Below are 144179 nucleotides of genomic sequence, written 5' to 3'. Positions count from 1 at the left end.
CAAATGAGAACTTGTTCTCAACTAGCCTACCTGGTTAAATAAAGGTGAAATAAAAATAAAATAAAAAATAAACAAGTGCACTTTGTGCTGTGGGCAATTAAAAGGCTACTCTAAAATGTGCAGTTTTGTAACACAACACAATGCCACAGATGTCTCAAGTTTCGAGAGAACGTGCATTTGGCATGCTGATTGCAAGAATGTCAAACAGTGCTGTTGTCAGATAATTTAATGTTCAATTCTCTACCATAAGCCACCTCCAATGTCGTTTTAGCGAATTTGGCAGTACGTCCAACCGGCCTCACAACCACAGACCACGTGTAACCACGCCAGCCCAGGACCTCCACCTCCGGTTTCAACACCTGCTGGATCGTCTGAGGCCAGTATTCAGACACCTTGACCTTTTCCACATTTTGTTACATCACAGGCTTATTCTGAAATGGATTAAATAATTTTTCCCCCTCATCAATCTACACACAATATCTCCCATTTTTTCAAATATATATATATATAAAAAAAACTGATATACCTTATTTACATAAGTATTCAGACCCTTTACTATGATACTCAGAATTGAGCTCATGTGCATCCTGATTAACTTGATCATCCGTAACATATTTCTACAACCTGATTGGAGTCCAGCTGTGGTAAATTCAATTGATTGGACATTATTTGGAAAGGCACAAACCTGTCTATATAAAGTCCCACAGTTGACAGTGCATGTCAGAGCAAAAACAAAGCCACAAGGTTGAGGAAACTGTCCTTGGAGCTCCGAGACAAAATTGTGTCGATGCACAGATCTGGGGAAGGTTACAAAAACATTTTTGCATCATTGAATGTCCCCAAGAACACAGTGGCCTCCATCATTCTTAAATTGGAAAAGTTTGGAACCACCAAGATTCTTCCTAGAGCTGGCCGCCCAGCCAAACTGAGCAACCGGGGGAGAAGGGCTTTGGTCAGGGAGGTGACCAAGAACCTGATGGTCACTCTGACAGAACCTTCCAGACGGACAACCATCGCTGCAGCAATCCACCAACCAGGCCTTTATGTTAGAGTGGCCAGACGGAAGCCATTCCTCAGTAGAAGGCATCGTAAAGGTGAAGCATTGTGGTGGTAGCCTCATGCTGTGGGGATGTTTTTCAGCGGCAGTGACTAGTCAGGATTGAGGGAAAGATGAACGGAGCAAAGTACAGAGAGATCCTTGATGAAAACCTGCTCCAGAGCGCTCAGCACCTCAGACTGGGGCGAAGGTTCACTTTCCCAAAGGACATCAACCCTAAGCACACAGCCAAGACAATGCAGGAGTGTCTTCGGGACAAGTTTCTGAATGTCCTTGAGTGGCCCAGACTTGAACCTGTTCGAACATCTCTGGAGAGACCTGAAAATATCTGGGCAGCGACGCTCCCCATCCAACCTGACAGAGCTTGAGAAGATCTGCAGAGAAGAATCGGAGAAATTCCCCAAATACAGGTGTGCCAAGCTTGTAGCGTCATACCTAAGAAGACTTGAGGCTGTAATTTCTGCCAAAGTTGTTCAACAAAGTACTGCGTAAAGGGTCTGAATACTTATCTAAATGTAATATTTCATTTTTTTTATTCTAAAAACCTGTTTTTGCTTTGTCATTATGGGGTATCGCTTGTAAACTGATGAGGAAACAAAACAATTTAATCAATTTTAGAATAAGACTAACGTAACATGTGGAAAAAGTCAAGGGGTCTGAATACCTTCTAAATACACTGTATATGAAAAAGGTATCAGAAGTGGACCATGTGTGAAGCAATTATGCACAGATTTTGCATAGTGTCACCAGAAATAACTCTAACCTGCTCTCTGCATGTTTTATTCAACGACAGTTCGTGCAGGTTTTAGTTTTCATAGTATTTAGTACAATCACTTCATGAATGCACTACAACCCAATAAGGTCAGCTAATTAAAATCGAGTACTGTGGCAGCAGTTTATGTGGTCATACTGACAAGGTGAATAATAATAGATACATGTCACAAGACGTAAAATGGTGCCGGAGAAGAAGGCAGTCGTTTTACGTGCCCCCAACTCATTGTGTTTTTTGGTTTGTTTATTTGGATTGTTTGTAACTTATTTCTTTTACTTCTTTTGTACATATGTTGCCGCTACCGTCTCTTATGACCGAAAATAACTTCTAGACATCAGGACTGCGATTACTCACCACGGACTAGCAGAATCCTTTTTTTCCTTTCACGACTCTGACGAGCCCGACGCGAAGGATATACTGCTTTCTCGGGAACAGGACCCGATCCCCGTGATCTGCGTGAAGAGGAGGCGGAGAAAGAGGGGCAAAAGGGCGGGCTGCCTTCTGAGAATTTGTAGGCAATCGAATAAACCTCCACTTCTCTCCATTCTGCTAGCAAACGTGCAATCTTTGGAGAAAAAAGTTGAAGAGCTACGCAGAAGATTAAACTACCAACGGGACATTAAAAACTGTAGCATCTCATGCTTCACAGAGTCGTGGCTGAACGACAACACTATCAACATACAGCTGGCTGGTTATACGCTGTTCCCGGCAGGATAAAACAGCTGCGGCGGACTATGTATTTTTGTAAATAACAACTGTTGCACGACATCTAAGGAAGTCTCGAGGTATTGCTCGCCTGAGGTAGAATATCTAATGATAAGCTGTAGACCACACTATCTACCGAGAGAGTTTTCGTCTGTATTATTCGTAGCTGTTTTACATACCACCACAGTCAGAGGCTAGCACTAAGACAGCATTGAATGAGCTGTATTCCGCCATAAGCACACAAGAAAACGCTCACCCAGAGGCGGCGCTTCTAGTAGCCGGGGACTTTAATGCAGGGAAACTTAAATCTGTTTGACCAAATTTCTATCAGCATGTTAAATGTGAAAAAATTGTCAAGGACTCCAGCCTCCCTAGTCATAGACTGTGCTCTCTGCTACCAAATGGCAAGCGGTACCAGAGCGCCATGTCTAGGTCCACAAGAGGCTTCTAAACAGCTTCTACCCCCAAGCCATAAGACTCCTGAACATCTAATCAAATGGCTACCCAGACTATTTGCACTGCCCCCCCCCCCCCCCCCCCCCTCATGCATAGTCACTTTAATAACTCTACCTACATGTACATACTACCTCACTAACCGGTGCCCCCGCACATTGACCATGTATCGGTACCCCCCTGTATATGGTCTCGCTATTGTTATTTTACTGCTGCTCTTGAATTACTTGTTACTTTTATCTCTTATTCTTATCCATATATATTTTTTAACTGCATTGTTGGTTAGGGGCTCCTAAGTAAGCATTTCACTGTATTCGGCGCTTGTGACTAATAACATTTGATTTTATTTGATTAGTGGCAGCTATGTTATTGGGTATTGTAGCCATGAGGGCTGATTAGCATATCATCCAGCGTTCCCTTTTTGTCACTGGAACAGTAGATACCAACTAACATAACACTGCAACCATATAAAATGGTCGTAAATAGAATCTCCAATGTGCAACCAAACAATGTTCTGCCGTTTGAAATGATTTTCTACCATCGTGTCAGTGTTTTATTGAATATAGAGAGAACATTGAGCACACGGTCTGTGTCAATCTGCCCCCGTTTGGCAGCAATTTGTAATCGCTTATAAAAAGTGTTCAAATCCTCAACCTAGAATTTTGAAATGACTTTAAAAGTAAGATTATCTGCTCTTGATATATGATTGAGTTTAATCCCATTTGGCTAATGCAGAAAGGCTGATAAAAGATAATAGTTTTTTTTACGTTTCCAGTGTAAGTCTCATGCTGGAGGGGATGTAGAAGTTTAAGTTCTTGAAATGTTAATTGAAAAGTAGTGAAATCCAACTTCATTTGAAAATGGGCTCTAAAATGTCTCTGTTTCTTCACTTCACATGCTGTACTGTAGATATGTACATCGCAATTACACAATTCAGCGTTAAAATATTCTGTCACTACATCCCCAGTATCCATTGTGTCCTTTGACAGTAAAGCTGTGCACTCTTTTTTGTCCCTTCTGGTTTTCTTTTCTTTGTTAGCTTGTTAGCTTTGGTCACTGTTGGTCACCTGTCTCCGCTGATCTTTTCTGTGGCCTAGAAGACAGAGGCTTTAGAGGACACCTGCAGACTCATGTAATGACGGCTTTGGCTGCGACTGCAGACACATGACAGGATTTACCCAAGCAGTGTTTGTGTGAAAACATCAGATGTCGACAGGAACCTGTATCACACGTGCCTGTGCAGGCATAGCATTGCCTCCTCTGTGGCAGCAGACATGCTTTCTGTTCCCCCAGGGAACCCACTCCTAGTAATCCCGCTGGTGTGATATGGTTGGTCACCCTGCTTTCAGCCACAGCGGCTCTCCCCCGCTGATGCTTCACTCATTTTCCACTTCTGAGAGGAATTTTTCGCCTAGGGTTTGCTGGGGCAGGGGCTTTTAGGGGATCAGTTTTCTCAATTGTACATTTCCTGTTTCCTTCAGTACCCAAACAAGACTCCTCCCTCAGACTACAGGAAAGAGATGTTCTGACAGTCTGAGTCAGTCATTAATCTTTACGTGACAGCTTGTGAATTCATTTGAAAAGCTGTAAAGGTGTGTTCTGATGATTATGAGCGGCATTTTAGCATGTAGATGCATGCCAGCAAAGCCACGACACAACAAAACACTTAACAATGCATTAATTGCACTATAACAGTGACAAACGGTGCCCACAAACTGTTAGGGCCCTACATAAAGCTGTCCCAACAGCAGAGCTTTCTTTTCAGCACCATGGAGTGAATCCTTACCACCGCTACACCTGGCTATCAGCGGAGCCTTGTCTGGCAGCGAAACAGTTCATTCAGCCTAATTTACTGCCTTTAAATAAAACATTGCTGACATGGCTGACTTGCTTAAAACTTCTTATGGCTGCAATCCCGTTAACGGGATCGATATGACAACAGCCAGTGAAAGTGCAGGGCGCCACATTCAAACAACAGAAATCTCATAATTAAAATTCCTCAAACATACATGTATCTTATACCATTTTAAAGGTAATCTTGTTGTTAATCCAACCAAAGTGTCCGATTTCAGATAGGCTTTTCAGCGAAAGCACCACAAACGATTATGTTAGGTCACAGCAAAATCACAGACAAACACTGTCATTTTTCCAGCCAAAGACAGGAGTCACAAAAAGCAGAAATAGAGATAAAATGAATCACTAACCTTTGATGGTCTTCATCAGAGGACACTCATAGGACTTCATGTTACACAATACATGTATTGTTTGTTCGATAAAGTTAATATTTATATCCAAAAACCTCAGTTTACATTGGCGCCATGCTCCAAAATATCCGGAGAAATTGCAGAGAGCCACGCCAAATAACATAAATACTCATCATAAACTTTGATGAAAGATACATGTTCTACATAGAATTAAAGATACACTTGTTCTTAATGCAACCGCTGTGTCAGATTCCAAAAAGCTTTAAGTCAAAACACAATATTCAATAATCTGAAAACTGCGTTCAGCCACAAAAGCAAGCCATACAATTACCCGCCAAATTGTGCAGTCAACAAAACCCATAAAAAGCATTATAAATCTTCACTTACCTTTGCTGATCTTCGTCGGAATGCACTCCCAGGACTCCCACTTCCACAAGAAATGTTAGTTTTGTTCGGTAATGTCCATCATTTATGTCCAAATAGCTATTTTTGTTAGTGTGTTTGGTAAACAAATCCAACGTCAGGAAGCGCGTTCACTAAAAGCTGACGAAATGTCCAAAAGTTCCGTAACAGTCAGTAGAAACATGTCAAACGATGTATTGAATCAATCTTTAGAATGTTTTTAACATAAATCTTGAATAACGTTCCAACCGGAGAATTACATTGATGAGCGATGGAACAGAGCTCCCTCTCATGTGAACGCGCATGGTTAGAGCATGGTCAGGTCATGGCAGACCTGACTAATTCCCCTCTCATTCGGCCCCCCTTCACAGTAGAGGCATCAGACAAGGTTCTACAGACTGTTGACATCTAGTGGAAGCCGTAGGAAGTGCAAACTCATCCATATCTCGCTGTGAATTCAATAGGATCTTTGTTGAAAATCCACCAGCCTCATTCCCACTTCCTGTTTGGATTTTTTTCTCAGGTTTTTGCCTGCCATATGAGTTCTGTTATACTCACATACATCATTCAAACAGTTTTAGAAACTTCAGAGTGTTTTCTATCTTCAAAATAGATAAAACACAAAAGTGTTTTCTTTCTTCAACTGGGACTGAGGAGCAGGCAGTTTACTATGGGCACATCTGTGCACCTTTCAACCAAGCTACTCAATACTGCCCCTGCAGCCATAAGAAGTTATTAAACAATTGTAGTTTCTACTGACAATTGAGATGTACAAACTATTGCATAAGGGGACGACGAGCTGATAAGAGGCAATCCGTAATTTCAATTAAGACATGAATCAAATCAAATTGTATTGGTCACATACACATATTTAGCAGATGTAATTGTGGGTGTCGTGAAATGCTTGTGTTCCTAGCTCCAACAGTGCAGTAGTATCTAACAATACACAACAATACACAAATATAAAAGTAAAATAATGGAATTAAGAAATATATAAATATTAGGATGAGCAATGTTAGAGTGGCATTGACTAAATACAGTAGAATAGAATACAGTATATACATTTGAGTTGAGAAAAGCAGTATGTACACATTATTAAAGTGACTAGTGTTCCATTATTAAAGTGGCCAATGCTTCCATGTCTATGTATATAGGGCAGCAGCCTCTAAGGTGCAGAGTTGAGTAGCCGAGTGGTAACCGCCTAGTGATGGCTATTTAACAGTCTGATGGCCTTGAGATAGAAGCTGTTTTTCAGTCTCTCTGTCCCAGCTTTGATGCACCTGTACTGACCTCGCCTTTTGGATGATAGTGGGGTGAACAGGACGTGGCTCGGGTGGTTGATGTCCTTCATGATCTTTTTGGCCTTCCTGTGACATCGGGTGCTGTATGTGTCACGGAGGGCAGGCAGTGTGCCCTCGGTGATGCGTTGGGCAGACCGGACCACCCACTGGAGAGCCCTGCGGTTGCGGGCGGTGCAGTTGCCATACCAGGCGGTGATATAGTCCAACAGGATGCTGTCAGTTGTGCATCTGTAAATGTTTCTGAGGGTCTTAGGGGCCAAGCCGAATTTCTTCAGCCTCCTGAGGTTGAAGAGGCGATGTTGCGCTTTCATCACACTGACTGTGTGGGTGGACCATTTCAGATTGTTAGTAATGTGTACGCCGAGGAACTTGAAGCTTTCCACCTTCTCCACTGTGGTTCCATCAATGTGGATAGGAGCGTGCACCCTCTGCTGTATCCTGAAGTCCACGATCAGCTCTTTCATTTTGTTGACGTTGAGAGAGAGGTTATTTTCCTGGCCCCACTCTGCCAGTGCCCTCACCTCCTCCCTGTAGGCTGTCTTGTCATTGTTGGTAATCAGGCCTACTACTGATTGGTAATCAGGCCTACTACTGCAATCTTGGTGATTGAGTTCAAGGTGTGCGTGGCCATGCAGTCATGGGTGAACAGGGAGCACAGGAGGGGGCTCTGTGTGGCCTCTGTGTTGAAGATCAGCGAAGTGGAGGTGTTGTGTCCTACCTTCACCACCTGGGAACGGCCCGTAAGGAGGTCCAGGACCCAGTTACACAGGGCGGGGTTCAGACCCAGGGCCCTGAGCTTAATGATGAGCTTGGAGGGTACTTTGGTGTAGAAGACTGAGCTATAGCCAATGAACAGCATTCTGACTCAGGTATTCCTCTTGTCCAGATGGGATAGGGCAGTGTGCAGTGCGATGGCGATTGCATCGTCTGTGGATCTATTGAGGCAGTAAGCAAATTGAAGTGGGTCTAGGTTGTGAGGTAAGTTGGAAGTGATATGATAGCATCTCAAAGCACATGATGACATGAGTGAGTGCTACGGGGCGATAGTCATTTAGTTCAGTTACCTTTGCTTTCTTGGGTACAGGAACAATAATGGTGGACATCTTGAAGCAAGCGGGGATAGTAGACTGGGATAGGGAGGGATTTAATATATCCGTAAACACTCCAGCCAGCTGGTCTGTGCATGCCCTGAGGTCAGGGCCGGCAGCCTTGTGAGGGTTAACACGCTTAAATGTCTTACGTCGGCCACTGAGAACAAGGGCCCACAGTCCTTGGGAGCGGGCCACGTTGGTGGCACTGTCTTATCCCCAAAGCTTGCGAAGAAGGTGTTTAGCTTGTCTTGGAGCAAGACGTCAGTGTCCGCGAGCTAGGACGGACCTAGTCAATGTAACTATTTGTTCAGCACTTTTGAAATGTACAGCGATAGAATTCAGGACATGGGCCGTTCTTACAGTATTCTCCCTGTACACCAAGTCAGAAACTTAGGATAATTAGAGAGGGCTCTTACAATTTAATTTCTCTAAAACATGCTATAGGCTACATGTGCACCACCAAGTCAGAACAGTAGGCTAAGTTATGAAAGGGAAAGGGACCAAATGTTTAACGTGAGGCACATGCGATACTAACAGCTTACAACACAACATACACTTTGTATTACTTTCTTAGCTAGTATACATATCTCCCTGGCATATGACAATGTATGCAGCAGCATACAATACATTTTTGGACTTGTTGTGATGTGCTCACTTGAACAGGAAGTTGCGCGGTGGTCCTTTTGGGCAAATTTTGTCATGAAACTTTGTCATCTAAGTCTGGCATTCTCTGGATTTATGGTGCTTTCACGACATCTGGGAACATGGAGACAAACAAGGTCGAATCATGACATCAGTGATCTTCAAGTCAGAGCTCTAGAAAGAGGCCAGAGTTCCCGACTTGGAATTCAGATGACCTGGCTTCCACAATCACCCGACCTCAACCCAATTGAGATGGTTTGGAATGAGTTGGACTGCAGAGTGAAGGAAAGCAGCCAACAAGTGCTCGGCATATGTGGGAACTCCTTCAAGACTGTTGGAAAAGCATTCTAGGTAAAGCTGGTTGAGAGAATACCTAGAGTGTGCAAAGCTGTCATCAAGGCAAAGGGTAGCTACTTTGAAGAATCTAAAATCTAAAATATATTTTGATTTGTTTAATACTTTTTTGGTTACTACGTGATGTGTTATTTCATAGTTTTGATGTCTTCACTATTATTCTACAATGTAGAAAATAGTCAAAATAAAGAAAAACCCTGGAATGAGTAGGTGTGTCCAAACTTTTGACTGGTACTGTATATACATATTTTTTCAGCTAAACAGGTGGGGCTCAGGTTCTGCCCTGAGTGACGGGTCTTCACTGATGCCATGAATGGTTATGTCCTTTATCTGACAGGCCTATATCCATACCAAAAAAAAGCCTATTTTTTTGTATTTTTTGTAATTAAACGTCACCAAAAAGTGTTTTCCAATATCATCACTGAATAAGAGAGCAGGCGTATTGTTTATTTGAAGAATGAATAAGTCACAAAGGATGTCATATTTTCACTGTATCTCTAGGAAGTAATAGAAGTCATTGTGGCGGAGCTGAGAAGCCTATATAGACTTCAGCCAGACTGGCTCTCTGGAAGCACTTCAATGTACAGTTGCAGCAAAATATATTGGCACTCATGCACTTTTAATTCCCTATTTCTATTCACAAGTTTAAGGACCGGACATGAAATGGGTTTAGAATATTTATTGAGGAAATGGAGTGAATGTGAGAATGAGGATTCATTGGGGAAATGAAAATGGACCAGATGAAGCCAAGGGCTGCAGACGAAGGATTCGGAGAGGTTGACTATGTACGTTTTCAGGTAGACGTCACCGTCAGGCCGTGGTAGTTAGGATGCAGTGGTGAAGGAATTCCCCCGCAGAAGACACCTCAGTTAAAAGAGAAAGAAGGTGGGGAAGGGTACAATACCAAACAGAGACATGGAATGACTGTTTGATAAGGTTTAAGTAGGGTGGTAGTGGTGATTAAGGAGAGTGAGAACAGGTGTTGAGGCTGATTAGCAGTTATTAGCAGCTGGAGCTTGTTTGATGAGTTACGTTCAAGGCAACTAGTTAAGCGTTGCAAACAGTAGTTGAGGCTGGTTGGCAATGGTTAGCAGCTTGTTTTTGTTGAGTGTCTAGGGAGCTGCATTCAAGGCAACTAGTTAATTGTTACGTTTAAGTCTGGTCCTTTCTTCTGAATTTTTGTTAATCCTTAACACCATAAATAAGTTGACATTTAAAAAAATATATATATGTGGGTCTCCACACGTTATTGTATTTTCAATATTGCAGAACCTATTTTATTTTTATAAACTTAAGTTTAATTTAGAAAATAAAGACAAATGGCATAGACAAACATTTTGACAACACAGAGCTAGTACTTGGTTGCACAGCCTTTGGCCAAGATACTGTAACTGCAGAAAATCTTTTTTTGTAGCCATCAGTGAGTACCCAACACCTTTCTACTGGCAAGTTTGCCCACTTTTCAGCAGCAAACTGCCCTAATTCGTCAACCTCTGTGTTCAGCTCTTGCCATAGGTTATGGACGTGATTCAGATCTGGACTCTTCATTTGCCACTCCAGCGTTTCTTCTTGAACCAGTTTAGGTAGCTTTTGATGTGTGTTTGGGGTTGTTGTCCTGCTGGGAATGCCCTTACATTGATGACTTTTTGCAAATCCAATTAGTTTCCCACATTGATTCAATGTCATCACATTGATCTTTTGTGTTGAAATTACTTGGAAGCAATGTTGATTCAACCAGTTTTTGCCCAGTGGGGTTTGTCTTGGCCAAAGGCTGTGCAACCAAGTAATTTGTGATCCACCACCTGGATTCGGTCCCATGTAGCAATTTTTTTTTTTACACAGGATAAAAGTAGAGACTCAGAGATAGAAAAAGGTATATTATACACTGCAGTTGAGGAACAATGGGAATGTAATTCTGCTTCGAAAGTTGATAAACTTGTAACCCACTTTTGAGAAAATGGCCTGTGAACATTTTGGTACAGTACACCTACTGGAGAGAAATTAAAAAAATAATAATAATAATCCCCCTCCCCGCTTGCTATTTCCCGCTATGCCCAAAATGACAAATTCCTAATGCCAGCGGGCGAGTGTAGTTTGCCGCTCAAGACGTGATTTGCATCTCTGGCGGGTAGCCCCCATTCAGAAGGACCACTATAAGCCCTCGGCAAGTCACATTTGCATCTCTGGCGTTTAGCCTCCACTCAGAGGACAGCTATACGCCTTAGGCAAGCCATCTAGCCATGAGTTCATTTGAAAGGCAATAGCCAGGAATCTCATTCGGCCTGCCACCTTCCAGCTAACCACATCCAGCCAGAGGCTGCAAGCTGTTTTTTTGTGATCTATAAACCTACAGTTTGATTTGATTTATTTGCCATTTAATATTTTTTTTAAAACACACGAGGACACAATGCATAAACAATAATTGAGGATGACACAAAAGTGATACACCTAATAATTTAGTTATAGACATTAATAGCCTACATTTGTGTCATTTGTTTTATATACTAGGCTATATTTTGGAGGCAATACCAACTGTACCTAGCAACTTTTCCAGATTCTTTGTTAAAACTTCTTCGGGATCGGTGTCCCTTCCACGGGACCGTTGAGCTAATGTAGGCTAATGCGATTAGCATGAGGTTGTATGTAACAAGAACATTTCCCAGGACATAGACATATTTGATATGGGCAGAAAGCTTAAATTCTTGTTCATCTAACTACACTGTCCAATTTACAGTAGCTATATTGCACATACACTGTTGCCATCTAGTGACCAAAATCTAAATTGTGCCTAGGCTGGAATAATACATTATGGCTTTTCTCTTGCATTTCAAATATGGTACAAAAAAATAAATTAAAAAAACTCACGTTTTTTACTTTGTATTATCTTTTACCAGATCTAATGTGTTATATTCTCCTACATTTCACATTTACACAAACCTCAAAGTGTTTCCTTTCAAATGGTATCAAGAGTATGCATATCCTTGCTTCAGGTCGTGAGCTACAGGCAGTTAGATTTGACTATGTAATTTCAGGTGAAAATGGGAAAAAAAGGGTTAGATCCTAAAACAAAGGTGAAATAAAAAACAGTTGCTGTTGAGATGTGTTTGTTACTTTAACTCTGTGAAACATTTATTTGGGCTGCAATTTCTGAGGCTGGTAACTTTAATGAACTTATCCTCTGCAGCAGAGGTAACGAAGGTTACTTATGTAACCATGGTTATGTGAGCTATATGGATCACTCCAAAATATTGGTATCACTCCGCAAGGCGGGAGGTATACATCCGAGGTGAGGATTTACAGATTTACTGCCGTGCACACCTTTGTCACGGCTGGGGTCGCCCCTATGTATAGACCCCATGGCCACGACACACGTTCTCCACATAATTTTTGAGGTGCCTCTAGCACTGTAGAGGGACCTGGCCAGCCGGCGGCGAAGTTCCAGCGCGGGACCGAGACGCAGGGGCCGTCAAAGTGGAAGGGGAAAGGGAAAGGGAGGTAACGCCCAGGACCGCTGAACCAAATGCAGAGGGAGGTGCCACATTACCCGATAGTACCTAGCAAAGGTACCACAAAATATGTGGAGTAGAACCCATGAAGGACGGGGGCCGGCACAGGAATTGGAGTCGGTACCCCTCGAGCATTGTGAACAACACCCAAGGGGACTCCACACCCTCCTCCCACCTTGCCCTTTGAGACCGGGAGTAGCGGCCGAGGCCGGGGAAGATGGCGTCAGGGGTCCTGTTGAGGCCCGCCTCTCCTCTGGTGCCCCGAGCGCCTAGGTCACCCAGGCGCATCCCTATGGTGGTGATGGTTGACAGGTTGTTGCTCCATTGCACAGTTTGCCTCTCCCCGCTGTTGTCCCTCAGCACGAGGCGATGGGGGTGGAGAGGGACCCCACCGTTGTTCGGGTGCAGGTGGGTGGCGACGGTCCGTCTGCCTTTGACCTGGGGCCTGAGGAGGCGGTATCAGGGTCTCCCGGTCCCTACGGACCTTATCAGTCTGCTCCAGAACGTCATCAACCCCTGGGCCAACTTCAACCCTGGGGTGACGAGGAGAGTGGCAAATGTGCTCTGGAGAGCAGACGGGATTGGGCCAGCCAGAGATAGCGCTGGGAGGTAACCACCTGCACCATGGCCCGTCCGTTGGCTCGGGCCACATCCCTCTGGAGCAGGGAAAGCAGGCGAGACACCTCAATCGCTTCCCGTAGGAGTTCCTCTGTGCCCTCCTGCAGCCGGGGCAACAGAGTCTGCAGGTAGGCCTGGCCAAGAGAGCAGAGGGACCCATATGTGACTTTCAAGTCCACATCAAGCACTCTGGGGGGTCCGGGAGGACCATGGCAGCTATCATGGTGTCCATGGTTGGGTACTCCCGGAACCTCGCGGAACTCAGCAGAGATGAGGACAGATGGAGAGTCATCACTGTCCACCAGTTTGATGTCCAGTGCAGTGGCTACCCGAGTGAGTAGGCTGGCGGGTGATGAAACCCCGCTGCCGGCTTCTGATGGCCTGTCAGCCTGGTAGCCTCGCTCACGGTGGTGAACAGTGCCAGAATCGCCCCCCAGGAACAGCCTATTACTGGTCAACAGGGAACAGCTGTCGTCATTATCGAAGCTATCAACCTCCTGACGCAGGGCATGCGCCCTCCATTCAAGGTGGTACCAGCAGTCCGACTCCTGCCCCCATCCAGGACTGGCAGCAGGTGGGCTATGCCTGCGGTGGCTCCGGCTACACTTCCTGGGAGGGGTACTGGTTCCAGTATAGAGACTAACAGCTCGCTGGCGCACCACTCCTGAGGGAGGGAGCTCGTCCCCAGCCTGCGCCAGAGCGCTCCACCGCCCTCTGTGCGTAGCTCAAACCCAGGCAGTGCATACACGAGGTATGCGGATCCCCAGGGAAGATGTCACCATCACACCTGTTACAAAGGGAAGCCATAAGCTCAGCCAAGCCAACAAGGCCACGGAGCAGGGGTCCGACGCCCCGGGAGAGCTTATTTCGTGACCCGCTTGGACCCGCTTGACCACACGTGGTCCCGTGTGGCTCAGTTGGTAGAGCATGGCGCTTGCAACGCCAGGGTTGTGGGTTCAATTCCCACGGGGGGACCAGGATGAATATGTATGAACTTTCCAATTTGTAAGTCGCTCTGGATAAGAGCGTCTGCTAAATGACTAAAATGTAAATGTAAATAGGAACCCGGTGAGGGATAAATGACCTCTGCAAAAAATGGGGAAGACACGTGTGGGAAAAGCAGGCAGACCAAAAAACAGCAACCCTGTAATGGATTTGATTGACTTGTTTTTGTTTTACGCCAACTGCAATATTACCTACTGGTTTAATATCCAAGCAGTAAAAACAGCACCGTATGATGGAGTAACTCCGGCAAGGAACTCCAAAGTTAATGTCTCAACGTAGTGGAAAGCCCACCACGATACACTTACACTCCTCAGGGGAAAGAACAAGAAAAAAAAGCTGCAGGGTAATTAACAGAGAACCCGTCTATGGCACGGGGAGCAGCATGTTAAAGCTATTCACAACACATACACATAGAACAAGCCAGTCGGCAAGTCGTGTAAGGTAAATAACAGTTTGTGGCAGCAAGAGCCACCATACTAATGGATGCACACAGAGTCATAGTGTAACGCAAACGTAGTGTAACGCTAACAATACACGAGCACGACAAACCATAGGCAGAAGAGACAAATCAACCGCACGCAGCGAGTGGAGCACTCAAGAGGAGGGGCTGGCCATGTGGCCAGCTGCTCCAGGCTGCAAACAAACAGTGAGTGTACTTCCACGGAAGATATTGCACTTACCAGTGACTTACCAAGCGATCATCAGAAAGTTTGTACCTCAAACCATACGGACCTCTGGCGAGAAAATGACAGAGAACGTGTGTCGCGGCCATGGGGTCTATAAATAGGGGCGGACCCCAGCCGTGACACAGGTTTACACGGGAGTAAATCTGTAAATCCTCACCTCGGATGTATCCCTCCGCCATTGCGTGATACCAATATATTGGAGTGATCCAATATAGTGAGATATAACTCTGGGTCCTTCCTTTCCTGTGGTGGTCCTCATGAGAGCCAGTTTCATCATAGTGCTTGATGAAAGTTTTTGAAATTTTCCACATTGATCTTCATGTCTTAAAATAATGATGGACTGTCATTTCTCTTTGCTTATTTGACCTGTTCTTGCCATAATATGGACTTGGTCTTTTACCAAATATGGCTATCTTCTGTATGCTACCGATACCTTGTCACAACACAACTGATTGGCTCAAATGCATTAAGAAGATAGCATTAAGGAATTCCACAAATTAACTTTTTACAAGGCCAAACCTGTTAATTGAAATGCATTCCAGGTGACTACCTCATTTTCATGGTTGAGAGAATGCCAAGAGTGTGCAAAGCTGTCATCAAGGCAAAGGGAGGCTACATTGAAGAATCTCAAATATAAAATATATTTTGATTTGTTCCTTCTTCACAAGCACACATTCATCTGTAAGTGTTGTCGTATGCATTGGCATCAGGCATGGTATGAGTGTCCAAGCAAAAGCATGCAAAAGTCAACATTATGCCCTTACAAGGCTGGATTGAACTGTTAAGCCCAAAGCTCTGGACACTTTGACCCTAATTGTTCAAAATGCTGATTAATAAACTTTGGAGATGAATACTAGGTCTGAAAGAATTACAGCACCTAGCCATGGGTGCATTCAACTTAATGGTGCTGAGTTCCCCAGAGCCTTGGAGACATTTCAGACACCTTTGTCATCGCTTTGTCACACATAGAGACAAAGTAAAATCTCGCCAAATGTAAACTTAGATTTATTTTATTTAACCAGGCAAGTCATTTAAGAACAAATTCTTATTTACAATGATGGCCTACCTAGGCCAAACCCAGACAAGCTGGGCCAATTGTGCACCGCCCTATAGGATTCCCAATCACAGCCAGATGTGATACAGCCTGAATTCGAACCGGGTGTCTGTAGTGACACCTCAAGCACTGAGATGCCGTGCCTTAGACCGCTGTGCCACTCAATAGCCTGTAGACTCTGTTGAATTCTACCCAGAGTTTCACAAATACTGTTTTGCAACCCCAAATAAGCTATTAGAGAAAAGGCACTACAAACATAAAGACATAAACTATTTCCTACTAGGTATAAAATTCATGTTTGTTCTATTTGCGTCTATTTGGTCTATTCTAATAGATAATGATGCTCTACAAGAGAATTTCAAAAAAATATGCAGAGACCTTTGACCAAACTCCCTGTGTGGACTGTAACTCAGTCCATCAATTAAGTATGTGATAAATAGATCATACTAGAGTACACAACGTGTGCCTGAGACTGCTCTCGGGAGGAGGACGGGACTGCAGCGGACTCATTGCGGCTTTGTGAAATCTAGGTCAACAGAAAAAGAGAAAGAGAGAAAGAGGGTGAGAGAGAGAGAACTATGATATACTGTATGTAACTGTGTTTCTCTTATCAAATCAAATCAAACCACATTTTATAAGGAACAGTCAGACGCAAAAGTTTAGGCAGAGCTCCAAAACACTTTTCTAAGAAATGCTGTGAAGATGACACACACTGTACACGTACAATGTTTACACCACAGATATACTGTCTATCATCCTGGCCACTTCATGGCTTCAGCTAAATTTCATTCACCATCAACAAGACATTCAAAAAAGAAAGTGTAATAATATCTTTACATTTTGCCAGTTGTGAATCGGACGTCATTTTTCATCTAACTTGTATCACATTGAGGTGTTACATGTTGTTCAGTCTGATTGGCTAAAATTACATAGCGTGATATCACACTGCAACCGTTGTGACACTGACTTTAAGTGATACTGCTAACATGAAACAGTGTAAGAGGACACACGCCCATGTCTTTTGACTTACTGTGTGCATTTGGTTGGATAGTCATCAGGTGAAATCATGTATGTATTGAGCACTGGGTATTACTGTGTGCATATGGTAAAAACTTTTTTTAAGGATTATGTGCAGCCGCTCTGGGCTTCGGTTGTACACTCTGATTTAGACTGAGTGTAAGGTCGAGGGAGAAAAATAGAATATTCTCTTACTTGGGTAGAGTTGTAGATACTGCATGTGCCTCTCATTTCTTTAAATCATTCATAACCAGCGTTGCTTCCCAAGTCCAAAATGGATCATTTCCATCTCAAAGTTTTCATAATTTGTCCATTAAGGAGAAAATGCATGAGAATGTGTGCTCGGCTGCTCGACAGGACCCACACGTGGCTGGCTGCATCACACCCTGCTCCCCCTAGGAAAAATATAACATGACCCATATAAGCAGTGGTGATGCAGGAAACAGAAGAAGCTCAGCAAGCTGCTTGCTTAATGAAGCCTCTATTATCCCACCGCCGGAGAGGAGCGAGACAGAGTGGAAAATTAGCTCAATAAAGAAGGGGATTTGGCATTTTGGAGCTAATGCTAATACTCAGGAAGCTATGCATTTAGGATCACTGTATAGGGTACTGATAACCCTGCGTCAGCGCACTGTACTATGACATAATGCATAATTGATTATTTATGATAATAAGCCTCCAGGCAAACAACCTGTTTGTCCAAATGACATGCATAATAGCGCAGCTTAGCCGATGCTGTGCACAACAATTCCAAAGTGTGAATTATGAGTGAGTATTAGCATATGTACCTCAACTCAGTCAAATCCTTTGAATCTGCATGTCAGCAAAAGACCTGTGTGCTTCAATTAGGGCTATCATTTGGAAATATCATAGCCTCTGGAATTTATGTGAAGGTGAGGCCTAGGAGTCCTTAAGGAACCATTTGAAAATAGCAATTAGTTTCTCATTTTAAAGATGGTAGTTGCTGCAATTTTCCGGCAGCCTCAAGATTTGGCTCCTATCAGCAGTTTTCTTGTGTAAAGTGAATTCACAGGACACCAGTAAAAAGGGAGGGGGAAAAATGACCCTGCCACTTGCCGAGGAACCTGGGAAAGGATTAAAGGAGCTGTAGCAGGAAGAGGATGCAGCCCAAATGAACGAGGCCAAGACAGCCGTGTTGTGAATACGAAAATATCCAAACTGGGAAATAGCTGTGCTCACATACTTTAAACATCCAAGGCCATGGAATGACTACAAACTGCAACATTTTCTGCCAATTCAATTTCAAGCAGTTTTGTCGTAACTATTTAAGATGTACACATTCAAAAGTACACTTAGAATCATATAATAGATTCATGTAGGGTTATTCATTTTCTTCCTATAGGAGAACCCTTTTTGTTGCTATCTAGAACCATTTGCAGAGAGTTCTACCTAGAACCCGCTATCTAGAGTTTTTCATAGAACCCCCTGTAAATGGTTATACCTAAAACCCTTTATGAAGGGTTCTTCCTGGAACCCTCTATGAACGATTATACCGAGAACACTTTTAACTTTGAAGGGTTCTTCCTAGAACCCTTTATGAACAGTTCCACCAGCCTTATTAGTCTTTATAATGTAACTCTTTATGAGAATACATACATCATAAAGGCTTTCTGTGAGGCCCTAGTTATACCCTAACACAGGGATGTTAGGAAACTCCTGGTTTACAGGCCTGCTGTCAGGCCTGCTGTGACTAGGGTGGGCATTCTAGTTTCTTTATTTCTATGTTTTATTTTTCTTTGTGTCTGGCCGGGTGTGGTTCTCAATCAGAGGCAGCTGTCTGTCGTTGTCTCTGATTGAGAACCATACTTAGGTATCCCTTTTTCCACCTGTCTTTTGTGGGAAGTTGACTTTGTTTAGGGCACATAGCCTTTGAGTTTCACGGTTTGTTTTTGTATTGTTTTTGTTCGGCGTCTTTTTCCCAAATAAAAGAAAATGTACGCTCACCACGCTGCACCTTGGTCCTCTCCTTTAAACGGCCGTGACAGAACTTCCCACCACCAAAGGACCAAGCAGCGTGGTAGAGAGGACTCCTGGACATGGGAAGAGATCCTGGATGGTAAGGGACCCTGGAGGCAGGCTGGGGAGTATCGCCGTCCAAGGGAGGAACTGGAGGCAGCTAAGGCGGAGCGGCAGCGTTATGATGGAACACGGCTGGCAAGGAAGCCCGAGAGACAGCCCCAAACATTTTTGGGGGGGGGGGGGGGAGCACACGGGGAGTGTGGCTGAGTCAGGTTGGAGACCCGAGCCAACTCCCCGTGCTTACCGTGGTGAGCATGTGACTGGTCAGGCCCCGTGCTATGGGGTGATGCGCACTGTGTCTCGGTTGAGCATTCACAGGCCGGTGTGCTCGGTGCCAGCCTCCCGCATTTGCCGGGTGGAAGTGGGCATCCAGCCAGAACGGGTTGTGCCAGCTCTGCGCTCGAGTCCGCCAGTGCGCCTCCACGGCCCAGTGTATCCGGTGCCTCGGCCAAGGAAGAAGCCTCCTGTATGTCTCCCCAGCCTGGTGAGTCCTGTGCCTGCTCCCAGAGCCAGGCCTCCTGTGTGTCTCTCCACTCCAGAGACGGCCTCCAGCCCGAAGCCTCCAGAGACGGCCTCCAGCCCGGAGCCTCCAGCGACGGCCTCCACTCCGGGGCCCGCAATGAGGGCTCCCAGTCCGGTGCCCGCAACGAGGGCTCCCAGTCCGGTGCCCGCAATGAGGGTTCCCAGTCCGGGGCCCGCAACGAGGGTTCCCAGTCCGGGGCCCGCTACGAGGGTTCCCAGTCCGGGGTCGGCGGCGAGGGTCCCCGCACCAGAGGCGCCACCAAAGGGGGGGGGGGGGCAGAGGCGGAGGGGGGGTCTACGTTCCGCACCAGAGCCGCCGCCGTAAAGGAGGCCCACCCCGACCCTCCCCTTTAGAGTCAGGTTTTGCGGCCGGAGTCCGCACCTTTGGGGGGGGGGGGGGGGGGGTACTGTCACGCTGTCAGGGTGTGACTAGGGTGGGCATTCTAGTTTCTTTACTTCTATGTGGTTCTCAATCAGAGGCAGCTGTCTATCGTTGTCTCTGATTGAGAACCATACTTAGGTAGTTATTTTTTCCATCTGTGTTTGTTGGGAAGTTGACTTTGTTTAGGGCACATAGCCTTTGAGCTTCACGGTTTGTTTTTGTACTGTTTATTGTTTTTGTTTGGCGTCTTTTTCCCAAAGAAAATAAAATGTACGTGCACAACGCTGCACCTTTGTCCTCTCCTTTAAACGGCCGTGACACCTGCAAATCACATTATGCTGGCTTGCAAAGTGAAGTGTAATGAAGTGTAATTCCTTGAAACAATTCTGAAAAGCAACCTGCAATAGAGCATGCTGGGAAATATGATAATGATGGATATGGTTTTGAGTGTTTTACACAAAACAGAGTAAACACGCAACCCTGGTTATTAACAACAACACAACAACAACATTAGTGTTCTTTTACACCACCAAATTAAGTTAATTTAATTCCTGATTCAACACTACAAATTAGACACTGAAAAATCAACACTAGGTTAAACTTCTTGTCAATAGGGGGTGCTGTTAGCACTTTGTAATAATTACGTTCCCAAATTAAACTGCCTCGTACTCAATTCTTGCTCGTACAATATGCATATTATTATTACTATTGGATAGAAAACACTCTCTAGTTTCTAAAACCGTTTGAATTATATCTGTGAGTGAAACAGAACTGGACTTAGAGCAATTTTCCTATGTGGATGTGAGAATGCAACATTTTGCTGGCTGTTCTCAGATCAGTTTATTAATTTGCCTGTCTTCTATTGGTTGAGATGCACTGCATACGCCTTCCCCTGGTTGTTAGCGAATAGTGAGACTTGAAATGGAGTCTCTAGGTAGATCTGAAAGGTTATAAATGGCTTGGGAAGAAAAGTACTGGTCTTTTCCCTCTTCGCTCTGGCGCAGGAAGGAGCTTGGCATATCGTACTAGAACCTTCGGTTATAACTCTTAGAAATATCCGGCTGTGTTTTTATTCGATATAGGTGTTAAAGACATCATAATGTTGTTATTTTAAACCGAATTATATCAGTTTATGTCAGTATATTGCGATTTTCGGATATTTATTAGTGTTGCGTTCTAGGGAGTTGGTGATGTCTGGACCACATTGCTAATGTTTACTGCTAATTGCAACGTTGAAGAGGACATTCTACAACCGAGCAACGATTCTTTTGGACAAAGGACACCTTTCCCAAGATTCTGATGGGAGTTCATCAAAAAGTAAGAACTATTTATGCTGATAATTCGTTGTTCTGTTGAAAAATGTTAAATGCATAAGCCGCCATTAATTTCAGTGTAGCCTCGCTTTAACGCACGCTGTATGTTGTAGTAACGTTAATTTTAAAAATGTAACACAGCGATTTCATTAAGAACTAATTTGTCTTTCATTTGCTGTCCAACCTGTAATTTTTAGTCAAGTTTATGATTATTTATTGATTAGAATAGGTGCCTCTCCAAAGATTTCTCCCGACATTTTCTGGGCAGCTTGGCAACTTTTCTCATTGTATAACCACGATTTGTGCCGCTAAATATGCACATTTTCGAACAAACTCTATATGCATTGTGTAATATGATGTTATAGGACTGTCATCTGAAGAATTCTGAGAAGATTAGTGAAAAAATTAATATATTTTGGTGGTTTATACGTTATCGCTATTTTTGGCTTGAATCACTGCTGTTGTGATGTTTGCTATTGTGGTAAGCTAATATAACGCTATATTGTGTTTTTGCTGTAAAACACTTAGAAAATCTGAAATATTGGCTGGATTCACAAGATCTGTGTCTTTCATTTGCTGTACGCTGTGTATTTTTAAGAAATGTTTTATGATGAGTAATTAGGTAATACACGATGGTCTCTGTAGTTATTCTAGTTGCTTTGGTGAGAGTTGTGATGGTGGCTGCAATGGTAAACTATGATTTATACCTGAAATATGCACATTTTTCTAACAAAACATATGCTATACAATAAATATGTTATCAGACTGTCATCTGATGAAGTTGTTTCTTGGTTAGTGGCTATTTATATCTTTATTTGGTCGAATTTGTGATAGCTACTGATGCAGTAAAAAAATGGTGGAGTAAGAAAAGTGGTGTCTTTTGCTAACGTGGTTAGCTAATAGATTTACATATTGTGTCTTCCCTGTAAAACATTTTAAAAATCAGAAATGATGGCTGGATTCACAAGATGTGTATCTTTCATCTGGTGTCTTGGACTTGTGATTTAATGATATTTAGATGCTAGTATTTACTTGTGACGCTATGCTAGGCTATGCTAGTCAGCTTTTTTACTGATGGGGGTGCTCCCGGATCCGGGTTTGGGAGGAATTAGAGGTTAATATGATGTTGGTCCCCCTTTGCTACTATAACAGCATCCACTCTCTGGGAAGACTTTCAACTAGATAGTGGAACATTGCTGCGGAGACTCGCTTCAATTTAGCCACGAGCATTTGTGAGGTTGGGCACTGATGTTGGGCGATTAGGCCTGGCTCTCAGTCGTCGTTCCAATTCATCCCAAAGGTGTTGGATGGGGTTGAGGTTAGGGCTCTGTGTTGGCCAGTCAAGTTCTAGAATGTCATTGTTTGCTGTAGCATTAAGTTTTCCCTTCACTGGAACTAAGGGGCCTAGCCTATCTGTTTGTCCCCCAGCTCGTTTCCTTGCTTCCACATTAATGTTTGTATGTCGTTTTGTTACCTGTGTGCTGACGCTGTTCCTGTCTTGTTTCTTGTCTGTTCCTCATTAAATGTTTGACTCCACGTACCTGCTTCTCGACTCCAGTGTTGGTCCTCACAGAATGTGGAAGCCATCAAACAAAGCATTGGGGAGTGCTGGCATTTCGGTTGGTGGTGACGAACCGTCCATCGACGGTTCCACCGTCGATGGAACCGGGGGTGCCTAAGCCAGCTCGACTGGCTTCTACGCCCTAGCTATCTCGAGACGTTTCCTTGCCCCGGTTGGCTCGGCAGGCGCCCATCCCACGTCAGGCCTCAGCCAGATCGCCACGGTTTTACGCCTCAGCCAGGCGTCCACGCTTCAGCAGGCTCGGCTCCCATGTTCCGGCAGGATCAGCAGGCTTTCACGCCTCAGCCGGATCGTCAGGCTCTTATGCCTCAGCAGGCTCGCCAGGCTCCCACGCCTCTGCCGGTTCGTCGGGATTTTATGCCTAGCCGGCTTGTCCAGCGCTCGTGCCTCAGCCGGCCCCTCAGGCTCGCCCAGGTGGGACCCCGGGTGGCGCCCCTATAGGGGGGTTACTGTCACGCCTGCACCCACTCTTCCCCCCCTAGCACTCGAGCACACCTGCTTCCCTCGTCACTCGCATCAGCGATCATTTGGACTCACCTGGACTCAATCACCTGTGTTTATTTCCTTCCCTATATCTGTCTTTCAGCTGCTTGACAGGCAGAGCCAACAAAATATGGTAAATTAACCTAAACCACTTGTTCTTGTCAGGTATAGTTCACTTTTATTTATCACTCAAATATCCAATTGATGTTGACCAATATTGAGACATATCGGTTCTTAGGATGAGAAATATTCTAGGTTGAACCCTATCCCTTTTCATTATAAGAACTGTTTTTAGAAGAACGTTCATTTTTGTAACCCTTCTGTCCAAGAGTGTAGGTCCGGTGATCCACATAATTATAGTTACATAACTACCGGAATGAGATTTCATACAGTGGAAATGGTTTATGTTCTTTGAATGATACGTTTCTCTATCTTTGACATTACTGTATGTTCAAATGCACTTATTTTTGTCTTGGACTGTTTCTCTGTCTCTATTTCAATTACATAGACCCCATATAGCTCCCAGTATATCACTTCCACCGGGCTGGGCTGCACTGTATCATATGAGCTATATGTCTGTGTTTGCTGTGTCCACTATAGGGCTATAAAAAGAGGAGAGTGATGGTGGAGGGAGGAGAAGGGAGCATCTCATTCCAAACCCCCACATTCTCTTTCCAAGATTTGGATGCCTACACTTCCTGATGACTCCGTTGCGATAATATATTCTCTGTACTGCAGAGGCGTGGCCCCACGGTCTCAGCTTTGATTAAATATCCATGATTGATTCAGACTATTGGCTCCTGTGTGTGTGTGTGTGTGTGTGTGTGTGTGTGTGTGTGTGTGTGTGTGTGTGTGTGTGTGTGTGTGTGTGTGTGTGTGTGTGTGTGTGTGTACACCCACGTGTGCATTGATAAGATTGTACTGCTTGATGGAAGAGTGAAAATTACAAGAGGTTCTTCTCTAATCATCTACTATTAGATGAACCAATGTTTACAAAGCTTGTTTACTGAGAGAATACCCGGTAAGAAATCCTTGAGGCTACTCACCAATAATAGGTTACCTTGCAGCCAAATCAAGTTGTCTGGTGCATTTAAGAATAGCTGGAGACAGTCCAAGTTTGTCTTGCACAACAGCTCAACGTGCCTAATTTAATAGTGAAAAGATTCCTCTATGTTTGATTGGAATGGATTTTAATCTCCTGCTGGTCAGTTCATTACTCTGAACCATTTTGCTTGAGTTTTGACCGAATCGTCTCGTTGCATACTGTGAAAATATACATATCTGAAAAGTTGAGTCCCGATACATTGCAGCACATTGTTTCATTTGTTTTGTTTGCATTGTTGTATTTCCCATTCCTTCTGGGAAATAAGACGACAGTGTTTTATGAATGTATGGAAAAGGGGCGGTGGTACATTGACAACATACGACGACGTTTGTTTCAAAGGGGGAATAACTCTTTAATGCTTAAATGATTTCAATAAAGTGTTTGCGACATTACAATCAGTCAAAATTAAACAGTAATAAATTAGTCATAAATTAGTCATAGACTAAGCTTAGATATTACAGTACTTTAGTACTATTCCAATTGCTGTGGTAGAGCACAGAAATCTGTCTCCGGTGAACGTACAGTAGGCTACAAGTCACTGTGAAGAAACATTTCCTGGAATCACTCACCCATTCCAGAGTAAGGAATCATTGTTTACCAAAGTGCGTGGGCAATTTTTCATGATATTCTACATGCCTCCTTTTTTCACATGCATAACACACACACACGCACACACACAAACGCACAAACAGGCGCACATACACACACACACATATAAAAAAATGACTGGCAGACAAGGATGGGCTCAGAAGTACACATACAAACTCACTTGAGTTCAATAAACAGAACAGCAAGCGTTAACGTACATAGGCAGGGTGACAGGCACCTGCACATGCAATCATACATAAATAGAAAAAGGGGGCGAAGGAAGAGAGAGAGAGAGACACACTTTTTTTAATGCAGTTTATTTTCTCCCTGACATGTCGTTTAACTTGAAGAATACAATTATTGCCAAACCCCCAAACCCAAACAGAGCACATGAACAAATCATTAAAAGAGGGGTTTATTCCACCCTACTGAATATTTCATTCACAAAGCTTATCCTACGGAAACATTGCATGTGGCCCACATCACGCTGTCCCCAACATTAAACATCTACAAATGCTCCAAGGTATTTATTTGGCTTTTACGGGACGATGGCTAAACATAGGTTTTTAATACAGGGCGCACAATTACGCAAATGAAAGCCTGAATGGGTTGCGACTGCTGATTTGCCCGCAAACACATACAAACGTGGAGGAATTTGGTGGTTAGCATCTCTGCTAACAAGTCTACTGAAGCCAGTGCCCTTTTCATGGCAAAAGATCAAATGGGAGGCTCATTAAGTATTAACCTGGCAACAAGTTCAAAGTGGAGCGTGCACTGGTGCATTTTGAGGAGGGTCTTTGAAGAGCAGGTGATGTGATGTGGTGCAAAGTGGTTGGAGCCACTTCAGTGCTAAATGGCAGCCCTTCAGCCCTAACTTGCTTACCACTTTTTCCATGTGGCTTCTCCCTTCACACACTCCATGGAACGATGACCTCTTCCTAAATATTTGGTCAAATTATTCATTTTGTGTATGGTTTTATAGAAACAAGAGTGGCTCAACTTACCCCACCCCCCCTACATTATATGTGACCCAATAGAAGGAAAAAATATATACACTGTGTTAAGAGTCAATGTGCAGCAGGTGGGACGGAGTCAGGCGCAGGACACAGAGAATGAGTAAGAACGGACTTTACTCAACAAAACAACAAAATATTCCATGCAGGGAAAATTTACCAGCTCACAAATATAAGCGACCGCTTAATACAGAACAAACACGCACAAAACCCTGAGGGTTAAATAAGGAACATAATTATGGGAATGGAAACCAGGTGTGTACAATGAATACAAAACAAATGGAAAATGAAAAGTGGATCGGTGGCGGCTAGAAAACCGGTGACGCCGAACTTCGCCTGAACAAGGAGAGGGACCAACTTCGGCGGAAGTCGTGACACACTGTGCATTTCATGTTGTCATTTGAACAATTTTCACAGTTGTCATATGTAGCCTATCTTTGAACAACCCTGAAACACATTGTTTGTTCTGCAGGTTTCACAAACGAAAATGAGGATATTTCCAAATATGTCCAATGGTCCTCATATCGTGGCATGTAGCCTAGAGGTTGAGTTTTCGGCCATTAACCTAATGGTCGCTGCTTCGAATCCCTGAGCCGACTAGGTGAAAAACCTGTTTATGTGCCTTTAATCAAGGCACTTTTCCCTTGTTGCTCTGGATAAAAGTGTCTGGTAAATATGGGTTTTTGTAACTGGCAGTTGCTAAAAGATTAACATGGTCAGATACGTAGCTATCAGATAAATCAGTTTGATTTATGTGCTACTTCCCTGGACTCCAAGTGGTCATTGAATATCTCATGAAACCCAGATAATTACAAAGCGATTTAATCCCAGCACACTAGACTTATTTCTATTCAGTCTTTAGCAAGCTCAATCATTTCCCCTCCAGTGTGAGATACTATGCCTGATGTTCATTTGTTCATGGCTGCTATGTAGATACATACATCTTTCAGTTGGTTTGGTGGATATTGGTAGATCACTACAACCCCCCCCCCCCCCCCCCCCAGTAGTATATTGTTTTATATCACACAAGCCTTACGCCAGTAAATAAACTAACAGAAAAAGCTGTGTCTGTCTTCACGTTGGAAATATATTGCCTCTCATAAGTCCTAAGTGACCAGCCAAGTTGAGAGCAAATCACTCTGTCAGGGGTTGAGCCAGAACAGGCTGGGGGACAGTCAGTCTGGAAACTTTGCCAATACCTCTATCACTCTGTCTTTACAGTGGGTTCCGGAATTATTGGATCCCTTGATAAAGACTAGCAAAAAAGACTGTATGAAATAAATTATACAAATGCTGAGTTATACTGAATGATATTTTTTTTTTAAATAAATGATGGAATGGTTAATTGACCACAACATCAAGATTTTGCAATGGCCATATCTGGACTTGAAACCCATTGAAAACCTGTGGTTTGAATTGAAGAGGGCAGTCCATGAGCACAGACGAAGGATATCAAGGATCTGGAAAGATTCTGTGTGGAGGAATGTTCCTCCCATTACAGTGCATTCGGAAAGTATTCAGACCCCTTGACTTTTTCCACATTTTGTTACCTTACAGCCTTATTCTAAAGCGTATTCAAAAAAAAATCCTCATCAAGTTACACATAATACCCCATAATAATAAAGCAAAGAATTGTTTTAAGAAACTGAAAACTAAAACTAAACTAAAAACTGAAACATCACATTTATATAAATATTCAGACCCTTTACTCAGTACTTTGTTGAAGCACCTTTGGCAGAGAGTACAGCCTTGAGTCTTCTTGGGTATGACACTACAAGCTTGGCATACCTGCATTTGGGTAGTTTCTCCCATTCTTCTCTGCAGATACTCTCAAGCTCTGTCAGGTTGGATGGGGACCGTTGCTGCACAGCTATTTTTAGATCTCTCCAGAGATGTTCGATCGGGTTCAAGTCTGGGTTCTGACTGGACGACTCAAAGACATTCAGAGACTTGTCCTGAAGCCACTCCTGCGTTGTCTTGGCTGCGTGCTTAGGGTCGATATCCTGTTGGAAATTTAACCTTCACCCCAGTCTGAGGTCCTGAGCGCTCTGGACCAGGCTTTCATTAAGGATCTTTCTGTACTTTGCTCCGTTCATCTTTCCCTCGATCCTGACTAGTCTCCCAGTCCTTGCCGCTGAAAACATCCCCACATCATGATGCTGCCACCACCATGCTTCACCGTAGGAATGGTATCAGGTTTCCTCCAGATGTGGCGCTTAGCATTCAGGCCAAAGAGTTCAATTTTGGTTTCATCAGACCAGATAGTCTGGTTTCTCATGGTCTGGGAGTCCTTTAGATGCCTTTTGGCAAACTCCAAGTGGGCTGTCATGTGCCTTTTACTGAGGAGTGGCTTCCGTCTGGCCACTCTACCATAAAGGTCTGATTGGTGGAGTGCTGCCGAGATGGTTGTCCTTCTGGAAGGTTCTCCCATCTCCACAGAGGAACTCTGGACCTCTGTCAGAGTGACTATCGGGTTCTTGGTTACCCCCGGACCAAGGCCCTTCTCCCCCGATTGCTCAGTTTGGCCGAGCGTCCAACTCCAGGAAGAATCTTGGTGGTTCCAAACTTCTTCCATTTGGAGATCACTGTGCTCTTGGGGACCTTCAATGCTGCAGAAATGTTTTGGTACCCTTCCCCAGATCTGTACCTTGACACAATCCTCTCTCGGCGCTCTGCGGACAACTCCTTCGACATCGTGGCTTGGTTTTTGCTCTGACATTATATAGACAGGTGTGCGCCTTTCCAAATCATGACTAATCAATTGAATTTACCACAGGTAGACTCCAATCAAGTTGTAGAAACAGCTCCATTTCGAGTCTCATAGCAAAGGTTCTGAAACCTTATGTAAATAAGGTGTTTCTGTATTTTTTTTAAACATTTACAAAAAAATCTCAAATCCTGTTTTTGCTTTGTCGTCATGGGGTATTGTGTGTAGATTGATGAGGAAACAAATCTATTTAATCCATTTTAGAATAAGGCTGTAACGTAATAAAACGTGGAAAAACGTGAATACTTTCCGAATGCAGTGTATGTTCTCCAGTCTCGTCAAACCTTTTAGAAAAAGATTCAGTGTCTTTATCCTCGCAATCTCTGAGCAAATGTATTAGTTTAAAATATGATGTATTTGAGTAAATCAGAGGAGGCTGGTGGGAGGAGCTATAGGAGGACAGGCTCATTGTAGAGGCTGGAATGGAATGAATGGAACGGTATCAAACATATCAAACACCTCTAATATATGGAAATCAAATGTCAGACGCCGTTCCATTTATTCCATTCCAGCCATTACAATGAGCCCGTCCTCCTATAGCTCATCCTACCAGCCTCCTCTGGAGCATACCCTTTTTGTGGGGGGCACTCCCAAGTGGGCAGAACTGCCATCAGCACAAACATTTGAAGTATGCAAGTCATGAAAAATGCAGTCATCTCTATACCCTGGTAGCACATTTGGTTACTAAGAAGTTGTGGGAACGTATATTTTTGGTTTCACGTTGATTGTGGGAACAAAGACATGTTTCCTGACCGGTAAAAACAAACTGTTCTGAGAACAGAAGTGAAAATTTCGGCTGTTCTGGGAACGTTTATTTTTTAGGTTGCGTGGAGGTTCTGAGAATATTTAACACTTGTTCGTTGAACGTTTTCCTGGGAGGTTTTATTATCGCTCTGAGAAATGAAATGATAGGTTATTTGGAGTTTTTTTTTAGAACTTCATTAAAGGCTCAGTGCTGTCAAAAACATGATTTCCCTGTGTTTTATATTTCCACACTATGAGTTTGGAATAATACTGAGAAATTGTGAAAATGATGACAATGCCATTTTAGTGTAAGAGCTGTTTGAAAAGAGCGCCAGGCTTTGGCCTGCCATCACCAGGCGGTACACTTGTTACCAGGCGGTACACTTGTTACCAGGCGGTACACTTGAAACCTCTTGAATGATAGGGCAACATTTTGATTTCCACCATATGTTGTTTTCATGAGATGGCTACAAACAATAACTGGTACTGTTGCAGAGATTCACTTTTGAGGACACAAGCTCAAGTCCATAGTACAATTACTATGAAAAAATGAAACTATGGAAAATGACATTATAAGCGACTGACTATATAAGATTTCATATTTATTATAACTCTAAAATAAATATGATCATACTTAGTGATGGTACAATATTGGCACTATTTCATATTTTGTCATGTTGAGAGCTCTAAATCCGGCTGAGAATATCATCACATTGAGATGAAACCACAATAGCTGGACTCGTTCGTATGCCATCTCACAGGCTGGGCTCAGCCGCTCAGAGGAAGAGAGAATCGATTTTTTGTCTGGATAGACCAGAAAATGTGACACGTCACTCCAATGCAAATGTGGGGTCTGAAACCTGACATTTCAAGTCAGCACCGCTGAGAGAGTGGAAACAGAGAGCAGACAGATGGGGCTTTCTGACACTATAAGGCACGGTACACTACGGCATTCACAGAGGGCTGTATACACCTAAATGTCAGTCCGAATCAGTCCAGTACCGCTCAAAATCCCCAAAACGGGAGAATTAACATCTATAATCATGCAAACACTGTCATTTTTTTTGACAGGCTTAAGCATAAGTGAGATTCAAGCCTATAATCATCTGTTCTCTTTCCATGTTTTTTTTTGCAAATACAAAGCTGTTCATTTTAGCCTACCGTGTCAAAGGAAACAAGCACTCATTAAGATCAGGTGTTGCCAGTTAGTGGGTGTGGCCAACACTCCCGAACACACTTACCTAGATGATAGAGGAGAGAGATGTGTTATGTTGATGAAGAGAACGGAATGTATGTTTTTAAATAACATTCTTAGCATGTTCTCTGAAAGATATTCAAGTTTTCTTGTTTTTTTTATGGAATGTTTTCTTCCATTTTTGCACTTTAGTCATTTAGCAGACATTCTTATCTAGAGCGACTTACAGGAGCAATACGACTTAAATGCCTTGCTCACGGGCATATCGGCAGATTTTTCACATCGTCGGCTCAGGAAATCTCTGAGGTTCTTCGCGTTCTGAGAACGGAATGTATGTTTTTAAATAACATTCTTAGAACGTGCTCTGAACGTTGCTAACGTTTTCTTTTTCTTTTTTTCTGGTATGTTTTCTTACTGTCCTCTGAAAAAAATGTGAGAACATGACATTAAATGGAACCTGTGGGAAATTGTATGCAGAAGTACTGAAATTCCCACAGAAGAACATTGTTTCTTGAGGTTTTCTGAACTATTTGAGAACATTTCCATTGTCCAACCAGTTGAAGAACATTCCTAAACATTACCTAATTGAAATAAAACGCAACCATGTTTGAACTTTTAGGAAAGGTTCTGTTAAAGTAATGAAATACCAAGAAAATTTAGTTTTTTTTGTAAAATTCCTTAAAGGTGCTGAGAATGTTCCAAAGCCAAGCAACTATCCTGCAACATTCCCAGAACGTTGTGGGAAGGTTGAATGAAAAGTAAGTAATAGGACAACCACCTTCTTACCAAGCTCTAAGAAACATATGGTTATCCGAACATTATACTAACTGGGTATCCTTTAAACTACCAAAGAAATACATTGTGTCCTCTATCTTTTACCCCTGAAACTGAATGCATTGTTTGGATGTTGTCTTAAAGTTATGTGTGGCAGATGAGATGAGAGGATATAGAGAGAATATCAGTGAGAGAGAGAAACAGGTGTTCGTATGAGCTGTGGGATTGTGAGACGGAGGCGGAGTCTCTCTCCTTCTCCTGCAGCGGGCCGCTGTTCATTCCTCTCACGCACAGGGAAATGAGCTATGATCGATTGCTGGAGAGGCAGGCAACCTTTTGGCAGGCAGCACAAATAGCTATGAATTACAGAGTGCTGTGTAAACGAGGTGGAGAGAAGGAGAACGGGCTAGAGAGAAGAGAGAGGGCAGAAGAAGAAGGCTAGTGGACAACAGACACATGAGAAGACGGGGAAAGGAAGAATATGAGAGTAATGATGGATCGGGTAGGGAGAGAGTGACATAGAGAGAAGTGGGGTGTTATAGGGAAGGGTAAAACAAAACAAAAAGAGAAAACCAGACAGAGAGAAAGGGTGGAAGGGAAGTGAGTGTAAGAGAGAGAGTGAGAAACAGAGAAAAAAAACAAGCCTGTTATTGGAACCAAATACTCCAAGGTGAGTGTGCGAGTGTTTAGTCCTCACCAAACATTTACACTTGACACACTCAAATCCGAAAACAAATCCGCCATCTGAATTCATGACATATTGAACAATCTGAATTAATAAAAGATTTATCGTAAACTGGAACTCCTCTCATATTTGGTTTATAAAATATGAGTTTGATCACTTAGAAATCCTGAGTGATATGTTTAATATAGCTGGTAAACATTATTACTATTAGACAAACAGATATACAATGTTTCAGGGAGCATTCTTCAGATAATCACAACTCGTAACTGTGAAGTTAGCTTGATGCTCGTTATTTGTTTGACTTTCAAATTATCGAACATCAAGCTAACACCATAGTCCCAATCCTGCTTAGGCCTATTCTTTCATTATGACCCGGGGCTCTTTGGTCCAACACTGACAGGTAAGACATTGATTTACTATCATCGTTGCCTATTATGTGCGGGGGGGTTACATGCGGTGAACAAAACATATTAACATCTGTCTTAGAAGACATTAGAAAGTTCATACTGTAGATGCTGGTAATAAGTTATGACGCATTATAACCTGCCGGATTTAAGTGAAGTGATGCCAAAACTTTCACAGAGCTCATAAAAGGCGAACACTTCAATCAGGTCATATTTACACATCTTAGCTGGCTTATTTGTTTGTGTGTGCTGCGTGTGTAGCTAGGTCCCTGATGAGAGTGTGTTAATCCCTCTCCGCTCTATGCTCCTCATGGACGATCATCATGAAACATTTCGGCCCTTCCTCTGACTCAGCGGCAGGTAGCCTAGTGGTTAGAGTGTTGGGCCAGTAACCGAAAGGTTGGTGGATTGAATCCCCGAGCTGACAAGGTCAAAAATGTACCTATGGTATAATTAGGTTGAGGAAAAGGGAAGGGAAGAACCAAAAAAACTTGATAGGCAAGGTGCACAGTATACCTCTCAGTGCCAGCAGTGTTTCATTCACTCCAAGCCAAGATTACTGAAGTATAGTGTGTTTGCTATCTCGGAGACCTCTACTGAAGAGGTCAGTGATACACACACACACGCATGCTCACAGCAAATCAGATAAGTCATCACTGAACAAAGTTTGATAGTGAGGAGAAAAGGGGGAATCAGAATGTTTCCTCACATGAGACTAATGAGAGAGATAAGATGTGAAGGCATGGGCCTATAATGGATGGCTTTTATGCTCAGGGAAGTGGGCAGAATATTCTCCCTTTTATACTATTCGCTACAGTTGAGAAATCCCTTTTGATATGATTCCGAACCATGTCGGGATATAAGGGCAGCCATGGCTGCTATGTTTTCCGTGATCTCTTTAGCCAAACAGGAGCAGTGTTACATCACTCCTACATATCCCCATTAATGAGAACTGATTAGCCTGTTAGGGTGATGTAAGGGATTATGATTTCGAGCCTGATCCGTCATACAGGGAAATTGCAGGCTTCCATTATTTCCATAACCAGCTAAAAAAAAATCTAAATGCAAGAGAGAAGCCCCAGGACTAGTTATTGCAGACGTGTGGATACAGTACCTGTTGGTTCTGATAATCTTGTATGTATGCCTTTGTATGATAGATATGTGAACCATGAGTTGTTGGATTGGCACAAGGCCTTGTCCTTGTCAAATCTAATCTGTGTCTACTGCTTCAGTGGTTTCCACAAGGACAGAAACAAAAACACAGAAAGGGCTTGAAACATGTCCTTTGTGATGACTAAATATATCAAGGCACTCTTTTTGGCATTTGATCTCTTTGAGCAAGTCAACATAGACCCCTTGGATGTAGAGTGAATGTCAAAGTTGACGTAAATGGATTTGTAACATGTGACCGTAATTGAAATGTGTCTCGTTGAATACTGCTAAAAAAAAATTGGTCTGTGTCTAACAAGTGTCTTGTGTGAAGTAGCAATCGGAGGCCTCTTTGAAATTGATCTGCATTTGTTGACCTGTGTCAGGATCCACTGTCCTGGCCAGACTGAACCGGCCAGAGATTATGTTATCCGTGCGCTGAAGTTTAATCATAAGTGCTGCACGTCTCCAGCATAATGGATTTTAGATGGAACAATAATCGGAAGGCCTGAATATATTTTTCTTTCTTTTTAAATTTAACGCAATAAAAAATAATGCCAAGGACTTTTTTTTTTTTTTTTTGTGTAGAAGGCCATAGTCATTGAGAAGATGTCTAGCCAGTTTGTTCTGGTTAAATTTGAAAGCTAGGGCATTGGGTACACCAGTATAATCACTGGTGGAATACTGAGTCCCGGACAGGGCACTTAGTCCCACGTCTGCAACCACACCCCTCTCCTTCCTTCCTACCATCCCAGTTCCAGTTCCAGTGGATTGTCTTGGCCTCGTGCACATTTCATTTGCCGTGGGTCAGTGTACCCGCTTAAGCTGGGATACACAGGCTGCATCCGTTAACAGTGACACCAAAGGTCGGCTGTGGGAGTCTGGGGCGGGATGAGAGGCCCCCACTGGATCATAATGGATGTTTAAGTGAGCCTGAGCCAGCGCCAAACAGGCAAGAGGCAAAATTACTATGTTTGCTCATTCCCAGTGTGTAGTCCATGGGCGGTTCAGTGTTAGGCGAGATTGGTACACTAAAGGTCCTTGGTTCAATAATGACAGAACAAACTGTGTTCATTAAGACAAAGGGGTGTTCTGAGGACAGTTGGAGCTCCTGAAAAGCTTTATCACACAGTCGGATTTCAGCTGTGGAGGTTTTCAATTAAACCGTGTTTGACCTTCAGTCATTTGGATGGAACTGTGTTGCTTTGCTTGATCTTGTTGTGGAGGATGTGAAGGTTGTGGGGAAAAGACGGTTGGCAGGTCCACAACTCACACATGACACATCATCTCGTCTGTCAAAAACATGTTTGGCTCATACGTTGTGAAGTTTATGCATGCAGTTGCTAAAAAGCCTTCAACTATTTTGCGGTATCTACTTTGTATTTGCTTTTGGAATAGCAATCATAGACAGGAAAGCATCTCCATCTAAATAAATGGTTTTCTAAATGGAGGCTCAGTGCTTGCTGTGCCCAAACAAATTGAATGAATCCCAGCATATTAACCTAAGGTGATGATCATTACACTTTAGTGTTTCTTGCAATATCGTAGGTATAAATCATCCTCTAAAACAGCAGTATTATTTTCCTAATAAAACATTTCATGGTAGCAATTCACAATTACCCAGCCAGGCGTCCTGTATAGCTGTAGTGAAATGATTAGCACATCATTCACACGCTTTGTCTTTTGATATACAAAGCAGACCCTCTGTTTGGGCTACCCTTTGAGGACTGCAGTGACGGGACGCCGCCACACGCCATGTGATGATAGACAGTAAAGCTGTGCCAGTGAGATAGCAGAGGAGCAGAGCTGCGGTCACTGGGGGAACTGTCAACGGCAGTCATTTATGCGACAGTCAACATGGCCATGGTGTTTTTAGGGAACTCCTTAGTCGTGCGAGAGCATGCATAAGCATCAGAAAATCTCAAACTGATTTCCAATGGCAGATCGGGAGCTGCTTTAGGACTGTTAAGGATCATTTGACTTCCAGTTTGATTTTGTTTTTTTCCTCTGGAACTGATGCACGGGTTTGTATTGTGTTTTTGTGTTGTTGTCAGCTGTTGAAATACCTGGCCAATCAAAGCAGGCGGATATGTATTCAATGTGTCGTTCATTATTTACAATGCACAAGTGTCGGGGAACAGGTTTGACAGAAAAATAAAAGCCCCCTGGAAGCAGGTAAACAAACATCTGCTATTGTTCCAAGCAATAGTCCTGGGAGATGTATTCTTCGAACGTGTGATGCCTGCTGCCATATCTGCCATATGTACAGTATATTACGTACTGACTCAATGAATACTGTACCTGAAACTAAAGCAGAGTGCAATTTGTAAAATACGCTGAATTATTCAGCCTGGATGCTAACTCATTGAGATGCTAACTTGTGATTAACTATTTATGGCATTTTGAATGACTACAAATAAGTGACACAATGAGGGCCATAAACATGTTCGGATAGATGATGGAACATGCCTGCAGTTAAAATTGAAATGCCTTATAGTAAATTAATTATATCGGTTTACAAACTAAGTCCTAACCTGTTTACATTAACCAGGTTAACATGTATGCACGTGGAATTCCTTGCCAAGAAAATGGTCTGTTTACAACTTATTGTCAAACACAGAGTATCTTGTTTCTCGCAGCTTGTCAGAGTCTGCAGTGATCCATTAGGTTGTTCATTTCCCCGACCCTGCCAACCCTACAGGGAGACGCTCGTGGGACACGTCAACACTGACTCCCAGTCCCAGTCACATGCACTTTGCTTCAAAGGGATGGCTTTAACAGCTGATGTCATGCCTCTTAGTGGCGACGTGACACATCATTCCCTCCTGTTAATTTTGTGCCCTTCATTTGATATAGACATACAGTACTCTTGGCTCTTACTGATCACTCTATTTGACGTTTTATTCTATAAATAGCGTTGATTTTCAGAACTATTTCTGATATGGTAGATTTTAAACTAAGGTTTGGTTCGCAATGAGGTCGAATTGGCTTTATCTTATCTACATACATCCTAACTGAAGATGAAACAAATATAGATTTATCTCTAACAAGAATGAAGCAGGAAGTCTCTGCTTCATCTCATCAAGCAGAATACATATGCCAGAAGCCCAACCATCAGTGTGGTGGATCTTTCCCTTTGGCAGCAACTGATGGCTACAGGGGAAGTTTAGACATGGTGACCTCACCTTTAAAGCTAGAGAATTGCCATGGGGATGCCCATGTCTGTACATGCATAATGGAGAGATTTCTATAACGGTACAAGAAAAGGAGACTGTTGCTGCGTCAACTATTCAAACCCCCTGACGTCTCTGCTGCTGGCATAGCTGTTTACAGTATGTCCTACGTTTCAAATGAAAGAACATAGGGGGGGGGGGGGGGGGGGGGGTGGAAAAGAGGATATGCAAATGCATCTTAAAGGAAAACTGGGACATAAAATGTAAAGTCATTTTTTTTTTAATAACAGGTTATATAACTGGTTAACTTTTATCCTTGGAGAGAGTACATTTGTTTCATTAGTCCATTGTTGGCATAGTCCCAACATATTTTGCATTTCAGCAGTCAAGTTTTCAAGATATAGAACTTTCAAAATACAGAAATACAGCCGTGTGCTAACTTGTGATATATTTATTGTTTTGGTCCATTTAGAAAAAGGGTATTATTGAATATATGTATAAATATTGCATTGTGAATTATGGAGTTATCATGAGTATTTAAAAGCATTATGGAGCCTATCCTGGACACACACTTTTTTTCCCATGTTCTCTTTCTGTCACGATCGTCATAATAAGCGGACCAAGGCGCAGCGGGATATGAGGACATCTTCTTTCATTAGAGATGACGAAACACGAAACGAACACTTTTACAAAACAAAACAACAAACGACCGTGAAGCTACAAACGTTAGTGCACACACAAGCTACAAACGTTCAACATAGACAATTACCCACAAACACCTAAAGCCTATGGCTGCCTTAAATATGGCTCCCAATCAGAGACAACAATAAACAGCTGTCTCTGATTGAGAACCAAATCAGGCAACCATAGACTTTCCTAAACACCTACACTGAACACAACCCCATACATACTACAAAACTCCCTAAACAATACACACACCCTAAACTAGACAAAACACACAAACATCCCCCATGTCACACCCTGACCTAACTAAACTAATCAAGAAAATATATATAACAAAGGCCAGGGTGTGACAGTACCCCCCCCCCCCAAAGGTGCGGACTCCGGCCGCAAAACCTGACACAGAAGGGGAGGGTCCGGGTGGGCCTTCCTATGGTGGCGGCTCGGGTGCGGGACGTGGACCCCCCTCCACCATAGTCACTACCCGCTTTGGTGGCGCCTCTGGAACGGCGAGTCCCGGACTGAATACCATCCCATAGGGCGCCACTGGACGGAGGGGAAGCTCCGGACTGAGGGGCAGCTCCGGACTGAGGGGCAGCTCCGGACTGAGGGGCAGCTCCGGACTGAGGGGCAGCTCCGGACTGAGGGGCAGCTCCGGACTGAGGGGCAGCTCATGACTGGCAGATGGCTCTGGCGTATCCTGGCTGACTGGCTCTGGCGGATCCTGGCTGGCTGGCTCTGGCGGATCCTGGCTGGCTGGCTCTGGCGGATCCTGGCTGGCTGGCTCTGGCGGATCCTGGCTGGCTGGCTCTGGCGGATCCTGGCTGGCTGACGGCTCTGGCGGATCCTGGCTGGCTGACGGCTCTGGCGGATCCTGGCTGGCTGACGGCTCTGGCTGGTCATGGCTGGCTGACGGCTCTGGCTGGTCATGGCTGGCTGACGGCTCTGGCTGGTCATGGCTGGCTGACGGCTCTGGCTGGTCATGGCTAGCTGACGGCTCTGGCTGGTCATGGCTGGCTGACGGCTCTGGCTGGTCATGGCTGGCTGACGGCTCTGGCTGGTCATGGCTGGCTGACGGCTCTGGCTGGTCATGGCTGGCGGACGGCTCTGGCTGGTCATGGCTGGCTGACGGCTCTGGCTGGTCATGGCTGGCGGACGGCTCTGGCTGCTCATGGCTGGCTGACGGCTCTGGCTGCTCATGGCTGGCTGACGGCTCTGGCTGCTCATGGCTGGCTGACGGCTCTGGCTGCTCATGGCTGGCTGACGGCTCTGGCTGCTCATGGCTGGCTGACGGCTCTGGCTGCTCATGGCTGGCTGACGGCTCTGGCTGGTCATGGCTGGCTGACGGCTCTGGCTGGTCATGGCTGGCTGGCGGCTCTGGCAGGTCATGGCTGACTGGCGGCTCTGGCAGATCCTGGCTGACTGGCGGCTCTGGCAGATCCTGGCTGACTGGCGGCTCTGGAAGATCCTGGCTGACTGGCGGCTCTGGAAGATCCTGGCTGACTGGCGGCTCTGGAAGATCCTGGCTGACTGGCGGCTCTGGAAGATCCTGGCTGGTTGGCGGCTCTGGAAGATCCTGGCTGGTTGGCGGCTCTGGCGGATCCTGGCTGACTGGCGGCTCTAGCGGCTCCTGACTGACGAACGGCTCTGACGGCTCGGGACAGACGGGCGGCTCTAATGGCTCAGGACAGACGGAAGGCTCAGATGGCGCTGGGCAGACAGATGGCTCAGATGGCGCTGGGCAGACGGATGGCTCAGATGGCGCTGGGCAGACGGATGGCTCAGATGGCGCTGGGCAGACGGATGGCTCAGATGGCGCTGGGCAGACGGATGGCTCAGATGGCGCTGGGCAGACGGATGGCTCAGATGGCGCTGGGCAGACGGATGGCTCAGATGGCGCTGGGCAGACGGATGGCTCAGATGGCGTTGGGCAGGCAGGCGGCTTTGGGCAGACGGCCGACTCTGACCTGCTGAGGCGCACAGTAGGCCTGGTGCGTGGTGCCGGAACTGGTGGTACCGGACTGGAGACACGCACCTCAAGGCTAGTGCGGGGAGCAGGAACAGGGCACACTGAGTTCTCGAGGCGCACTATAGGCCTGGTGCGTGGTACCGGAACTGGTGGTACCGGGCTGAGGGCACGCACCTCAGGGCGAGTGCGGGGAGAAGGATCAGTGCGTACAGGGCTCTGGAGACGCACATGAGGCTTGGTGCCGGAACTGGTGGTACCGGGCTGGGGACACGCACCTGAGGGCTAGTGCGGGGAGCAGCAACAGGACGCACAGGACTCTGGAGGCGCACAGGAGGCCTAGTGCGTGGTGCCGGCACTGGTGGTACCGGGCTGGGGACACGCATCTCAGGGCTAGTGCGGGGAGCAGCAACAGGACGCACAGGACTCTGGAGGCGCACAGGAGGCTTGGTGCGTGGTGTAGGCACTGGTGGTAATGGGCTGGGGCGGGGAGGTGGCGCCGGAAATACCGGACCGTGCAGGCGTACTGGCTCCCTTGAGCACTGAGCCTGCCCAACCTTACCTGGTTGTATGCTCCCCGTCGCCCGACCAGTGCGGGGAGGTGGAATAACCCGCACCGGGCTATGTAGGCGAACTGGGGACACCATGCGTAAGGCTGGTGCCATGTAAGCCAGCCCGAGGAGACGCACTGGAGAACAGACGCGTTGAGCCGGCTTCATGGCACCTGGCTCAATACTCAATCTAGCCCGGCCGATACGAGGAGCTGGTATGTACCGCACCGGGCTATGCACACGTACAGGAGACACCATGCGCTCTACTGCGTAACACGGTGTCTGCCCGTACTCTCGCTCTCCACGGTAAGTACAGGGAGTAGGCGCAGGTCTCCTACCTGACTTCGCCACATTCCCTTTTAGCCCCCCCCAAGACATTTTTTGGGCTGACTCACAGGCTTCCTACCGCGTCGTCGTGCTGCCTCCATTCGCCGGTATCCCTCCTCGCACTGCGCCAGAGAATCCCAGGCGGGCTCCGGCATTCGCCCTGGGTCGATCGCCCACCTGTCGATCTCCTCCCACGTAGTGTAGCCCAGATCCTGCTCCCATTGCCATAAATCCTGTGTAGGTGGGTCCTGTTGCTGTTTCACACGCTGCTTGGTCCTGGGTTGGTGGGTAATTCTGTCACGATCGTCATAATAAGCGGACCAAGGCGCAGCGGGATATGAGGACATCTTCTTTTATTAGAGATGACGAAACACGAAACGAACACTTTTACAAAACAACAAACGACCGTGAAGCTACAAACGTTAGTGCACACACAAGCTACAAACGTTCAACATAGACAATTACCCACAAACACCTAAAGCCTATGGCTGCCTTAAATATGGCTCCCAATCAGAGACAACAATAAACAGCTGTCTCTGATTGAGAACCAAATCAGGCAACCATAGACTTTCCTAAACACCTACACTGAACACAACCCCATACATACTACAAAACCCCCTAAACAATACACACACCCTAAACTAGACAAAACACACAAACATCCCCCATGTCACACCCTGACCTAACTAAACTAATCAAGAATATATATATAACAAAGGCCAGGGTGTGACACTTTCCCTTTACCTATTTAGTTTTTTTGCAGTATGGGTTTACTAGGCCTCAAGTATGTCGGTACTGTCACGTTCCTGACCTGTTTTCTCTTGTTTTTGTATGTGTTTAGTTGGTCAGGGCGTGAGTTGGGGTGGGAATTCTATGTATTGTGTTTCTATGTTGGGTTTAATGTGTTGCCTGATATGGTTCTCAATTAGAGGCAGGTGTTTGACGTTTCCTCTGATTGAGAACCATATTAAGGTAGGCTGTTCTCACTGTTTGTTTGTGGGTGATTGTCTTCCGTGTCTGTATGTATGTTCGTACCACACGGGACTGTAGCGTTTGTTTGTAGTCTGTACCTGTTCGCGCGTTCTTCGTGTATTTGTAAGTTCTCATGTTTTAGGTCAGTCTACGTCGTTTATTTGTTTTGTAGTTTGTTTAAGAGTTTTCGTGTTTAGTCGTTCTGTTAACTTCTTATGGCTGCAAGGCAAAGTGTTGAGTAGCCAGTGAAATCGTGCCCATTTCAAACGGCCTCCTACTCAAATCTTGCTTGTACAATATGAATATTATTATTCTTTTTGGATAGAAAACACTTTCTAGTTTCTAAAACAGTTGGAATTATTTCTCTGAGTGAAACACAAGTCCTTCTGCAGCACTTTTCCTGACCAGGAAGTGAAATGTCAGAAATCTATGCTCTTTTCAATCTGATGCCTATACATGGTCTTAACACCTAGGAGTCTGCTGACAGTCTATACGCCTTCCTATTGGTGTAAAGAGGATGTCAGAGAAGAAATTTTTTTGCTCCTCTTGGTCTGTGGTGGAAAAAAACCTATTTCTTTGACCTGAGCGCCCACTTCCGGTATTCTGAAGGAAGTGGGATGGACTTCTGTTTTGCCTTCCTAACGAACGGCTAACGTCTCCGGCTCGAATTTTTTTGGATATATGTGACCATATCATCGTAATGTATGTTTTTTCAATATAGTTTAATCAGATTATTGAAACTTTATTCGGGAGTTTTGCCGTGTTCCGTCGTATGACTGTGTTTACGTTGGGCCACGGCTACTGGAAATGGTAAATGAACCGGGATATTTCTCATTCTGAAACGAAACAACGACTCATCTGGACAGAGGACGCCTGTTTCAACATTCTGATGAAAGATCAGCCAAAGTAAGACTCATTTTATGATGTTATTTCATATATCTGTCGTGCATGTGAACGGGTCGTGGGCGCCCAAATGTGTCTCTCTATTGTGGCTACGCTAATATAGCGATACATTTTGTTTTCGCTGTAAAACATTTAATAAATCGGAAATATTGTTTGGAATCACAAGTTGCCTATCTTTCAATTGCTGCAAACTATATATTTTTCGGAAATGTTTTATGATGAGTAATAAGCTATTTGACGTTGGTGTCTGTTGGTGTCTGTAAATATTATGGCTGCTTTCGGTGCACTTTCTGATTTGTAGCTGAAATGTAAAATATGATTTATACCTGAAATATGCACATTTTTCGAAAAAAAATATGCTATACAATAAATATGTTATCAGACTGTCATCTGATGAATTTGTTTCTTGGTTAGTGGCTATTTATATCTTTATTTGGTCGAATTTGTGATAGCACCTGATGGAGTAAGAAACTGATGGAGTTAGAAAAGTCGTGTCATTTGCTAACGTGGTTAGCTAATAGATTTACATATTTTGTCTTCCCTGTAAAACATTTTAAAAATCGGACATGTTGGTTTGATTCACAAGAAGTTTATCTTTCATCTGGTGTCTTGGACTTGTTAATGTGTGAAAGTTAAATATTTTTAAAAACTAGCTTTTGAATGTCGCGCCCTGCACTTTGAGCTGGATGTTGTCATAGTGTGGGCGGTGTCGGGCTTGCAGCCCAAACAGGTTAATAAATATTCATTATGTCTTCATCACCCGCTGCGCCTTGGTCCGCTCATTCACCACAAGACGACCGTTACAGAATCACCCACCAACAAAGGATCAAGCAGCGGTGTAACGGGAGAAAGCAACAGCGCACGAAGGAGGAATGGACATGGGAGGATGTTTTGGACGGCAAGGGTTGCTACACATGGGAGGAGATCCTGGCTGGAAAGGATCGCCTCCCATGGGAACAGCTGGAGGCGATTAGGAGAGCAGAGGCAACCGGAGAGAGGAACCGGCGTTATGAGGGTACGCGACAAGCACGGAAGCCTGTGAGTCAAGCCCAAAAATGTATTGGGGGGGGGGGGCGGGGGGCTACAAGGGAGTGTGGCGAAGTCAGGTAGGAGACCTGCGCCAACTCCCCGAGCTTACCGTGGAGAGCGAGAGTACGGGCAGACACCGTGTTACGCAGTAGAGCGCATGGTGTCTCCTGTACGTGTGCATAGCCCGGTGCGGTACATACCAGCTCCTCGTATCGGCCGGGCTAGATTGAGTATTGAGCCGGATGTCATGAAGCCGGCCCAACGCATCTGGCCTCCAGTGCGTCTCCTCGGGCCGGCTTACATGGCACCAGCCTTACGCATGGTGTCCCCGGTTCGCCTACACAGCCCAGTGCGGGTTATTCCACCTCCCCGCATTGGTCGGGCTACGGGGAGCATACAACCAGGTAAGGTTGGGCAGGCTCAGTGCTCAAGGGAGCCAGTACGCCTGCACGGTCCGGTATTTCCGGCGCCACCTCCCCGCCCCAGCCCAGTACCACCAGTGCCTACACCACGCACCAGGCTTCCTGTGCGTCTCCAGAGCCCTGTTCCTCCTTCACGCACTAGCCCTATGGTGCGTGTCTTCAGCCCGGTACCACCAGTTCCGGCACCACGCACCAAGCCTCCTGTGCGTCTCCAGAGCCCTGTTCCTCCTCCACGCACTAGCCCTGTGGTGCGTGTCTCCAGCCCATTACCACCAGTGCCTACACCACGCACCAAGCCTCCTGTGCGTCTCCAGAGTCCTGTGCGTCCTGTTGCTGCTCCCCGCACTAGCCTGAAGGTGCGTGTCCTTAGCCCGGTACCTCCAGTTCCGGTACCACGCACCAGGCCTACAGTGCGCCTCAGCCGGCCAGAGTCTGCCGTCTGCCCAGCGGCGCCTGAACTGCCCGTCTGCCCAACGCCGCCTGAGCTGTCCGTCTGCCAAGCGCCGCCTGCGCTGCCCGTCTGTACTGAGCCTTCAAAGCCGCCCGTCTGTCCTGAGCCTTCAAAGCCGCCCGTCTGTCCTGAGCATTCAAAGCCGCCCGTCTGTCCTGAGCCTTCAAAGCCGCCCGTCTGTCCTGAGCCTTCAGAGCCGCCCGCCAGTCAGGAGCCGCTAGAGCCGTCCGCCAGTCAGGAGCCGCTAGAGCCGTCCGCCAGACAGGAGCCGCTAGATCCTTCCGCCAGACAGGAGCCGCCAGAGCCTTCCGCCAGACAGGAGCCGCCAGAGCCTTCCGCCAGACAGGAGCCGCCAGAGCCTTCCGCCAGACAGGAGCCGCCAGAGCCTTCCGCCAGACAGGAGCCGCCAGAGCCTTCCGCCAGACAGGAGCCGCCAGAGCCTTCCGCCAGACAGGAGCCGCCAGAGCCTTCCGCCAGCCAGGAGCCGCCAGAGCCTTCCGCCAGCCATGAGCCGCCAGAGCCGTCAGCCAGCAATGAGCAGCCAGAGCCGTCAGCCAGCCATGAGCAGCCAGAGCCGTCAGCCAGCCATGAGCAGCCAGAGCCGTCAGCCAGCCATGAGCAGCCAGAGCCGTCAGCCAGCCATGAGCAGCCAGAGCCGTCAGCCAGCCATGAGCAGCCAGAGCCGTCAGCCAGCCATGAGCAGCCAGAGCCGTCAGCCAGCCATGAGCAGCCAGAGCCGTCAGCCAGCCATGAGCAGCCAGAGCCGTCAGCCAGCCATGAGCAGCCGTCACTCAGTCCGGAGCTGCCGTCCCTCAGTCCGGAGCTGCCCCTTAGTCCGGAGCTTCCCCTCATTCCGGTGCTGCCCCTTAGTCCGGTGCTGCCCCTTAGTCCGGTGCTGCCCCTTAATCCAGTGGGGTTAATTTGGAGGGTGGTCATTGGGAGGAGGCTACAAAAGCGGGGATTGACTATGGTGGGATGGGGACCACGCCCAGAGCCTGAGCCGCCACCGTGGACAGATGCCCACCCAGACCCTCCCCTAGACTTTTGGTGGTGCGCCCGGAGTTCGCACCTTGAGGGGGTGGGGGGGTTATGTCACGTTCCTGACCTGTTTTCTCTTGTTTTTGTATGTGTTTAGTTGGTCAGGGCGTGAGTTGGGGTGGGCATTCTATGTATTGTGTTTCTATGTTGGGTTTAATGTGTTGCCTGATATGGTTCTCAATTAGAGGCAGGTGTTTGACGTTTCCTCTGATTGAGAACCATATTAACCTCTAACGCCTCACAAACCCGGATCCGGGATCCCCCCCATCAAAAAAGCTGACTAGCATAGCCTAGCCTAAAGCCACAGGGATATCATATAATAAAATGTTCATGAAATCACAAGTCCAAGACACCAAATGAAAGATACACATCTTGTGAATCCAGCCATCATTTCTGATTTTTAAAATGTTTTACAGGGAAGACACAATATGTAAATCTATTAGCTAACCACGTTAGCAAAAGACACCACTTTTTTACTCCACCATTTTTTTACTCCATCAGTAGCTATCACAAATTCGACCAAATAAAGATATAAATAGCCACTAACCAAGAAACAACTTCATCAGATGACAGTCTGATGACATATTTATTGTATAGCATATGTTTTGTTAGAAAAATGTGCATATTTCAGGTATAAATCATAGTTTACCATTGCAGCCACCATCACAACTCTCACCAAAGCGACTAGAATAACTACAGAGACCATCGTGTATTACCTAATTACTCATCATAAAACATTTCTTAAAAATACACAGCGTACAGCAAATGAAAGACACAGATCTTGTGAATCCAGCCAATATTTCAGATTTTCTAAGTGTTTTACAGCGAAAACACAATATAGCGTTATATTAGCTTACCACAATAGCAAACATCACAACAGCATTGATTCAAGCAAAAAATAGCGATAACGTATAAACCACCAAAATATATAAATTTTTTCACTAACCTTCTCAGAATTCTTCAGATGACAGTCCTATAACATCATATTACACAATGCATATAGAGTTTGTTCGAAAATGTGCATATTTAGCGGCACAAATCGTGGTTATACAATGTGATTAGTGGCCAAAACTTCAAGCAATCTGTCCGGCGCCATCTTGGAGAGGCACCTATTCTAATCGAAAACTATTCATAAACTTGACTAAAAAATACAAGTTGGACAGCAAATGAAAGACAAATTAGTTCTTAATGCAATCGCTGTGTTACATTTTTAAAATTAACGTTACTTCAGCATACAGCGTGCGCTAAAGCGAGACCGCACCGAAATTCATGGCGGAATTATTATTTGACATTTGTCAACATAAATACGAATTAACAACATAAAGATTGCTTACTATTTGCCGAGCTTCCATCAGAATCTTGGGCAAGGTGTCCTTTCTCCAGAACAATCGTCTTTTGGTTGAAAGATGTCCTCTTCTCATGTGGAAATAGCAGCTAACGATAGCCACCCACTGGAGAGGTGTCCAACTCGTGAAAGCGCATCACAAAGAAATCCAGGAAAATCGCAATAAACTGATATAAACTGCTATAAGTCGGTTTAAATTAACTACCTTATGATGTCTTTAACAACTATAACGAATAAAAACATGACCGGAGATACAGAACTGCTAAAACGAAAGCTTTGCAGGAGGCCATTGTGATGTCCCTGATGCGCCAGGCGCCCCGTTGAAAAGAACGGTACTTCCGTTCCACGGTCTTATATAGGGCCCCAGATTGCGCAATCCACTCCATTCAAATTCTCCCCGCTTACTGACATCTAGAGGAAGGCGTATGCAGTGCATGTAGCCCGATGGCTTACATGGGGACTTATAAACTGACCTCGATTTCTGAAATCTCACTCCCTGACAGGAAATGTGCTGCAGAATGAGTTCTGTTTCACTCAGAGAAATAATTCAAACGGTTTTAGAAACTAGAGAGTGTTTTCTATCCAATAGTAATAATAATATGCATATTGTACGAGCAAGAATTGAGTACGAGGCAGTTTAATTTGGGAACGAATTTTTACAAAGTCGAAATGGCGCCCCCCTAGTGTCAAGAGGTTTTAAGGTAGGCTGTTCTCACTGTTTGTTTGTGGGTGATTGTCTTCCGTGTCTGTATGTATGTTCGTACCACACGGGACTGTAGCGTTTGTTTGTAGTCTGTACCTGTTCGTGCGTTCTTCGTGTATTTGTTAGTTCTCATGTTTTAGGTCAGTCTACGTTGTTTATTTGTTTTGTAGTTTGTTTAAGAGTTTTCGTGTTTCGTCGTTCTGTTAATAAATATTCATTATGTTTTCATCACCCGCTGCGCCTTGGTCCGCTCATTCACCACAAGACGACCGTTACAGGTACCTTACAGTTTTTTTTTTACCGCTACGCTACGCTACTAAGAATGGTGCTACCAGTCTACCTCTTTGGTTTTACAGTTTAAATCTTATCACTTTGACTTTGATGTAATACAGCCTATGAAAATGACCTTTTGTTGGGATAATAAACGTTTGTGTACACTATTGGAGCTGTGGATTCCTTCTACTGTTTGGAAGTGCGTCTGACTATGGCATCACATAGCTGTGGCCTCAAGGCAAGTTTTGAATTGGATTACGAATTGCCTTTATAGCCGCTATGAAGCATTTTGCATCATAGGATACAAAACGCAGCATCATATGATGTAAAATGCATCAATCCGGCTGCATTTCTATATTTTGAAAGTTATGTACACTGTATAATGAAAACTTAATTGCTGACATGCAAAACATTGTGGAACTATATCAACAATGGACTAATGAAAAAAATAGCCCAAAAAACATTTTAGGTTGGACTTTTAGGTTTAACCTGTTTGGCGTGCAAGCCCGACGTCGGTACACTTATGACAACAGCCAGCTCAAAGTGCGAAATTCAAAAGTATTTTTTATTTTATTTTTAACTTTCACACATTAACAAGTCCAATACAGCATATGAAAGGTACACATCTTGTGAATCAAGCCAACATGTCCGATTTTTAAAATGTTTTACAGGGAAGACACAATATGTAAATCTATTAGCTAACCACGTTAGCAAAAGACACCACTTTTCTTACTCCATCAGTTTTTTACTCCATCAGTAGCTATCACAAATTCGACCAAATAAAGATATAAATAGCCACTAACCAAGAAACAACTTCATCAGATGACAGTCTGATAACATATTTATTGTATAGCATATGTTTTGTTAGACAAATGTGCATATTTCAGGTATAAATCATAGTTTACATTGCAGCTACAGTCAGAAATTGCACCGAAAGCAGACAGAAAAATTACAGACACCAACGCCAAATAACTAAATACTCATCATAAAACATTTCTGAAAAATACATAGTGTACAGCAATTGAAAGACAGGCATCTTGTGATTCCAGACAATATTTCCGATTTATCAAGTGTTTTACAGCGAAAACACAATATAGCGTTATATTAGCGTAGCCACAATAGCCAGAAACACTTGGGCGCCGACGACCAGTTCACATGCACGACAGATATTAGAAATAGCATCATAAAATGTTTCTTACTTTTGTTGATCTTCCGTCAGAATGTTGGACAAGGTGTCCTTTGTCCAGAACAGTCGTTGTTTGGATCTGGAACGGCAAATTTCCCTCTTGATTTAGCATGGGCACTTGCCAAGTGGCACGGATCTCTCCAACGTCAACAAAGTCAGAGAACGGAACACGGCAAAACTCCCGAAAAAATTTCAATAATCTGATTAAACTATATTGAAAAAACATACTTTACGATGATATGGTCACATGTATCAAATAAAATCTAAACCGGAGTTGTTAGTCGTCCATAACGACAGCTAAACAGAAGGCAAATCCATGTCCCCTTTCGCGCGCTCCAGAAACAGGAAATGGACGGTCACGTCATACAAAGAGCTTTAATTCCACCTCAGACCAAGATAAACACGAAATTTCTTCTCTCACCGCCTCTTGACAACCAGGGGAAGGTGTATGAAGTGTACTCTTACGTATCATGCCCATGTATAGGCAGGAAGTTGAACAGAGCATCGATTTCTGACATTCCACTTCCTGGTCAGGAAATGTGCTGCAGAATGAGTTCTGTTTCACTCAGAGAAATAATTCAAACGGTTTTAGAAACTAGAGAGTGTTTTCTATCCAATAGTAATAATAATATGCATATTGTACGAGCAAGAATTGAGTACGAGGCCGTTTGAAATGGGCACGATTTAACTGGCTACTCAATACTGCCCCTTGCAGCCATAAGAAGTTAACATCCCCAAGTTAAATAAACCCTAACGACACTGGGCCTATTTTGCTCTTCACTATGGGACTCCCAATCATGGCTGGTTGTGATGATGCCTCTAACACTGAAGCCTCTGATACAGTGCCTTAGACCGCTGCGCCACTCGGGAGCCCCATTTTCACCTTACAGTGAAATGCTTACTTGCAAGCCCTTAATTTTTTTTTGATAATAATAATAAATCAAATAAAAAGTGTTAAGAAAGTATTCTCTAAAATAAGTATTCACTAAAACAAACTCAAGTAAAAAATATAGCGAGGCTATATACATGGGGTACTGGTACAGAGCTGATGTGCGGGTGCACCGGTTAGTTGAGGAATTTGAGGTAATATGTACATGTAGTTAGAGGAAAAGTGACTATGCATAGATAATAAACAGAGTATAGCAGCAGAGAAAACATGTGGGGTGGGGACAATGCAAATAGCCCGGGTAGCCATTTGATAAGCTGATCAGGAGTCTTATGGCTTGGGGGTGGAAGCTGTATAGGAAGCCTTTTGGACCTAGACTTGGCGCTCCGGTACCTCTAGCCGTGAGGTAGCAGAGAGAACAGTCTATGACTAGGGTGGCTGGAGTCCTTGGCAATTTTTGGGGCCTTCTTGTGACACCACCTGGCATAGAGGTCCTGGATGGCAGGAAGCTTGGCCTCAGTGATGTACTGGGCCGTACGCACTACTCTCTGTAGCACCTTGTGGTCGGAGGCCGAACAGTTGCCATACCGGGCAGTGATGCAACCAGTCAGGATGCTCTCAATGGTGCAGCTGTAGAACTTTTTGAGAATCTGAAGAGCCAGTCTTGATCACGTTGAGGGAGAGGTTGTTGTCCTGGCACCACACTGCCAGGTCTCTGACCTCCTCCCTATAGGTTGTCTCATTGTTGTCATCAGCAAACCTAATGATGGTGTTGGAGTCGTGCTTGACGATGCAGTCATGGGTGAACAGGGAGTACAGGAGGGGACTGAGCACGCACCCCTGAGGGGCCCCTGTGTTGAGAATCAGCGTGATAGATGTGTTGTTACCTACCCTTACCACCTGGGGGCGGCCTGTCAGGATGTCCAGGATCCAGTTGCAGAGTGAGGTGTTTAGTCCCAGGGTCTTTGGTGTTGAACTCTGAGTGGAACTAAGTGACAGGTTGAAAATGTCAGTGAGGACACTTGCCAGTTGGTCAGCGTATGCACGGAGTACACGTCCTAGTAATCCATCTGGCTCTGTGGCCTTGTGTTTAAAGGTCTTACTCACATCGGCTACGGAGAGCGTGATCACACAGTTGTCTGGAACAGCTGATGCTCACATGCAAGCTTCAGTGTTGCTTGCCTCGAAGCGAGCATAGAAGTTATTTAGCTCATCTGGTAAGCTCATGTCACTGGCAGTCCGTAATAGTTTGCAAGCCCTGACAAATCCGTTGAGCGTCGGAGCCGGTAGTCCAGTATTGACGCTTTGCCTGTTTAATGGTTCGTCCGAGGGCATAGTGGGATTTCTTATAAGTGTCTGCGTTAGAGTCATGCTCCGTGAAAGCGGCAATGCTATCCTTTAGCTCATTGATGATGTTGCCTGTAATCCATGGCTTCTAATTGGGGTATGTACGTACGGTCACTGTGGGAACAACGTCATCGATGCACTTATTGATGTAGCCAGTGACTGATGTGGTGTACTCCTCAATGCAATCGGAAGAATCCCGGAACATATTCCAGTCTGCGCTAGCAAAACAGTCCTGTAGCTTAGCATCTGTGTCATCTGACCACTTCCTTATTGAGCGAGTCACTGGTACTTCCTGCTTTATTTTTTGCTTGTAAGCAGGAATCAGGAGGATAGAGTTATGGTCAGAGACAGCAGGGGTACAAACTGTAGAACCCAGTTCCTACATATGAATATAAAAATAGATTTTATCAAACTAAACTATGCTACATTGTATCTCTGGGAACCTCGGGGTGACAAATAAGAGCAAGATTACTGAATGTAAGTACATTATTTACCTTCAGAGTTGAATGTATCAAACCAGTTACCTTGCTAAAGGTGTTTTGTTGTTGTACACTCCTCAAACAAAGGTATGGTATTTTTCCACTGTGATAGCTACTGAAAATTGGGCACTGCTGTTAGATTAACACGATTTTAAGCTTTCTGCCCATATAAAACATGTTGGCTGCTGTTTAAAACGTAATTTTAGGCACGTTAGCAACAACCGTCCCGGTTTAGGGGAACCGATTCGTAGTTAAGTTACCCTGCATTAACTTCTTATGGCTGCAGGGGGCGTATTGAAAAACTGGAAAATATGTGCCCATTTTCAAACGGCCTCTTAATCAATTTTTGCTCTTACAATATGCATATTATTACTACTATTGGATAGAAAACAGTCTCTAGTTTCTAAAAACGTTTGAATTATTTCTCTAAGTGGAACAGAACTATTTTTACAGCCCATTTCCTATCCGGAAGTGAGATTTCCAACATCGATGTCTCTCTTCAAGACCTTGTCTATAAAAGGGCAGGTCACTTAGGACTGTAGAAACACGTCATACGCCTTCCCCTGGGTGTCATGCGGAAGTGAGAGCAGAAAGGACTTGAATATCTCGTCCAGGGTTTGAACACAACCTCTTGGAGTGAGACTTGCGCACTTTATTTTTTTTTTCTGGGCGCGAAGTAGGACCTGTACTTGGCTCCTGGAAAACGCTCGTTAAAGGTGAATATGACCTCCGGCTTCGATTTTATTTGATACATGTCACAATATCATCCTAAAGTATGTTTTTTCAATATAGTTTAATTATATTATTGAAATTTATTCTGGACTTTAGACGTGATGCGACGCAAGAATTTTGTCAAGATGGAGAGGTTAGCGTCGCACTGCCAGTGTGCTTGCTAATTCAAGAGGGAAATCGTTCGTTCTGGATCGAAATAAAGACGTTTCTGAACAAAGGACCCCTTGGAGAACATTCTGATGGAAGATCAACAAAGATAAGGACCCAATTTGGGATGCTTTTTCATATATCTGTCGAACTGTGCTATGCTACCGTTTGACTAGAATCAATGCTGCTGTGTGCTAGCTAATGTAGTAAGCTAATATAACGATATATTGTGTTTTCGCTGTAAAACACTTAGAAAATCGGAAATATTAGCTCTATTCACAAGATCTTTGTCTTTCATTAGCTATCCACCATATATTTTTCTGAAATGTTTTATGATGTGTAATTAGTAGTTGACGTTGGTGTCTGTATTTTCTCTGGCTACTCCCGTGCGATTTCTGACTGTACCTATGATGGTAGCAGTAATGTAAAACTGATTTATAGCTAAAATATGCACATTTTTTGAACAAAACATAGATTTATTGTGTAACATGTTATAGGACTGTCATCTGAGGTAGTTTTTTCTAGGTTATTTAGGTTGGTTCTAGGTTAGTTAGGTTGGCTTGTGCATGCTACTTGCATGCTACTTGTGCTGTGAAAAATGTCTGTCCTCTTTTTTATTTGGTGGTGAGCTAACATAAATATATGTGGTGTTTTCTCTGTAAAACATTTTAAAAATCGGACATGTTGGCTGGATTGACAAGATGTTTATCTTTCAAATGTTGTATTGGACTTGTTAATGTGTGAAAGTTAAATATTTTAAAAAAATAGATTTTGAATTTCGCGCCCTGCACTTGAAGTGGCTGTTGTCATATTGATCCCGACTTAGGGCTTGCAGCCCAAACAGGTTAAAGTCCACAGCCACTAGGAGCGCTGCCTCTGAATGAAAATGTTCTTGTTTGCTTATGGCCTTATACAGCTCTTTGAGTGCCGTCTTAGTGCCAGCATCAGTTTGTGGAGGTAAATAGACAGCTACGAAAAATATAGATGAAAACTCTCTTGGTAAATAGTGTGGTCTACAGCTTATCATGAGATACTCTACCTCAGGCGAGCAAAACCTTGAGACTTCCTTAATATTAGATTTCATGCACCAGCTGTTATTTACAAATAGACACATCCCGCCATCCCTTGTCTTACCGGAGGCAGCTGTTCTATCATGGACCGAAAACCCTGCCAGCTGTATGCTATCCATGTCGTTGTTCAGCCACGAAACATAAGATATTATAGTTTTTAATGTCCCGTTGGTGGGATAGTCGTGATTGGAGCTCATCCATTTTGTTATCCAATGATTGCATGTTGGCTAATTGGACTGATGGTATTACACGCTCGGCGTCGGAACCTTACAAGGCACCCTGATGTCATGACTCTCTTGGTCGAGGATCCAAGGCCTCAGATCAGTTTGGCAAATTGCTGACAGATAGCCAGACCCCCCTCTCTCCCACAGAAGAGGAGTGGGGGGCTGGGCCAGTTTTATGATACCTCACGCCAATCGTAAATCTTATGCAGCAGAGAACCCTCTCCTGCTCTTCAGTACCAACCAAACGAATGCCTTTGTCCTCCAGGAAATATTTGCAGCAAAAACTATAATGTCCAAAAAAGTGAATATTGAAACAATATTTCTAAGATAGTAATGTTAAGATTGGTCAGTGGGGATCTAAAGAATAATCATGTCATATTGCTTTTCATTTTGTGATGTTATTAAAAACTGTATGAACCAAAAACTATAACTTAGGAAGGAAACCCCCTTCGGCTGTTAAGTTCCCATTCAATATGATGTTAATACAATATGAAGAACAATTAAACTATTTTTGTTAAGATAGGAATGTGATTTTAGTTTTCGAGATCATAATTTTTGTGTTCCTTGCACATTAACTAAGCCAAGCCCCGAATGAGGTCAGAAGAGCGTGTCAGTGTGATGGAACCACCCTTTATGGTCGTAAACTCTGAAACTCAACACGAGTTGAAGAAGATAAACTCACTAGACAAAACATTGACAGTCTGCAGCTGTGCATGTAAAGGGATCTAGAACTTTGACTATCTACCCGAGAAAGGAAGGAGAAGAGCCCATCTCAGACAATCATGGGTGCATCTGAAGATCTGTTCTATTTGAACACTCCACTACAAGACCAAGACAACAGAAGAAGGACATTGTGACCTCTGGTGGACAACCAGAGCCTAACACCCATCGAGCCCTTCCCATAGAAGGATTAATTGGTTGCAAGAAAGAGACGACGAACAAAGACATCCACACGGAAACACATTACATTTCTTACCCAGGCGGGCGGTGGTTCATGTGCAAGGTATATGAGTAATGTGAGAATAGTTATAGAATGTAGCCACGATAAATGCCCCTTTCTGTATCTCTCTCTTTCCCCACCCCCTCTCCATTGTGTAACAAGCAGTCAAATCTTTTCAGTCCACTAGGGACTTTTCTCTCATGTAAGTGTGTATGTGTATTCTGTGTCATTATTTAGTTAGTGAGTAAATAAATAATTAAATACATTTGTGTAGAACTGAATAATCAGAAAAGGCTGGGGTTTTTGCGGAATCAAGAAGTCTGCAACGTTCAGAATGAGACTGATATGAGGTAATGATTAATAAATGACTTATCAATATATATCTTATATATATCATCTTGAATTTAATTCGGGAGATGGAAACTCGTTAAACAACGTCTTCCGTGGCGCCCCAAATTCCTAATGAGTTAATTGTTACATGATTCATTTAATCAAGTAACAAATAAACATAGTTAGTTGATTCGATAAATAACAGTCATTACATTAATCAAAGTCATGGCACGACGCCGACCTATGTCCCCGATATCTCCGTCTCTTCTTCATGAGAATGACGGGGATTTGGGCCTTGTCAGGTGTCTGAAGTAAATCCTTTGCGTCTGACTCGTTAAAGAAAAAATCTTTGTCCAGTATGAGGTGAGTGATCGCTGTCCTGATATCCAGAAGCTCTTTTCGTTCATAATCTCTTATGAACGAAGTTATGAAGTTACAAATAACGTAAAAAAACACACACAATAGCACAATTGGTTAGGAGCCTGTAAAACGGCAGCCATCACTACACATGTCATTTTACCTCAGTGAATCCTGCTGCTTTCAATATTCACATTTTATCATCCTCCTGGACAAACTATGTACATCCATGTGGAATGAGTTAATGTTCCGGCTGCTGATGCCATGCAACATTGATGACCCGTCTGGAAGTGCTGTGGTTTGAGGCAATGTGGATTCTGAGGTGTCTATCCTGTCCAGATGGGGCAGGGGCAGGCCAGCTGTAGGGAATAGCACAGCCTTTAACAGTGACTGAAGAAGCTTGTGCCTGTAAAAGCCACTCTCTTGCGCAATGCTTTTATGTACAGTCTGATTACATCAAAGCTTGAAAACACTGCACAAGTGAATTTTCTCAGCCAAAGCTTGAAAATACTATACTCAGGGAGCAAAAACGTGCACAAAGCATGTATAAAAATAATTATCTGAAAGATGTCATTTACATGTATGATATGCTTTGTTTCTTGGAAAAATACTTGTTTTTAAAAAACACATACAGTATGTGCTGTGAACCCATACTATGAATTTCAATAGATGCATCATCACAGTGCATCAATAAATAACTGAGAGTTCCCTTGGGTACATATACTATATCGTAAGAAAAGGTCCCAAACTTTAAAAAAAAGTTAAACGAAATGAATGCATTCCAATAGAAATTAAGTGAAATCTACAGTGGCCAATTCCAGCTCATTACCATATTTTTACCTGGTAAGTGCAAGTAAAAAAAAAAAAGTGAATTATGAGTCAACAGCTGCTCAATTTGCGATTGATTGTCTTAATCACTGGTTTCAATGGATCCACATATTTTCCAGCATGAGGCTGGAGGATTTACTTAAGTGTATTCAGTCGTTGTGTTTACAACTGGCATAGGTATACAGTGCAACAGAAGCCCCCAAAGCGTAAGAATACGAAGCATATTGGCTTTTTATGACAAACAATTGTTTTTTAGCTAGAGGTTATGTAGTAACAAGACAATCCGCTTCCAAGAAATCAAGGATTAAACAGATGCTACATATTAAAATATCGGCTGCTCTCCAGATCCCATAAGTCCCTACTCTAAGTACCACTTTGGGAAGAAATTAACAGCGCTGTGATGGATTCAGAGGAAGAGTATGACCACTCAATTCAAATCCTGAGAACTCATATATTGTGTTGAAGGAATTGATAGACCTAGCTCCACCTGTATTTTCCTAGAATAGAATGTGTGCGTGTGTGTGTGCATGTGCGTGAATGCATGCACATTTGTGCCTGTGTGTATTTAATAAATATAGAATGCCCAAAATAGTTTTGCCTGCATCTCGGAAATAAGTGAACCTGCCATCAACATAAAGGCCTTATAAATAATAATAGTGAATGCAAAGAAAAGGAACCAATCAGACCGGCGTGACATTTACAGGCAGAATGGATCTCCTTTACGACCAGGTCATTTCTGCTTACTTGGAAATCCATTCCCTTTTGAAATGAGAAGTTGATGTGTCTATTGATTGAGAATAATTCATTCACACACCAGTTGGTGCACGGTTACTAATCTCACTTTATGCATCAAACACTCATTACAGATGATTCATAGAACAGACTGTAGGAATACGCAGTAAAATGTACAACAAATAGAGAATCATGAAAGAAGGCACAACATACTGAGGAAGCACCCAGAGTTCCGTATTGACTGCATCATGCTGTACACAGCAGCTTTTGCCTTGTAACACCACCTTCTCTACGTATTCAAATATACTCAACATTATGAATACGTATCAAGTGAATGGCTTACATACACATACGGTTAATGTAAAATGTGAATAGATATTCCAACCAATGAATAGGAAAGTACTAGCACTTAGTTGAGGACGGGGGCGAAAGGAGAATGCACTGGAGGCCACTCTGTGACAGCCCCATCTCTGTCAAGCCAGCCTCTTTCACTCTGCAAGGTCACTGGATCGCATTGGACAATTAGAGACACCGCTGAGAGATGGAGGGGCCTTGGCATAGCCATGGAAGGAGAGAAAGAGGAAGGGAGGCAGAGGAGAGGAAAAGAGGGAGGTAAAGGGGGTGGCTGCTGTCCCTCTATCTCTCTCTCTATGGATGTCCTTGAGCTGCAGTGGGAACGTAGTGTGCACGGTGAAAAGAAGATAATGGGCCCAAAGAGAGAAGCCATCAACCGTGGTTGGAGAGCACAAAGAGAGAAGAATTTTCACTTTTATACATTTTCAAATGAAACGTATTGAAACTACTTACGCCATGTGGGATGATATACTGTAGCTCTGCGCTCAACCAACATTCACTAGATATTTGCTTTTGTCCTGTAATGTGCGTCCAACAACAAGTCACAGATGTTAATATCAACAAGTCTATATCATCTTCTGGCAAATTACTTACATTTAACTCTTCCTTCCAGCCATCCATATTTTGCATAGGGAGGAACCTTGTTAGACACAGACTGTATGAAAACCTTCCAGCGACCTCTCCATGTTGTTTGCCTGAGGACTCCTTTGTGCAGGTGTTTCAAGGCAGTGTTGTCATGGAAACGCTGACTACTCTCCTCTGTCTGTGCCCCTATGGAGAGTTCTGCTTCACCTGATCAACACTCCCCCATGATCAACAACCCCCAACACCCCCACAAACACCCTCACTCACACACACTATCCCATCCCATTCAAATAGCTAATAACTCCTTCCCACGCATTGGACAAGTCTACTCTATGTTCGTAGCTCCATGTAAAGAATGGGCCTAATGGAAGGTGACGTTAATGAGAGGGCTTGGCACAGCGACGCGGTCCCGGCCCCCACTCCGTGCTGTGTACTTGACGAGGGCACTAATTGAATTGTTTCGATGTCGGATTCTCCTAACGGTAGTGGAAGTGACATTCCTGATGGTCTCTCGTCGAACGCCGTTAGCATGTGAAATATAGTCATGGCCTCGGCAACAGGCTCTACTCAACTCACCTTGGAACAAAGTGCAGGTGGATTCACCAAGCAAACCAAGGTGTGTTTGCGGTATACCGTAGTGCAAACATCAAACATTCTGTGGCATGTTGCTTTCATTTTTCACTGACATTCATGCATGGTTATCATCGATCACCCTTCCTGGAAAGACTCCCGTCTATTCTATTTCACATAATTCTTTGTTTTTATATGAAAATGTATGCCGCTTATTCTGCACACCGAACACACTCTATGGAAGGGAGAGTGTGTGTTTTGGTTTTCATCTCACACACCGTTGGTTAAAGTGGGGAATAACCCACACCAATTCAAATCTGCCCATATCTAAAGAAAATCAAGTAATTGAATTAACGGGTGGAAGTAACACGCTTAGCTCGTTCGTTGAATTCATTCACGGCATTCAGGCATTTCCATCCACTGAGTCTAAGTAATTAATAGCACTGATCATCTCATTAAGAGAAAAGTGCTGGAGGAAAGGAGGCTTTCACCATCATCTCCCTCCTGAAAAGGTGGTTCTGAACATTCTCCTCCCTCCTCTGTCTAACCTGCACAGTTGATGCCAGCCACACACACACACACACACCTACACCTCACCAAGTACACAATAAGACTTCCACTGTTTTTATGATGTTCAAACATCTTCACATCACCCTACTCTGCAATATATTACGGCTGCTGTATTCAGGTTTGCTCTAATGGGATTCGGGATTCTGTCTTGTGTAAATAATTATACGTACGGAAGCGGGTTCACACACGCTCGCGCACACACACACATGTTCGCGCACACATTCACACGCACACGCACACACGCGCACACACACACACACACACACACACACACACACACACACACACACACACACACACACACACACACACACACACACACACACACACACACACTGGAAAGGGACTACAAGGAGAGATAAGTGAGTCCTATCTCATACAGAGCTGGTTATTGCAATGCCCACATTTACCTCGTCCAAAATGTGCCAGCAGGCACCCAGGTGTGGGCTGAGACATGAGAAGTGCGATTGCTTTGCCAAAGTGTGAGCCCTGGGGTCATCCATCTGCTCTTTCTCTCCTCCAATGTCGCTGCAGCTCCACCAGTAGCCCCCACCAACCCCATATTCCATTCCCCCAGCAGCCCCATCTACCAGCCCCATGCACCAGTCCCCCGATCCCTGGCTGCTAGTCTCCTGAGTCATAGGATGATGGGATATGATGCCTTCTCATTAAATTCCCGTGCTAAGGTTGTCTCGACCGGAGATAGCCTGCCTGTTGGGCTTTGATTATATAACAGAGGGGTAAAAAAGGAGAAAATGTACGACACTAGTGACTAGTTTTAATCTTCCTCTCTCTGCCTACTCTTTAGAAGCTACTCCAGGAAAATAAACCCTGGCTGTAAAAGTCTGAATAAATACATTTTGAGAGGTTTGGAACAAAAGGGCAAATAGACAATAACCTTTGCGATGTCCCTGTGACTCAGAATATCAATTAATCCATGGCATGATTACATCATTAACCCCTTCAGTGCCCTGTGGCTTTAACACGGCAAACACCTCTTGACAGGGTGAGAAGGCCCTATGGGAAAACTCTCTCTCTCTTCATCCAATAAAGAGTTCAACCATGAGGTCTGTAGAGCTCAGGTTCACCCTTTCATTCTCTGCTTTCCCCTTTGATTGATCCCTTCAGTTCATAATGCCCTTTTTTTCATTTAAGCTTGAACCACTAGAAGGTTGGATCACTCTGCACTCTTTGGTATTGGCTCTCTGACGAGCTAGCAGCTTTCAGCCATTTGTAAAGGTACAAGGATTCCCTGGCTGCAGAGGGAACTCTAATCCAGTCTATCAACCAGGGAGAAGAAGCTTAGGGAGCAGGAAGAGGAGCAAAACAGAAGGAAGTGTTTTTTGTTTTTTTTTATCATGGCAGCTTTTTTTTCTCAATTCAGCCACAATCCATTCTCTATCGCCGGAGCCCATCTTGACCAGCTTTTATACCGCCTTCTCACTAAGAAACATTCATTTATTCTCTGAATAGACCCTTCTAAAAACACACAATTTTCTCTTAACACTGTCCTTTTTTCATCCGCTTCTCCCTTCTTCTCGCTTCTTCATCTTTTCTTTTCATCTCTTTTTCATTGAAACAGGAGGAAGCCAGAGATACGTGTGCTCAGAGATAGACAACAACAACGTATAACAACCCCCCCAGGTCAAACAGAGACGCCCACTCAACATGTGACTACTGAAGGTGTGAATACACCAGTACACGGATGAGAGTAGATTAAGATAGCGAAAGAGAGAGAGAGAATAAGAGAGAGTAAGAGAGAGAAAGAGACATAAAGTAGCCAGACAAATCTTGGGTGGCTATAAGATACAGTAAAGATATACCTTTCAAGAAATGTATTGTTTCATCTCAGCAGGGCACAGATGAGCTTCCTTGAGACAGTTTTCTGACAGTCAGTGGAGAAATTCTTCGGTTGTGCAAACACACAGTTTCATCAGCTGTCCGGGTGGCTGGTCTCAGACAATCCCGCAGGTGAAGAAGCCGTAATGTGGAGATCCTGGGCTGGCGTGGTTACATGTGACCTGCGGTTGTGAGGCCGGTTGAACATACTGCCAAATTTTCTAAAACGCTTATGGTAGAGAAAATTAACATTCAATCCTATGGTGGACATTCCTGCTGTCATCCTGCCAATTGCACACTCCCTCAAAACCTGAGGCATCTGTGGCATTGTGTTATGTGACAAAACTGCACCTTTTAGAGTGGCCTTTTATTGTCCCCAGCACAAGGTGCACCTGTGTAATGATCATGCTGTTTAATCAGTTTCTTGATATGCCACAACTGTCTGGTGGATGGATTATCTTGGCAAAGGAGAAATGCTCACTAACAGGGATGTAATCAAATTTGTGCACAGAATATGAGAGAAATAAGCTTTTTGTGCATATGGTAAATTGCTGGGATATTTATTTCAGCTCATGAAAAAATGGGACCAAAACTTTACATGTTGTGTAAATCAGAAATATGTTAGCAATCAAATGTATTTATAAAGCCATTTAGTGTGTGTGTGTACATCAAATCAAATGTTATTGGTCACACACATTAAGAAAAATATAAATATTTGTTTGAGCAATGTGTGGCAATGACTAAAATACAGTATAATATAATATAGTATATACATATAAAATTAGTAAAGCAGTATGTCAAGGTGTTTAGCTTGTCCGGGAGCAAGACGTTGGTGTCTGCGACGAGGCTGGTTTTCCCTCTGTAGACCCTGCCACATACGTCACGTGTCTGAGCTGTTGAATTGCGACTCCATGTTGTCTCTGTACTGACATTTTGCCTGTTTGATTACCTTACAGAGGGAATAACTACACTGTTTTGTATTCAACCATATTTCCAGTCACCTTGCCATAGTTAAATGCGATGATTCACGCTTTCAGTTTTGCACGAATGCTGCCATCTATTCACAGTTTCTGGTTTGGGTAGGTATTTATAGCCACAGTGGGAACATTATCCCCTAATCACTTCCTGATGAACTCAGTCACCATGTCAGTGTATATGTCAATGTGATTCTCAGAGGCTACCCAGAACATATCCCAGTCTGCGTGATCAAAACTATCTTGAAGCATGGATTCCGATTGGTCAGACCAGTGTTGAATAGACCTTATCACGGGTACTTCCTGTTTGAGTTTCTGCCTATAGGAAGAGAGAAGCAAAATGCAGTGATCTGATTTGCCAAAGGGAGGGTGGGTGAGGGCCTTATAGGCATCCTGGATGAGGGAGTAACAGTGGTCGAGCGTTTTAGCAGCGGAGTCAGTGTGTTGATAGAACTTCGGTAGCATTTTCTTCAAATTGACTTTGTTAAAATCCCCAGCTACAATAAATGCGGCCTCAAGATATGTGGGAATATACACGGCTGTGATTATCAATCGAAGAGAATTCTCTTGGGAGGTAATACGGTCGGCATTTGATTGTGAGGTATTCTATGTCGGATGAAAAAAAGGACTTGAGTTTCTGTATCTTATCACAATCACACCATGAGCAGCTAATCATGAAACATACACCACCATCTTTCTTCTTCCCGGAGAGACCCCATCATAGCACTGAGACTGCACTTGTGAAGGTGGTAAATGACCTTTTAATGGCGTCAGACCGAGGCTCTGCATCTGTCCTCGTGCTACTAGACCTTAGTGCTGCCTTTGATACCATCGATCACCACATTCTTTTGGAGAGACTGGAAACCCAAAGTGGTCTACACGGACAAGTTCTGGCCTGGTTTAGATCTTATCTGTCGGAAAGATATCAGTTTGTCTCTGTGAATGGTTTGTCCTCTGACAAATCAACTGTACATTTCGGTGTTCCTCAAGGTTCCGTTTTAAGACCACTATTGTTTTCACTATATATTTTACCTCTTGGGGATGTCATTCGAAAACATAATGTTAACTTTCACTGCTATGCGGATGACACACAGCTGTACATTTCAATGAAACATGGTGAAGCCCCAAAATTGCCCTCGCTAGAAGCCTGTGTTTCAGACATAAGGAAGTGGATGGCTGAAAACGTTCTACTTTTAAACTCGGACAAAACAGAGATGCTTGTTCTAGGTCCCAAGAAACAAAGAGATATTCTGTTAAATCTGACAATTAATCTTGATGGTTGTAAAGTCGTCTCAAATAAAACTGTGAAGGACCTCGGCGTTACTCTGGACCCTGATCTCTCTTTTGACGAACATATCAAGACTGTTTCAAGGACAGCTTTTTTCCATCTACGTAACATTGCAAAAATCAGAAATTTTCTGTCCAAAAATGTTGCAGAAAAATTTATCAATTTGTTGGATTTGTTACTTCTAGGTTAGACTACTGCAATGCTCTACTTTCCGGCTACCCGGATAAAGCACTAAATAAACTTCAGTTAGTGCTAAATACGGCTGCTAGAATCCTGACTAGAACCAAGAAGTTTGATCATATTACTCCAGTGCTGGCTTCCCTACACTGGCTTCCTGTTAAGGCAAGGGCTGATTTCAAAGTTTTACTGTTAACCTATAAAGCGTTACATGGGCTTGCTCCTACCTATCTTTCCGAGTTGGTCCTGCCGTACATACCTACACGTACGCTACGGTCACAAGACGCAGACCTCCTAATTGTCCCTAGAATGTCTAAGCAAACAGCTGGAGGCAGGGCTTTCTCCTATAGATCTCCATTTTTATGGAATAGTCTGCCTACCCATGTGAGAGATGCAGACTCGGTCTCAACCTTTAAGTCTTTACTGACGACTTATCTCTTCAGTAGGTCATATGATTGAGTGTAGTCTGGCCCAGGAGTGTGAAGGTGAACGGAAAGGCTCTGGAGCAACGAACCGCCCTTGCTGTCTCTGCCTGGCCGGTTCCCCTCTCTCCACTGGGATTCTCTGCCTCTAACCCTATTACAGGGGCTGAGTCACTGGCTTACTGGTGCTCTTTCATGCCGTCCCTAGGAGGGGTACGTCACTTGAGTGGGTTGAGTTACTGACGTGATCTTCCTGTCTGGGTTGGCGCCCCTTCCTTGGGTTGTGCCGTGGCGGAGATCTTTGTGGGCTATACTCGGCCTTGTCTCAGGATGGTAAGTTGGTGGTTGAAGATATCCCTCTAGTGGTATGGGGGCTGTGCTTTGGCAAAGTGGGTGGGGTTATATCCTTCCTGTTTGGCCCTGTCCGGGGGTATCATCGGATGGGGCCACAGTGTCTCCTGACCCCTCCTGTCTCAGCCTCCAGTATTTATGCTGCAGTAGTTTATGTGTCGGGGTGCTAGGGTCAGTTGGTTATATCTGGAGTACTTCTCCTGTCTTATCCAGTGTCCTGTGTGAATTTAAGTATGCTCTCTCTAATTCTCTCCTTCTCTCTTTCTTTCTCTCTCTCGGAGGACCTGAGCCCTAGGACCATGCGTCAGGACTACCGGGCATGATGACTCCTTGCTGTCCCCAGTCCACCTGGCCTTGCTGCTGTTCCAGTTTCAACTGTTCTGCCTGCGGCTATGGAACCCTGACCTGTCCACCGGACGTGCTACCTGTCCCAGACCTGCTGTTTTCAACTCTCTAGAGACCGCAGGAGCGGTAAAGATACTCTTAATGATCGGCTATGAAAAGCCAACTGACATTTACTCCTGATTATTATCTGACCATGCTGGTCATTTATGAACATTTGAACATCTTGGCCATGTTCTGTTATAATCTCCACCCGGCACAGCCAGAAGAGGACTGGCCATCCCTCATAGCCTGGTTCCTCTCTAGGTTTCTTCCTAGGTTTTGGCCTTTCTAGGGAGTTTTTCCTAGCCGCCGTGCTTCTACACCTGCATTGCTTGCTGTTTGGGGTTTTAGGCTGGGTTTCTGTACAGCACTTCGAGATATTAGCTGATGTACGAAGGGCTATATAAAATAAACTTGATTTGATTTGAGAGTTCTTTATTCCTGTCTGCGTAACTTACTGAGAACCCAGCTGGCTGTATGGACTGGGACAGTTTATCCGGAGAGAGCCATGATTCCGTGAAAGAGAGTATGTTACAGTCCCTGATGTCTCTCTGGAAGAAGATCCTCAGCCTGAGCTCGTCTACTTTATTGTCCAGACACTGAACATATACTCAGAAGCGATGGATGGTGTGCACGCCTCCTGAGTCTGACTAGAAGTCCACTCCGAATACCTCTTCTCTGCCGACGGCGTCTTGGACAACCTCTGGGAAAAATGTAATTGCGCTGAGGGGTACGATCAAAGGATCCAATTCGGGAAAGTCGTATTCCTGGTAATAATGGTAGTGAGTTACCGCCTCTCTGATATCTGTGTGTGTGTGTGAGAGAGATAGAGAGAGAGAGAGAGTGTGCATACAAGCAGTGGTGGAAAAAGTACTCAATTGTCATACTTGAGTAAAAGTAAAGATACCTTAGTAGAAAATGACTCAAATGAAAGTCACCCAGTGAAATACAACTTGAGTAAAAGTCTAAAAGTATTTGGTTTTAAATATACTTAAGGGTTAGGGTTAGGGTTAGGGTTAGTAAATGGAATTTCTAAAATGTACTGAAGTAACAAAAGTAAAAGTAGAAGTATAAATAATTTCAACTTCCTTATATTAAGCAAACCAGACGGCCCAATTGATTTGTATTTTTTATTGACGGATAGCCAGGGGCACACTCCAACACTCAGACATAATTTACAAATGAGGCATTTGTGCTTAGTGAATCCGCCAGATCAGAGGCAGTAGGGTTGACCTACAGTACACTCTTGACAAGTGTGTGATTTGGACCATTTTCCTGTCAAAATGTAATGAGTAGTTTTGGGTGTCAGGAAAAATCTATTTATTAAAAAGTACATTATTTTCTTTAGGAATGTAATGAAGTAAAAGTAAAAGTTGCCAAAAATTGAAAGAGTAAAGTACAGATACCCCAAAAATGACTTAAGTAGTACTTTAAAGTATTTTTACTTAAGTACTTTACACCACTGCATACAAGTGTTCAATCAATTGTGTGTGTGTGTGGTTAAAAGTGTGTGTAGATGTAATGGGAGGCAATCAATAAGTGGGTTTGAAGTCTGACAGATTGTACTGGGCCGTACACACTACCCTCTGTAGCGCCTTGTGGTGGATGCCAAGCAGTTGCCATGCCACATTTTTTCAGCTTCCTTAAAGGGAAGACTTATTGTCGTGCCCTCTTCACGACTGTGTTTGTGTGTGTGGACCATGATAGATCAGTAGGGATGTGGACACAGAGGAACTTGAAGCTCTCGACCCTTTCCAGCCATATCAATGTGAACGGGAGAAACGTCCCTCTGTTTCCTGTGGTCCACGATCAGCTCCTTTGTCTTGCTGACGTTCAGGGAGAGGTTGTCCAGGCACCACACTACTGGATGTGTTGTTGCCTACCCTCACCAACAGGGGGTTAGGGTTAGCTGAGGGGTATGGCTGGAGAAATGTAACCACTTTCATATTCATTGACACAGCTACGGATGCAAGGATTGACCATCCAGGATATCAACCTTATAGTTTTTAACCATGTTGTGATGCTATATAATGTTTGTTTTTATTTGCTTTCTTTTCAAACACTGGAGTGGAACAAGCTTATATGTTGGGGTCTGATCGGGTATCACAGTTGAACTAAGATCACGAGGCATTTATAAGCTAAATTCATACTTCAAGAATCAATGGGTACATTTAATTAATTCAGAAGTCAAAAAATGAATGATGCAACTGCAGATTGCCGCTCAATTTGTTGATAAAACAAGAAGGCTCACAAGTCATGCATTGGGAGGCAATTTCAGGGGTGTATATGTATATTGCGTACTAATGTCCAATTAATCATCATTTGAGTAATGAATGAATCAATTCTCATTTAAAAAGGAGTTGAGAATCACATAAAACAATTAGTTGTTAATCTTTCTTAGAATGGGATTATCTTTGCCTGATTTACAAGCAGAATTTGTACAGTACAGTAAATATGGTTTTTAACCTATTTTTGGGGGTTTGCTCAAAACTACCTTTGTACTTCCATTAGGAAAAAAAAAACGATACAGGTTAAATTCAGACGAGTCCCATGACACTTGTGGGGGTCGTAGAGCAAAACAGAGAACACCATCGTGTTCGTGAGAATCATTCGCTTGTAGTCCAAACTGTTCAGACACTACCAAACAGAAGTTGGCACATCAATTATACCGACTTCAGACTAGTCTCCTGACACTGGTGTTGGTCGTAGAGCAAATCGTGTTTGTGAGATTGTCCCCTTTCCATCGAGTGGTAATAGTTTTGTAGGTCAAACCGTTCAGACGTTTTTGTGAGAAGACCAATTGTCGCCATGTCTCATGGTCTGACAAATACCGCTCTAGCTTTTCCACCTTTCACCGCAGATGCGAAAGTGCGACATTGGTGGATGCAGTAGATTGAGACGCACCAATGCAAAGAACCAATTTTCTTTGGTGTGCGTCAATCGACTCTGGGGTTTAAGGTTTTTATTACAAAACTATAGCATATTTTATTTTCCATTGTGTTTGCTTGTATAGTACTTGTCCTCTCTTTGACCCCTGCATATTCACGGTGGTCCGGCTCCTCCATGCAGTGTAATACCTGGAGACATGCCTCTCAGCCATGTACTAGCATGGTCAGGGCCAGTGATGGGTTTTGGCATCCTCACGGAAAGACTCACTGATGTGATGTGATGTGCCCCCCTCTCCTGGGCAGATGGTGTGTGTTGTGTGTGCGTACATGTGTTCAATCATGTGTGTGTAAGTGTGTAGGTTGGTGTGTAGGTGCATGTGAACGGGCTGTTGACGGTATCTAGATACAGAAGTAGTCTACCCCTCAAGGTAATACATTTCCATTACAGACACCGTCAAAGATGGCTGCAGCCTTTTACACAAGCAAGCATGCGAGCAGGCAGGAGAGCGGTCCGAGACAGGATACACACTCCAATCCAGCAGCACACACTAGAACAGGACCCATCCTGAGCCTCTCTCTGCTGGCTGTCTCTGCTGCTAGTTCACTGAAGCATGGCAGGGCAGGCTCAGGGTTACACTGTTAGCATTCATGCTAGGGCATGTCGGTGAGCGGAGCGGACAGAACTGTGCAGGTCTTTGAAATGCAAATGTGACTTGAACAACACACAACACATCTAGAGGATGTAACTAGAACACGCACTATGCAAACACAGGAGTATGACGCTCACACACAGATACACCCCCCCCCCCACACACACACACACACACACACACACACACAAACACACAAAATATGGTCAGAGCTAAAAGCAGCTAATCTCAGGCAGCATGTCAGTCGGTGGATCTTGAGTGACATAATGTCGCCAGCTCAGCGTTCCCACCTTCCCATGTCACTCTCAGATTGCAGAGCCTGGTGTTAGTCACATCAAATAGAAATACTGCATGTACAGTAAGTGTGAAGGGCGTGAAATTAAGATAAACATGTATTTCTCACTGTCATGGCTTTGATTAAAATCACTCAGACCGCATAAAAAAAAATAAACGCCATAAATGAAAATGTTCATTTCCAAAAAAAGCTAGAATCTTTGCTTAAGTATATTTCCTCCATTATAAACTCCATCTGCACTGAAGGACACAGACTGTGTACAAACTTTCACATTTGATCAGATTGAACTGGGAGGCTGTGACACAATAGGGGGACATCAGGGATTTGTCTTGGGGCAGATATAATGAGAGGCAATCAGGCTGGTCAGGGCATGTCGCCAGAGCTCAGGGATCTTCTCTGTTGCACTAACATAAAAGTGAAACATTCTGTGATTTGCTCATATCAGGAGAATGGCTGGTTTTTCCTGCATCCCAAGCCCAACTCTGACTAGCCAACCAGCAACCAGCAGAGGGGTTGCATGGATATGGGATGGGGTTGGGTTAGACGGCCTGCTCATCCTCAAAGCTCCTGTATAGTAAGGGTGGCATAGGCCTCTTTCTGGTCACGCAATGACTCAGAGAAATGCCAAACACATTTAATCTTGTAAGACACTCTTGGCTGCACTATACCCCTTACATCAACTCTCCCTTTCTCCAAATCAAATAGGCAGATGTCTGTATGTATAATGCACACAGGAAAAGAGCAGAAGAATCGAGAAAAGAGATAGGAGGACATTCATTCTCTTTTTCCCAAGCTAAGAAAGAAATCCCTGAGAGCTATCCAATTACTTTTTGCTTTGACTACATTCTTTAACAATTCGTCTACTTCAGCTAACTAATTAAATCGTTTTGGCATCAAGTTCTATCTTCAAACTATGTCTCCCTCCAACCCGGTCCTTTGGAGTAGATTTGCATGTACAGTACCACACAGTATATCCATGGGATTTAAAACTGAGCCACACAAATATTTCAATGACAAACACTTGTGTTCAGAGATTAAGGCATAAAAATTGTCTGGCCTTGCAAGAAGTACAACTTGCTGACACCTCAGCTGGGAGGAATGTTGTGCACTCTGCTCTGGATGAGGAGAAGGAGGATTCATGGGACCGTGCAGTGGCAGAAAAGTAGGTAAATAAATTGAAGTATAAAGTACATACGCAGGGAGAATGGAATACTCCACGATAGTTGAGCATGATCAGGGCGAAGATGGCCAAATATAACGACAGGCCGAGATTAGGTCGTGAAACACAAGGAGACAGGGCTCAGAATAGAATGGCTTTAGACAGAGCCCGCTAGGCACCCACTGGTTGAATCAATGTTGTTTCCACGTCATTTCAGTTAAATGATGTTGAGCCAACGCGGATTAGATGTTGAATTGACATCTGTGCCCAGTGGGCGAGGATCAGAGACAGGCCACTAACACTTTCAAATTATTCTATGCAAAAGAGGAGAGGAGATGTGCATTGCAGAAGAGAGAGAGGCATTCTCTTCCAGAGGTGCTAGGCTGCTGCCATCTGCCATTCCTGCAGGTATGGAGAACAGTAGGTTAGACATCAGAACCTGTACAACATCAATACGTAGGAGGAGAACAAATCAATCAATCCCTCCGCCCTCAACTTCCAAACTTGTCTCCGTGCTGTTGTGCTGTTTGTTGCTACTTGCCTATCTGTCAAACTTTTCCATTTTTACTTTTAATACATTTACCAACGTCTTAGTTTTTTCCTCACTCAACTTTTTCACCCCGGACGCTTTATCTGGACATTCTACAGGACCTCTACCAGCCGAAAAAGCTAAGTATTAACATTAACACTATGCCATTTAATTGCAGTCGCTGTACTCATAATATACAGGAGAACTATCGCCTTATGTTGAGAACAGTAAGTACAGATAGCAGTATAAATCCCCCCGCACCCGGACAATTTTCTCAAGGCTACTGGAAAGAAATACTGTCGGCATGCTCAACCTGTGTCGCTCATTCAGCCGACAGAAACTTTCAACCGGTTCTCCCCATTAAGCAGCGAGTTGGAGTCAGAGGCCGAGCCTTCTCAGGTCTCTCCTCCACCTGTTATGGGGTCTGAGGCCGAACACTCTCACCATTAGCTTGGAACAATTGAAAACTCTAGTCATTGGCGAATCCATTACCCACAATATTAGACTTTAAAAGAATCATCCAGCGATCATACCCTGTTTACCAGGGGGCAGGGCTACCAGCACCAATCTGAAGATGGTGCTGGCTAAGGCTAAAACTGGCGAGTGCAGAGAGTATAGGGATATTGGTATCCACATCGGCACCAACGATGTTAGGATGAAACAGTCAGAGGTCACCAAGCGCAACATACAGGGATGCAAACTAGTCACCTTTCGGCGAAATTCGTTGTTTTGAATCCAAAATAGGTGACCTACGTGAGTTGTGTAGATCTGATGAGAAAAGTGGGGGGGGGGGGGGGTTGTTGTTTAGATCACCTTACTGGCTGTAAGCGAACGAGTGAGGCGCGTTTGGAGCAATACTGTCTGTATCCAAGGCTCAGCCAATCGTCCACATAACAACAGAATGCAGCACGCGACTGAAGAGATTTTACATACATTTTCCCTGACACCTAAAAGTGCTTAGCAGGACAGTAAAATTATCCAATTTACGCACTTATCAAGAGAACATCCTTGGTCATCCCTACTACCTGCTCTGGCGGATTCACTAAAAATGCTTAGTTTGTAAATTATGTCTGAGTGTTGGAGCGCGCACCTGGCTATCCATACATTTAAAAAACAAGAAAAGTGTCTGGTTTGCTTAATATAGATGCAGTCGCACCCCTAAAAACAAAAAACTTTTGTCACAAGAAATGTACTCCCTGGTATACAGAAAATACCTGAGCCCTGAAGCAAGCTTCCAGAAAATTGGAACGGAAATAGCATCCACCAAACTGGAAGTCTGCCAACTAGCTTGGAAAGACAGTACCATGTAGTATCGAATAGCCCTCACTGCTGCTCAATCATTCTATTTTTCCAACCTAATTGAGGATAATAAGAACAATCCGAAATGTATTTTTGATAGTCCTGCAAAGCTAACTAAAAAACAGCGCTCAACAAGAGAGGATAGCGTTCTCTTCAACAGTGACACGTTCATGAACTTCTTCGATAAAAAGATCATGATCATTAGAAAGAAAATTACGCTCCACTTTGAATCTGTGTATTTCTCCAAAGCTCATCTGTCCTGAGTCTTCACAGAACTGCCAGGACCTAGGATCAATGGAGACACTCAAGTTTTTTAATCCTATATCTCTTGACACATTCATGAAAATAGTCATGGCCGCTAAACCGTCAAGCTGCATTCTGGACCCTATTTCAACTAAACTACTGAAAGAGCTACTTCCTGTGCTTGGCCCTCCTATGTTGAACATAATAAATGGCTCCCTATTCACCGGATGTGTAATAAACTCACTAAAAGTGGCAGTAATAAAGCATATTTTGAAAAAGCCAAACCTTGACCAGAAAATGTAAAAAACTATTGGCCTCTATCGAATTTTCCATTCCTCTCAACATTTTCTGAAAAAGCTGTTGCGAAGCAATTCACTGCCTTCCTGAAGACAAATAATGTAGTATACAAAATGCTTCAGTCTGGTTTTAGACCCCATCATAGCACTGAGACTGCACTCATGATGGTGGTAAATGACCTTTTAATTATGCCAGACCAAGGCTCTGCATCTACCCTCGTGCTCCTAAACCTAAGTGCTGCTATTGACACCATCAATCACCACATTCTTTTGGAGATATTACAAACCCTAATTGGTCTACACAGACAAGTTCAGGCCTGGTTTAGATTTTATCTGTCGGAAAGACATCAGTTCGTCTTTGTGGATGGTTTGTCCTCTGACAAATCAATTTTAAGTTTCAGCGTTCCTCAAGGTTCCGTTTTAGGACCACTATTGTTTTCACTATATATTCTACATCTTGGTTATGTCATTCGGAAACACAATGTCAACGTTCACTGCTATGCGGATGACACACAGCTTTACATTTCAATGAAACATGGTGAAGCCCCAAAATTGCCCTCCCTGGAAGCCTGTGTTTCAGACATAGGAAGTGGATGGCGGCAAAACAAACAGATCTTCTGTTGGATCTGACAATTAATCTTGATGGTTGTACAGTCGTCTCAAATAAAACTGTGAAGGACCTCGGCGTTACTCTGGACCCTGATCTCTCTTTTGATGAAAATATCAAGAATATTTCAAAGACAGCTTTTTTTCATCTTCGTAACATTGCAAAAAATCAGAAAAGTTCTGTCCTAAAATGATGCAGAAAAGATAATCCATGCTTTTGTCACTTCGAGATTAGACTAATGCAATGCTCCACTCGGGTTCTAGAATCTTGACTAGAACCAAAAAATGTGATGATTTTACTCCAATGCTAGCCTCTCTACATTGGCTTCCTTTTAAGACTAGGGCTGATTTCAAGGTTTTACTGCTAACCTACAAAGCATTTCATGGGCCTGCTCCTATCTATCTCTCCGATTTGTCCTGCTGTACATACCTACACGTACACTACGGTCACAAGACGAAGGCCTCCTTATTGTCCCTAGAATTTCTGAGCAGCTGGAGGCAGGGCTTCCTCCTATAGAGCTCCATTTTTATGGAATTATCTGCCTATCCGTGTGAGAGATGCAGACTCGGTCTCGCCCTTTAAGTCTTTACTAAAGACGTATCTCTTCAGTGGGTCCTATGATTGAGTGTAGTCTGGCCCAGGGGTGCGAAGGTGAACGGCAAGGCACTGGAGTGACGAACTTCCCTTGCTGTCTCTGCCTGGCCGGCTCCACTCTCTCCAGGGTATTCTCTGCCTCTGACCTTATTACAGGGGCTGAGTCACTGGCTTACTAGTGCTCTTCCATGGCGTCCCTAGGAGGGGTGCGTCACTTGAGCGGGTTGCGTCACAGACATGATCTTCCTGTCCGGTTTTGCCCCCTCATGCTTGTGCGGTGGAGGAGATCTTCGTGGGCTATACTCAACCTTGTCTCAGGGTATTAAGTTGGTGGTCTGTTGATAACCCTCTAGTGGTGTGGGGGCTGTGCTTTGGCAAAGTGGATTGTGTTATATCCTGCCTGGTTGGCCCTGTCCGGGGGTATCGTTGGATGGGGCCACAGTGTCCCCCGACCCACCCCTGTCTCAGTCTCCAGAATCAATGCTGCAATAGTCTATGTGCAGGGGGCTAGGGTCAGTCTGTTATGTCTGGTGTAATTATCCTATCTTATCTGGTGTCCTGTGTGAATTTAAGTATGCTCCCACTAAGGATCTCTCTCTCCCTCTCTCCCTCCCAGAGGACCTGAGCCCTAGGATCATGCCTCAGGACTACCTGGTCTGATGACTCCTGGCTATCCCCAGTCCACCTGGTCGTGCTGCTGCTCCAGTTTCAACTGTTCTGCCTGCGGCTAGGGAACCCTGACCTGTTCACCGGACGTGCTACCTTGTCCCGGATCTGCTGTTTTCGACTCTCTCTCTCTGTTTACTGCACCTGCTGTCTCGACCTCTGAATACTCAGCTATGAAAAGCCAACTGACATTTACCCCTGAGGTACTGACCTGTTGCGCCCTCTATAACCACTATGATTATTATTTGACCCTGCTGGTAATCTATGAACGTTTTAACATCTTGCAGAACAATCTGGCCTTAAATGGCCACCCCTCAGAGCCTGGTTCATCTCTCTAGGATTCTTCCTAGGTTCCTGCCTTTCTAGAGAGTTTTTCCTAGCCACCGCGCTTCTACATCTGCATTGCTTGCTGTTTGGGGTTTTAGGTTGGGTTTCTGTATAGCACTTTGTGACATCTGCTGATGTAAATAGGCTTTATTAATACATTTGATTGATTGATTGATTGATTGATCTGGTTGGATGCTAAGTGAGAGGCGAGAAGGAAAGAGAAAGAAGATGGAGGTGAAATTAGAATATTGCATCAAATGTAAGAAGTTGGGAATGTGAAAATGCATCTGTGATGTGTTGTCAATGGACATGTTGGAATCACCCTCCTACAATTGAAAGTATGTGGGTTTCATTTCACACATTTTCATGGGTAACTCAGTTTGTACATTTAAGTCGTTGGCCTAAAGTTCTGTTTTTGTACTGCAGTCTTTACCCGAGAGAAGTGAGGGATGGTCAATGGGCCCAAACTAAGACTCAGTAGGGGGATGGATCGATATTGGAGGGTGTCCCACTGCTGGCTAGACACTCCGTGACGTTTTGACTCTCTGAGTGACCGAGAGTCCTTTTGCCCGATTAAAAGTATTGACACTGCACTGTTTGACTCCTTGATTGCTTACAGTCCCGACCTTGAGCCAACTCCTTCCTCAGCACCTCCCTCCGAGCAGCTTCAATATGTCTCTCACAGAGAGATAGAAGAGAAATCTATGCCATTGATCTGATCTCATTTCGTCCGTTATTTGGCACAGTGGAATTTAAATGTTTCATATGTCTAGCTGACCACATGGGGTACAATTGAACCTTTTCAGATGAATACTCATGACACCTCATACCATTAACGTTAGTTATACTTCCATTGCTTGTTTCCTGTATATGTTAAGGCATCAAACAGATGAACATTTACATGGACATGCAAGTAATTTAGCAGACGCTCTTATCAAGAGCAACTTACATTACATCTTAACTTAAGGATCTGACAATTTCTTTCAATTTTCACCATAAAATAAGCAAATTGAACTGCCTGTAGCTCAGGACCTGAAGCAAGGGTCGTAATACCATTTGAAAGGAAACACTTTGCAGTTGTGGAAATGTGAAATTAATATTGGAGAATATAACACCTTAGATCTGGTAAAAGATAATACAAACAAAAAAACCTACGTTTTCAATTTTTTTAATGCAAGAGAAAGGCCATAATATAATATTGTGGTTTAGGCGCAATTTAGTTTTGGCAACTAGATGGCAGCAGTGTGTGTGCAACGTTTCAGATTGATCCAATGAAGCATTGCAATGCTGGACAATATTTTGTGTCAAGTCTGCCCAAATGTGCCGAATTGGTCAATTGATACATTTTCAAGTACATAACTATAGAGAACATACAAAAATGATATGGTAATACAAAATGCAAGTTTACACACTTCCAGGAATGTCATACATGATGGATCATTAGCTTATACACTAACTTTCACACATCTACATGACCGGGCAGGGTGTGGAGCCAGAGACAGCAGGGGTTCAAACTGCAGAACCCAGATCCTACATTTGAAAACAACACTATGCTACATTTTATCTCTGGGACCCTCAGGAAGACAAATCAGAGCAAGGTAACTGAATGTAAGTGCATTATTTACCTTCAGAGGTGAATGTAAAAGTTTTTTGTAGTTGTGCACTCTCCTCAAACAATAACACAGTCTTTTTTCACTGTAATAGCTACTGTAAATTGGACAGTGCAGTTAGATTAACAAGAATGTAAGCTTTCTGCCCATATAAGACATATCTATGTCCTAGAAAGTTTGCTGTTACTTTTATATATGTTATATTTGAGCTTTATTTAACTAGGCAAGTCAGTTAAGAACAAATGCTTATTTTACAATGACAGCCTAGGAACAATGGGTTAACTGCCTTGTTCAGGGGCAGAACGACAGATTTTTACCTTGTCAGCTCGGTGATTCGATCTTGCAACCTTTCGGTTACTAGTCCAACGCTCTAACCACTAGGCTACCTGCCGCACTTACAACTGTCATGCTAATCACATCACGTCAGCTCAACCGTCCCGATATAGGGACACCGATCCCGTAGAAGTTTTAAAGATAGCTAGGTGGGACAACCACATATGTCAGGCATGGAAATAACATTTTTCCTCAATAACATAGCTATCAGTAGAGTCAGAGCGGGGGGGGGGGGGGGGGGGGCTAGTATGAGAAAATGATACACAACAACACTACAGCTATACCTACACTATACTATTGCTTAATTCTTCGAAGTGCTCAAAGTACAGTACTTTATCATGTACAGTAGGGGAGAACTCAACTCATCTATTGTGTAACCACCCACCTGATTCATTATTAGTGAAGCGTTTGAATAATTTACCATTTCTTTGAAGGCCATGAGATTTGATTGAAATTCTAGCGGCGTTGATGAAATTATATTACATGATGGCTAGTTCCAATCGCTCCTTCATTCTCCTATATTCATTTCTTTCCATTTCCGTGGCTTATGTCTTGGAATGACATACAAAGCCAGCAGCACTCTTCTCACACACACACACACACACACACACACACACACACACACACACACACACACACACACACACACACACAAACACCCTTCCCTCCGCGTTCTACCATCCCCTACCCATACTTCATGGATACAGACACGCTCTTAAATTTGTCCAGACATCCACTGAACAATGTGCAATAATTTGCCAGACAACCGCTTAATGTTAACCTATTATGACTTTGAATTAGTCCAAATTAATACTATTTGAACGCGGCCTGGTAATCCAGACAAGGGCAAAGTTTTAATTCACATCCACCTCAAAGTGTTAATGTGATTTACATACACTTTTTGTTCCCATGCAAATTCTGCTGAATAATGTGGTGGGGAGATATATAGAGAGTGAGCAGGAGGAAAGAGGATGAGAACCAGTGTTTAGCAATAGGAAAGAAGAAGGGAAGAAGGTTGCCCTGACATTTTCCATTATGCCGTGTGATTCATTCCCTCTCCTTATTTACATCCTACGGTTTCCCTTTCCTTCCGCCAGCCTTGCAGACTCCACACACGCCTCCGCGCAGGGGAACCATACGCTAGGTTAGCAGATGCATTACATTAACCCCGTTGACCTATGGATTCGACATCTCAAGTCAAAAGCTATGGCTTTCAAATGATTGGAGCCAGTGACTGACAGTTATAGCATGGATGCATTTCACCTTATTCTGTTTGAAGTAGTGGTTCAATATTCAGTGCATATTTGTCTCGTCTTCCATCCCCAAACGTCTGTATCAGCATGTCCAACCTATTTACATCTACAAGTAACTCTCATCTCCCTCACTAACCCCATTTATTTCAAGCTAACCTTTTAATCTTAGACCACATGATAATTATTGATGAACCATCAATGAGGTATCTCTCTTTTTCCTCCTCTTAACCCCACTTGACCGTTATCACAAAACAAAAGGGTTTGAGTGGTTAGCCATGCGTGTGCAGGCACGCATATTACACACGCACTGTCACGCCCTGACCTTAGAGAGCCTTTTATTCTCTATTTGGTTAGGTCGGGGTGTGACTAGGGTGGGTACTCTAGTTTGTTTATTTCTATGTTGGCCTGGTATGGATCATATTTAGGCAGCCTTTTCCCACTGGGTTTTTGTGGGATCTTGTCTATGTCTAGTTGCCTGCGAGCACTACATTAGTTTCACGTTTCGTTTTGTGCTTTATTGTTTTTCTGTGCGTTTCACTCGAATAAAGATGATGAAACCATTCCATGCTGCACCTTGGTCCGATTCATACAACAACGTTCGTGACACGCACACAAATATACATACACACACACACACAAGTATCCTTAGTGTTTAACATACAGTGTCTCTTCACTAGGTCATTATTCAATTAATCAGCTTATGTGTGGTTTATCTACACGTAACCATCTACGCTCAGGGCTGTAATTGACACTAGGCTTACAAGCTTAAGCGCGGTACACAGCTCAGCCGTAAGTCACGCGCGCGTGAGAACAGAGGAGGACCGTGGGTGATGATGGATGGCTGGCCCTTCAGAGAACACTATCATCACCTCTCTTATCTTTCTGGCGGCGAGGCTGAGGCACGGTGGCAGAAGCCAGAAATCATTACACAGGCTCACGTCTGGGCCAGGCACAAACACCAAGCCTTGTCCGGCCCACCACAACCCTAATGCAAATATCTGTTCCTGAGTTAAGAGATCTTATTGGACAATGATGGCTTGTTTCCTATCAGGCTGCTTGAGATGTGTTCAACATGGACTATGAGAAGGCATCTGCAGTGCATATCTTAGTGGAGCTACAGTCCTGCATGGATTTCACCTGGTTAAGTCAATGGCATTAGTCCCTCATTTATGTTGCATTACATTCATATTTAGAAATACAGGTCACTGCCAAAATAAAGAAAATACTTGCATTTATGAGCGATACAAAGTACATTGAAAGGAGGTGCTTCCACACAGGTGTGGTTCCTGAGTTAATTAAGCAATTAACATCCCGTCATGCTTAGGGTCATGTATAAAAATGCCCAGTTGCCCACTATTTTGTTTTACCATGGTTAGAAGAAGAGATCTCAGTGACTTTGAAAGAGGGGTCTCAAAGGAGCATAGGGGGTTTAAAGCTACTGTGTGTGTGTGTGTGTGTGTGTGTGTGTGTGTGTGTGTGTGTGTGTGTCTGTGTCTGTGTCTGTGTCTGTGTCTGTGTCTGTGTCTGTGTCTGTCTGTGTGTGTGTGTGTGTCACCAGATCTCAACCTAATTGATGACTTATGGAAGATTCTGGACCGGAACCTGAGACAGTGTTTTCCACCACCATCAACAAAACACCAAATGATGGAATATCTTGTGGAAGAATGAGTTCCAGACACTTCCAGACTCCAATAGAGTTCCAGACACTTGTAGAATCTATGCCAAGGCGCATTGAAGCTGTTCTGGCGAACCATGGTGGCCTAAAGCCCTATTAAGACATTTTATGTTGGTGTTTACTTTATATTGGCAGTTACCTATACTTATTTAATAAATATATCATTTTCAAACAGAGCTGTGTAATCACAAATTAATCGTAAAACTTCAGGAAAGATTTCTTAACGTTTCATGATTTCATAGCACATTTCATATTGTCACTTCAGTCCTCCATTTATTGAAGAAAAGCGATGAAATAGAGACAGATGAAGAGACTGTGATAACTGCTCCAAAGTGGCACCATGAAGGTGTAAATTACGTCCGAGAAAGACCGCAGTGGGTGTGAATGGGTTCAAAAGAAACTTTCCTTTTCAATAAGTACGATGAAATTCCCTCAAATACTACTCATCCACGTATACCCATCCAATATAACAGGAACTCCAAAAACACAACACTGCATTAATAACATAACTAGACTACCTGTTTTGATTTGAAAAGCAACGTCTCCCAGACCCCCACGGCAGTTGTCATTAGATCCATGCCAGTGCTCTCCAGACTTCCTTCACATTATCATCCCTCCTCTCTCTGGGTTGTCTCAAAATTAATTTATTCCGCTCCTTGACCTTATCCAAGACTCATTAACGTTTGAACGCTCTCGGAAGGTGTTCCAAAATGCGGGTCACCAACCTGTGCCTTCCTAACGAACTGGGACGTCTCGAAACGGAGAGCTACCAGTGCCCGTTTACGTGGCATCGCCCAGCGCCCATTGCCGCTGTGCACACTGTTCTGACTGGAGGGTATGTTGACTTATCTCTAATACCCAGAGGAAAAGGACCAGTGACTTAGGAGAAAACTGTTTATGTTACTCTTGCAAGCTGAGCAGTCAAAGTAAGAACATCTATTCTTCCTCTGAGATCGGATTTGTGTCCTCCAGATGAGTTTTGGGTTAACTTACAAGAAGTCTTTAGTCATTTTAGGTGTTAACACGACAGTGCTCTAATGTCCTGATGCCTCCACCAATCTTATCACTTTGCTAATCACTAAGGATAAGGATGATTTAGTATCCATTCAATAAATTACTAATCTTGGTCAGAAGCAAGTGCCTGAGGCTTTTCTGTTGTTCTCGCAGGACTGATTATTCAAAACCAGAACAATGCCACGGCCCAGAGTGACTTAGAGTCACAGCTAGCTGAGTTGTTCAGGGATGATACAGTAAGTCCATGTCCCATAGGACAACAATGTCTGGAGGGCTCTGGCTCATTAATTACTATGCTATATCTGCTGTTATCATTTGGGGCCAGTTACCTTGAAACAAGGTTTTCAACTCCAGTTTCCACTGAAATGCTTTGTGATTGAGTTGGACAGGTTACAAAGCTTACGAACCAAACCTACTTTGGTACTTACATCACATCCAAATCATGGAGCAATGTAGATAGATAACTGAGGAGTCTATAGTGGGCTGATGTGGCTAGCAGTTAGTGCTTTGAAGGCTAGCTAGCTGTAGTGGAGGAGTATATCACAGGCTTGCAATTGCAGAGTGCACCTCTGTGAAGCTGGCATCAGACGCTGGATTTTACATTAGAACATCCATCCCCCTCTTCCAGACCATCCAGGGGTGAGAGAAATTGAGAGCCTCCGCATATAGGTTGACATATAGGTTACATTAAGGTTACATATTTGAAGCAAGTCTTCACATTCAAAGTACTGGTATCTGTAGCAATGTGTAGAAGAAACCTGTTTTTAGATGAATCATAAAACAAATGTCCTGTCTTTGGTTTAATTGCAACAGTAATACTTACCAGTATCGTTATTATACAGCACTTGACATTCAACAGACTGTCAAGAAACTTCAAATAACACAGGAAGATAATTGAAAGTGCAGAAGAAACAGAATGGTTCTTTTTTTATAACAATTAAGATGGCCTTTGGAACTTTCAGGAGCTTGTCTCTCACTTCCATCAAAGACGTTCTCATATGCAAATGAACATAAGTTCTCAGTCAGTTCAAACAAGTCAGAAGTTTCTCATATTTTTTCATAAGTAGAGCATCTTTTCGCCTCAGGAAAGAGTGGGGAAAACTCCAAGATTAAATATGTGGACAAAAGTTGTGCTGTCGTCAGGATTAAATGTGAATGTTATTTGCATCTGATAGCCTCTCGTCCGCTGTGCAGAGAGAGACACTGGGTGTTGAGTCAGATAATCAGCTCGTTGAGATTGCTTTTCGCTGTGTTCAACAAGATCACAACCGGCAATAACTACCTACATTAGTGGATTTCAAATATCCGCTACTACTCATCAATGGAAGTATTCTGCCTTTACAATCAGATCACAATCTGCAGAAAGGTAATGAAAATATTTTGAGGCTTGCAATTGATCTACAAAACAAACCGGCACTGCCAGCCACTCCATTATAATTTTGTAATGCTTGAACACATGCTCTGTTTGATTCATGTAATAATGAGTGAATCAATCAGCCCATGCATTAAGCATATGTCCTTTCTGACCCCCACTGTGAGGTCAGGCATCTCCCTGGTCATCTATCAGGACCCTCATGTCACCTGTCACCATCAAAATATACTCAACAAAAATATAAGCGCAACTTGTAAAGTGTTGGTCCCATGTTTCATTACCTAAAAAATAGATCCCAGAAATGTTCCATATGCACAAAAAGTTTATTTCGCTCAAATTTTGTGCACAAATTTATTTACATCCCTGTTATTGAGCATTTCTCCTTGGCCAAGTTAATCCATCGACCTGACAGGTGTGGCATATCAAGAATATGATTAAACAGCATGATCATTACACTGGGGACAATAAAAGGTCACTCTAAAATGTGCAGTTTTGTCACACAACACAATGCCACAGATGTCTTAAGTTGAGGGAGCATGCAGTTGACATGCTGACTGCAGGAATATTGCGCGATAATTTAAAGTTAATTTCCCTACCATAAGCCACCTCTAACGTCATTATAGAGAATTTGGCAGTACGTCCAGCCAGCCTCACAACCGCAGACCACGTGTAACCACTCCAGCCCAGGACCTCCACATCCGGCTTCTTCACCTGCGGGATCGTCTGAGACCAGCCACAAAGACAACTGATGAAACTGAGGAGTATTTAGGTCCCTAACCCTAACCCAAACTCATTCTGATTTGCTGGGTCTGGCTCCCCAGTGGGCGTGCCTGGCTCCCAAGTGGGTGGGCCTACACCCATGGCTACGCCCCTGCCCAGTCATGTGAAATCCATAGATGATTGTTTTTCAATTGACTAATTTCCTTAATATGAACTGTAACACAGTAAAATTGTAGAAGTTGTTGCGTTTAAATTTTTGTTCAGTATAGACAGAGGACTCTAGTGCCAAAAAGCCAATTTTAGCATGGGCAGAGCCATTGAGGACTTTCATCATTGTGAAGTAGTCAACTGGGTGGGACTTCCTATAGGTTAAGGAAGTATCACATGATTCCATCCAGGTCATCAGGAGGGATCAGTCAATGAATTATGCTCGTGAGCAAACATTCCATAACCGACCTTGGCTTTATACCTGTTCAAACAACACACTCCAAGTGGCAGTATGCACCCTTTCAGTTTGTTTGCCAACTCAAGCAGTAGAAGAAGAAAATTAACTACTTCAAAATGGAGATGGTCCCAATGGTGCTGCCCATGTTCTCACAGACGCCAAAAGGGAAAGATACAATGCAATGTCTGTCTAAGTCTATGCCTGTCACTGACTTGTCACATCCTGTCATCCCTATCAGGAACCCTCTAATGGTGCTTACAAGACAACTGGTGCCACGTCACGTGGTAGTCGGAACTCTGAAATGTTTGACTTGGTAACTGGCAAGTGTATAACTACAGCCAGTTAGCAAGTCTGACATTTTCGAGTCAGAGGCCTAGAAAGATGACAGAGTTTCCAACTTGGCATTCCGAGTTGGATGACCATTCAAAGCTATTTTTCCCAATCGGAGCTCATTTTTTCCCCGAGTTCCAAGTTGCCTTGAAAGCACTGAAGTCGGAAGTCGGAAATTCACAAGTCCCGAGTTCCCAGTTGTTTTGAACAAGGCATAATACCTGACAGATGTCTGATGTCCTTTCCTGCCATTAACACTTGACGACCGGCGACCACTCCACAGAAACCTCACAGAGGTTCTGTCCTCCTTGTATGTAGAGAGTCTGGAGATAGGATATCTATTTGTCCTCAGGTTTATTGACAGTGAAATGGTGAAACTGAGAAAAATAGATAACCACTGAAATGTAAGTTCACCAAAATAACCATCCGGTAAGTAATTAACAAAGAATATGTTACATACCAACGACGCTATGAAATGCACAAAACACTTGCAGATTAATGGAGATTACAAAGGTACTGTCAATATAACACAAGTATCATCTTCCATCACTGAAAAAAAAAACATCCTGTTTACTAAGGTCACATGACAGGTATCGTCAAGTTCACTGAATGAAGAAACTGCTTACATAAAATCACCAGCAGGGGGAGACAAGCATGTCCCAAAAAGTAAACTCCTGTAACAGAACAATAGACATGCCATTGCGTCACATGGCATATAAAGACAGATGAAGGGATTAAGAGATTTATGGGCGCCTTGATTGGCACCATAACCAAATCCCTGGATAGAGCATAGCTAAAGAATTTGTTTGAAACTCTGTCTTAGTGCTAAAAGTTTGCCATTTCACATGATGTATGGGTGGAGTGTGGTTATGCTGAGATTGGAAGATTATTTGAAATGAATTCCCTGCGAATGGGCAGCGGCAACCAGATTTAAATAACTGTGATGATGATGTTGATGGATGATGACAGTGTAACAATGAGGACGATTAAGGTTATTCTGATTTATTTTGATGGAAAAGAGGAAATGGTGATGATGCTCGTGTTGATGTCAAAGACCAAGATGACACAAACAAAAACATTCCCTTTCCCTGCTCAGAAAAACAACAAAGCCCCCATTTCTCACCCCCAATTTCCTTTGAGAGGGGTAGAGGATGTGTCTGACACATTCCCTGTATCTTGTATAATAGATGAATCTGTTACGTTTGTAGGAAGGGGGGCTGTGACACAAACACTCTGATGATATTCCCAGAATTCCCTCTTCTGCAGGGCCAAAAGGACCTGGGCTTGATGTCAGTGATTCTCCACATAGACGAGGAGACGGCTCACACCAGCATCCAGCCGGACCAGGAGGCAACTGCTTTCTGCCCATCCAGGAGGCTGTTCATAAAGGATGTTCCTCCCTCATGTTTGATTATCACATTCTCATTTTGTAGATAAGGTGTTTGATTACAGTTGTTAAACCATAGCAGAGAAAAAAGCTCACTACACGTATTGATGTTTTCCTCTCTTGGCTGAATTGTCTCCAGTTGTTACTTCATTTTGTGAGGTTACACACAGCAGCATTGACATTTTGTGAAGCATGACTACTACGCCCACCACCAGCTGAGACCAAAGTTGACAGAGTCAATGCGTATAAATCACTTTTCTCTTCTCGATTGTGTCATAATCTAGAGTTAATTCTGAAGTCGATCAGATATTTTACCATAGTGTATGGGCGAGTCATTAATGGGCTAAGTTTGTGAAGCAGTCATTACTACCAGTCGTTTCAATATTCTGCAGATTGCTGAAGTGTGGAACTCTATTCTAAAATACAGTCTGGCAGACAACTGAGCAGCAAGCGCATGTGCCAATCAGTGGAAGCTGATGGGAGGAGCTATAGGAGGACTGGCTCATTGGAATGGTTGGAATTTAATTAATGGAACGGAGTCAAACGTTTGATGTGTTTGATGTGTTTGATACCATTCCATGTATTCCATTCCAGCCATTACAATGAGCCTGTCCTCCTATAGCTCCTCCCACCAGCATCCTCTGGTGCCAATAAGCATGACATGCCTGAGTATAATCCAATGCAGAACTGACAATCAGCGTTAGTGCAGAAACTGTCCAAAAGTATTCCACTACAGAGTAGAGAAGGACTCATTGTATCAATAAACTGCTAAATAATCCCTCGACTGGGCCTCTCCGCAAGCCTATAAGCCCCGGTGTTCTGTGCATGTACAGAACGATGATGAGCCTGAAACTACGGGAATGGATGGCACTGTACAAGTACAGTCAGAGTGAGCAAGATAAGGAGGAAGGAAGGGAGAGATTTACAGAGAGAGAAGATGAGAGCAGTGAGAGAATCAGAGGAGGACAGTTTAGAGGAGTTAAGCAGAAATATAGCACATGGAACCAGAGGAGAAAGGAGAGAGTGCGAGAAGGGGAGGTAGGGTGTAGAGAGAGAGGGCTGGAGATGGATGGAGTGAGAGGCATGACTTGCACAGTGAATTATTTTTCTCTGCACAGAGGGCGGGATAGTGGGTAATTCGACGAGAAAGAGATTTGCATAGAGAGCTTGAGAGGAGAGAAGGAGAGTAGAAGATATGTATCCTCATTTTTTGGGTTGGAGGGTTTGTATTTTGTCCTGTACTTCATTTAATGTAATTGGTCTATCCAGTGTGTTCTGGTAGTCTTTAATAGTTGATTCTAAGATTTGTATTTGACCATGTTTTTGCTGTTTGTTCTTTGTTACAGTGGCTTGAGAAAGGATTCACCCCCTTGGGATTTTTCCTATTTTGTTGCCTTTGTAACAATATAGCTTCCGTCCCTCTCCTCACCCCTACCTGGGCTCGAACCAGTGACCCTCTGCACACATTGACAACAGCCACCCTCGAAGCATCGTTACCCATCGCTCCACAAAAACCACGGCTCTTGCAGGGCAAGGGGAACAACTACTTCAAGGTCACAGAGCGAGTGACGTCACCAATTGTAACGCTATTAGCGCGCACCCCGCTGGAATTAAAATCGATTTTGGGGGGGTTTGTATCATTTGATTTACACAACATTCCTACCACTTTGAAGATGCAACATATTTTTTATTGTGAAACAAACAAGAAATAAGACAAAAAAACAGAAAACTCATAACTATTCACTTCCCCAAAGTCAATAATTTGTAGAGCCACCTTTTGCAGCAATTGCAGCTGCAAGTCTCTTGGGGTATGTCTCTATACGCTTGGCACATCTAGGCACTGGGATTTTTGTCCATTCTTCAAGGCAAAACTGCTCCAGCTCCTTCAAGTTGGCTGGGTTCTGTTGGTGTACAGCAACCTTTAAGTCATACCACAGATTCTCAATTGGATTGAGGTCTGGTCTTTGACAAGGCCATTCCAAGACATTTACATTTTTCCCCTTAAACCACTCAAGTGTTGCTTTAGTAGTATGCTTAGGAACATTGTCCTGCTGGAAAGTGATCATCTGTTCTAGTCTCGTATCTCTGGAAGACTGAAACAGGTTTCTCTCAAGAATTTCCCTGTATTTAGCGCCATCCATCATTCATTCAATTCTGACCAGCTTCCCAGTCCCTGCCGATGAAAAACATCCCCACAGCATGTTGCTGCCACCACCATGCTTCACTATGGGGATGGTGCTCTCGGGGTGATGAGAGGTGTTGGGTTTGCGCCAGACATAGTGTTTTCCTTGACGGCCAAAAAGCTCAATTTTAGTCTCATTTGACCAGAGTAAATTCTTCCATATGTTTGGGGAGTCTCCCACATGCCTTTTGGCAAACACCAAATGTGGTTGCCTATTCTTTTCTTGAAGAAATGCTTATTTTTTTCTTTAAGCAATGGCTAGTTTTCTGGCCACTCTTCCGTAAAGCGCAGCTCTGTGGAGTGCACGGCTTAAAGTGGTCCTATGGACAGATGCTCCAATCTCCACTGTGGAGCTTTGCAGCTCCTTCAGGGTTATCTTTGGTCTCTTTGTTGCCTCTCTGATTAATGCCCTCCTTGCCTGGTCTGTGAGTTTTGGTGGGTGGCACTCTCTTGGTGGGCGGCACTCTCTTGTTGTGGTGCCATATTCTTTCTTTTTTTAATAATGGATTTAATGGTGCTCCGTGGGATGTTCAAAGTTTGGTATATATTTTTTTAACCCAACTCTGATCTGTACTTCTTCACAACTTTGTCCCTGACCTGTTTGGAGAGCTCCTTGGTCTTCATGATGCTGCTTGCTTGGTGGTGCCCTTTGCTTAGTGGAGTTGCAGACTCTGGGGCCTTTCAGAACAGGCATATATACTGAGATCATGTGACAGATCATGTGACACTTAGATTGCACACAGGTGGACGTTCCTTAACTTCATTGGGATAGGGGGTGCTGTTGTCACTTTTTCTGGAAATCGTGTAATTTTTAAACGGCTTCCTACTCAATTCTTGCTCGTACAATATGCATATTATTATTATTATTGGATAGAAAACAGTCTCTAGTTTCTATAGCCGTTGAAATTTTGTCTCTGAGTGGAACAGAACTCATTCTACAGCAATTTCCCTGACATGGAGTCAGATTTCACACATCTTGGCCCCTGATCTGGAGTCAGTTTAAAGGTCCCCGTGAATGCTATGAGGATACAGACACTGCTTACGTCTTCCCCTGGATGTCTTTACGTGATGACGCTTTGAATGGTGTCGATTGCGCAATCACAGCCACTATAAAACAAAAAAACGTGTAGGTAGGAACTCTTTTCCAGCTGCGCCGGACGCGCGGTGGACACCGACCTGCTCTTTTTCCAAGCATTAGTGTAGCCTGTAATATTTCTCCGGTCATGTTTTTACTTGTAATAGGTGTTAAAGACATCATAAGGTAGTTAATTTAAACCGTTTTATAGCAATTTATATCCGTTTAGTGCGATTTTGGGACATTTATTTCTGAGACCCTTTGAATCTCTGGGCACGTTTCCAGTTCATGCCGAACGCAGTGGGCATTTCCACATGGCAAGAGGACAGCTTTCGACCAAAAGACGATTAGACCCAAGAAAGGATTCTTTGCCCAAGATTCTGATGGAAGAACAGCTCAAAGTAAGAACAATTTATTATGATAAATCGTGTTTCTGTCGAAAAATGTTAATCGCTAATGCCGCCATTTTGTTAGACGTAGCTTCGCTTGGCGCAAACTGTATTGAAAAGTAAGGATAATTTAAAAAATGTAAATCAGCGATTGTATTAAGAATTAAATTGTCTATCAATCGCTGTCCACCCTATATTTTTTAGTCACGTTTATGAGTATTTATGTATACGACTAGATCACTGTCTAATATGTCGCACGACATTTTCTGATCAGCTGGGCAACTTTTGTCATTGTCTAACCATGATTTTGGTGGCTAAATATGCACATTTTCGAACAAACTCTATATGTATGTTGTAATATGATGTTACAGGAGTGTCATCTGAAGAATTCTGAGAAGGTTAGTGAAAAAATTTATATATTTTGGCGATGTTGACGTTATCGCTCTCTTTGGCTAGAATCAATGCTCTGGTAATGTTTGCACATGTGGTATGCTAATATAACGATTTATTGTGTTTTCGCTGTAAGACACTTAGAAAATCTGAAATATTGTCTGTATTCACAGGATCTGTGTCTTTCGATTAGTGTATGCTGTGTATTTTTACGAAATGTTTTATGATTAGTAATTAGGTAATACACGTTGCTCTATGTATTTATTCTAGTCGATTTGTGACGGTGGGTGCAATTGTAAACTATGATATCTACCTGAAATATGCACATTTTTCTAACAAAACCTATCCTATACCATAAATATGTTATCAGACTGTCATCTGATGAGGTTTTTTCTTGGTTAGTGGCTATCAATATCTTAGTTTAGCCGAATTGGTGATAGCTACTGGTGTTGGTGGACAAAGAAAAAATGGTGTCTTTTGCTAAGGTGTTTACCTAATAGATTTACATATTGTGTCTTCCCTGTAAAACATTTTAAAAATCGGACATGTTGGCTGGATTCACACGATCTGTATCTTTCATTAGCTGTATTGGACTTGTTAATGTGTGAAAGTTAAATATTTCAAATATTTTTTTTTTTTGAATTTGCCGCTCTGCCTTTTCAATGGAATGTGGGAGGAGTGCCGCTAGCGGCACCCCTTGCCTAAACAGGTTAACTAATTATGTCACTTCTAAAGGTAATTGGTTGCACCAGATCTTATTTAGGGGCTTCATAGCAAAGGGGGTGAATACATATGCACGCACCACTTTTCCGTTTATTATTTATTATAATTTTTTGAAACAAGTCATTTTTTTCCCTTCACCAATTTGGACTATTTTGTGTATGTCCATTATATGAAATCCAAATAAAAATCCATTGAAATTACAGGTTGTAATGCAACAAAATAGGAAAACTACCAAGGGGGATGAATGATTTTGCAAGGCACTGTATAGGGCCAAAAAGATTAGAGAAGGGGTTTACCATACGTCTCCGTTTTGGAGAGATAACTCTTCGTGTTGTTGTTTGTTTAGTGTTTTTCAATTTTCCCAGAAGTGGTTAGAGTCTATGGATTCTTCAAATATATTGAGCTGACGTGCTGTTTCTTCTTTATCTGTGGTGTATTTCTGTATTGTTTTAGTGATTCACCATAGTGAAGGCGTAAGCTCAGGTTTTATGGGTCTCTATGTTTTTGGTTGGATAGGTTTCTCAATTTCTTTCTAAGGTTTTTGCATTCTTCATCAAACCATTTGTTATTGTTGTTGACATTTTTAGATTTGATAGGGAAGCTGAGAGATCAAATATACTTTTTAGGTTTTCTACTGCCTAGTTTACACCTTCACTATTACAGTGCAATGTTTTGTCCAGGAAGTTGTCTAATTGAATTTGTTGTTGCCTAATTGTTTTTGGTAGGTTTCCAAACTACTTTCCTTCCATCTATAGCATTTCTTAACATTATTCAGGTCCTTTGGCTTTGACGCCTCATGATTGAGTATTGCTCAGTTCAAGTAGACTTTGATTTTGCTGTGATCTGATAGGGTTGTCAGTGGGTTGACTGTGAATGCTCTGAGAGACTCTGTGTTGAGGTCAGTAATAAAGTCATCTACAGTACTAATGCCAGATTAGCTATACGTGTAACTACAATAGGAGTCCCCTCGAAGCCTAACATTGACTATGTACATACCGTGCGACAGAGCTGCAGGAGTTGTGACCCGTTTCTCTTGGTTATGTTGTTTTAATTGTGCCTAGGGGGGCATAGGGGGAGGGAATGCTGTCATCTCACAGGTAGGTGTTTGTTCCCCTGTGTGCTGAGTGTGTCAGGTTCTTGTCCAGTTCTGGCATTTAGGTCGCCACAGACTAGTACATGTCTCTGGGCCTGGAAATGATTGATTTCCCACTCAAGGATGGAGAAGCTGTCTTCATTAAAGTATGGGGATTTTAGTGGAGGGATATAGGTAGCACACAGGAGGACATTTTTCATCTGTTAAGATCATTTCCTTTTGAATTTCTAGTGAGTTAGGTCTGCTCTTTAATAAATTAGCATAGCCCCTGAGTCCCTTCCCTGTTCACACCTGGTAGTGTGGTGGATGGGACTACCAGCTCTCTCTGCCCTCTGTACCATGGAAGCTCGGAGGAGATAAAAATTTAAAAAAGCTGATAGTGTGATCTGTATCCTTGATGCCAACATTGTGCCCATGACAAGCCAGGATCAAACCTTACCCTGAGGCTATACTTAGAGACATATAGTCAGGAGAGGGATTATGGGTACGTTTATAAAGTGGGATGGGCCCGATTTGCAGGTTTTCCCAACTGTGGCCAATCTCAGATTTTATGAGTGTGTGTGGTCTCAATATTCATGAGGTGATTAGAGGAAGGTGTGTTAATCCTTGATAAATTATTAACAAATTGACGACGCATATGGTCAAGCACTTATGGTAGTTTATCCCTCGCAGAGGCGTTTGTTATAATACCGTACTGACATCTACTGGAATTAAATCAGTCCTACACCTCCAGAAAGGGAAGGAATATACTGTGATGGACAGATACAGTCCCTTTGAAAACCGTATCAATACCCTTCCTCATTATGCTTTTATTGTTGGCTCATGATTCAGAGTGACCTTTTCTTTACAGTGTTGTTTCTATGATGTGTCCAGTCCTTTGGATCCTATTGTTTTTCTGTCGCTACCTGGTTAGTTTTGACCAGTTAATTGTAATGAATTAATTTCAGGGTTGGGGAGTAACGGATTACATGTAAGGGATTACAAAAAAACGGTAACTATTCCGTTAACCTCTTGATGCTAGGGGTCAGATTTTTTTTTATTTTTAAATAACGTTCCCAAGGTAAACGGACTATTTCTCAGGTCCAGATCGTAGAATATGCATATAATTTACAGATTAGGATAGAAAACACTCCAAAGTTTCCAAAACTGTCAAAATATTGTCTGTGAGTATAACAAAACTCATTCTGCAGGCGAAAACCTGAGAAAATCTAACCCGGAAGTGATATATATTTTTTAAATCTGTGTTTCCTGGACCGTCTTTCTTCCATTTAAAGGAGTATCAACCAGGTTCCTTTTCCAATGGCTTCCTCAGGCTGTGACCAGGCTTTAGACATAGTTTCAGGCTTTTATTTTGAAAAATGAGCGAGATTTTTCAAAAGTAGTCAGGTGTCCTCAGATTAGTTCCTGCGCGCGAGAGGGTAGCGCTCCATTTTATTTTTCTCTCTTATTGAGTAGGCTACGGTCCGGTTGAAATATTATCGATTATGTTTGTTAAAAACAACCTGAGGATTGATTGTAAAAAACATTTGACATGTTTCTACAACCATTACGGATACTTTTTGGAATTTTCGGCGAACGGAACGAGGCTTTGGTTTTCTGAACATAACGCGCAACCCAAATGGCGTTTTTTTGTTATAAAAGTAATATTTATTGAACAAAAATAACATTTGTTGTGTAACTGGGAGTCTCGTGAGTGCAAACATCCGAAGATTATCAAAGGTAAGCGATTCATTTTATTGCTTTTCTGACTTTCGTGACCAAGCTAACCAAGCTAATATAAGGCTAACTGTTCTAGCATTGATTGATACACTCACAAAAGCTTAGATTGCTTTCGTTGCAAAGCATATTTTCAAAATCTGACACGATAGGTGGATTAACAACAAGCTAAACTGTGTTTTGGTATATTTCACTTGTGATTGCATGATTATAAATATTTTTTGTAATATTTTTGAATCTGATACGTTTGGGAATTTTCTTCTGGCTTTCAGGACCAGAATGAGGCTGTAGTTTTCTGAACATAACGCGCAACCCAAATGGCGTTTTTTTGTTATAAAAGTAATATTTATCGAACAAAAATAACATTTATTGTGTAACTGGGAGTCTCGTGAGTGCAAACATCCGAAGATTATCAAAGGTAAGCGATTAATTTTATTGCTTTTCTGACTTTCGTGACCATGCTAATTTGGGGCTAGCTGTTCTAGCATTGATTGATACACTCACAAAAGCTGGGATTTCTTTCTCTGTAAAGCATATTTTCAAAATCTGACACGATGGGTGGATTAACAACAAGCTAAGCTGTGTTTTGGTATATTTCACTTGTGATTGCATGATTATAAATATTTTTAGTAATATTTTGCGCCCTGCAATTCAGCTGTTTTTTAGGAAATGATCCCGTAAAAGGGATCCGTAGTGCAGAGAAGTTAAGGTACCAGCAAAAAAATCTGATTACAGATACTTTTGAATAACTAGGTTACTTCTATGGTTACTTCTTGGATTACTTTTAAATTCAGAAAGGATTTTTGCGTAAAAGAATTCTGTGACACTTCTCTGTTTTCTCAATGACATTCAAATCAGGCTTGAAAAAAGGCGCACGTTTAAGTTTGTTCCACCTGAGCGAGTCTGACCAGAAGTCAGAGACCACTATGATCAATCGTGGGAAAAGAGCAAGAATAGGCTTTTGTAGGTTACAGCCCAAGCTATGTCTTCCAATGATGTGACTGCTGTTGGCATCCAAAGATTATCCAACATGAATAAACGCTTGGAGGTAAGGATGACAGCAGTGGTGTAGTCTACAGCGATACGGATATCACTTATTATTAACATCTACATGGCGCGTTGAGGTGAATCACATTGCTGCTCTCTCATTTAGCTATTTGCGCCTTACAGATTGTGGTTGTTGTTCACAAATCTAAATGTTTATTTGAACTCAATAATGGTTCAATTCAAGAAGTTTAAGCTGCCTATCAATCATTGTTTTTGAAACCAGTGGACAGCCAATGAAAAATGCACTCTTGCAAGAGCTACATAGTGTGAATCCCAGCCTATGGAATACAAGTGGGGCTTTTATTGCTCAATCTAATTCATGCTGATAAAATAAATAAATCCATAGGCCTAATGGACACATGTTCAAACTCGCACACTTTTGATAGACTTAAAGGGGCTAGCTGAAGTTGCTACATCCATTTTTGGACTTATAATAGATATATATATATATATATATATATATATATATATATATATATATATATATATATATATATATATATACACACTACTGGTCAAAAGTTTTAGAACACCTACTCATTCAAGGGTTTTTCTTTATTCTTACTATTGTCTACATTGTAGAACAATAGTGAAAACATCAAAACAATGAAATAACACATGTAGAATCATGTAGTAACCAAAAAAGTGTTATATTTTATATATTTTATATTTGAGATTCTTCAAAGTAGCCACCCTTTGCCTTGATGACAGCTTTGCACATTCTTGGAATTCTCTCAACCAGCATCATGAGGTAGTCACATGGAATGCATTTCAATTAACAGGTGTGCCTTGTTGAAAGTTAATTTGTGGAAGTTCGAGCCAATCACTTGTGTTGTGACAAGGTAAGGGTGGTATACAGAAGATAGCCCTATTTGGTGAAAGACTAAGTCCATATTATGGCAAGAACAGCTTAAATAAGCAAAGAGAAACAACAGTCCATAATTACTTTAAAACATGAAGGTGAGTCAGTGCGGAACATTTCAAGAACTTTGAAAGTTTCTTTCAAGTGCAGTTGCAAAAACCATCAAGTGCTACGATAAAACTGTCTCTCATGATGACTGCCACAGGAAAGGAAGACCCAGAGTTACCTCTGATATAGAGGATAAGTTCATTAGAGTTACCAGCCTCAGATTGCAGCCCAAATAAATGCTACACAGAGTACAAGTAACAGACACATCTCAACATCAACTGTTCAGAGGCGACTGCGTGAATCAGGCATTCATCAAATAAAATCTAATCTAAATTTAGAGGTCCTGGATGGCAGGGAGCTTGGCCTCAGTGATGTACTGGGCCGTTCGCACTACCCTCTGTAGCAACCAGTCAGGATGCTCTCGATGGTGCAGCTTTAGAACCTTTTAAGGATCTAAGGACCCATGCCAAATCTTTTCAGTCTCCTGAGGGGGAATAGGTTTTGTTGTACCCTCTTCACGACTGTCTTGGTGTGCTTGGACCATGTTTGTTTGTTGGTGATGTGGACACCAAGGAACTTGAAGCTCTCAACCTGCTCCACTGCTGCCCCGTCGATGAGAATGGGGACGTGCTCGGTCCTCTTTTTCCTGTAGTCCACAATCATCTCCTTTGTCTTGATCACGTTGAGGGAGAGGTTGTTGTCCTGGCACCACACGGCCAGGTCTCTGACCTCCTCCCTATAGGCTGTCTCGTCGATGTCGGTGATCAGGCCTAGCGCTGTTGTGTCATCGGCAAACTTAATGATGGTGTTTGAGTCAATTCTGGCCGTGCAGTCATGAGTGAACAGGGAGTACAGGAGGCGGCTGAGCACGCACCCCTGAGGGGCCCCTGTGTTGAGGATCAGCATGGCAGATATGTTGTTACCTACCCTTACCACCTGGGGGCATCCCGTCAGGAAGTCCAGGATCCAGTTGCAGAGGGAGGTGTTTCGTCCCAGGGTCCTTAGCTTATTGATGAGCTTTGAGGGCACTAGGGTGTTGAACATTGAGCTGTAGTCAATGAATAGAATTCTCACGTAGGTGTTCCTTTTGTCCAGGTGGGAAAGGGCAGTGTGGAGTGCAATAGAGATTACATCATCTGTGGATCTGTTGGGGCGGTATGCAAATTGGAGTGGGTCTAGGGTTTCTGGGATAATGGTGTTGATGTGAGCCATGAGCCAATAATATAAAAAAAAACAGCCTTTAAAAGCACTTCATGGCTACAGATGTGAGTGCTATGGGTCGGTAGTAATTTAGGGAGGTTACCTTAGTGTTCTTGGGCTTGGCACTATGGTTGTCTGCTTAAAACATGTTGGTATTACAGATTCGGACAGGGAGAGGTTGAAAATGTCAGTGAAGACACTTGCCAGTTGGTCAGCGCATGCTCGCAGTACACGCCATGTTAATCCGTCCGGCCCTGCGGCCTTGTGAATGTTGACCGTGTTTAAAGGTCTTACCCACATCGGCTGGGGAGAGTGTGATCACATAGTCTTCCGGATAGCAGGTGCTCTAATGCATGTTTCAGTGCTATTTGCCTCAAAGCGAGCAAAGAAGTAGTTTAGCTCGTCTGGATGGCTTGTGTTACTGGCAGCTCTCGGCTGTGCTTCCCTTTGTAGTTTGTAATGGTGTGCAAGCCCTACCACATCCGACGAGCGTCAGAGCCAGTGCAGTACGTTTCAATCTTATTCCTGTATTGATGCTTTGCCTGTTTGACGGTTCGTCGGAGGGCATAGCGGGAATTCTTCTAAGCTTCCGGGTTAGAGTCCCGCTCCTTGAAAGCGGCAGCTCTAGCCTTTAGCTGAGTGTGGATGTTGCCTGTAATCCATGGCTTCTGGTTGGGGTTTGTACGTACGGTCACTGTGGGGACGATGTCATCAATGCACTTATTGATGAAGCCAATGACTGATGTGGTGTACTCCTCAATGCTATCGGAGGAATCGCGGAACATATTCCAGTCTGTGCTAGAAAAACAGTACTGTAGCTTAGCATCTGCTTCATCTGACCACTTTTTTTTTGATCTAGTCACTGGTGCTTCATGCTTTTATTTTTGCTTGTAAGCAGGAATCAGGAGGGGACGATGTCATCAATGCACTTATTGATGAAGCCAATGACTGATGTGGTGTACTCCTCAATGCTATCGGAGGAATCGCGGAACATATTCCAGTCTGTGCTAGAAAAACAGTACTGTAGCTTAGCATCTGCTTCATCTGACCACTTTTTTTTTGATCTAGTCACTGGTGCTTCATGCTTTTATTTTTGCTTGTAAGCAGGAATCAGGAGGATATAATTATGGTCAGATTTGCCAAATGGAGGATGAGGGAGAGCTTTGTATGAGTCTCTGTGTGTGGAGTAAAGGTGGTCTAGAGTTTTTTTCCCCTCTGGTTGCACATGTAACTTCACTAGGGTAGGGGGCAGGATTCAGAATTTTGGATGAAAAACGTGCCCAAATTAAACTGCCTGCTGCTAAGGCCCAGAAGATAGGATATACATATAATTAGTAGATTTGTATAGAAAAGACTCAAACGTTTCCAAAACTGTTTAAATAATGTCTGTGAGTATAACAGAACTGATATGGCAGGCGAAAAGCCGAGGAAAATCCAACAAGGAAGTACTATTATTTTGAAAGGCTGTTTTTCCATTGTAAGCCTATCCACCATACAAAGACTTAAGACCCAGTTCACGATCTCCGTGTCTTCCTCTACATGTGGCCAGTCTTTAGGCATTGTTTCAGGCTTTTACTCTGAAAAATTAGGGAGATACAGCACTTTCAATCAGTGGCCAGTGGAAATTTCCATTCATTAGCCATGCACCCTGATCGGGCACGCGCCTTTCTTGTTTCTCCTTTCCTGTTGACGAAGCTTTTGTCCGGTTGAAATATTATTGATTATTTATAACAAAAACTACCGGAGGACTGATTTTAAACATCGTTTGGCATGTTTCTACTAACTTTTATTGTACTTTTTTAAACTTTTCGTCTGGAATTAGTGCACGCGCCTTTTATTACTGGATTACTGGACAAAACGTGCAAACAAAAAGGAGGTATTTGGTCATAAAGAGGGACATTATGAAGATGAAGATCATTAAAGGTAAGTGATTAATTTTAATGCTATTTCTGACTTTTGTGACACTCTCCTTGGCAGGAAAAGGGCTGTATGGGTTTCTGTGGCTAGGTGCAGACCTAACATAATCACAAAGTGTGCTTTAGCCGTAAAGCGTTTTTGAAATCTGACACAGCGGTTGCATTAAGGAGAAGTTTATATTTATTTCCATGAATAACACTTGTATCGTTTATCAATGTTTATGATGAGTATTTTTCTAATTTGATGTGGCTCTCTGCACTTTCACCGGATGTTTGTTGGAGACAATGCATTTCTGACCATAACGCGCCAATGTAAACTGAGATTTTTGGATATAAATATGAACTTTATCGAACAAAACATACATGTATTGTGATGAAGTCCTATGAGTGCCATCTGATGAAGATCATCAAAGGTTAGTGATTCATTTTATCTCTTTCTGCTTTTTGTGACTCCTCTCTTTGGCTAGAAAAATGGCTGTATGGTTCTGTGACTAGGTGCTGACCTAACATAATCGCATGGTGTGCTTTCGCAGTAAAGCCTTTTTGAAATCGGACACTGTGGTTGGATTTACAAGAAGTTTATCTTTAAAATGGTGGATAATACTTGTATGTTTGAGGAATTTTAATTATGGGATTTCTGTTGTTTTGAATTTGGCGCCCTGCAATTTCACTGGCTGTTGTCGAGGTGGGACGCTACCGTCCCACTTGTACCAGAGAGGTTTTAACATGCTGATAGAAATTTGGTAAAACAGATTTAAGTTTCCCTGCAACAATGTCCCCGGCTACTAGGAGCGCCGCCTCTGGTTTTCTTGTTTGCTTATGGCGGAATACAGCTCATTCAATGCTGTCTTAGTGCCAGCCTCTGACTGTGGTGGTGTGTAAAAAGCTATGAAAAATATAGATAGTGTGGTCTACAGCTTATCATGTGATACTCTGCCTCAGGCGAGCAATAGCTCGAGCTGTTATTTACAAATATACATAGCCCGCTGCCCCTTGTCTTACCAGACGCAGCTGTTCTATCCTGCCGGTACAGCGTATAACCAGCCAGCTGTATGTTGACAGTGTTGTCGTTCAGCCACGACTCTGTAAAGCATAAGATATTACCGTTTTGAATGTCCCGTTAGCATTAATCTTGCGTGTAGGTCATCTATTTATTCAATGATTTTATGTTTGCTAGCAGAATGGAAGGAAGTGGGGGTCTATTCGAATGCCTACAAATTCTCAGATGGCAGCCCGCCCTTTGGCGTCCTTTTTTCCACCTCCTCTTCACGCAAATCATCGGGATCTGGGCGAGAAAGCAGTATATTGTTCACGTCGGGCTCGTCAGACTCGTTAAAGGAAAAAAAGGATTCTGCCAGTCCGTGTTTAGTAATCGCATGCCTGATGTCCAGAAATGAATGTTTGTCATAAGAAATGGTAGCGGCAACATTATGTACAAAATATGTAAAAAAATAAGTTACAAAAAAAACGAGAAAAAAACACAGTTGGTTGTGGACACGTAAAACATCTGCCATTCAGGGTCGAATTGCTGCATAGATACCACTACTAAAGGACACCAATAATAAGAAGAGACTTGCTTGGGCCAAGAAACGCAATCAATGGACATTAGTCCTGTGGAAATCTGTCCTTTGGTCTGATGAGTCCAAATCTGAGATTTTTGGTTTTAACCACCATGTCTTTGTGAGACAAAGAGTAGGTGAACGGATGATCTCCGCATGTGTGGTTCCCACCGTGAAGCATGGTGGTGTGATGGTGCGGGGGTGCTTTTCTGGTGACCCTGTCTGTGATTTATTTAGAATTCAAGGCAGACTTAACCAGCATTCTGCATCGATAAGGCTTCCCATCTGGTTTGCGCTTAGTGGGACTATCATTTGTTTTTCAACAGGACAATGACCCAACACACCTCCAGGCTGTGTATGGGCTATTTGACCAAAAAGGAGAGTGATGGAGTGCTGCATCAGATGACATGGCCTCCACAATCACCCGACCTCAACCGAATTGAGATGGTTTGGGATGAGTTGGACCGCAGTGGAAAAGGAAAAGCAGCCAAGAAGTGCTCAGCATATGTGGGAACTCCTTCAAGACTGTTGGAAAAGCATTCCAGGTGAAGCTGGTTGAGAGAATGCCAAGAGTGTGCAAAGCTGTCATCATGGCAAGGGTGGCTAGTTGAAGAATCTCCAATCTAAAATATATTTTGATTTGTTTAACACTTATTTGGTTACTACATGATTCCATGTATGTTATTTCATAGTTTTGATGTCTTCACTATTATTCTACAATGTAAAAAATAGTTCAAATAAAGATAAACCCTTGAATGAGTAGGTGTTCTAAAACCTTTGACCTGTAGTGTATAACACGCAAGTAGAGACATGCTTTTGAAAGTAGTTTATGGGTTACTTGAAAAAGTGACTTTAATAATTCCCCAATATTTGAAGACAGTAACACATTACATTTTGCTGTTACTCATTAAACTAATGTATTACTGTAATATATAGAACCTTATAGTCCCAATCTCTCAATATTACTGTAAGTAATATATCACCTCCAACACTGGTCCCAAGTGATTCTGTTGCAATTTGTCTATTTTTCCACATGAAAACTTGCAGATGGAACTCTGTGTTGTGTATTGTTTTGGTATAACTGGCATCAGCATTGCTTAAAAATGTGTGAAAGTACAGACATGCTACTGTAAGTATACACATGACTGATATTCTGAGAATATGTCAACCATGTTCTGGGTACCTTTCTATCAGAAGCAACACTACCACCTGGGCCATGTTTCGGCAACAAGTTATGAATGTTCCAGACAGATCAGAGACATGTTTGTTCCGCATGGTAAATATGGTGTGGATTTCAAAAAGACGATAGAGAGATGCTCAGATATCAAGAATTCTACCGATCCCCAACTTTCAATGATAAACTCATTTGAATTAGATAAGATAGGTGTGTTGTAACTGTTGCCAAATAATGACATTAACGTACATTACTAAGAATGTGAGAGTAGGGTGACTCCCCTAGCAGGTCTCAAACCCAGGCCAACAGCTGCAATGGCAAACACCATAACCACTGTCCCAATAATGGATATCTCTTGAGTATGAGCTTACTGGGCCAGTATAGTTTGGCCCTGTCCAGAAGCAACCCTAACCCCTCCTCCCTAGGCACCTGTGTAGATCTGAAACAACTTGATAGGTGTAAGCAATAGGTTGAATGCGCTTTGAAGTAAATCTCAGCTCTATTAAATCAAATTGTATATGTCACATTCACCCAATAAAATAAGTGTAGACTTTACCGTGAAATTCTGGTTTACGAGCCCTTCCCAACAATGCAGAGTTATAAAAAACTATAATAACAACAATTTAAAAAATACACTCAAGAAAATACTCAGGAGTATCATTAAAACAGGTTAATATGCCCACTAATATTAGAGAACTACATAAAAAAAGCCTTTAAATGGTTGAAATAAGTAAATCAAATCAATGATGGGAGAATAGTTCAAATATCTGACATTGAAATGGTGGCAAGAAGATTTGAATGCTGTAAACCACAAGGTTGTGAGTTCAAATCCCAGGTGATAACATGTTGAATATGAATTACTGTATAAATGAACATGCACAATGGAATCATGTAGATCAAAGTGTGTCAAATATATACAGTGCTCAAAAAAAATAAAGGGAACACTTAAACAACACAATGTAACTCCAAGTCAATCACACTTCTGTGAAATCAAACTGTCCACTTAGGAAGCAACACTGATTGACAATACATTTCACATGCTGTTGTGCAAATGGAATAGACAACAGGTGGAAATTATAAGCAATTAGCAAGACACCCCCAATAAAGGAGTGGTTCTGCAGGTGGTGACCACAGACCACTTCTCAGTTCCTATGCTTCCTGGCTGATGTTTTGGTCACTTTTGAATGCTGGCGGTGCTTTCACTCTAGTGGTAGCATGAGACGGAGTCCACAACCCACACAAGTGGCTCAGGTAGTGCAGCTCATCCAGGATGGCACATCAATGCGAGCTGTGGCAAGAAGGTTTGCTGTGTCTGTCAGCGTAGTGTCCAGAGCATGGAGGCACTACCAGGAGACAGGCCAGTACATCAGGAGACGTGGAGGAGGCCGTAGGAGGGCAACAACCCAGCAGCAGGACCACTACCTCCGCCTTTGTGCAAGGAGGAGCAGGAGGAGCACTGCCAGAGCCCTGCAAAATGACCTCCAGCAGGCCACAAATGTGCATGTGTCTGCTCAAACGGTCAGAAACAGACTCCATGAGGGTGGTATGAGGGCCCGACATCCACAGGTGGGGGTTGTGCTTACAGCCCAACACCGTGCAGGACGTTTGGCATTTGCCAGAGAACACCAAGATTGGCAAATTCGCCACTGGCGCCCTGTGCTCTTCACAGATGAAAGCAGGTTCACACTGAACACATGTGACAGACGTGACAGAGTCTGGAGACGCCGTGGAGAACGTTCTGCTGCCTGCAACATCCTCCAGCATGACCGGTTTGGCGGTGGGTCAGTCATGGTGTGGGGTGGCATTTCTTTGGGGGCCGCACAGCCCTCCATGTGCTCGCCAGAGGTAGCCTGACTGCCATTAGGTACCGAGATGAGATCCTCAGACCCCTTGTGAGACCATGTGCTGGTGCGGATGGCCCTGGGTTCCTCCTAATGCAAGACAATGCTAGACCTCATGTGGCTGGAGTGTGTCAGCAGTTCCTGCAAGAGGAAGGCATTGATGCTATGGACTGGCCCGCCCGTTCCCCAGACCTGAATCCAATTGAGCACATCTGGGACATCATGTCTCGCTCCATCCACCAACGCCACGTTGCACCACAGACTGTCCAGGCGTTGGCGGATGCTTTAGTCCAGGTCTGGGAGGAGATCCCTCAGGAAACCATCCGCCACCTCATCAGGAGCATGCCCAGGCGTTGTAGGGAGGTCATACAGGCACGTGGAGGCCACACACACTACTGAGCCTCATTTTGACTTGTTTTAAGGACATTACATCAAAGTTGGATCAGCCTGTAGTGTGGTTTTCCACTTTAATTTTGAGTGTGACTCCAAATCCAGACCTCCATGGGTTGATAAATTTGATTTCCATTGATAGTTTTTGTGTGATTTTGTTGTCAGCACATTCAACTATGTAAAGAATATTTAATAATAATATTTCATTCATTCAGATCTAGGATGTGTTATTTTAGTGTTCCCTTAATTTTTTTGAGCAGTGTAGATTACCAGTCAAAAGTGTAGACACACCTACTCATTCAAGGGTTTCTCTTTATTTTTTCTACATTGTAGAATAATAGTGAAGACATCAGAAATTGTTAGAAAACGTCTAGACGGAAGACTGAGAACACACAATGTGGTTCAGTCAGTGGGTCTTCTGGGGAGGGAGAAACGTTGAGGAATAGAGGAGAGTGAGAGCGAGAGAAAGAGAGAGAGAGAGAGAGAGAGAGAGAGAGAATAAGGCCTAGTTCGCAGTCAGCATTCCAAATTCATCCCAAAGATCTTCTATGGAGTTGAGGTAAGGGAAAGGGCCTTCCACAAACTGTTGCCACAAAGTTAGAAGCACAGAATCGTCTAGAACATCGTTTCCCAAACTCGGTACTGGGGCCCCCATTCGGTGCCAGTTTAGTTTTTTGCCCTAACACTACACAGCTGATTCAAATAAACAACTCATCTTCAAACTCAAACGTTGGTTATTTGAATCAGCTGTGTAGTGCTAGAGCAAAAACCAAACATGCACCCAGAGGGGGGATCCAAGAACCGAGTTTGGGGAACCCTGGTCTAGAATGTCATTGTATGCCGTAGCGTTAAGATTTCCCTCCACTGGAACTTATGGGCCTAGCCCCAACCATGAAAAACAGCCCCAGACCATTATTCCTCCTCCACCAAACTTTACAGTTGGCACTATGCGTTGGGGCAGGTAGCGTTCTCCTGGCATCCGGCAAACCCAGATTTGTCCGTTGGACTGCCAGATGGGGAAGCGTGTTTCATCACTCCAGAGTCCAGGGGCAGCAAGCTTTACACCACTTAAGCCGACGCTTGGCGTTGCGCATGGTGATCTTAGGCTTGTGTGCAGCTGCTCGGCCATGGAAACCCATTTCATTAAGGTCCCGACGAACAGTTCTTGTGCTATCGTTGCTTCCAGAGACAGTTTGGAACACAGTAATGAGGGTTGCAACCGAGGACAGACAATTTTTACGTGCTACGCACTTCAGCACTCTGTGGTCCCGTTCTGTGAGCTTGTGTGGCCTACCACTTTGCGGTTGAGGCGCTGTTGCTCATAGACGTTTCCACTTCACAATAACAGCACTTACAGTTGACTTGGGCAGGTCTAGCAGGGCAGAAATTTGACGAACTGTCTTGTTGGAAAGGTGGTATCCTATGACGGTGCCATGTTAAAAGTCACTGAGCTCTTCAGTAAGGCCATTCTACTGCCAGTGTTTGTCTATGGAGATTACATGGCTGTGTGATCAATTTTACACACCTGTCAGCAACGGTTGTGGCTGAAGTAGCCGGATCCACTAATTTTAAGGGGTGTCGACATTACATTTAAGTCATTTAGCAGACGCTCTTATCCAGAGCGACTTACAAGTACATACATTCATACTTTTTTGTACTGGCCCCCCGTGGGAATCGAACCCACAACCCTGGCGTTGCAAGCGCCATGCTCTACCAACTGAGCTACACGGGACCTGCTATTGAATATATAGTGTATATATTACATACATGCAGTAATCTGTGCATTTGTACAATAATTGTGCTCATCCGTATGCAATAACAGAGCTTACTGCACCCTCACATACTTCTTTACTAAGAACGGACTGTGCCTGTTGAACCCAGAGGGGTTCTGAACAGGGACATCTCTGAATGTGACTTCTCCATCCTACTGCTGTCGGTGATAGTCCAGGACAGTTGCACTTACGTGTGTCATCTGCTTCCTACATCCAGAAATACAGACATCCATGAGAGTCACACACAGGTCACAGTGGTGGAGAGATCAGGTACATACTTTAGTTTACTTCATTTAAAAAATATAGCCGTTTTTTCAAAGCATTTACTGTATTTACCGTAATTAAATAGAAAGGAAATATATTATATAAAATGTAGAAAAAATCTATGTGTATCTGCCCAAAAGTAGTAAGGCTATTTAAATCCAATTGCAGATTATCTTTCGTCTTTACATCTTATTTTTCCAGTGCGCCACAGGAGTTTCCCAGAAGATTTCCATAAACCTGATGTAACCCATCCTGATTGGCTGCTCTCTCTGTGGTGTGTGCTGGTCTTGCTGTGCCTGGTGGGCGGAGTCACACTGGGAATGTGGATGTATTGGAGGAGGTCACCGTGGCAACAAAATGACCAGTGGTGAGATAACGCTGAGAGAGACCAGCAGGTGGACATGAGAGAAAGGAGAAGACAGGGAGAGAGCAGAGTCAAAAAACATATACAAGATATGCCTATTTTAGAGGAAGAGAAAAATAGTACAAATATATTGGAGACATGAAATGCTATACTAAAACAAATGTAAAACAAACAATTAGTGAAGAGTTTGTTTGAAGCTAGACTTTGGCATTTCATATGTTGAATGTGTGGAGTGAGGTTATCTGAGAGTGGAAGATTCTTTGAAATCAATTCCCAGGCAAATGGGCAGTGTCTTTCATATAATTCCGATGATGTTGTTGATGGATGATGACAGTGTAACAATGATGATGATGAAGATAAGTACGAAAATGATGAAAAATAGGAAATGGTGAAGATGCTAGTGTTGATGTCAAAGACCTAGATGACTCAAACAACAGCAACAATCCCTTTCTCTGCTCAGGAGAACAACTTCAGAAGCTATGAAATGAAATGGTGTTCTGAGCCAGACTCCGACACACAAACGATGAGCCACCCTCCATTTCCCGGCCTCCATTTCATTTGAGAAGGGTGGAGGATGTGTCTGGCACATTTCATGTGTCTTGTAAAATACAGTGCATAGGAAAGTATTCAGACCCCTTCACTTTTTCCACATTTCGGTACGTTACAGCTTTTTTATAAAATTGATTACTTTGTTTTCTTCATCAATCTATGCACAATACCCCATTATGACAATGCAAAAACAGGTTTTTAGATTTACTTGTAAATTCATATAATAAAAAAAAAAATGAAATATCACATTTACAGAAGTATTCAGACCCTTTACTCAGTTCTTTGTTGAAGCACCTTTGGCAGCGATTACAGCCTTGCATTTTCTTGGGTATGACACTACAAGCTTGGCCCACCTGTATTTGGGGAGTTTCTCCCATTTTCCTCTGCAGACCCTCTCAAGGTCTTTCAGGTTGGATGGAGAGCGTTGCTGCACAGAGGAACTCTAGAGCTCTGTCAGAGTGACAATTGGATTCTTGGTCACCTTCCTGACCAACATCTATCAACAGTTGTCTCAGTGACATTCTATTGAATTGGATACCTGCATAGTGGAGTCTTTTGACGTGTCATAACTTTCCCTCCTGGGTGGGGATCAAAGAGAGCCCCCCCACTCTCTCTCCCACCAAAGAGGAAGGGGGGGGAAGTTGGCCGGTCTTTTGACTTTAACGACCGGTCGTAAACTCTCTCTGGACCTGCGGTATTGAACAAAGGAATCGGATGTGTTTATATAGAGAATCTGACACCAAAACTCCAACATCCAAAAGTGGATAATGAAACAATATTCCTAACATAAAGAATGTGGGAAATGGTTGGTGGGGATCGAAACAAGAATCATTTCATATCATTTAGCATTTTGTCGTGTCATTACGGACAGTATAACAAGATAACTGTATCTTTAAGAGATTTCACAATGTAGATGTCTCATTTAGAAGGCTAAATTCATATTGTTCTCTTTTCACAAATAGTTCCATATTTAATCATATATGTTTCACAACATCAAATCAAATGTAGATTAATATTTAGATGTACATCTAATATCTACATTGTGAAAGCTCTTAAAGATACAGTTATCTTGGTAAAACCATCCGTAATGACATCACAAAATGCTAAATGATATGAAATGATTCTTGTTTCGATCCCCACCAAGTAAAATAGTCAGAGTGGGGTGTTCTCTCATTATGTGTCTGGAAGTAGCTAGCAAGTTAGCCAATTTTAGCCAGTTAGCTCCGGTTTCCTGACTGCCGTTGTGAGGTCAGAATGTTCGGATCAACCCTACTCATCGACAAGAACGCTCCGAGAACGGACAATCTGAAAGCACAGCTGCAGTCACCAACTCTCTGGATAACATAACAGCCTAACCAGCTCTGCTAGGGCAAGTAATGTTCAGTGAGCTGTTCTCTCATTTGTCTGGAAGTAGCTAGCAGGTTAGCTTGGGTGCTTGACTGCTATTAATTCTTTTTTTAAGTATTATGAACAAAACAAATACAAAACAGAAATATACAAACAAGAGTACATAAACCTAACATATCGAGATACATGTTCAATTTGTCAAAAGGTTTTATGGTACGTATTGCTTTTTTGTTTTTACACTTACTGATCATTTCTAAATAATATTTCAATTCTGTCTTAAACAATGTGAAGAGGGGTTTGTTCTCCGCCCACTTCTTTTATGGATAAAGGATCTGCCGTGAAAAATGAAGAAATGAACAATGAAAGTTAAATCAGGGTCCATATAATTGGGATGAAAATATAACATAATCAGAGTCTCTCAGATTAACAGTAATAGTAGTTTCCTTTTCAAATAAAGTCTTCTAACCCACTCAAAAATCGTTTGACATATGAACAGTCCCAAAATAAATGGTCAAGAGTCTCTGGGTCACAACCACAAAATACACATTTGTTATCAATAGCTATTTTGAATCTGTGTATAATAAAGGTCTTTACAGGGTTGATTGACTGCTGCTGTTGGTACACAACGCTCGGATCAAACCTTAGAGATGGGTGGGGCTAAAGCTTAAAAGGGGTGAACGATGCTGAATGGGTGTAGACAAAGAAGGGATCTCCAGTAGGTGTACCAAAATATTCAAGGGCCATTTTCTCAAAAGTTTACAAGTTTATCAACTTTCAAAGCAAAATTACTTTCCCATTGTTCCTCAAATGCAGTGTATGATAAACCATTTTGAGTCTCCACTTTTATCCAATGTAAAAAACACAATTTCACATTTTGTTGCAGTACATTAAACCGAGTTGAGCCGGTCGGTCACAAATTATGTTCAATCAATTGAATTTACCACAGGTGGACTCCAATCACGTTGTAGAAACACCTCATTGATGATCAATGGAAACAGGATGCACCTGAGCTCAATTTTGAGTCTCATAGCAAAGGGTCTAAATACTTATGTAAATAAACACCTCATTGATGTTTTTAATTTGTAATACATTTGGAATCTTTTTTAAAAAACAGTTTTTACTTTGTCATTATGGGCTGTTGTGTGTAGATTGATGAGGACTTGTTTTATTTAATCCATTTTAAAATAAGGCTGCAACGTAACAAGATGTGGAAAAAGTCAAGGGGTCTGAATACTTTCCGAATGGACTGTAGATAAATATGTTATGTTTGCAGAGAGGGTAGCTATGACAAAAACACTCCGATGACATTCCCAGACTTCCCTCTTCTGCAGGGCCAAGAGGACCTGGGCTTGATGTCAGTGATCCTCCACATAGACGAGGGAGAGACGGCTCACACTAGCATCCAGCCGCATTCTGGCCGTCAATGAGACTGTTCATAAAGTAGCTACGGATTGTATGCCAGATAATGTGATATTACCAAAGATTTTTGGTATTCATTGCTAGGCGTTACAGGTTTTCCGATAAAAAAATATATGGCAACGTTTTGTAAGTAAACTGCTATTGGCAATACTATCTTCGTTCTCGTTTCGGCCAAACATATATCTTCTAAAATGTCAGTGTCCAGTTCCAGGTGGTTTGTTTGAATTTAGAAATTGCCCTGTTACTGAAATAAATAAATGTTTTGCTCCATGAAGTTATCCAACAATGTAAACACCGCCATCTTGTCTATTTCAAATCTTCTCTCATTGATCGAGACAGGTCATCATGACATGCAGCACTTTGGGGTGGATCCACCTGTCTCAGTATATGAGAGAAGATTTGAAATAGACAAGATGTCGGTGTTTACAGTGTTGGATAACTTCATGGAGCATAACATGTATTTATTTCAATAACAGAGCAATTTCTTAATTCAAACAAACCACTTGGAACTGGACACTGACATTATAGAACTATTATAGAACTAAAATACAATGTTTTTTAATTGGCAGTAAATGAGGCTGAATGCACTGTTTTGCTGCTAGACAAGGCTCCGCTGTTGGTTTTGGGACTGTCTTGGTACTCTGCTTTTCGGACAGCTTTAAGTAGGCCCTAACAGTTTGTGGGTACTGTTTGTCACTGTTTTAATACAATCATGTATTGTTTAGTGTTGTGTTCTGTTGTGTAGTGGCTTTGCTGGCATGCATGTAAAACATTTTTAGGGAGTTTGCCCCACCAAGCTGTACATGCTAAAAACACCACTGGTCGGGTTCCCAGGCGAAGACATGGTAGGCTATAAGATATCTTGCCCATAGTGCCAAAGCTCTCTGAAAGTTTCATCCTCAGATTTGTTGCCTTAACAGGGTTTTTAAAGTCTTACGGAGGACTTGAGACCGACACCTTGCAAATTGCAAAGAAAAAAGAACCGCGGTGCTTGGATCCAATTGGTTAAACTAGTCAAGAAAGTGGAAGGAAATCCCACAATCCCTTGCTCTATCTCCCTCTGCGCTGAACATCCACACCTGCTCTCATACGTCAACCAGATACAGTATCAGTGGTCCTCCTCTGAGGCCTTTTCAAGGTGCAGTGGAGGTCTTACGCCATGTGCCAATCCATCCTTTCCCTCAGCACAGGGTCAACCAGTGCACCCACCCACCACGACGAGGTAGGAGGGTCCCTCTTCTCACCCTTTCACTCGCTGCAAATACATGGAGGCCTCATTTTCAACCAATAAAGCACATGGGACCTGAGAGCTCAACCAAGCAGCTTGAACCACTGACTATGGGGCCTGAGATCTCAAGCAAGCAGCTTGAACCACTGACTATGGGGCCTGAGATCTCAAGCAAGCAGCTTAAACCACTGACTAAGTTTTGTGAAGCATGACTACTATGCCCAACAAATGCTGAGCCCAAAGCTGATGGAGGATATGTATATGAATGGCTTTTCTTTTACGATCCTATCATAATCTAGGGTTCACTTGGAAGTTTTACGGATAGTTTACCATAGTGTGCGGGCAAGAGATGTTACAGTTTGTGCAGCTGTCATTACTAACAGTCGTTGCAAGAGTGCAGATTGCTGCAGTGTGGAAACGTATTCTAAAACAAATCTGTGAGTCTCTGGAAGCCGACAGCAGCAAGCAGTTCATGTACCCAATAAACCTGAAAATAAACGGAGTATAATCCGATGCAGACACTGTCCAAAAGTACTCCACAACAGAGTAGAGGTGGACTCATTGTATCAATAAAATGCTAAATAATCCCTTGACTGTGCCTCTCAGCAATCCTATAAACCCCTGTGTTCTGTGCATGCACAATATTTAGCCTTTACGATGATGAGCCTGACACTACGGGAATGGATGGCACTGAACAAGTACAGTCAGAGTGAGCAAGATAAGGAGGAAGGAAGGGAGAGATTTACAGAGAGAGAAGATGAGAACAGTGAGAGAATCAGAGGAGGACAGTTTAGAGGAGTTAAGCAGAAATATAACACATGGAACCAGAGGAGAAAGGAGAGAGTGCGAGAAGGGGAGGTAGGGTGTAGAGAGAGAGGGCTGGAGATGGATGGAGTGAGAGGCATGACTTGCACAGTGAAAGGTTTTGATAGCACAAAGGGCGAGAGAGTGAGTGATTCGACGAGAAAGAGACTTGCATAGAGAGCTTGAGAGGAGATGAGAGGAGAGAAGGAAAGTAGAGGGAGAAGGAAGGTGGTGCGGTGAAAGATGACATGTAGACCCTAGACAGATTATGGGGGGAACAAAGGATAGTTTGGGAGTTGCAGATAAGCAGTTAAACATCCTGAACAGACAAGCGGTTGCATTCACCAAAGGGTTAATTCATGAGGTGGTATACTGCTATGATTTCAGGATATTAAAATAAATCAACTTTATTGCATTGATTACTGGTATGATTGTTTGTAATATGTAAATTGTATTATATCACCTTACTAAATAAACATGTGCACTGTAAAGAGCAAACATATCCCTTGTCAGTATTCTCTCTTTCTTTCTCTCTCTCTCTCAATTCAATTCAAAGGGCTTTATTGTCATGGGAAACATATTTACATTGCCAAAGCAAATGGCATAGACAAATAACAAAAGGGAAATTAACAAGGGATAAATGTGTGAACATTACACTCAATAAAGTTTTAAAAGAATATGGCTGTGGGCTTAGGGTTGTTGTCCTGTTGAAAGGTGAACCTTCGCCCCAGTCTGAGTTCCTGAGCGCTCTGGAGCAGGTTTTCATCAAGGATCTCTCTGTACTTTGCTCAGTTCATCTTTCCCTCGATCCAGACTAGTCTCCCAGTCCCTGCCGCTGAAAAAGATTTCCTCCAGACGTGACGCTTGGCATTCAGGCCAAAGAATTCAAACTTTGTTTCATTAGACCAGAGAATCTTGTTTCTCGTGTTCTGAGAGTTCTTTAGGTGCCTTTTGGCAAACTCCAAGCGGGGCTGTCATGTGCCTTTTACTGAGGAGTGGCTTTTCTCTGGCCACTCTACCATAAAGGACAGATTGGTGGAGTGCTGCAGAGATGATTGTTATTCAGGAATCTGTACAACAATTAGATGTAAGCCTCATAATTGAGGCTATTATATAAACAGCGTTATGGTAATGTGCCCGTATTGTCTCTCATGAGTTTCACAAAATTGTACCAAACGGACCAGTTCGTAACTGGATTCTTCACCGATCTTTTATACATTCTCCAGAACATAAATGTTGTTCGGATGCTCAAGTTCTGTGAGGTGGAAGAAATTCCTTTGTTCTCTCTATGAAAACTCACTCTGTCTCTATACTTTGGCCATGAGAAGATAATCTCCTCCAGGAATTTACGACCTGAGGTCGCAGCAGCCTGAGTGTGGGAGACAGAGAGAGGGGGATGGGGCTTGCTGTACCCAAAGAGGGCAACGTCATGACACCATCAAGTAATTTGTCATCACCCCGACCAAGGACCTACTCCCCCGATTGCTCAGTTTGGCCGTGCTGCCAGCTCTAGAAAGAGTATTGGTGTTTCCAAACTTCTTCCATTTAAGAATGATGGAGGCCACTGTGTTGTTGGGGACCTTCAATGATGCAGAATTTATTTGGTACCCTTACCCAAATCAGCCCCTCGACACAATCCTGTCTCTGAGCTCTACGAACAATTCCTTTGACCTCATGGCTTGGTTTTTGCTCTGACATGCACTGTCAACTGTGGGACCTTATATAGACAGGTGTGTGTCTTTCCAAATCATGTCCAATCAATTGAATTTACCAAGTGTGGACTCCAATCAAGTTGTAGAAACTTCTCATGGATGGTGAATGGAAACAGGATGCACCTGAGCTCAATTTCCAGTCTTATACCAAAGGGTCTGAATACTTACGTAAATAAGAAATTTCTGTTGTTTTATTTTAATATATATGCAAAAATGTATAAAAACCTGTTTTCGCTTTGTCATTATCAGGTATTGTGTGTAGATTGATGGGGAACAAATATTTTATTAATTTTAGAATAAGGCTGTAACATGACAAAATGTGGAAAAGTCAAGGGGTACTTTCCAAATGCACTGTAGTCAAGGATTTTCTGGTTTTGGGTCAGTCAGTGGTCAGGTATTCTGCCACTGTGTACTCTATGTTCAGGGCCAGATAGCATTCCAAATTGCTCTGTTTTTTTTGGTTGATTTTTTCCAGTGTGTCAAAGATACTGATCAAAAATATAAACGCAACATGTGAAGTGTTGGTCCTATGCTTTATGAGCTGAAGTAAAAGATCGCAGAAATGTTCAACATGCATAAAAAGCTTGTTTCTTTCTCTCTCATTTTGTGCAGAAATGTGTTTACATCCCTGTTAGTGAGCATTTCTCCTTTGCCAGGATAATCCATCCTCCTGACAGGTGTGGCATATCAAGAAGATGATTAAACAGCATACTCATTACACAGGTGCACCTTGTGCTGGGGACAATAAAGGGCCACTCTATATGTGCTGTTTTGACACAAAACACAATGCCATAGATGTCTCAAGTTTTGAGGGAGTGTGCAATTGGCATGCTGACAGCAGGAATGTCCACCAGAGCTGTTGCCAGAGAATAGAATGTTAATTTCACTACCATAAGCCTCCTCCGTCGTTTTAGAGAATTTGGCAGTACGTCCAATCGTCCTCACAACTGCAGCCATGTGTAACCACGCCAGTGCAGGACCTCCAGCACATCTGGCTTCACATCCTACGGGATCGTTTGAGACCAGCCACCCAGACAGCTGATGAAACTGAGAAGTATTTCTGTCTGTAATAAAGCCATTTTGTGGGGAAAAACCTGTTCTGATAAGCTGGCCCTTGCTCCCCAGTGGGTGGGCCTATGCCCTCTCAAGCCCACCAGGACTGCACCCCTGACCAATCATGTGAAATCCATAGATTAGGTCCAGTAGGATGAAGCCGGGTGCTGCAGACTGTTCTAGTGCCCTTGCCAATTCATTGATGTCGAGGAGGGCAGAGCTCAAGCTGCATCCCTGTCTCACCCCACGGCCCTGTGGAAAGAAATATGTGTGTTTATTTTAACTGCACACTTGTTGTTTCTGTACATTGATTTTATAATGTCCTATGTTTTTTCCCCCAACACCGCTTTCCATCAATTTGCATTGTAGACCCTCATGCCAAATTTAGTGAAAAGCTTTTTTGATATCAACAAAGCATAAGAAGACTTAGCTTTTGTTTTGTTAATTTGTCAATTAGTGTCATGGTTTGTCGTATGGTATTTTGGTAGAAAGACAATTTGACATTTGCTCAGGACATTGTTTTCACAGGAAATATTGAAGTATGCTGTGATGATAGTGCAGATGATTTTTCCAAGATTGCTGTTGATGCAGATTCCACTATAATTATTGGGGTGATAATTGTCTCCACTTTTGTGGATTGGAGTGATCAGACCTTGGTTCCAAATATTGGGGATGCTGCAAGAACTGAGGATAATGTTGAAGAGTTTAAGAACAGCCAATTTGAATTTTTGGCATGTATATTTTGTTTTGTGTACCATCAACACCACAGGCATTTTTGTATTGGAGGGTTTGTATTTTGTCCTGTACTCATTCAATGTAATTGGAGAATCTAGTGAGTTCTGGTAGTCTTTAATAGTGATTCTAAGTTTTGCAAATGATCAACTATATGTTTTTGCTCTTGGTTCTGTGTTGTTACCGAAAAGGTTGGAGAAGTGGTTTATCCATACAGTACATCTCCATTTGATTTTGTTTAGTCTGTTCCAAACCCCTAAAAGCTGGTAAGCTGGTGATCTGTATCCTTGATGCCAACCCTGTGCCCATTACAAGCCAGGATCCAATCTTATCCCGATGCTATGCTTAGAGACACATGGTCAAACTAGGACATGGATTAATGGTAACATGACGAAATGGGATGGGCCCGAGGTGCGGCTCCTCCAGATGTGGCGTATCTCAGATTGCATGAGTGTGTGTGGTCTCATGGAGTATTCATGAGATGATTAAAGGAAAGCGTACACGTTCTTGATTAATAATTAACAAATCGTCGACGCACGTTGTGGAGCTCCTCTGTTTTTGACCTCCCAGAGGAGTTTGATATAATACCATACTGACATCTAGTGGAGTTAAATCAGCACCACGCAGCCAGTGTGGGGAAGAATTTCCTGTGATGCACAAATACAATACCTCTGATGACCACATCAGTTCATTTCCTGATTATGCTTTTATTGAGGGTTCATGATTCAGATGTACATTTTTCCTCGTGGATGTTTTTATGCTGTGTCATGTCCATTTTATCTTGTTGTTTTTCTGTGTCTACCTGGTAATGAATTGACCAGTTAGTGTCTTTGGTGTGACAGAAGACTCTCACCTGTTTAGCAATTTACAGATTCCATCTGTGATGTTTGATTCAAATGCTAGAATGGAACAAGCAGAGGCCTACTCTGAGGGATTTAGGTTTTGCAACTGCTCTGTCCCATACCTACCTGCTCAGAGTATCTTCAGTTAGTTCATTCAAATAGAGTTTATGATGGAGAGAGCTTTGATCTACTCCTGTGAGGTGTGCATGATGAGCCCCATCCATCATAGTCAGAGAAGAGAACAGTCCTACTCTCACCTGAGGCAGACACTGGAACACCAACATGGGTGTATTAATTAGTGGACACCGTAGCGAAACGTTTCGCAACAGACGTTTTTTTTTGCAACGAAAACAAGGGTTTCCATTGGACAAATTCAGGTAGGTCACTCCCCGTTTCATTACGTTTGCTTTTATTTGCTTCCGTTCGGTTCCTAGTGAATACACCCCAGATATGTGGAACAGAGAGCCAAAGGGGATGCTGCATCTCCATGGCAACAGCAGCTCTACTTCACCTCCTCATAGACAGAGGGCACTAGAGGCTAATCTACAGTCTGCAGAAAGAGGCACAGCTGGGACATTTAGTTTGAATGAGAATATTATTGAAGGTCAGGACATATTACTGCTTTTGTATCCTTCCAACTGGGACATAAAAGATGTGTATAACAGCCTTAAAAATGCCCATGAACTGCTGTCAATCTTCTCAGAAGACTGAGAACACACAATATGGTTAAGTCAGTGGGTGTTCTGGGGAAGGGGAAACTTTGAGAGAGAGAGAGAGAGAGAGAGAGAGAGAGAGAGAGAGAGAGAGAGAGAGAGAGAGAGAGAGAGAGAGAGAGAGAGAGAGAGAGAGAGAGAGAGAGAGAGAGAGAGAGAGAGAGAGAGAGAGAGAGAGAGAGAGAGAGAGAGAGAGAGAGAGAGAGAGAGAGAGAGAGAGAGAGAGAGAGAGAGAGAGAGAGAGAGAGAGAGAGAGAGAGAGAGAGCAACATAATTAGACACAACCAAATCATGAGAAAACAAAAAGATAATTACTTGACATATTGGTAAGAATGAACAAAAAAACTGAGTAAACTAGAATGCTATTTGGCCCTAAACAGAGAGTATACAGTGGCAGAATACCTGACCACTGTGACTGACCCAAACTTAAGGAAAGCTTTGACTATGTACAGACTCAGGTGAGCATAGCCTTGCTGTTGAGAAAGGCCACCGTAGGCATACCTGGCTCTCAAGAGAGACAGGCTGTGTGCACACTGCCCACAAAATTAGGTGGAAACTGAGCTGCACTTCCTAACCTCCTGCCAAATGTATGACCATATTAGAGACACATATTTCCCTCAGATTACACAGATCCACAAAGAATTCGAAAACAAACCCAATTTTGATAACCTCCCATATCTGCTGAGTGAAATACCACAGTGTGCCATCACAGCGGCAATATTTGTGACCTGTTGCCACAAGAAAAGGGCAACCAGTGAAGAACAAACACCATTGTAAATACAACACATATTTATGTTTATTTATTTTCCCTTTTGTACTTGAACCGTTTGCATATCGTTACAACACTGTATATATACATCGTATGACATTTGAAATGTCTTTATTCTTTTAGAACTGCTGCGAGTGCAATGTTTACTGTTCATTTGTATTGTTTATTTCACTTTTGTATATATTATCTACTTCACTTGCTTTGGCAATGTTAACATATGTTTCCCATGCCAATAAAGTGCCTTGAATTGAATTGAATTGAGAGAAAGAGAGAGTGGGGGTAGAGAGAGAGAATTCTGACAAGTAATATGTTCTCTTTATGAATTTCCTACACAGTGCACACGTGATCTAATGTATATAATGGACATAGAAAGTGAAAGTGAGTATGTTAGAGGGTCAGTCCGAAGAAAAAGGAAGATTGATTAAAAATAAGCAGAAAGTAAAGTCGAATTTCAGACAAAACAGATGCATCTTGAAACCATGTATTCATGACGCTCTAAGAGGATGTGAGAAAGTAGGACTATTTGAGTTGCAGTGGCGAGTAAAAGTTCCCACTGTGTATTTGTCCATGACATGCATTACTTTTAAGGAAAATGTCATGTTTTTTTCTTCTATCGAATGGGATAAACAGGACCCTTAGTCACACATGAATAAATAAGCGTAACTAAATAGTAGTCTAGACTATGCTCACTAAATATCTCGCAGGTTTATCAAGAGAGTCTCAGCAGAAAAAGCAGATGTGGTTTTTGCAGCTCTTTCATGATGGCATGCATGTGTTTTCCGTCGTGCTGATAAAAGGACACATCTGAGACACTTTTTGTAGGTGTGTGTTTTACTTCTTCTTCTTTCCTGAAACAAAAGAGCTCTGTTGACCACAGCCAGACATGCAAAACTGCCTCCTCCCCGTCCCACCTACACACATATGCACAGTTCAGGGAAGGTGAACCACCAGTATCTTGCTGTAACTTTTTCAACCTTGTAGCTGTAAGCATTTCCACTGTGACAAAGAGAAGAGGCCCATTGACCATAGAGACCAGGGTGGACTTCCTTTAAAATCCAAAACAGAGAAACAAATATGTAATCCATCAGAGAGGCAACTATAGGTAAGACAATGGTAATGTTAAAATGTTTTTAAAAAAAGGAGCATTATTGAAAGAATATGGAAATATAATGGTTGGCAACATGGCTGTTCTATCTGTGAAGGAGATATACTGTAAGTATATGATAGGCAGACTAGTGCAATTTTGCATTTTGAATCATTGTGTATGTTTACTGTTGTATACAAGTTGTATTCCGCTGTGGTAATAGTCTAAATGAAGAGTTAATTTACGAAACGATATATCCACAACTTTTATAAATTGTGTTTTTTTGTCAGAAATTATTGCCTATGGGCACATTCATGGTGGTGTAATATATTACTGTTCTCAGATGTTTTATTCATAGATTTTAGATGTGTATGATACATACTACCGTTCAAAAGTTTGGGGTCACAAAGAAATGTCCTTGTTTTTGAAAGAAAATCCAATTTTTTGTCCTTTAAAATAACTTCAAATTGATCAGAAATACAGTGTAGACATTGTTAATGTTGTAAATGACTATCGTTGCTGGAAACAGCTGAATTTTTATGGAATATCTACATAGATGTACGGAGGCCCATTATCAGCAACCATCACTCCTGTTCCAATGGCACGTTGTGTTAGCTAATCCAAGTTTATCAATTTAAAAGGCTAATTGATCATTAGAAAACCCTTTTGCAATTATGTTAGCACAGCTGAAAACTGTTGTTCTGACTAAAGAAGCAATAAAACTGTCCTTCTTTAGACTAGTTGAGTATCTGGAGCATAAGCATCTGTGGGTTCGATTACAGGCTCAAAATGTCCAGAAACTTTCTTCTGAAACTAGCCTTCAAATTACTAAAATGTCAAATGGAAATGTTTTACATGAATTTTATAGGACTTTTTAAATATTGATGTCACAAATGTATAATTTCTAAAAAAAAAAATAAAAAAAAATAAATGTAGTTATTTGTTACATTTGAGAGTGTCAAACCTAGCGGTACTACTTACTTCTCTGAGAGTGAGACGGATGTATAGCCATTTGCAATTAAAAACATGATTATTTGTCTCTCTGAAATGAAACCAGTGACAGATTTTAAACAAATACATGTCTGTCATTGAACAAACCCATGCCATGATTAGATAATGAAAAACACACCAATCTCTTTCAGAATTTCTTTATACAATAAAAGCTCATTTACCAACATTTCTGAACATGGATGTACTCCGTTTTGGAATGAATCTCTTGAAATGTATTCACGTTTAGTGAAAACATGAGATGTAATAAAAGTACTCTTTGTTTGTTTCTTTTGTAGAGCACAAATATTGTCAAGCAATGGGGAAGACCACATTGAGAACCGTCATTGTCTGTGGTGAGCAAGTTTTTATTAATGTGTGTGAATCTTGAATTGTAGTATCACTCTTATGTACCTAAAACGAAATACATATGCATGTGTGTGTGTGTGTGTGTGTGTGTTTTAGTATCCACAGTGTATAGTGCTTTAGGTTGTGTAGTGACAGGCCCAGACCAGAAGGAGGTTCCTGTAGGCTCTAATGTCCGACTGTCCTGCAACCTCACTCAGTGTTTGAAAAGTCTGGGACATCACCAAATCAGTGCGGAGTGGGAGTTCAAGGTTCAAAGTTCAAAACCCCTCAAAATATATAATATCACAACAAATGTAGCATTTAGGATTGCTGCAGTAATATTATGTTTTCTAAAAAGTGACATACAGTTGAAGTCGGAACTTTACATACACTTAGGTTGGAGGCATTAAAACTTGTTTTTCAACCACTCCACAAATGTCTTGTTAATTAACAAACTATAGTTTTGGCAAGTCGGTTAGGACATCTACTTTGTGCATGACACAAGTCATTTTCCTAACAATTGTTTACAGACAGAATATTTCACTTATAATTCAATGTATCACAATTCCAGTGGGTCAGAAGTTTACATGCACAAAGTTGACTGTGCCTTTAAACAGCTTGGAAAATTCCAGAAAATGATGCAATGGCTTTAGAAGCTTCTGATAGGCTTATTGACATAATTTGAGTCAATTGGAGGTGTACCTGTGGATGTATTTCGAGGCCTACCTTCAAACTCAGTGCCACTCTGCTTGACATCATGGGAAAATCTAAAGAAATCAGCCAAGATCTCAGATTTCTTTTTTTTTTAGACCTCCACAAGTCTGGTTGATCCTTGGGAGCAATTTCCAAATGCCTGAAGGTACGACGTTCATCTGTACAAACAATAGTACGCAAGTATAAACACAATGGGACCATGCAGCCATCATACCGCTCAGGAAGGAGTTCTGTCTCCTAGAGATGAACGTACTTTGGTGCGAAAAGTGCAGTTCAAACCCAGAACAAAAGCAAAGGACCTTGTGAAAATGCTGGAGGGAACAGGTACAAAAGTATCTATATCCACAGAAAAACGAGTCGTATATCGACATAACCTGAAAGGCCGCTCAGCAAGGAAGAAGCCACTGCTCCAAAACCACCATAAAAAAGCCAGACTACGGTTTACAACTGCACACGGGGACAAAGTTCGTACTTTTTGGAGAAATGTCCTCTGGTCTGACGAAACAAAAATAGAACTGTTTGGCCATAATGACCATCGTTATGTTTGGAGAAAAAAAGGGGAGGCTTGCAAGCCAAAGAACACAATTCCAACCATGAAGCACGGGGGTGGCAGCATCATTTTGTAGGGGTGCTTTGCTGCAGGAGGGACTGGTGCACTTCACAAAATAGATGGCTTCATGAGGATTGAAAATTATGTTGATATATTGATGCAACATCTCAAGACATCAGTCAGGAAGTTAAAGCTTGGTCGCAAATGGGTCTTCCGAATGGACAATGACCCCAAGCATACTTCCAAAGTTGTGGCAAAATGGCTTAAGGACAACAAAGTCAAGGTATTGGAGTGGCCATCACAAAGCCCTGACCTCAATCCTATAGAAAATTTGTTGGCAGAACTGAAAAAGCATGTGCGAGCAAGGAGGCCTACAAACATGACTCAGTTACACCAGCTCTGTCAGGAGGAATGGGCCAAAATTCACCCAACTTATTGTGAGAAGCTTGTGGAAGGCTACCCGAAACGTTTGAGCCAAGTTAAACTATTTTAAGGCAATGCTACCAAATACTAATAGAGTGTGTGTAAACTTCTGACCCACTGGGAATGTGATGAAGGAAATAAAAGCTGAAATAAATCATCCTATCTACTATAATTCTGACTGTTCACATTCATAAAATAAAGTGGTGATCCTAACTGACCTAAGACAGGGAATTTTACTATGATTGTATGTCAGGAATTGTGAAAAACTGAGTTGAAATATATTTGGCTAAGGTGTATGTAAACTTCTGACTTCAACTGTAGATATGTAGTATATGTTCAGTACTATTTGTATTTGTACTAATCTTGAGAACCAAACAATTCATAATAACAGGGGTCAATGGATATCAACCAGCACTATCTCATATACCACTACCATAACCAAACTGTCACCGTTGAACCCAGAGTGTCTCTGGTTGGGAACATCTCTGAAGGTGACTTCTCACTCCTGCTGCTGTCAGTGACAGTCCAATGTAGTGGCACCTACACGTGTCGCCTGTGTCCTGCACCTGGCTATCCAGACATCCATGAGAGTCACACACAGGTCACAGTGGTGGAGAGATCAGGTACATACTTTATCTTGAAAGATATCAACTGGACTTGCTAAGCAAGCATTAAAAAAATATATATGTAAAAAAAAAAAAAAAAAAAATCAATGTGTATATGCTGAAAAAGGAGTTGGGCTATTCAAATCAGGTTGACAGATTATCTTTCGTCTTTACACCTTGATTTCCCAGGGAAGTACAGGAGGTTCCCAGTAGATTTCCATAAACCTGATGTAAACCCTCCTGATTGGCTGTTGCCTCTCTGCTGCGTGCTTTTTTCACTGTTCCTGGTGGGCGGAGTCACAGTGGGAATATGGGTGTGTCGGAGGAGGAGGTCCCCGCGGCAACAAAATGACCAGTGGTGAGATAACGCTGTGAGAGACCAGCAGGTGGACATGAGAGAAAGGAGAAGACAGGGAGAGAGCAGAGTCAAAAAACATATACAAGATATGCCTATTTTAGAGGAAGAGAAAAATAGTACAAATATATTGGAGACATGAAACGCTATACTAAAACCAATGAAAGCTAATTTTTTTGTTATGTTCTTTCAGTCACATCCAGGTGAACGTAATACGTGAAGAAGACACACAGGAAGCCAATGGAAACAAGGTAACTGTTCTTAACTCACTTGCCTAGATAAAAAAATGTTAAAGAAAAAAGAAAAAAGAAAAAAACACATGCAAACAATAACATACAAGCGTTAATGCAAACACACAAACCTGCATGCAAAAACTCAGGTAACACTCATCGTCTGAGTCTCTCTCTCCCTCACTTCTTCTCGCTGCTTCCCTCTCAGTCAATTAATTAACCAATGATAACCTGTCCCCTATGTGCTGCATTGGTGTCTTCATCCACTCTGATGTCCCAGCTGTGTAACATTTCCCTCTGTAACACGGATTGTACCTGCTCACTCTAACACAACACAGGACACAAACTGCTATGTCACGCTCCAGAGGTTCAGGGCCCCGCCCCCTCCCACACCCTCTAGAGGAGAGGGCATCTACGTTACCATGGTAAACACACCGTGTACAGAACAGAGACTTAAATTAATCTATTTTGAGATGATCATACAGCCATTTCTGACACTCAATAGACAGGTCGTTTGATCACTTGCCTGTCCTTGCGCATGAACGTGTGTGTGTGTGTGTGTGTGCGTCTACGTGCGTGAGCTCGTGTGCATGTATGCGTGTGTGCCATGCATCAGAGTAATCTCTTACGTATCTCTCTCCTTCCTGCATCTAGCACGGCACTCCCACTGGGCCTTCAGGAGTCCATCCCAAGCCCCAGACTCACCCCAGCAGAAAGACTCTCCCAGAGGAGTGGCTGCAGCAGGAAATACCCACAAAGCCCCAACACTTCCCTTGAACATCTCCAACCAACCCTCCTCAAAGACTCAGACACAGGGAACTGCTATGTTGAGGCTAATAGCTCGGCTATTTCAAATCCCCCATTGTTCCTTTGCGACATTGCCGAAAGAACCACTGTGTTTGATTCATTTCAAAGGGGGTGAAAATCTGTTACTTTGGAAGAGAATACAGATACCACCTATATCCAAATTCATCTCTGACACTACAATCAGACTGGTTATTGAAGTCAGGAAAAAGAAGATTCCTATCATTTAGCTGTATAAAGATAACGTATTACGATTACTTAGAAGATCCTTCCTTCTTGCTAATGGTCCCCTGGGTGCAGAGGAGTCCTCTCAGCTCTTAAGTGTAACCCTTAAGTTATGAAGTTATTATTGTTGACCGGTAGGGATTTTAAAAACAGGACGTGGGGAGAGAGGTAATCGTGCACATGGTTTCATCCATCAGCTGTAACTCTCTGTAGCAATTATCCCGGGGTCGTCCCACAGGATATATACAGGACATTCACAGAACATTGCATAGGACATTCACAGACCATGCACAGGACAATCCATTACATGTGACCTTCGTGCAGATACTTTTTGCAAGGGTGTGATTGGTTTTTCCTCATTTATGACGGGCTGTCTCGGTAGGAAGTTTTTAAGTTGTTTTTTATTGACATAAAAAAATCGATCAATAATGAGTTTGCTAAAACTGTTGTTCAAAACTTTCTCGCCTGTCTTGTACATGACAGTTAGAGAAATAGGTAGATACTTTCACTTCCACTTCTGTTGAGATGCTAGATTGTTTTTGTTTGATTGTTCAAGAAGCATACCTGTGCCATCTCTCTGTTATTGGTAAGCTGATTCGCTATATAACCGATTGGTGAGCAACATTGGATGTAGCCTTTCAAAATAGGTCACGTCCCCATCTGCAATGGCTTGACCATTACACAACGTGTCCTTTGCCCTTTAGTCCCAGAGTGCTCCTACCTCAAAGTTGTGGCTGAACGCTACACTTGTTGATCAACATTATTGGGCAGCTCCGTTTCAATACAGATCATTGACGCCCGTCGACAGCAGACTTGAAAAGGATTGCGTTTCAAAATCATTACACCGCTGGATTGCATATCATTACACCGCCGGATTGCATATCATTACACCACTGGATTGCATATCATTACACCACTGGATTGCATATCATTACACCACTGGATTGCATATCATTACACCACTGGATTGCATATCATTACACCACTGGATTGCATATCATTACACCGCCGGATTGCATATCATTACACCGCCGGATTGCATATCATTACACCACCGATGGGGCATGACTGCAGTTAACACGTTGTATTGAAGTCTTAAAAGATGCAAATTATGATAGTACACACAAAAACGCATCGTATCATCTTCCTATCAATCTCCTCCACTGTTTATCTAATGCTTACCCTTTCCCTCTCTTTTTTGTCTCTCTATCTCTCTGCCCTTTTCCAGTGTGATGTGTGATCGTCCTTGTTTATTTACTTGTGTCTGCTCCAAAGCCTCTCGACTCATCCCCTGAAGCCCCAGAATGATTGCGTTCTCATCTATGGTGAAGATCTGTGCCAAATGGCAACGCCTGCTGTCAAATGCCGCCTTCTCACAAAATGGCACACGAACAAACACACAAACTGCAATCTGTTGGAATGGCCAAACTAGAGCCGTGGAGTCCTTCACACTCATAGTTAGTACTGCAGTAGCACACCTGAGTACCCCTGTTTGTTATTTTTGGGCTGTTTTTACTGTAGCAGGAGGAATGTTCTACAAAGAATGACAGGGCTGTATTTGATAAGATTAGATCCGTCCTCGTGATTTCTCCATCATTAATTGCTCATCCCATTTTATATTAGCATCACTTGAATTGAATCCTCTATCTTCAGCGTCTCCCATTATGTCCCCTGCAGTAGCTAGTTGTGTGTAACGCCATTGAGCTTGACTGATCGGTAAGGGCTTTAATTCCGAAATCTCTCTTTTGTCGGTATTGATCTTTCCATCCTCATCCGTTCATCCCACCCTTTCCCTGCTATCTATCTCTTCCCCACATCCCTTAACATCCATATTAGAGCTCCCTTACTCCCTTGCTTTTTGTCCTCAGTACCTATTTATTCCTGAACTTGCTATTGTGAACAGAAAGGGAGGGGTAAGGTCTTGCTGCAAGCAGGTTGAATATTTTATTTGTTTAGCTACCACGACCACTTCGTTCTTCACATGATCTTTTCCCAGACTTCCCAAACTCCTCCTCCCAGGAAACTGAGAGACGGTGCTCATGAACACATCCTTTACCTTGGCATGTCTCTGTTCATTCTATGACCCCCGTGTGGAGATATCACGAGTAAAATGCTAAGAATCACATGACCTTAAAGATCATCTATAATTTCCTTGGAAGCTTTCTGATACTACATAGGAGTTGCTCGGTTTGTGAAGTCATACCACATGTTGACAGACAGCAAAGTGAACTCCTCTCAATAGTTACAAACAAAGACTTTAATAACGCTAAGCCTTTTATAATCCGATTCAGCGCAGCCTAAAAGGCCATGAGGTCTGTTGTCCACAGGCTATGCTAAAAGATGGCCAGTATACATTCAAACTGTGTTCTACCAGTGTGAAAGCGCATTCTACCGCTGCACACTGAACTACCAACAATGCGCCCTATAAAGGGAATTTCCCCAATCTTCACGGAGATCGTGTTCATGGTGAATGCTGCGAATGTCAGCTCTAGTGTAAATGACCTTCTAGAAGAGTCACCTGTGCGTCAATCTAAATCACACAGTAAAAACATCTCCATCAAAATGTGTCAGTTTAAGCTCAAGATATCTGGAAAGCGGGCAGAGACATCCCACAAATCCGTCCTCTCATGAAAACGTCTGTAGTGTCCAAACGGTTTGGCCTAATAACTAATACCACTCGAGGGAAAGACGAGACTCTCACAAACACGATGGTGTGCTCCGTTTTGCTCTATGACCCGCACAAGTGTCATGGGACTCGTCTGAAGGTAACCCATACAAATGAATGGGAGTATGGAGGTAATTTTCTGCCAACAAAAAAAAAAAGAGGTTACATTTGTGTCCCATCAAATTTTCCAGAGCTTCCTTACATCTCATAGATTTAGGACAGACACCTCAACACATTATTCCTCATGATTTGTTGTTTCACTGTCTTTTTATAAATGTGTTATTCAATGCATTTCTTTGGGCCATAGTAGTAAAGGCCAAAGGCTTTGACTTTTAGAGGTTAAAAGGCACCTCCGACATCGCCTAAACAAGACCAATGCATTTTGTCAGATTGAATCCCGGACCGTTTCTGTCAGTGTTATTGGGCGTTGTTCATGTGTATAGCAGTCCAACTGCTCAGTGATCAACTAGGACATACATCATTGACAAAACAACATCCTTTATTGATGAGAATTCCCAGGGTACTTCGATAACTGGAAACTCTATATACAAATACACACGCCCACAAAGTAAGCAGGGCCGTAACTTTGATAAAAAATAGGGGGGGGGGCATTTGATTTGACATTCAAAGCTAATTTCGTGCATAACCCCTAGACACACATGTCAAAAATAGTGCAAAAATACAATTTCAAAATTTAATTTCTATGACTGCAATGGTCTTTATTAATTTGTCTCGGGATGATGACGTCATGAAAATATTCCTGTCCTTTCCTTTCCTCAATTTCCTCTGTGTGTTCAAGACGAGGAAACGTGGCCTGCTCCACTGACTCTGACTCTCTCTCCAGCTAGACCACAGCACTGTCTTTGGCGGGATTAGCTCAGCAATGGCACACACAGATGTCCCACACAACAGAGACAGACAGAGAGAGGGAGAGAGGGATGCAGCAGTGAAAAGAAAAAAAGGGTAACACACAAAGACTAAAACACAGTCCAATGCAAAGACTATCAGACAGACAGACAGACAGACAGACAGACAGACAGACAGACAGACAGACAGACAGACAGGCAGAGACACACTGTTACACACACACACACACACACACACACACACACACACACACACACACACACACACACACACACACACACACACACACACACACACACACACACACTCACACACACACAGGCAAAGTTTCCTTTAATCTAGGACACTTGTTTTCCATCCTCTCTGGGCCCCCCAGACGTTTCACAGCTATGCTGACCTGATTCACCTATTCAAGGGCTTGATGATTGGTTGACAAGTTGAATCAGGTGTGTCAATAACTGTGGAATAGGTCAAATACATGGAACTGCTGTAGGTCCCCCAAGGAAAAGTTGTAAAATCCCTGGTCTAGGACACACAGAGATAATAAGAGATCAGTATAATTGTTTCCGTTAGCTAGCCTATAGCATATTTAAATTCCATATTTGTATTCATCACCTGAAAGCATGATACACATAGTCTACTTCATGGGAGAATGAGAGTCGATGTGAATCTATTTTGAGCCCGATCAAACAAACAAGGAAAGACGCTATTATACTGTATGATTAAATCTCAGTAGTTTATCTAAGGGCATCAGTGAGTTACGGACATCAAGTGCTTTTCCAAATGATGCTGTTAAGTTGAAACTGTAGATCATTGCGAGTAAATGTAGTTTAATAATTGTACATTGAAATGTGATATATGAAAGGGGGAAACGGAGAGCTAGAGAGGGAGGGAGCTAAGAGTAGGGGATTTAATTCCATTTCCAACCTCCCTGCCTTCTTTTGAGAGACACCCACAACCATATAATCAACCATTTCTACAGCTACAGTCACTGCCAGCCATATCATAGCACTGAAAAAAATAACACATATTTTAAGATTAAAAGGGAAGATTTTACGACATTTCTATTTCATTATATATCGTGACGTTTTACTACAAGGAGATACAATGCATTTTACATTACAAAAGCGAAATAAGACGTGGATGCCAGCTATCAATTTGAGCATCGTGGGGTTGATGGTTTATATTATGGGTAAGTAGGCTACAACAGAAGCGTCTAATGTAAAGTTAACAGCGGATCGATATTTGGAAAGATGAGTGACAGAGGCACAATTGTACTCACTTGGATTAAATGTGCTCCGTTTTCTCGCGCGCTGTGTGTGTGTGCGTGTGTTTGTGTGTGTGTGTGTAGATGAGCGACATCTAGATATTCCTGAAATGCTGTATGATTATGGTAGGCTACCTAATTAATAGACTGGTGGCTCACGAAATCCGCCGCTTGTTATCACTATAAATTACCAACTAAATGACCAACACTTTCCCCTCGCCATTAGTAATTCGATCTAATACGTCTGTATGCTATGTCAACAGACTCTGTCAAGTAACCATAACAGTAGGCTAAATGATGTTTTTTTGGTTTGTTTTTACTCCAGAGACAAACGTAGTGAATCACAAAAAGCGTAATTCCAGTGTCCCAACGCCTGATCTATATCGATGAAAAACCTTATTCAGCTTATTCAGAATGTGTAACAGTCGTGTAAGTATCAGGGCTCAGGCAGATCCAGTGATGCTCTCTCTACCGATGCAGGTGCGGGGTGGAGTGGATGGACGCTGACGCACGGACACCGCGTATCTCCATCATCTCTACACTAGAGACGCATCACTAGCAACATCGCCTTGCGTACAGGCTATTTGTAAACAGGCCTTGAATCTGAAAGAAATGGTCGTTTATCCTCAATTTAAAATAAAGAAGTCTTCATAGTGTTTGCTTTCTCATAATAACGGGTCTAAGCGTGACTAGCAGCTTGCTGTGCCTCGGTCAACTGGCTATAACGATGCCTATACTGAGTTTAGCGCATCTGGGCGGATACAATAATCTATTCACATTGCCTCACTAGTTTAGCCTATATTTCCCGTTCATTTACATAGCCTACACTTTATTATTCGTATCCCAAATAGCACTCAGGTAAAGATGGACAGTGAAAGCTCTGTTTTGTGCTCAGCAGAGGCCTGCTTGGCAACAGGCTACTGATGCGCAATGACAGCTCATGAGATGAATATCACGAACTGTAATTTTGATGCCATGACACACATTAAGCCTATGCAGTAGCCTAAACCTTTATGTTCCACCTATGCCCGTTGATATCTGTGTTTTCATAATGTTGTAGACTATTACAAATAAAAAGTAGGGTGGAAAATGTATATTGGAAAAATAGCATTGCCACGTAGTGCCTATAGCCTAACACTTTCAAACTGTTGTGATGATGCAACTGTATGTGTGTGTCATCTGGTTCACACTGTCTGGCCATTGTGCAGTATGCAGCAGAAGAGATGACTCATACGACACCAGCCTCTGAAACGTCCACCGTTTTAGAACAGTCATGTATTGTCATGCTGCTGCACCTCCTAGACTTTTACACCAGAGGGAGACAGTGCCACGCAGACATTGTACTTCATAGACCACAGCAATGTCGAGCAGGCAATGCTGGCATGCTGAGCTCACATATACATCCTTTCATACTATTTCAAGGAGCAGTTGGTACTAGTCGACTTTTAGGAGCTCACAAATGCTATTTAACAACAGTATGGATGATTGATATAGAGGACTAGGCTACACTGGATGACAACCGGTTGCAGACTATCAACCAAGAGTGTTTGTAAGATCCATTTGGTATTGGGATCTTTGAGTGCACTTTATAATTTCATCCACAAGGGGGCAGGCTAATCCACAGCCACTGTATAGACCATACTGTAGTCTGTACCATACCGTGGCGATGCGGCATCTTAGTTTGGAGCTGGCAGCATTTATTTCATAGGATAGATCATAAATTCTCAGGATAGTGCCATAAGGCTGCTCCTTTTGAATGTGAGGAAGCAGAGAGTAGAAGTAGCTGCTTCATTATGGAAGGGATGCTGTAGGGTACATGGTTATATTGAGCTGTAAGGTACAGGTGTCGTGGGTCGTTTGTGATCCCATAGACTCCTGCATCATGACCTTGCCTGTCAGCAGGTTCACCTAATATTTTGTCCCGTGTCATATCAAAGACACGTACCTCAGCCATCAAAAGACAGAGATGATCCAATGCATTTTGACCACTGTTACCTCCACAAAGCCAAACGTAAAAACATTATGACCACCATATTAAGATCAGTCCCTCAGTAATGTATTACAACACATCATCCTTTCCCTTATTGAACTCACCAGTCATTGAGTAGGCTGAGCCATTGCCTACAGCCAAACACACACACACACACACACACATTCACACTGAACACACACAGGACCAAGGACATCGGCAGTCACTTTTATTCAAGGCTATGTATAACTGGGCAGCTAATGGGCCCAGAGGTCATGGGGAGGTCACGGTCTATGAGACAACCTGGACCATCAACCACCTTGTCAGCAGGCAGGTAGTGTTTAGAAAGTTGTGCCCTTGAGGGTTCTGCATTATGGTACATTTGCAGAAAACGTACAAATTCTATGGCAGCTATATTACACATAACACCCCATTACTTTACATGGAGAATATGTAAATAATGCTATGTAACTGAATGCCTAGAATTAGAACATTTTTCAAAATTCTAAAAGTTGGCCCAACTCTCAAAATACATGGCTCTGGTCCGAACTAGTCTTGTACCAGGTGAAAGAGTACCAAGGCAGAACCACAGTCTCAGTGGATTGGTGATGTTTGTTAGTTCGGGACATTTCACGAACACTGACATACCACTTTAAAATCCTTTGCACACGCACACACACACACACACACACACACACACACACACACACACACACACACACACACACACACACACACACACACACACACACACACACACACACACACACACACACAAACACACACACACACACACACACACATTGAACCATTAAGTTTGACATTTCTATACACACTAAACAAACATACTGCTGACAATCAAATAAAATTGTATTTGTCACATGAATACAACAGTTGTAGACCTTACAGTGAAATGCTTACTTACAAGCCCCTAACCAACAATGCAGTTTTAAGAAAAAAAATAAATAATAATAAACAAAAGCAGCAGTAAAATAACAATAGCGAGGCTATATACAGTGGGTACCGGTACAGAGTCAGTGTGCGGAGGCACCAGTTAGTCAAGGTAATTGAGGTAATATATACATGTAGGTAGAGTCATTAAAGTGACTTTGCATAGATAATAACAGAGAGTAGAAGCAGCGTAAAAGAGGTGGTGGGGGGGGGAATGCAAATATTCTGGGTAGCCATTTGATTAGATGTTCAGTAGTCTTGTGCCTTGGGGGTAGAAGCTGTTTAGAAGCCTCTTGGACCTAGACTTGACGCTCCGGTACCGCTTGGTGTGCAGTAGCAGAGAGAACGGTCTATGACTGGGGTGGCTGGAGTCTTTGACAATTTTTAGGGCCTTCCTCTGACACCGCCTGGTATAGAGGTTCTGGTTGGCAGGAAGCTTGGCCCCAGTGATGAACTGGGCCATACACACTACCCTCTGTAGCACCTTCAGGTCGGAAGCTGAGCAGTTGCCATAACAGGCAGTGATGCAACCTGTCAGGATGCTCTCGATGGTGCAGCTGTAGAACCTTTTGAGGATCTGAGGACCCATGCCAAATCTTTGCAGTCTCCTGAGTGCCCTCTTCACGACTGTCTTGGTGTGCTTGGACCATGTTAGTTTGTTGGTGATGTGGACACCAAGGAACTTGACGCTCTCAACCTGCTCGACTACAGCCCCGTCGATGAAAATGGGGGTGTACTCAGTCCTCATTTTCCTTTAGTCCACATTCATCACCTTTGTCTTGATCACATTGAGAGAGAGGTTGTTATTCTGGCACCACACGGCCAGGTCTCTGTACTCTTCCCTATAGGCTGACTCATCGTTGTTGGTGATCAGGTCTACCACTGTTGTGTAATCGGAAAACTTAATGATTGTGTTGGAGTCGTGCCTGGACGTGCAGTCATGAGTGAACAGGGAGTACAGGAGGGGACTGAGCACGCACCCCTGAGGGGTACCCGTGTTGAGGATCAGCGTGGCGGATGTGTTGTTATCTACCCTTACCACCTGGGGGCAGCCCGTCAGGAAGTCCAGGATCCAGTTGCAGAGGGAGTTGTTTGGTCCCAGGGTCCTTAGCTTAGTGATGAGCTTTGAGGGCACTATGGTGTTGAATGCTGAGCTGTAGTCAATGAATAGGATTCTCACATAGGTGTTAGATGGGAAAGGGCAGTGTTGAGTGAAATAGAGATTGCATCATCTGTGGATCTGTTGGGGCGGTATGCAAATTGGTGTGGATCTAGGGTTTCTGGGATAATGTTGTTGATGTGAGCCATGACCAGCCTTTCAAAGCACTTCACGGCTACAGATGTGAGTGCTACGGGTCGGTAGTCATTTAGGCATGTTACCTTAGTGTTCTTGGGCACAGGGACTATGGTATTACAGACTCAGACAGGGAGCGGTTGAAAATGTCAATGAAGACACTTGACAGTTGGTCAGCGCATGCTTGGAGTACATGTCCTGGTAATCTGTCTGGCCCTGCGGCCTTGTGAACGTTGACCTGTTTAAAGGTCTTACTCTCATCGGCTGCTGAGAGCATGATCACACAGTTGTCCGGAACAGCTGATGCTCTCATGCATGTTTCAGTGTTATTTGCCTTGAAGCGAGCATAGGAGTAATTTAACTTGTCTGGTAGGCTTGTGTCACTGGGCAGCTCTCTCGGCTGTGCTTCCCTTTGTAGTCTGTAATAGTTTGCAAGCCATGCCACATCCGAGCTGGTGAAGTACGGTTCGATCTTAGTCCTGTATTGACGCTTTGCCTGTTTGCTTTAATTTTTGCTTGTAAGCAGGAATCAGGGGGATAGATTTATGGTCAGATTGGCCAAATGGAGGGCGAGGGAGAGCTTTGTACGCGTCTCTGTGTGTGGAGTAAAGGTGGTCTAAGAGTTTTTTTCCCTCTGGTTGTACATTTACCATGCTGATAGAAATTAGGTAAATCGGATTTAAGTTTCCCTGCATTAAAGTCCCCGGCCACTAGGAGCGCCGCCTCTGGATGAGCGTTTTCCTGTTTGCTTATGGCCGTATACAGCTCATTGAGTGCGGTCTTAATGCCAGCATCGATTTGTGGTGGTAAATCGACAGCTACGAAGAACATAGATGAACACTCTCTCGGTAGATAGTCGGTTCTACACACATGTATGCTCACACACACACACACAGTGGGTGAATGCAATGTCCTGTTAGCTAAGAAACCACAGGAAACTACAATCCCACTCTCCCCGCAAAACACACTCAGAGATTAGTAGAGGTGGTATGGTAGAACCTCAACAAAAGCTTGCATTCTCTTCCATGCTATTAGAGTCTTGGCTCGTTTTACAGCTGCATCTGGAATGATACAGGTGTAGTAGTATAGTATTGCATCTACACTCTTACATCTAGAACCTCAAAGCGTTCTTCGGCAGTCCCCTTAGGAGAACACTTTTAATAACCCTTTTTGGTTCTAGGTTCCCTTTTGGGTTTCATGTAGAACCCTTTGCACAGAGGGTTTTCGAATGAACCAAATAGGGTTCACCTGTGGGGACAGCCAAAGAACCCTTTTGGAAACCTTTTCTCTAAGAGTGTAACCTTTTTTTTTATTGTATTTGCAATATGTGATATTAACTGTAAAGAACACATCTTGATGACCTGAAGTTATCTTGGTGCAGTGTGTGTGTGTGTGTGTGTGTGTGTGTGTGTGTGTGTGTGTGTGTGTGTGTGTGTGTGTGTGTGTGTGTGTGTGTGTGTGTGTGTGTGTGTGTGTGTGTGTGTGTGTGTGTGTGTGTGTGTGTGTGCTTGTGCGTGCCTAATGTGTTTGTACTTTGCGTATGAGATGAGAGCGAGAGAGTTCCTGATTGAGAGAATGGCATCTGATGGAGAACGCAACTGTGTGCATGTCGGTGCGCGTGCGCGTGTGTGTGTGTGTGTGTGTGTGTGTGTGTGTGTGTGTGTGTGTGTGTGTGTGTGTGTGTGTGTGTGTGTGTGTGTGTGTGTGTGTGTGTGTGTGTGTGTGTGTGTGTGTGTGTGTGTGCGTGCGACCGTATCTATATAGCCGCCACACAGTAATCCAATGACATTTGAAAGTCGTTTCTACAGCACCGCAGAGCATCTTATCTTTACCTTCTCTTTTACAATGACCTCGAGCCTCTGGAAAAAAAGGAGCTGAAAGACAGAGAGGGGGAGGGAGATCTAGGGTGTGCAGAGGGAGGGAGAGGAGAGGAAGGGAGGAGGGAGGGAGAGGGCGCTACACTGCAGTATTTCCTGCCTTGTGATAGCGGATGAAGTAGGGCAACATAAGCATACGGTCACATGGGTGTTACACACTATTGACACACTTGACTTATAGGATGAGATAATCTCTCTCCGAATGCTACACATACTGTGATATTATAGTCCAATATGTGTGTGTATAGGCCTATAGTTTTAGACAGTGATGTTAGCATCAGACATATTCTTAACTCCCAGTAACACGTACACAAAAACATGTACATGTGTTCAAGATAGCGTCTAACTCAGAGATTACCTTCAGCCGTGATGAAGTGTGTCAAAGTTAGAGCAAGGCAATGTTCGTGTGTGATCAACGTCAACTCATCATGCATGTGCTCCCTACTGACACAATGTAACTTTCCCAACCAAAGCCTCTTGCACAAGAGAGAGAGGAGACTTTCGTTGGACTCCCCCTTTAAGTTACTGCAGAACCAAATGCTACTCAAGTTAGGTTAGCTAATCTTTAGTATTGGCAGTGAGCTACAGTAGCTTCCAATTACTTCCCATTATGTAGACTTTGAGCGTCATTAAGACATGCCAGCTGACTAAGCATGGATGGGATTAGCTGATTGTTTATGTACAGTATAAGCATGTGATGGACATACTGTAAATTAACCCCCTCGGTGTGGGAATGTACTCACACTATAGATGCACAAGCTACAGTACAGTGTACGATCTTAATTTGATCACTCTTTTGTTGCAGAGAATTTCCCTACATCCCTAAATTACAAACTGACTTCAAAGTGTATCAACCCTTACAAAAATGTCCATTAATTATAATCCACATAATAATTCACGTTTCCTGTTGCTGCAGGGTTATTTTTTCTGCTGTAGCAAACAGGCTCAAATTAAGATCCTACATCTGTATATAGCTAATTGGAAATATACAAGGGCAAGGCATAGGCTGGGAAGACATTCATATATCACCAGTAAATACTAGCGCACACGGCTGAGTGCTGACTCTGCAAGTACATGTGCTGTGTGTGTGCTGTGTGTGTGTGTGTGTGTGTGTGTGTGTGTGTGTGTGTGTGTGTGTGTGTGTGTGTGTGTGTGTGTGTGTGTGTGTGTGTGTGTGTGTGTGTGTGTGTGTGTGTGTGTGTGTGTGTGTGTGTGTGTGTGTGATTGTGTGTGTGTTTGTGTGTGTGTGTGTGTGTGTGTTTGTGTTTGTGTGTGTGTGTGTGTGTGACGTACAGCTTGTGCATATGTTTTGCCAATGTGTAGCTATGGGTCAATATGCGAGCATATGTGTGTGCGTGGAGGGGGGGGGGGGGGGGGGGGGGGATGTGCGTCATGTTTGTATGCATATTGTGGGATGTCAGCCTATTTGTCCCTCCCTCCTCTCTAAGAAGGTGCTGTGCGCAGTACTTCCAGAGGACACCTGATTCAGAGAGAGGAAGGGAGGGAGGGCGAGAGGACAGCGAGGAAGTGAGGGAGCCGAGGGACAGGACACTAACTGCACCACTGAGAGAGAGAGAGAGAGAGAGAGAGAGAGAGAGAGAGAGAGAGAGAGAGAGAGAGAGAGAGAGAGAGAGAGAGAGAGAGAGAGAGAGAGAGAGAGAGAGAGAGAGAGAGAGAGAGAGAGAGAGAGAGAGAGAGAGAGAGAGAGAGAGAGAGAGAGAGAGAGAGAGAGAGAGAGAGAGAGAGAGAGAGAGAGAGAGAGAGAGAGAGAGAGAGAGAGAGAGAGAGAGAGAGAGAGAGAGAGAGAGAATAAGTAGTGGGAACTTGTCCAGGAACACAAAACTCGGCAGACTGCAGAGAGAACGAATGGTGCAGAGCCAACACACCCATCCCACCCCGGCGATCATGCACGTGCTTGCACTCACTAACAGCCACACTCAGACAAATACATACACATAGACCATGAATTTGATGCTGTCTGGACCAAAAGAGGATGGCATGTCATACTATTTCTATCCAGACAGCATCAGATACATGGGCTACATATAGTAAGACAGAGGGGCGCTGTTTCGCTCATTCAATGCTTTCTCCGATGTGAGAGTTTCAGCAGAGATGAAGAGGTGAAGCGAGAGGGCTCACTCTCGCCAAAATTACTGTGGATTGTTTCAAATCACAAGTGTGTAGGCCTATGCCTATTTGGGAAGCCCACAATTTGGCCAGCGCATGTCGCAATATGTCTAGCTGATTGAGCTGCGGCAGTCAGTGAAAATTATCTAAAATAGGTGTGAAGATAATGTGTCTTGAGAATAATGTCAAATGTTGCAACAAGAAGAAGGGGAGGGGTGTGTGGCACAGATATGGCACGTCTTTCTCCAAAAGTAAGACAGACATGGCAGCTCTGCTTCTAGCTCTTAAACAACTTTGCAGTATTTTGTTTTTTTTTGTGTTATTTCTTACATTAATAGCCCAGAACGTTTTTTTGTGTTATTACATACAGCCGGTAAGAACTTTTTGGATATCAGAGTGGCGGTAACTCACCAGCATTATGACCAGGAATATGATGGAGAAGAGGTATTCGGAGTGGACTTCTATTCTGACTCAGGGGGCGGGCACACCATCCACCGCTTCTGAGTATATTACTCGCTAATGTTCAGTCTCTGGACAATAAAGTAGATGAGCTTAGTACAAGGATCTCCTTTCAGAGAGACATCAGGGACTGTAACATACTCTGTTTCACGGAATCATTGCTCTCTCAGGATATACTGTCTCCATCCAAACAGCCAGCTGTGTTCTCAGTTCTCATCGCGCTTCTCATCACGCAGATAGGTATAAAGAACTCTCCAGGATGAAGAAAGGCGGGGGTGTATGTTTCATGATTAACTACTCATGGTGTGATTGTGATAACATACAGAAACTCTAGTCCTTTTGTTCACCCGACCTAGAATACCTCACAATCAAATGCCAAACGTATTACCTCCCAAGATACTTATCTTCGGTTATAGTCACAGCCATGTATATTCCCCCTCAAACCAATACCATGACAGCCCTCAAGGAACCAAACAGGACTTTATGTAAACTGGAAACCACATATCCTGAGGCTGAATTTATTGTAGCTGGGGTATTTAACAAAGCAAATTTGAGGAAAACGCTACCGAAGTTCTATCTGACTATAGTACTCGAAAAACATTAGATCACTGCTACTCGCATTTGGCAAATCAGATCACAACCCCATTTTGCTCTTCCCAGCCTATAGGCGGAAACTCAAACAAGAAGTACCCGTGCTAAGGTCTAGTCAACGCTGGTCTGACCAATCGGAATCCATGCTTCAAGATGGCAAGGGGACCGGGGATATGGTTGAATACAAATAGTGAAGTTATTCCCTCTGTAAGGCAATCAAACAGGCAAACGCCAGTATAGAGACAAAGTGTCACAATTCAACGGTTCAGACATGAGACGTATGTGGCAGAGCTTACAGACAATCACGGATTACAAAGGGGAAACCAGCCATATCGCGGAGAATGACGTCTTAATCCCAGACAAGCTAAACACCTTCTTTGCCCGTTTTGAGGATAACACAGTGCCTGCTCCCAAGGACTGTGTGCTCTCGTTCTCCGTGGCCAACGTGAGTCAGACATTTAAGCGTGTTAACCCTCGCAAGGCTGCCGGCCTGATGGCATCCCTAGGCGCGTCCTCAGAGCATGTGAAGACCAGCTGGCTGGAGTGTTTACAGGCATATTCAATCTGTCATTTGGTAAATCCAACCACAATTATATCCTCCTGATTCCTGCTTACAAGCAAAAATTAAAGCAGGAAGCACCAGTGACTCAGTCTATAAAAAAGTGGTCAGGTGAAGCATATGCTAAACTACAGGACTGTTTTGCTATCACAGACTGTAACATGTTCCGGGATTCTTCCGATGGCATTGAGGAGTACACCACATCAGTCACTGGCTATATCAATAAGTGCATTGAGAACGTCATCCCCACAGTGACTGTACGTACATACCCCAACCAGAAGCCATAGATTACAGGCAACATTCACACTGAGCTAAAGGGTAGATCTGCCGCTTTCAAGGTGTGGGACTCTAACCCGGAAGCTTATAAGAAATCCTGCTATGCCCTCCGACGAAGCATCAAACAGACAAAGCATCAATACAAGGCTAAGATTGAATCGTACTACACCGGCTCCGACGCTCGTCTTATGTGGCAGGGCTTGCAAACTACTATAGACTACAAAGGGAAGCACAGTCGTGAGCTGCCAAGTGACACGAGCCTACCAGACGAGCTAAATCACTTCTATGCTAGCTTCGAGGTAGCAACACTGATGCATGCATGAGAGCATCAGCTGTTCCGGATGACTGTGTGATCACGCTCTTCGTAGTCGACGTGAGTAAGACCTTTAAACACGGTCAACATTCATAAGGCTGCAGAGCCAGACAGAGTACCAGGATGTGTTTTCCGGGCATGTGCTGACCAACTGGCAGGTGTCTTCACTGACATTTTCAACATGTCCCTGATTGAGTCTGTGATACCAACATGTTTCAAGCAGACCACCATAGTCCCTGTGCCCAGGAACACGAAGGTAATCTGCCTAAATGACAACAGATTCGTAGCACTCACGTCCATAGCTATGAAGTGCTTTGAAAGGCTGGTCATGGCTCACATCAACACCATTTTCCCAGAAACCCTAGACCCACTCCAATTTGCATACCGCTCGAACAGATCCACAGATGATGGATTCTCTATTGCACTCCACACTGCCCTTTCCCACCTGGACAAAAGGAACATCTACTGTATGTGAGAATGCTATTCATTGACTACAGCTCAGCGTTCAAAACCATAGTACTCTCAAAGCTCATCACTAAGCTAAGGATCCTGGGACCAAACACCTTCCTCTGCAACTGGATCCTGGACTTCCTGACGGGCCGCCCCCAGGTGGTGAGGGTAGGTAGCAACACATCTGCCACAGTGCTCCTCAACACTGGAGCCCCCCAGGAGTGCGTGCTCAGTCCCCTCCTGTACTCCCTGTTGGCCAGGCACGACTCCAACACCATCATTAAGTTTGCAGACAACACAACAGTGGTAGGCCTGATCACCGACAACGACGAGACAGCCTATAGGGAGGAGGTCAGAGACCTGCCCAGGTGGTGCCAGAATAACAACCTCTCCCTCAACATAACCAAGAATAAGGAGATGATTGTGGACTACAGGAAAAGGAGGACCGAGCACACCCCCATTCTCATCGACGGGACTGTCGTGGAGCAGGTTGAGAGCTTCAAGTTCGTTGGTGTCCACATCACCAACAAACTAGAATGGTCCAAACACACCAAGACAGTCGTGAAGAGGGCACGACAAAGCCTATTCCACCTCAGGCAACTAAAAATATTTGGCATGGATCCTCAGATCCTCAACAGGTTTTTCAGCTGCAACATCGAGAGCATCCTGACAGGTTGCATTACTGCCTGGTACGGCAATTGCTCGGCCTCCGACCGCAAGGCACTACAGAGGGTAGTGCGTACGGCCCAGTACATTGCTGGGGCTAAGCTGCCTGCCATCCAGGACCTCTACACCAGGCGTGTCAGAGGAAGGCCCTAAAAATTGTCAGACCCCAGCCACCCCAGTCGTAGACTGTTCTCTCTACTTCTGCATGGCAAGTGGTACCGGAGTGCCATGTCTAGGACAAAAAGGCTTCTCAACAGTTTTTACCCCCAAGCCATAAGATTCCTGAACAGCTAATCAAATGGCTACCCGGACTATTTGCATTGTGTGCCCCCCCAACCCCTCTTTTTATGCTGCTGCTACTCTCTGTTTATCATATATGCATAGTCACTTTAACTATACATTCATGTACATACTACCTCAATTGGCCCGACTAACCGGTCGGTGCCTGTATGTAGCCTCGCTACTGTATATAGCCTTGCTACTGTTATTTTTCACTTTCTTTTTGCTGTTGTTTTTATTTCTTTACTTACCTGTTGTTCACCTAATACCTTTTTTGCACTGTTGGTTAGAGCCTGTAAGTAAGCATTTCACTGTAAGGTCTACACCTGTTGTATTCGGAGCACGTGACAAATCAACTTTTATTTGAATTAATTTAGTAGGCCTGATTACCAACAATGACGAAACAGCCTACAGGGAGGAGGTGAGGGCACTGACGGAGTGGTGCCAGGAAAATAACCTCTCCCTCAACGTCAGCAAAACAAAAAAGCTGATCATGGACTTCAGAAAACAGCAGAGGGAGCACGTCATTTGGTTACAGTAATTGATGTTAATGCATGTATTAATTACAGTAATTTACCTGGCCTGCTGCATGCAAATGTAGGAAAATACCCATTTGGCAATGTCTGACTTCTGATGTCTTAACTCACCACGTCCACCACTAATAAGCCAATCTTCTCAGTAATTTTTTCTTCACATCACACATTGTAAACGAAGTCTGTTTTTTTCCCATTACGAATTTCTTTCCAACACTCCTGTCCTCGATCACCAAGCCTCGGTCAGAAATGCAAAGTATCGTGAGCGGATGATCCCACTGGAAACTTTATAAAAATAGCTGTCAGTCCCAAGCTCACTGGCGTGGGAAACTCTGAGAGTCTGGATGGGGCTAGTTGATACAATGCTACAAGTTCGCAAGCGACAGCTTATTGGCGGACCCAGTTGATGATTTGATACATTTTTGCACTATCAATATCTCAAGTCAAAGGGATGCAGAGTAGAAAGATGAATGCGATTGAAAGAACCAGAATTTTCATCATAATATATTTTCTACTGTTTTTATTTGTCGGCTTATGTATTTACTTAATTGACGATGGAAGTTCTAGGTCTACTGGTGCATTGGCCAGTAGGCTATCTCTGGGTTATATGCGCTAATTTCTTTAGCCGCCAATGGACCACAGTGTATCAACATGTCCATATGGCCTTAGTTTAATTTTTACTTTTTGTATTTTTATAATTTTACTTCAGATTTTTATGATTAACCGCGCGACAATGATTTGAAATGGTTCTCAGCAATATTTTCTTCACCTCACAGATGTGCAAATGTTCACATGCCTAACTGAAACTGTGCATTGTCATCATACTCAGTACACAGACACAGCAGTACAGGCACACACAGATATACAGCACAGTTCTGCCTCAAAGCCTCAATGCCTCAATGAGTTATGTATTCAGGAGATTCAGCCAGACTCTTTTTCTGCAGCTTTAGACAATGCTCATGCATAAGTCATCGCCGCAACAAACGCCAATCCGCAAACAATGATTTCCAGTATACCTATGAGTGAAACAATTACAGGGCAGAATTACCGGGTAGAATTCCTCTGTGCCTACCGCTGAACCACAGCTTCAACCGGCTGTTCAAAATGCTGTCTAAGCGTTCGTTCACATGCTCCTTCTGTATGGTTCAGGGCACTGCTGGAGGAAGTGCAAGGTATGTCTAGCACTGCGTTAAGAGTAACCGGAGCAGGAGTGAGTCACTGTGTGCATACCGAGATGTTGCTACGGTATGGTTCTGTGCTGCGGCAATGCCTCCCAGGTTGTGCGGACAATTAGCATCCATAAGACTACTGCTAAAGCAGTATTCTAATACCACTATCACCGTCTGCTAATGGTGGTCAATTTACAGAGGATTTCACTGACCCCCAAGAAATGACCTTCTGAAATACATACTGTAGCAGTTTGTTTATGTGATGATCGCCGTACATATGTGTGTAATCAGAATGATTTTTCTCGTGAATGAACTCACTCCTTCCTGTGGAACAGTAAACAACAATACCCATACTTCCATGTGTAGCAGATCTATGTGTTTCTTAACCAATCCCCTCCATCCCTCCCTCCCCCAGCCTGCCCTGCGTCCAGTATGGAAGTCCTGGTCCATAACAAGATCAACGTCCTGAACGGCACCATGGTGAGGATCCAGTGCTTCTTCACCTCCTGCTACAAGATGGACGTCAACAAGTTTGCCATGAACTGGACCTACCAGGAGAACACCAACGAGACTGAGGAGATGGTGAGAGACGAAGACCGTGTGTCTGCCCTTGTCTTGTGTCAATGTCAGGCAGATGCACGATGTTCATTTTAGGACACCCTCAGTCTCAGATTGACTCAAGGAAGGTGAGGACTGGCTCAAGGAGGGGTAAGATGTAAGGCTAAAATGGACACCATACGCCTGGCTAATTCTTCACTCTGCCATAATATACAGTAAGATGAATCTTTTTTCTTTTGCATTCTCCATTCTCCTTACATTTCCTGTGTCAATTCCCTCTCCTCTCTCTCCTGTCTCCGATCTGCTTTTTTAAAAGCCATGCTTTCTCCAACTATTTCGATGTCTTTCATTTTCTTTATTGATTTAGCCAGGATAGTCTACAGATGTAGGAGCTTAATTTGTTCAGTATTGTCGTAGCAAAATAAGCCTGCCGCAACTGAATTTTAACGTTAGGTCCATAATGTTGCTTCATCAGTGGTTAGGCTATGAGCTGGACAAAATTTGACTGCAGTACATGAAAAGTGCTATACTGTTAATATAACCGTGTATTATTGCGGGTTTTCAGTGAATGTATGTAAATCACGAAGCTCATCTGGATTCCCTGCAGTGCAGGAACATTCTCAATAACAAAAGAGTGAACAAATGAAGATCCTACATCTGTACTCAGTAACAATTGCCACTGTTTTCCAGGGAGTCCTGGGTTCAATAACAAACGACATGTTTCCTGTCTATCTTTCTGCTAATACCCCTCTTCTTCCTCCTCTTTCCTCCAGTTCATGACCTATAAGAAGGGGATGATGCCCCTGCGGACAGACCAGTTCAGTGACCGGGTGCAGTTTGTGGGTAACCTGGAAAAGAACGACTTGTCCATCACCCTCTCTGATGTCCAGCTGTCGGACGAGGGCGTCTATAACTGCTACGTGCGCAACCCCCCCGACCGCATCCAGGGCCACGGAATCATCAACATGTTTGTCGTCACAGAACGTAAGGGCAGGGGGCAAGGCAGGCAGTAAGAAGAGAGACAGGGGGCAAGGCAGGCAGTAAGAAGAGGGACAGGGGGCAAGGCAGGCAGTAAGAAGAGGGACAGGGGGCAAGGCAGGCAGTAAGAAGAGGGACAGGGGGCAAGGCAGGCAGTAAGAAGAGGGACAGGGGGCAAGGCAGGGAGTAAGAAGAGGGACAGGGGGCAAGGCAGGGAGTAAGAAGAGGGACAGGGGGAAAGGCGGGGAGTAAGAAGAGGGACAGGGGGCAAGGCAGGGAGTAAGAAGAGGGACAGGGGGCAAGGCAGGGAGTAAGAAGAGGGACAGGGGGCAAGGCAGGGAGTAAGAAGAGGGACAGGGGGCAAGGCAGGGAGTAAGAAGAGGGACAGGGGGCAAGGCAGGGAGTAAGAAGAGGGACAGGGGGAAAGGCGGGGAGTAAGAAGAGGGACAGGGGGCAAGGCAGGGAGTAAGAAGAGGGACAGGGGGCAAGGCAGGGAGTAAGAAGAGGGACAGGGGGCAAGGCAGGGAGTAAGAAGAGGGACAGGGGGCAAGGCAGGGAGTAAGAAGAGGGACAGGGGGCAAGGCAGGGAGTAAGAAGAGGGACAGGGGGAAAGGCGGGGAGTAAGAAGAGGGACAGGGGGCAAGGCAGGGAGTAAGAAGAGGGACAGGGGGAAAGGCGGGGAGTAAGAAGAGGGACAGGGGGCAAGGCAGGGAGTAAGAAGTGGGACAGAGGGCAAGGCAGGGAGTAAGAATTTTTTTTAAGAAGAGGGACAGGGAGCAAGTTACTTTGCTGTTGCTTCGCGAGCCTGAAAATACATGATCTAAATGATTGATTTGATTTGATAGTTTGTATTCAGCAGTCATAAAAGTATGCCTTATTTGTTTGAAGATCTACAAAAATGTTGATTTTGTCAGACCGAATAGGCAACCGCTCTATAGAAATGATGACTTGAAATAATAAAGTAATCAAATAAAACAGTTATTTTATTAAAGTAAAATAATGTGAATAAATTATGGTTAGTAAGTGATAAGCAGTAATGGGCAGTTCAGCCATCATGGGACTTTTATTCATTGTTTTATTCAGTGTTGTTTCTTCAACCCACGTAAAGCATAGTGCGTTTACTGTAGAAAAAATACATATTGAAACCTAAATTGAAAACCATGGTTATTTTTTTATGATAGAACTGAAACAGACCCGACCTCAAGAAAAATCGCTCAGTACTAATCTGTGGACAACTGGTCCATCCATCCATCCATACTAGCCCATCCCTGGCTTTGAGGCTTGTGTGCCTGCATGCCATTAATTCATGTGTCCTGGCCTTGCCATTCATTGGACGTGATGACTTAACACTATACAGCTTTTTACTTATTGATGGGAGTGCCAACCCAGCTCTCCTCAGAGTCATTGCCTCACACAGATGTTGGTCTCACACATACACACTTTTACACCCGCGTGTTTGCATGAAGACCCACATTCATGAACACACACACACACACACACACACACACACACACACACACACACACACACACACACACACACACACACACACACATACATAAAAGGCTATTTCGGCATTGCTATCCTGTTTTTTGTTGTGTCCTCACACTGGTTGAATCAGCCCTTTGCCAACTGTGCACTCTATTTACAGAACTATCTCACCTCCTCCCCCCCCCCCCCCCCCCCCACCCCCCCCCCCCCCACCCACCCACAGTGCCTCCCCCGCGGGACTCGACCATAGCGGTGGCGATCGGGGCATCAGTCGGCGGTGCGCTGGCTCTGCTCATCCTGTCCATGGTGGTGGTGAAGTGTATAAGGCGCCACAAGAAACAGGAGCTCATCTCTGACGAGCAGAAGATGGAGGAAGAGGGCAAGCTGGATGCAGAGGGGGGCACCGAGGAGGGAACCAAGTGAGAACCCCCCTTTGTTTTAACCTTCTCTTGAAGTGATGTCTTCTTCTTTAGCCGTCCTATTTCTTCCTCGATACCTCTACAGATGTAGGATCTTAATTTGAGCCAGTTTGCTACAGCATGAAAATAATTCTGCAGCAACAGGAAATGGGAAGTTGGACATTCTTCTGGAGTTTTACATATGTGTAAGGGGAAATCAAGTCTGAAATTTACAAGTGGAAATTAGAAACTTCAGAAACCTTTTTAAACCTCAAATACAGCACAAGTGTAACATTTCCTGCATTTCAGGAAAGTTGTGCTGCAACAGGGTGATCATATTAAAATCCTACATCTGTGTATTGCTTTGCTCTAGGACTCTTTCTCAAGGTTGTGAAATTCTAATAACGCATCCCCTGATTTGTGCTATCCTCCTATTTCCTTCTTTCATTTCTCTTTGCTGTTTGTCCTTTTCTCTAGCGCTCTCGCTCTCGTCTTCTGTCATCTACTTGAGGCAATGCTTTTGAGGCAAAACTGGAGAGTCTTAAAATCTACTTCAATTATCTTTCTCTTTCAGCTGTACATGCTATATGTACATATTTATATATATATATATGTATGTATATGTATATATATATGTATGTGCGCTGACGGGGGTGGTCCGTCATTTATACCTAACAAGTCACATGTCACGCCCTGGCCTTAGTATTCTTTGTTTTCTTTATTATTTTAGTTAGGTCAGGGTGTGACATGGGAAGTTTGTGTGTTTTGTCTAGTTTAGGGGGTGTGTATTGTTTAGGGGGTGTTGAATAGTGTATGGGGTTGTGTTCAGGAGAGAGTTCTAGGAAAGTCTATGGTTGCCTGGTTTGGTTCTCAATCAGAGACAGATGTCATTAATTGTCTCTGATTGGGAGCCATATTTAAGGCAGCCATAGGCTTTAGGTGATTGTGGGAGATTGTCTATGTGTAGTATTTGTGTCAGCACTATCTGTATTTATAGCTTCACGGTCGTCAGTTTTGTTATTTTGTTAGTTCG

General features: G+C 43.3%; 1 protein-coding gene across 1 annotated transcript; it reads left to right on the top strand.

Annotated features, from left to right (window-relative positions):
• Positions 1–79353: 79353 nt before the first annotated feature.
• Positions 79354–143171, top strand: LOC120029148 (sodium channel subunit beta-2-like). Its single transcript, XM_038974455.1, has 5 exons — positions 79354–79478; positions 139702–139724; positions 140137–140303; positions 141053–141263; positions 142972–143171. Exons 1-5 carry the CDS (start codon positions 79354–79356, stop codon positions 143169–143171), a joined length of 726 nt encoding a protein of 241 aa, XP_038830383.1.
• Positions 143172–144179: the final 1008 nt, after the last annotated feature.

The sequence above is a fragment of the Salvelinus namaycush genome, chromosome 34, assembly GCF_016432855.1.
Source record: "Salvelinus namaycush isolate Seneca chromosome 34, SaNama_1.0, whole genome shotgun sequence".
NCBI lineage: Eukaryota > Metazoa > Chordata > Actinopteri > Salmoniformes > Salmonidae > Salvelinus > Salvelinus namaycush.
This window is presented reverse-complemented; position numbering and strand designations above follow the sequence as displayed.

Bases quoted from the DNA above. Each gene is read 5' to 3' on its own strand.
- LOC120029148 (XM_038974455.1), top strand. From the start codon at position 79,354: ATGCGGGTCACCAACCTGTGCCTTCCTAACGAACTGGGACGTCTCGAA. The intron at 79,479-139,701 runs GTATGTTGACTT...TGTATGGTTCAG, and splicing joins CACACTGTTCTGACTGGAGG to GGCACTGCTGGAGGAAGTGC. The intron at 140,304-141,052 runs GTGAGAGACGAA...TCTTTCCTCCAG, and splicing joins CCAACGAGACTGAGGAGATG to TTCATGACCTATAAGAAGGG.